This window comes from Colletotrichum phormii (assembly GCF_030913505.1).
Source record: "Colletotrichum phormii strain CBS 102054 chromosome Unknown BDP81scaffold_11, whole genome shotgun sequence".
Taxonomy (NCBI): Eukaryota; Fungi; Ascomycota; class Sordariomycetes; order Glomerellales; family Glomerellaceae; genus Colletotrichum; species Colletotrichum phormii.
The window spans coordinates 1-111,945 of record NW_026851453.1 but is presented as its reverse complement, the minus strand read 5'-3'; the positions used below and the strand labels follow the sequence as shown (position 1 = coordinate 111,945).

The following is a 111,945-nucleotide window of genomic DNA, read 5'->3' as shown; positions in this document are numbered from 1 at the left end:
GAGTTGAATGGAGTCATACGTATCATGGAAAGTAATCAAGTGCCATTGAACAGTTGTGGACTGACTTGACTCAAATTGATAGATGACAAAAGAGCTATCTCGCCCCTGCCTATCTTCTAGACCGGATGAAACCGGCCTTGTTCCCACCGCTTCGTCATACTAAGGTGTTATGCCCAGAGAGGTGGGGTTGATATATCATCGATTCCCTTACGCCACAAAAGCTGACTCCTTCGTCAAACCATAATGGGATATTCTCGTCGACGTTGACCGTGATATCTTTACTTTCTTTGTCCAAACAACCGCTGCGCTGCAATATAGTGGCAAAACCTGTTTCCGCCAAAATGAAACCCCAAAACCAACCGCCCATCGGTGGTTATGGCCAATGAACCCCCCGTAAACTCCAGACATTGTGAACTCCGACGCTGCTATCCGGGATATGATTTGAAATGACAAGGAAAGAAAAAGAGTGGTAATAGTAACATCAGATATAAAGTAGAAGATGGGTATAAATGATCAATAACTGAAGTCCACATTACCCATCTGGGATAGCATCTTCGCTTCCGCTTCTGTCGAGCTCGCAGTCGCGCCGGTGTTTGTTGATGTTGCCGAATTTGAGTTTGTTTGTGAGGTTTGTGTAGTTTGGGTCGTGGAGTTCGTCTGTGTTTGCTGCAATTCGTGTTCTGGAGGGGGTTGACCACTAGGTGACCATCCTTCGTCTAGAATTTGTTGGAAGCTCCAGCTCGGTTCGAACCTAGTGCTGTTCCAGGCGTAGTCGACACGTTCGTACATCTCATCAATCTGCTCAAGACTGATCTTGCTAGTCTCGAAGACCATACACCATACAAATAGCACTGCCAGAATGCAAAAAGCACCCCAGAGAAAGAAGATCTTGGGACCAATGTCGGCGTAGCCAGGCCCTTGACCAACCATGAAGGGAGTGCCGTATGCGATGCCGAAGTTTAAGAGCCAGTTGGAAGCGGTCGAAATCGAGGCAGCCTTTGCACGGATCTTTAGGGGATAAATCTCGGACGTAATAACCCAGCACACAGGGCCCCATGATGCCGCGAAGAAGAAGATGTTGATGGCGCAGAAAACGATTAGGATGGTTTGCGCGGCCTGCTGTAGGTTCTCGCCGGCAGCCGTAGAGAAGGAAGCGATGAGGAGTTGACAGACTGCCATGCCGATAGCACCGACCATGAGCAACTTGCGACGGCCCCACGATTCGATGACAAGGAGGCCCGGAACTGTTCCAACGACATTGATAATGTTGATGATGAGAGCCTTGACGTAAGGGTTCTCGACCCTGGCGCCATCGAAGAAGGACGTGCTGTAGTACATGATGAAGTTGATACCCGTGAGTTGTTGCAGCATCTGAAGGCAACATCCAGTGAGAGTTCTTCGACCAAGATGGGGCGACCCATAAAAGATTTCCTTGTAGGAGTCTGGGCCAAGTGTGAGTTCATACTCGTGGTTCGCCACAATCTCCTGAAGCTCGTCGAGTAGGGCGGGATGGGTGATATCGAGGCGACGGAGGCGACTTAGTGATAGACCCGCGGCCTCTGGCTTGCCCTTTTTGACAAGAAAGCGTGGTGTTTCGGGGAGGACCAGAAGACCGAGGGTCAAGACGACGGCCCACACAAGTTGAAGGCCAAGCGGGATGCGGTACGCGGCGCCCGAGTCGAGCTTTTCGGTTAAGATGTTGACAAAGGATGCGGACAATAAACCAATGGTGATGGAAAGTTGATAGGCGCAGACGAGGGTACCTCGAATCCACTTTGGAGCCATTTCTGACTGATAGACTGGTACGAGTACTGAGATAGATCCGACGCCGACACCAGCAAAAAACCTGCATACTTGGTCAGCGACGCGTTGCGCAATGAGCCAACACTCCCAATCCGTATGGCATACCTTCCGACCAAGAGCATTGGGATGTCGTGCGCGCAGACTTGGAAAATACCACCGAAGCTGAAGACGCCGGCGGATAAGATGAGCGAAATGCGACGGCCCCAACTATCGCCGATGGGTGCGGCGAGGAGAGCACCGAGGACTGTGCCGGCACTCAGGATTGCGACGATGATGGACGATTCGGCGGGTGAAATAGCGGGCTTCAGGTTTTCGGTGTAGCCGGTCGAGAAGTCTCGTCGGAAGGCCGTCATGGAGAGGATACCGTTAATCGTTCTACAGCCCGTCACGAATCAGCGTCCAAGTCTCGGAAGAATTCCACCACGATCACACGAATATGAGCACAAGCGCCATCGCGTCCTTTTTCTTCTCTTGCTCGTCGTCGTCGAGAGGGTGGTATTCGATCGTATGCCGCGTTGTGTTGTGTGTGTGTGTATGTGTGCTTACCCAGTGTCGTAGCCAAAGAGCAATCCGCCCGAGGCGACGAACAGACCGACCATGATGGCCGGGGCCGACGAGCCGGCGACATTGTCGGGCTTCTGCCAGCCCATGGCTATCGCCATGGTGAACGGGGAGTGCGGCGACAGCAATCCAGAATGGAAGCGTGGTACTATGAGAGGGCGAATCTCTCGAAAGTCGTCGAGAATCGAGGTGGAAATGGGCCGGCGACCATTTGAGTGAAGTGACGGGCGACGGCGGGCGAGTGAAGAGTGGTGAATCGACGAAGTGTGGGTAACGATGGATGGATAGGATGGAATGGGACAGGACAGGCAGACGGGGTGTGGAGAAGGAAGCAGGGAGACAGGCGAAGGCTCGAAGGTAAGAAGCACGAAAAGGTCGGGCAGTCGGGTCCCGGGTACTCTAGTCAGTCACTCAGGCCAGTCCAGTTCGGAAGAAGGAACCACCAAAAAGCCACCGCCCACCTACAGCGTGAGGTACGTCCACACGTCCACCACAGTGGCACAGTGAGAGTCTGGGAGGGAAGGGCAGGCAAGTCTGAGCCAGCCAGAAGCAGAAGGGGGGCACCTGGGGCACAGAGAACACTGTGAACAGCGCGAGTCTGGGGTGTGTGGAACTTTGGGAGGGGGGGGGCAGATGAGCCAGTCAGAGAGGCTGAGGGGAAGGGGAAATGTGGAGATGGAGGGCAGACGGGCAGGAGACGCTGGACAGAAAGAAGACTTTCCTTCCTTCCAAGGAGTACATACCAAATACCCTCTCACCCCCCAGGCTTACCTCAGCTTTCTTTCACCCCCGCCCCCAGCACCAAGTACCTATCAGCCCGGAAGAAGCCAAGTAAGGTAAGGTAGTAAAGGGTGTCATGGACCAGAGACGCGGCAACAGAGACTTCAACTTGCGAGAGACGGGGCAGAAAAAAAGACAGAATAAGCTGGACAGACTCATAATCAAACACTGTGAAGCCTCGACGCAACCAACAAGATTGAACGCTGCCACATCCACCTCACTGCTCACCCACCCATCAGCTGGTAGAGGGACGAAGGGGGAAGGACGAGGGACCCGTGGCACCGTGGATCAGCGCAGTTTTTTGAGGGGCTCTCCCAGACTCTCCCCTCCCCGTCTACGGATACCACAGTGTGGGTTGACTAGCGAATTCTTGGGAACGGGTGACTGTGCCTGTCTTCCCTCTGGTCTTGTGCTGGGTTTTGCTGCTTTTGCGAAGGGCCCCAGCCTGGTGGCTGCGGCTTTAATTGGCTCCTTTGAGGGTGAGTGGTGCATCCGGCCGTGCTCAACTCGCCAGTCACATACCCCTTTACCAAGCCTATGCCGCATCTGGCGATAGCGTCTTTACTCTTGTTCCCCCTTGGCGCCAGAAAATCAAAGGCGGGGATGGGATATGGAATTGGACGGGTCATTGTATCCGTACGTGCCTAGGTAGTCCGTACGAATAGGCCGTACGAATACGCTCTCCGTACCTCGCTGAGATTCATCAGCTTCCAATGTTGGTCGTCTTATTCTATAATACTGCCAGGTAGGAGCACCTATCTCTGAAGTTGTTGGGTCTTGACAGTCCAGCCTCGTGAGCTTTCCACAGCTTGAATCAGTACGTGGTAGCTGAGAGTACTGAGGTGTCACACACGCGACTAGACTGAGGCATACCTACCTCTCGTCAAAGGTAGTCAGCCATCAACTCACCTTACTGGAATTCGCCATGGTTTGGCGCTAGGTTTCCCCTTATTTGCGGGGGACGCTGGATTCTGGAGGAACTAGGTACGAGTGCGACTGATTATGAGGAACCACGGAACTCAAGTCAACCTTGACCGGCAGGATGAACTTCTTTCTCGGCACGGCCGCTTGCGTATACACATTCACACACAAACATGTTCCTGGAAACCTTGCTAGAAAAGCCAGGCTAAGCCAACAACCTTCGCTCGGGGTGTCCAATGGAAACTCTTCTCGGATGTCTGACCATTCCTCCACTGGTTTCCCTGGAATTGGGGTCTGGGGAAACTCAACTTCCAAAAAGTTCAGGTACGACAGGACGACACACAGACCTTTGAAGCATCTCTAGGGCTGCGTGTACAGTTTGAGCCTGCAGCAGTCAGTGTCAGTGGAGGGTTGGTATGTCTTGGTCTGGTGTGACTGGTTCCATGGGTGTCCCGAGCGAGGGGAACGCAGCAGAAGTCTGTCTACTGCCTGGTTCAGCTACCTACTAATACCTGAGAGACTTATACCGCTTATTGCTGATGAGGTGTAGCGAAGCACAAGTATACGGGACCACGGGTATGTCGCTGTACCGTTCCCTCAGGCGCCTGCTTCCCTCCCTTGACTGCCTACTATCAAGGTACTTCCCTTCCTCGTCCTTGGGATCGGGGTCTTGGGTTCAAGTCTCTCAATGGCAAACAAGGGCGACTCTGCATGACACTAGCCCAGCCAGGCAAACGCGCTGCAGGCGACGACGGGCTGACGGACTTTGACTGGACCTAGGCGTATTCCACGCACTTTGCTACCCGTCCATCGTCTCTTCGCGTACGGATACCGACAACTTCCATTGGTATCCGGCAACATGGCTTCCTGCTTGAGCTTCGCACCTGTGCTGTATCGTGCAGGCCGCACATGCATTCAGCCTACATTGCCTTGACTCAGCATCTCCTGCATCTTGGACGGCGGTTGTCTTGGCTGGAGGGCTGTTGTTCTGGTGCACCAAGCACGCTGCTGGGTTTGGGCACTCGTACATTTGTACCATCTTTTTTTCACTTGGGTACGAACAACAGTGATATCTGACTGACCACTTGACAGCCGCGGCAGCCTATTCCGCTTTGTGCCCGTCACTTTCATGGGCTGGAGGACGGGCGGGCACAGCGCGCAGTCATCATATTTCCTCCCTCCCGCAGTGGCTTGCCCTGGCTTCTCAGCTATGCGACGGTGCCACGAGTGCCTGCTTGCTTGCTACCTCTTACCTTGTACCTCGTGCAAGCGGTGGGAAAAGGGTTCCCCATTCGATGCCGCGCAGCCGGCCGTGACCAGTCTTACCCCCAGCTGAGTCTGACAAGGCGGATGATGTTCAGGGACGATGCTTCAGTCTCCGTCGTACCCTCCAGTCTGTTGCATCGCGGTGATGAGGAAACCCATAGTAGATGACGACAACGATAACACAAATTGTCCAGAACGCAACGCAGATAGATGCCTGTAGCTTATAGTGGCGGCGGTCGCTTCTCTAATGACTCCGAGCCTTGTGTGTGTGGAATGCAAAGGCCGTTGGGTGTCGGCACACAGTGTTAGCTTAATCCGGGGTCATCTCATACCCATCGAAAAGCAAAGGCAAACTTCGTACACACTGTAGTAAAGCTTGACCGCTTTCCAATCAGACCACCAGCCTTAGCCCGCGGGATTCCTGATAATGACACAGTGTGATCTCTCCACAAGCCCATCCGACAAAAGCCGGCCAGGGGTGGCGGACAAGGGAACAAAAGATCACCTCAGTTCGCGCAGACAAATTGCGGGGAAACTCCGCCAGCCCTAACAAGAATCGGGGGACGTATCCGTAAGTACGGAGTACCTTATCGCAAATTCCCAGGTGCGGTCTTTGGCTCGTAGTTCGTAGTTCGTACCGCCCGGCGGACTGCTTTCCTACCTCCCAGATACCTCCGAATATTATTAGGTGGAGGTATCCGTAGGACCGTAGGCAATGGAAGTTCGATGGACGCCATTGGCACTGGGCGGCACTGGCGCTAGCCAACTTCCACCTGCACATTTACCGCGAGTTCTCATCATCCATTCCTGAATACAATTTGCAGTAAACCAAGACCAGCCAAGCACCCCCCGGATAGCTAGTCAGCTTCGCTTGCCGACTTCTGAATTCCTAGCAAAGCTCCAATAGTCTATCTACAGAGGTGTATCCCAGACTTGCATAGGTACCTACCTACCTACAGTGTTCGCTTCTTCCAGCCGCGGCCCGGCTCCAGTCTTTAGACTCTGTCCACTCAGAGAGTCCCGCCCTCCGCGGACCTCAGACGCCGACGACGACGCCCTCGCAACCTCACCCCATGACCATGCCGCCGTGCGGCACAGCTCTTTCCGCACCTCCACCACTTTTCTCGACCTCAAAGCTCGCAGTCAATTTGTGCTGAATCTTTCAAGTCATGCTGCTTACGGAGTACCTGCCTCTCGCCTCGAGGTCGGTTATGCATTACACCGGCAATTGTCTTCTTTGCCGGGCCTGCCAGCTTTGGTAGACGTATATTATCCCAAATCATAGGACGGGTGAAAGCCTCATTGACAGCTGAGATTGTCTTTTTCCACCCGAGCTCTAACGACACTTCCTAGCACTAGTAGTAGGACATTTTATGGGAGAAGGGCTAGGCTGGCTAGCAGCTTACAACAGACAGCCCCCACAGAGCATAGAGCATAGAGCTCCGTAGGCATCTACTACACAACCCCGTGTTTATACGGAGGTCCTGCGCGGCACAGCTGTTCCTTCAGCCCGCAAGTATTTCGCTAAGGCTGATAAGGTAGCGTCAGCTTTCGATGGAAAGTTCTGTCCAAGCAGCAATCAAAAGTCGACTTTTCCTGGTGGAAATGAAACAGCCCCAACGAGACTTTTGAGACATGAGGGATGCTGTCTCATCTGCACCGGGCAAGCCACAAAGCACCATTTCAGTAATCTTACATGCAGATGCATACGAATCAGCTTTCCGGCCTGTCTACCTGCACGAAAGCAAAGGCCCGCACAGTCTCGTGGAACCCAATTTCCGTCCTACGGAATATTGCTCGAGCGCACTGGTAGGCTTCGAGAGAGAAAGAAAGAGAAGGATTGGAAAACGGTTCCGAACTCGACCTTCTGGAACCTTTCCCGGGCATTGGCATATGTAGTCATACCTGGACGAGAAGGTCGGCATCGGAGAGTCTGGTGTCTCTGGCATATGTTGTCCGCACTCCTCGTGCTCAGTCTGCTGCTGCAAGTTGAAACCCCTGGTATGGGAAGTCTCATACCAACACACTTCCTATCATATGGGAACTGCCGCTTTTGAGTTTAGACGCCATGGCGCTTGCCTGGAATCTTTTTTGTAATTCGCAGTCAAGCAATCCTGCAAATATCCAGGTCTTGCGGCGATTGGTCTACCTACTTCTCATGATACCACAATGTCCGACGAGCTCACGTGATACATAACTCGAGTACCTCATCTGAGTGACTGCCAGGAGAGAGAGCCGAGTTTGCTCTTGGGTACGTGGCCTAGGTTCGTAAAGACAGAGAACCGCTGCGCCTCAACAACCCGCGACTTGTCACACTTCTCCCATATAATGCTGCCGCGAGCTGTTACGCAACCACGCCAACACTCTAGCCTGGCCTCTCTATAAGGTACAGAGCATCATCGTTCAAGCCTTTTCACACTTGCCCTACTTCCTTCGAGAAGGAATCCCCCATGGCACGGAAAGCCAAAGCCACAGCGTTTCATAGGCGACGCTATCAAGATTTCGTCTGGCGTTTGCCTCGAGTTCCACAGGCATGGCAACAGGCTGTGGCTGGCATGGGTGAATCGGATGTTTAGTATATTTGCCGGTGACACAGCGGCTCTCTTGCAATATGCATCGTCTAAGCCCCCCAAAGATTGCAAATTCTCGGCTTACTGTCAGTGGCAACCGCATCCCGCGAGTTCGTAGGGATGAGGACGGAACCCCCCACGAGGCAACATGGGCCTGTACTGTAGTCTTGCGTCAGGGCATCGATTCTCACTGCAGGTATCTTATGTAGGCAATATCGTAGCGGCAAGTGAGTAAGGATAGCTCACTCGAGAAGAGTACTCGAGCAGAATACTATTCGCCATGGATAATATTCATGACCGAGAAGACACAACACCTTTCCAACACAAGAGCACCATACAAGCACTCCGCAAAAGTTGCCCACTTGTACTTGAATACGGACAACACTGTATACATCAGTGGAGAACCGGGCGGGTAACGGCTATATCTGTGTGATTTGACAGGTGGTTCCCACCAACACCCAACTGAGATGTGGATTCGGCGATGATCTGATCCTCCAGATCGGCCTGCAATGATCGACGGCAGTGCGGCACCTCCCCGGCTCGGACACGCGCTGTCCGCAAAGAGACTTGCTATACTACGTACACCACCACGCTCCACCAACAGGCGGGCAGTGAGAGGTGAGCTCTTCAGCCTTTCCTGCCTCTCTCTCAATCTCCATGCCGATGGACCCTGCATCAAGCCAGACCTTGGTTACGAATATCACTACTAAAGTAGCACAAGATATCATCCGGTTAGGGAGGGGAGAAGAGTGCTTCCCAGAAAGTCTAGCCGGGGTTCAGATCGACCATCATCACCTACCTATCGCCCCCAGAGAACGCTGAACATGGTCCTCACCAACTCATTGTCGCCCTCGATGATGGCCTAGTAGACGATGTGCACCGTCAGGCCACACTAGAATAGGCTCTCAGAGGTTATTCATGATCCAACTCGCACGCTCTCGCATCACGAAGCAAGTCTTACTACGTCCCTGCCTTCCAAGTGTACTCATTCTGCCATGCTACGTGATAAATCGTGCCCTCAAAGAAAGCGTTTTGATACACATGACCTAACACAGAAACCATAGTTCTATAGGGCTGAGCCCAGAGGAAAAGGTTGGATAATGCTTGTAGCGTGAGGAGTGTATAGAAGTAAGGAATTAACAAGCGGTTTTGTAGATTGGCGTTTCTTCACTCATACATCAATGCCTAAGCCAGGAGACAAGCAAACATAGCGAATAACTTCATGAATTGTAACGTAGTCTCGAGGAAATATGTCCTTTTCCCTGGACATTCCCAAACGCCGGCGCTGAATATGCTTTAATCGTCCTCCCCAACTAACCCTTGCAGCCCCATCTCACACCCCATCTCCAACGACTACTTCTTTCACCCGTATTCATACAAACGTTTCAATGTCCAATACCGCCAGCGACCCAGTTGTTCCAATCCGGGTTACCAGGTGGAGGGAAAAGGCCCTGGTCTTGCTGTTGCGCCGCGGCAGGTTGACCCTGTTGCCCCTGCTGTTGACGTCTCTGCGCCTCCTCCTCTCTTCGATGCTGCTGCTGCCTCTGCTGCCTGTAGTAGAGAAGAAGCACCAGGGACAGAGCGAGGAAGACGATGATGAGGCTCTCGGCGATGCCGTCGTCCTCCAGCGGCACGCCGTCTGGGCCTGTGCCGCCGATCGTGTCATCGAAGATGTCTTCGTAGTATGGGTCGTCATAGAAAAGCTGATCATCCTGCAGGAAGTTGGCGATCCACTCGCTGAGTGACCAGTCCTTCTTTGGTTCTAAAGTTTTGGTTAGCTGGGGCGTATCGTAGAGGACAAGCCGTGTCAACTTACTAGGATCGTCTTGAATCGAGTGGATCGGGCCGTGAGTAAACGTATTCCATGCGCTTCGGAGGCGGAGCTTGAGTAAACTCAGAGTGACGGGAAGATAAGCCTCCTCATTGACCTCAAGTGCTTGGTCATAATATCTCTTGGCCAAGTGGAAATCTTGGGTCAGACCAATGCCATTTTCGTGCATCCAGCCAAGGTTCCAGAGGGCCTGAGCACTCTGCGAGTAATCCGAGGCGCCCGTATAGCACTGAACTGCCTTGTTCACGTCCGGCTCGGAACCAATTCCATGGAAGTAGTAATCGCCCATCTTGACCTGGGAATCTACGTTCGACTGCCTGGATGACCTCGTCCAGTACATGAGGGCGAGTCTAGGGTTGTTGAGTAGGTTGGGTCGGGTGTGTTGCTGGAGACCAAACCACTCGGGAAGTGGCAGCCAGTCAGGCAGCGGAAGTCTGGACTGGACAGGGTCAAGAATGAAAGCGACGTTGTTCTGCGCGCGCTCATATCCTTGCTCTGCTGCCATGACGTATTCCAAGAAAGCGAGCTCTTCGTCGCCGTAGTAGTAGGCCTGGTTCGCCTCGGCCCACGAGGAAACAAGCGGCTCGGCCTTTTCGGCAACATTTTTGTAGTAGCCCAAAGCCATCGCACACGTCTTGTCGCGGCCCACGCCGTTGTACACCATCTCGGCGAGATAGTAGTGGGCCTCGATTTGGCCGTATCTAGCGGCAAGCTCGAAGTAGTTGTTTGCAATGCGGACATCCTCTGCTCCGCCCTGGTCCAGGTAGAGCACGCCCAATTCGATCTGAGATGGAGCGTAGTCCTGTTCCGCCGCTGCCTTAAAGAGGTCGGTGGCCATGGCAATATTCTTTGGCGTCCCGTACCCGTAGAGCATCATGAGACCGAGCCCATGCTGAGATTGAGCATCGCCGTGAGAGATTCCACGCTCGAACCATCTCTTTGCTTGATCAAAGCTTTGGTCGACACCATCACCACGCAGGTACATGCGGCCAATGAAGCCAGCCGCCTTACTCGCCGTCTTTTCGATACCCTGCTTGTGGTTTTCGATGATACGGCCGTCCTTACGCCAGTACCGTTTCGCCACGGTAAAGAAGTACTTGCGAGCAAGGTCCAGATCCCGGTCGAGACCTCTCTGCCCCTCGTAGTAAATCCGTCCAAGGTTGTAGGATGCTTTGGCGTCGCCTTTTTGGGACATGAGATCAAGATACTCAATCACGTCGTCTATGGCGGCATTGGCGTCGGAGTTGGGGCTCGCTTTGATCGCGTTCATACCAGCACTCGAGGCGCTGGCACCCTCACCGTAGACTCCGCCAAGCTCATCAGCGATACGATACGACTCCACCACCCAAGCCATGCCGCCGGGTGGACCCGAGCGATACCAGTCCATTGCCTTGTCCGCAACTCTCTTGTAGTACTTGCTCGCAGCTTCGCAGTTCTTCGGCGTCGCAATACCGCTGTGATGACGGTAACCAATAGCCATTTCCGCGCGGGTGTCGCCTTGCATCGCTGCAAAAGTGTAATAGAGTAAGGCCTTCGCCTGATCGGGAGCAACAACATGACCCATGCCAGTTGCATAGTAAAGGCCAATCATGTACTGCGCCGTGCGGTTTCCGTGGACCGTCGCGAGGGTATGGTAGTGATCGAAGGCGACCTTGAGGTCTCTCGGGTAAGTGTAGTTGCCGTAGAAGTTCATCTCGGCGAGCAGGTAGAGCGCGTCCGTGTTATTTTGCAACGCAGACTGTTCCAACAGCTTCACAGCCTCCAACAGCGGACCTGTGATCTTGGTCTCCTGTGCCTGGTGGCTGCCGGGAACAGGCGCAGCCTTCAGGCTAGGCACAACTTTGAGGGCATATCGGAGCACAGTATAGACGACAGTGTAGCGACGTTCACGTCTCGGGTAGGTTCGGGGTGGAAGCTTGATCAGTTGTTCGATGGCGAGTTCGACCAAGTCCGCTCCTGTTGGAAGTCAGCTCCATCAACCATAATTCCCCCCACCATCGCGAACATTGTACATACCGGGCTGCCTCGGAGGTGGGGTGTGGTGTTCCGAGATAACATCCGTTTGTATTGTCGCATCCTTCCCTTCGTCGCTGTCGTGACTCTTTTGGTATTCGTTCAAGACCTTTTGCTCGTCGACACAGAATACAGTGGCTGCCTGCAATAGCACTTGAGGATATGTCAGCTTCGGATCAGCTGTTTGATTGCAGTGACTTTCAACTTACGGCCTAGCCAGAGCAAAGAACGCCTCATCTTGAACGGTAATTATGTGCCAAATTCGAGCGCAAAGTTCCACGACATGTTATAATTCGCAGATATGCGGTTTCGGGAGAGTGTTGGTTGGTGTTCCCAGCAGTTGCGCAGCTCGATGCTTTCAGAACAGCTGTCCTGGCTTTAGGTCCACGTAGATGGAATTGGAAGCTCCAAATGAACAGGGATAGTCCACTACGTGATACATGATTGGTCACTAACTTAGCCGGACGCCAGGTACGCAATACCGCTGCAAAGGGGCGCTAGTCGGACGTACCATATACTCGCATAAAACGGGGCTTTGCATGAAAACGCTTCTTCACTGTCTAGTCCTCCACAGCTCGCTCACAGGCGGCTCTTACTGACGTTTCTACGAATTTTGTGATCTGCCAAAGTTTCGGTATCTCAGCCTGGTAGAAGTGAGGAGACAAGCAAGAAGCTTCAGGTTCTCCAAGGTCATAGAAGCGAGAATATTTTTGAGCTTTCAAAATTGTGTACATTCAACGCTCAGTAAGAAGTTGCAAATCTCGGTTTTTGGTCAAGGGTTCATGCTCATATAAGCCAAGCACAGCAGGTCAATGTGCTGTCAAGATGTACAACCTCTCTTGCGTTGACGGCCATAGATTTGGCGATGTCTATGTTCTCGATATTCAGCGACTCAGCGCTGGCCTGTCCGCTATCTCATCAGATCAGAAACTCAGCCTCTTCGATCCCGCACGAGTTGGCCAGGGCCCCATCAAGTCTTACCAGACGAACCACGGCAACCTGACATGCCTCAAGACCTTTGACTGGTCAAACTCTGTTGTCTGCACGGCGGGAGAAAATGGAGAAGTATCGGTGTGGGATATGAGGGAAGCGTCCAAGCCGCAAGTCGCTCATTTCGCGGGTATGTTTTCTCACTCTGAGAAGGAATGAAACATCCGACGAATTCCGCTAACACGACGTTCAGCTACTCAATCACCCATTCTTTCTATGGCTTGTGACCCTAGAAGCAACACGATAGCACTAGGTACGGAGTTTCAAAACCACATGGCATCCGTGCTACTCTGGTAAGTATTCCTTGGGTCACGACAACACCCTACTCGATTATACGGGACCCCTGACACCTTCTATAGGGACATCAGAGCCGGCCCGAAGCAGAGACTCCAGTACGACGAAGTCCACAGTGACGACGTCACAGAACTCCGCTTCCACCCTTCAGAATCGCACATCCTCCTCTCGGGATCCACCGACGGCCTCGTCAATGTCTACGACACACGAATCTCTGACGAAGACGAGGTCGTCGTCCAGACGTTGAACCAGGGCTCTGTCCACCACGCCTCCTTCCTCAGCAATACCGAGGTCTACGTGCTGACTCACGACGAGAAGCTGGCCGTGTACAGCGTCGCCGAGGATTGCGGCTCTGGCGCGGCTCTGGTCGACTTTGGCGATGCGAGAGAGACGCTGGGTTGCCAGTACATTGCCAACATGACAACCAAGGTTGACGGCAGTGGTGCTATCGTCGGTGCCGGCTCACAAGAGTATGTTTTCTTCACTTGCAACTTACGCCTTATGCCTGGGAACGTGACTAACAAGTGGAATAGCCGTCAAGTATTCGAGTTGGTGCACCTATCCCGCACAGCCGAAGGCAGCTGGGGTTTCGACAGGGCGAACAGCGTCGGCCTGCCGGGAGGCCACGGCGAAGAGATCATTCGGTCGTTCTGCTTCTACGATGACGAACAAGTCGTCTTCACTGCTGGAGAGGACGGTAACATCAAGGCGTGGAGGCCTACATAGGTCAGAAAACAGAAGAAAGCAAAAGTGTGAAAAACTTCAGAACGATAGTGAGATGTTTAAACGGCTATACTGCTCATTGCGTCTGGGTATCATCGTCTCTCCCCTTTTTCGTGGTGCCATACCAAATCATCCTCCCTTTTAGCCGTACTTGTCGTGCTTCCCTTTGACCTTCAACATCAATAATTGTTCGTGGTAGTCGCCCTCTCTTCTCGCCCTCTTCAACTTCCTGACTTCGTCGTCCTCGAGCCTGCGTCCCACGGCTTGTTCGAGCTCCTTGCGACTGATCTTTTCCTTTGCCTTTTCTTCCTTGTTCGCCTTGAGCCGCGGCTTGAATCTCGCCTGCATCCTGATACGCCATGTGGTGTTGAACGTGATGGACTCTTCGTCGCCCCTGACATCTGACGTGGTGACGTTGGGTTTCGGTGGCTTGACGGAGAGAAAGGTGTCGCGTAGTGTCTGCAGTTGGAACGTGCCAGGAGTATCCGCCGTTGCAATGACATTGAAAGATTCTAGTGGCGAGACAGCCGCCGATGTCGCTGATAGTACGCCATTCTTGTCGCATCCAAGATATCTGTGGCAAGTTAGCATATGACCCTCGTCAACAACATTCTGTAGCCAGCACTTACTGCCCATGGTGGCCCTTGAATCTGAATTGCTCCGTCCCTGTGATCCTATTCGCAACCCACACCTGTCGCACGTCGTGCGGCTCAGCCGTGGACGGGTTGCCATCGACGATGTTCTCGATTCCAAGCGTAAATATCTTGCCCACGGCATCGCACGCCAAGGCAGTAGGGGGTTCCGTCGGCAGGACGAACATGACGGGTCCGACAACATCCGTCACGGCATCGGCAGACACCCAGCTATCGTCGTCATCGTCCGCGTTCGCCGTCGACGCGGAAGCCCCGCCGGTGCGAGCGACCTCCCCGCCCTGTGCGTCGCCGTTCTGGGCCTCGGCTTCCGCGCGCTTTCTCTTCTTGGGCTTCTTGTCGCCCTTGAAGGACAGGGGCTTGACCATCTCGCGTTGTATCCCCCGTGTTTCGTGTCCCCCCTCTCTCGCGGGGCTCGATAGGGAAGGAGAAATTGCGTTATCTTTGCTGCGGTTTTCGGCGATAACCGGTGGGCTTTTCGCGACCTAGGAGCGTGCTCAAGCTTTGGAGATGTGGAAATGGTGATGAGTAGAGTTCGAGGGGACGTTTAGACGTTGTGATTACATAAGGAGCTATCTGTGCCCCTCCCCCACCTTTTAGGTACCGACCCGGCAGGTGGTATCGCGGAAGCTTGTCGATGAGCCTACGATCTGACTGGATTCCTTCTCGTTTCATTCGTTGCTACCTTTTTAAACTTCCACAACCCAGATAAATACCATGTTTCAGATCGCACAACCGGTTGTTGTGTCTCTCAACGACCTTAAGGAGGGTGAGTTCCACAGAGCTGGATCGTGGAGTGGAACGGACAGCAGCTTACATGTGAAATTCACATCATAGGCAACATTCCCTTCGAGACTCTGAAGGAAGCTTTTGGGCCCGATACTCTGGGAATTCTGGTGGTTAAGGACGTGCCGCCCGAATTCACTCATTTGAGGCATCAGACCTTATCTTATGCATCTTACTTGGGCAACCTCCCTGAAGAGGAGCTGGGTACGATACAAATTGCTGCCCGTCTGCCCACCCCTGCTTACATATGAGCAGTCAAGCTTGAGAACGAGAAGGCTAAATACCTGACGGGCTGGTCCCTGGGTAAAGAAACACTCAAAAACGGCCAAATTGACACATTCAAGGGCTCATACTATGCGAACTGCGCATTCTATGTTGATGCAACTCTCGACTGTGCCAAGCCGACGGCCGAATTCAACCAGAACAACTTTCCCGAGTACCTCTCGCCTAATATTTGGCCTTCACAGGACGTCCTCCCTGGGTTCAAGCCAAGCGTGGAGAATCTTTGCCGAATCATCATCGATACAGCCGTCTTAGTAGCCCGAGCGTGCGACAGATTTGCCGAGTCCGAGATCCCAGGATATTCCAAAGGGTATCTTGAACATGTCGTTAGTACATCGAACACGACCAAAGCGCGCCTCCTGCATTATTATCCACAAAAGAAAGAAGCTCCTGCCAAGATTGGTGCAGCCGACGATGACTGGTGAGCCGTCCAGTTGAAGACCGTCTTGAGAAGTTTACTGACAGATACAAGGTGCTCGAGACACAAAGATCATGGGTAAGTGCCCCTCTTATCGTTGGAATTGCCAGTCGCTAACACACTCGGGAGATGTCTGACTGGCCTGACGTCTGCCATGTTCATCGACGAGAAGGAGACTTCTACCGCGGTGCCTGAAGCCACGAACAACACTTCAGCAAGCCTACCACCTCTAGCGGAGCTGGAAGCGTCTCCCGATCCTTCGGCAGGGCTGTACATCGAATCGCGGAGCGGAGAGACGGTACAAGTCAAGATACCGCGGGATTGTATCGCCTTTCAGACTGGCGAAGCTCTAGAGCGTATCACGGGCGGCAAATTCAAGGCAGTACCGCACTTCGTGAGGGGGGTTAGGGCAGCGGTGAGCGACGGACGCGTTGCGCGTAATACGTTGGCCGTCTTCACTCAGCCAAACCTCGGCGAGGAGGTGGACATTGAGCAGCACATAACGTTTGGCGAGTTTGCGCGGGGCATCGTGGTCCAGAATACTGTATCATGAGAGTATCGTAGTTCCGTTGACGAGAGTATAAACGAAGGGCCGTGTCAAAGTCAAAGTCGGCTTGTTGAGTCGCTCCGTTGTATGTGACTCGTAGTTGAATGAAGCCGACCCCGAGGTTGAATTTGTCAAGATTGTTCGGGGCCACACAGTGGGGAACCCGACAGCAGGGGCCCGGCCGGTAGTCCCGGAGCTCGGTACTTGGTGTTAAAGGGAGGGGACCAGTCTATACTCCGAAAGGCAGCTCGGAGCCGTAGCTGAATATTCCAAATCATCAATTCTGGAGGACTAGAGAGCTAGTCTGGCCGAGGCCCAAAGGCGCAGAAAGATAGCGCATGAATTCTCTAGAATTGCGTGATGCTAATGGTGAGTTTTGAGGTTGCTCAGTCAGCAAAGCTTTTCGTGCGCTTGCATCATGATTGCAAAACCTCACCGATTGGCAGCGAATCTGTGGACAAGGAGCTCTATCAACACCCGGAAGCTACCCCGCCCCCGCCGCCTGCTCCAATGGGGACCTTTCGTCACCACTCGCTCTCTGAGGTAAGGTACGGATACTGACTGCTGCTGGGCCACTTGCATCGCATAACCTCCAGACAAAGCTCCATGAAGCTCCCCTCGAACGTCTTATTAAACCTGACTCGACGCCCAATCTTTGCGTCGTCTCTATTCTCACCCATCTCATCCTCAAATCCGACGATAGTACTCACCAGCAGAAACACTGCCTATCTCCAACGCAAAATAAGAACCACCATCACATCTCGTTTCCGCTACACATCACCAACAATGGCCGTACCACCCAAATTCGCAGCACACAAGCTCACCTTTGGAGCGGAACCCAAGCCCTCCACCGATGGTGTCCCCCCGCAGCCGCACACCATCGAGCTCTACCTCGACTACGTCTGCCCCTACTCAGCCAAGCAGTTCAACACCTTTTACAACGCCGTCGTGCCCGCCATCCGCGCCAACCCGACCTGGGCCGCCCACCTCGAGGTCATCTTCCGCCAGCAGGTCCAGCCCTGGCACCCTTCGAGCACCCTCGTCCACGAGTCCGCCGTGGCCGTCGTCAAAGTCGCGCCCGCCAAGTTCTGGGCGTACAGCGACGCCCTCTTCAAGGCGCAAAAGGACTACTTTGACGCCAACGTCGTCAACGAGCCGCGCAACGAGACGTACAAGCGCCTCGCCAAGCTTGCGGGGTCCGTGGGCGTCGACGAGAAGGCGGTGCTGGACCTGCTCGTCGTCTCGGACAAGCCCGATGCCGAGGGCGCGCTCAACGTCGGCAACGGCGTGACCAACGACTTCAAGGTGCTCATCAAGCTCGCGCGGTTGACGGGCGTGCACGTTAGCCCGACGGTGCTGTTTGACGGGTACCCGAACAACGAGATCAGCTCCGGCTGGACGCTTGATCAGTGGAAGGAGTGGCTTCAGAAGAACATTGTCTGACTTGAGGGACGGCGGGGATCGGCGCGGGATCACAGACTTTGAGTCGATGAGATGTTGGTGCTCTATTAGCTGAGGCAAGGAAGCTGGCAGGGCCCTGTCGGATTCTCACATTAGCGGTCTTCTGTCACGTCAACCATTCAACCTAGCATAGCCACTCGTATCTGAGAGTAAATCAAATAAAAAGAACTATACCAAAGGCCAATGCCAGCTCGTGACCATCAATTGTTGACCTCTCTATGAGTTTCGGCGATGATGGAATGTAGTACACCATCCGGGCGCTGGATACCGACTAAGTCAAGCCGCGTCGCGTGGGGAAAAATTAATTGATATCGGTTAGATGCGTGCAGTGACCTCATCCGCCGCCGCATCTCATCTCATCCCATCAACCTCTCACTCTCCCTAATCCACCCAACAAAGCGCCCTCTCACTCAACCCCCCCCCCCCCAATCCCAATTGCTCGGGCAACCTCACAATGTCCCTCCTGCGGCTCGCCTTCATACGGCAGCCCCCGCAAACGATACGAATCCTCCCCACGCTCCGCCAATGCGCTCTCCGCCCAACCCTCCGGAAATCTCTTCAGAACCAGCAATGTAGCCTGAGACGGCCCTTTGCCTCCGTACCACCACCACCGCCGCCGCCGACCACCGGTCCCCGGGCCACCGTCAACACACCACCGAACCCGACCTCGGCCGGCGCCGGAGGCTCTGCCGGTCAGGCCGGAAACCCGCGTGAGTAGTAGACCCCCCCCCCCCCCCCCCCCCCCCCCCCCCTCGTCTCAAGTCTGTCCGTAGTACCTTATGGGCCGGGGGGATTCATCCTCTCATCTGCTGTGCTGCGACAGAGGGCTAACGATTACCTTCCAGAACTGCCTGAGCGACTTCTCATCTACCACGCCGGCACCGGCCGGACGGCCTTCCTGGCCTTTTGGAAGATCACCACCGTCTTCTCATGCGTCTTCTTCTGCTTCGTAGCTGCCCCTAGCTACGTCCGCGCAGAAGACAAGACGCTCACCGAGGCAGCGGGATGTAAGTTTTTACCCCTATATACACACCTTCACTCTAATCTCATCTCACGATTCCCTGCCCTCCTCCTCCTCATCTCCTCCTCCCTCCGTTACGCACAATCACAGCACAGCACCAGTCTCTCTCTGAATCCTCATACATCTAGACAAATCATGAAACTCGTCGCGCACTCACTAACACCCCCACCCTCCCAGTGGCCGCCTGCGGCATAATCCCCTTCCTCTTCATATCCTACACCTCAGCCCCCTTCGTAACCTTCATCTACCTCCGCCTCCCCCCTTACGCGCGCCAATCCCGCGCCCTCCTAGAACGCTACGTCCGGACCCTCCCGCCCACGGCCCAGCTCGAGATCGGTACAATGGGCCTCGTCACCCGTCCCCGGCTCACGGCCGTCACGGCCGCCGAGCTCCGCCCCGTGGCCGCGGACAGCGGCCCCTTGGCTACGCGCCTCGGCATCGTCACGCATACCAAGGACGTCTCGGCGCTGATGGCGAAGCGGAGGTGGTATCACTATCGCCCTGTTGGCCAGTTTGGTATCAATACGGGCGTTGAGGCCAGCGGAAAGAAGAGCGGCGGTAGCAGTGGTCGCGGCGGCAAGGGTGCTAGTCACGGCGTCAAGGATGGATGGGTGTGGAATATTGTGCGCGAGTCGCTGGGTAAGCGCAAGTGAAGGGCGAAAGGGCACATTTTGCCAAGCGTGTTCCACCATGTATCCGAGACTCTCAAGTCAGGGTGAGAGGGATGCCGGTCAGGGAGGAGACGGTAGCACTGTACGATTCAAGCATGTTCAAGAGAAGGCGAAAGTGTATCCGTACGTGTGTCCAGTACATCGTTCGTTGCGTTGTCTAGAGGGGGTATGAGGGGGAGCTCTTCATGAGTGAGAGGGCGTGTGGTCGGGAGCCCGCGGGAATTCCGGCCTTCAATCGCGTGCGCGCGGCAAGCATTCCGTTCGATATAGAAGTCGAATTGTATACTATCAAAAAAAGGTGACAGATGACACCTCCCCCCTCCCCTTCCCTGACGCGGATGCACTGCCACTAGTCATTCAGATTTCGCCACGGCCCAATATCTGCGGATTCGAGTCAAGAGAATCAAGACTCAAGAGGAGCTATTTTGGACACCCGCTGGATCCAACGGTAACGGTGGGATCGAGCCATACTAGCATATCCATAACGTCGTGGAGGTGCTTGTAGTTACCCATATAAGAGGCAAGAAAAAAAGAGGTGCTCTACCTAGGTTGAACCATGTTCCGGGAGGCAATCGCCATCGCCATCACTTCTGAAGCCCCATTTTTTCGCCGCTGACAACCTCGGTATGTCCAAGTGCCCTGCTGTGTACGGATACATTCTTGACTCCTTCAACTGGGGCCCGAACTAGGGCTCCTCTCATGTAGAGTGTGGAAAGTTGGTTGTTGAAAATATCCAGAAGAGAGGTCACGGTTATGGAAAAAAGGGCCTAGAACCAACAGAACCCAAGGCTAATAACGAAAGCGAGCTGACTCTGCGTCTGCCGGGGCCACAATTCAGCCCCAAAGCCCCATTTCCAGCCGTCACCACCACCACACCATCTGTGCAGTACGTTGGCTTCCCCTCCTCGGCCACCGTCCGTCCGTCGCCGTCGCCGTCACCCGTCGCCGTTAAACGGCCTCCGTTCCTGTATCTCATCACACCCATTCACATCCGGGCGCCGAGTAAAACCCAGAAATATTTCACTAAACTCCGAAGTCATCCCCTCTTTACACGGTCTCCTTCTCACACCCCCTCCTCTATGTTGATGCCAGTGGGAGGATAGCCAGGACATTTCCAGTTGACGATGCCTATGGCTATCGATACTGTGTAGTATACCTCAGAGATACAACGACCTTCCTTCACCCTTTCTAAACCCGGCATCCGGCAGCTGCATCCGATCCTATCATTCCTTACAAAGACAATTGAAAGGTTCAGAATTGAGGAAAGCACATAATGATTACCTATCGTGCCGATGTAGGTACTCGGAGACCCGGGGGGGGGGGGGGTGGGGGGGTGTTGACGTCCGGGTAGTCACGAATCTACCCGTAGAGCAAATCGGGACTCAATAGTAGAGATGAAATCGTATCTACATGCCTAGTAGGTTAATTGCGAAGCAGTACCTATCCTACCATTATGCTTGTGTCATCTTTCGCAAGTTCTACGAGGAAGGGAGGGGCAACATCCTTTTTTAAAGTCCGAAACAAGAAGACGCACGTCGAGATGCAGGTATGCATACCTTTCCCAAACTTCACCGTCGGCCACGCCGAGAAACCTCCCCCTCCATCTGGACGCCCTTCTTTTCAGTCCCAAGTTCCCCAACAAGACACGAAAGTATGCAAAAGCAGTAACATATTACATTGCTTGGGACCGGAAAAAAGAAAAGCGGGGGAAAACCCCCCGTTAGTTTAGTGTGAGATCCCCCCAAAGACCACCAAGAAAAAAGATGCGATGAAGATGGAAGCAAGATTCGAGTCTATTGGACCTGCATGTCCAAGATCACCACAGATGGCATGCATGTGGGAATGAAAACCACCACAATCCTGGAATGTCCTTTTTTTTTTTTTTCCCCTTCCCCCTCTCTTCATCCAAGTCCCATTACCTACCCCCCTCCCTTTCCTTTGGGATTCAACCCCTCATCCTGCACGCCACGCATATTCTTGCGTCAACTCGCTCGCCCACGCAACTCACACTTCTCTCGGCGATACAGGGACCCGGTCTGATCGTTGGCGTGGCCAAAGAGAGAGAGGGGTGAGGAGGAAGACGACGGGTATGTAAAAGGTACGTAGGTATTCGTAGTCGACCATCGTCGCAAAAAGATTAGGAAACGTGCCAAATGCCAAACTCTAAAGGCGACCTCCCACGAAACAACGTCACTTCACTCAGTCCCAGGTACAGAGTAATGGAACTCCCACACTCCGTATTACTGCGCACTTCCTGTATGGCAGAGGGCACAATCTCCAACATCTCCAACATCTCCAACATCTCTCCTCTTCCCGCCGCTGAACCCGACCCGAACCGACCTGGTCCCAGCTGCGAAACACGAGGCATCGATACCCATGCCAGCGCGGTCCCAGCGAAACCCAGTTGCCCAGCTTCTCGCCGACCAGAGTACAGAGTATTGTACACGTACGTACCCACGCGAGTGTCTCTCCAAAAGACTATCCAACTTTTTGTTTTTTTGTTTTTGTGAACTTCACCGTCTCATTCCCTGTTCCCCGATCGTCAACGAGTGACGAATATGGACTGTTCTCGACTCTGCCCATCACTTTTTGCTTTGTTAATTTTACCCTTTTTTTCTCCTGCGTGTGAAAGGTAAAACCCCCGTACTCCGTACCCGCCGCCTACCAACCCATCCCTACGGCAATCGTCCGCCCAATGCTACCAACGGGGGTTCACGGCAAACCACAGCGGCAATCGTCATCATTATGAAGCGGAAGCGAAGCAGAAGCAGAAGAAGACGACAGAAGACGACGACAGAAGACGAGAGAAGAAACTAAATTATGCGGTTTCGTAAGTCAGTGATGTAAGCTTGTGACTGAAAGGTAAAATCTCACCAAATTATCGAGTTCCAACAAATGCACCTCTCTTGGGCCCTGGCTCAAGGGATCCCGCCCATCGAATGTCATTGCTCCTCCTCTCCCCTCCCCACACTTTCTTTTCGCCGATCAAGAGACTCGAAACTACTCTGCTTTTCCGAATACCCCGACATCCGACTCCCGGCTTCCGCGCCGTTTCGCTGTTCATGATCTCCCGTCCCGCGGGTGCGGCGTGGCTCCTACGGAGCGGAATAGCCGACATCTTGTCGACATGGTAAATCTTTTTTTCGGTGTCGTAAGGCGGCTGAGTGGGATAAAACATGGCAGTCGTAAGTAACTGTATAAGCGAGGTCAGACGTAAGTAGGTATACCAGCCGCCCCAAAAACGAACGCTTCTGCCGACCGCCGAGACATACCTACCTTAACCTCACCTTGAGGTTTGAACCTGTCGGTTAGCCCGTTTGCCCCGTCAAGGCTCAACGTTGTTTCCAATGGAAGTTCCCTTTGTTCTTCGCCCTCTGATAACCTAGGGGTGTGGGGTGTGTGGTGTAAGAGTATGTGTACCTACCTATTACCGTGGAAGGGGGGGGACAAACGTCTTTTTTTGCCTGTGCCTGTGCATGCAAAGCCCGTCCGCGCTCGCTCGAAGTTGAGACCATCTGCTTATGCAATGTCTCTTTGGGGGGGTCTTCTCAACTTGCGGCTGAATGAACCCTGTGAACATGCCAACATCAGATGCCGTGGCCAATCATCTCACCCAATGGCGAGACTTTGCGACCGCTTTGGGGACTTCCCGGTAGGAGCTCGCCTCGGGCACCACACACACACACACACACACACACACTCACCTAGATCTACCCATTGTCAACTCCCTTCCCACCCACTCCAAACGTCTTACTCCTTGCTTGCCAAGCAAACAATGCAGCGAATGCCCGTTTCCGCGGGTTGCCTCTGGTGTTGCCGGCGTGGTCTTCACTTCACTGTGCTAGGTTGACTGAACTTGTATGCGCGCGCAGGATGGTATCATGTCCGTATTGATCGGTCCAAGTCAATGGAAACAACGAAACTTCTCTCTCTCTCTCCTCTCTTACAGTTACTTTTTGGGCCTTTCCACCAATGTGATAGTGAGCAAACAGGACTCCTCGTTCGCGATGCCAAGGTGCGCGCCGTCTCCGTACGCCGAGCCGAAATGGGCCGCGTCAGTGGCTCCTTCGTAAGGCAACATGCCAAATATAGTAATACAGTCCAGAAATACAGACCAGGACACCACTTCGCCAATCTTCTCTCCCTCTCTTTCCTCGCACCGTCCCGAAAAAAACAAAAGCCTCTTGGGAGCCCCATTCCCGGTTGGGGGCCATGCCTCCGAAGGGGCATGAGTGACGCCGGCGCCCGACATGGATCTTCCGTTGTGTTCCCTCCTTCTCATTTTCATCGTAATCGTGTACATGTATTTCGTCGCGAGAATAAACCGTGTATGAGGCGAACAAGGACCGTATAAAGCGAAAATCCAAGATATGTACGTGCATCGCTGTAGCTAAAGGGGCACCTATTCGTCGGTCCAGAGGCGGTTCGTGGAGGCACCCCGTAAGCTGGCGAATGTTATGAACCGGTAAACTGTCGTCGCTATACCAAAGGTGTAAAACATCCCGCAGATGTTGCCGACAAGAAGGTTAGGTAGCTTTGCAAAAATCAATTTGGAAACGGCTCATCGCCGTTTCATCATAGGACCACCACTGCCATCGTAATCCCAGGCCCGTTTGAGACCGCCTTCGTAGACACTCGCCACGGACTCCTGCCACATCGCCGGCGAGACAAAAGTCTGCACGGGAGCTGCAGAGTACTGTTGCGGCATCTGTTGAGAGGCCACTGGGAGAGTAGCATTGACAGCCTGAATGTCTTGGAGAGACGGGGCTTCGGGTGCACCTGAAGACGGAGAAACACTAAGCGAATTGGACTGGGGAGGCAGCGTCGAAGGCTGTGGTTGGACCTGAGGCGTACCGAAAGACGTGTTCCATTGTCTGTAGACCTGGATTAGCGGATGGCTCCTTTTGAAGGCGGATGATTGTCGACAATGACTTACTCAAAAATACGTGCAGGATTCCAAGCCCGCGCATCCGACAACGACATTGTTTGCTGCATCCCCGGCGCTTGGGAACCTTGGCTTGCCATCATGACGAGTGACTGTATAGCAGGCGAGTCACTCTTGGTATCCACAGGTCCGGCAGAAATAGGAGGTGTAATGGGGTGGCTGGTATAACTGACTTGGGAGTGTTGAAGGTTCTGCGTGTCCAAATGGTGGTCCAAGGAAGCAGTGCGTGCCATGCCCGGCCTGTAACCCCTAGGAGGACTGGAATGGTTGGATGATTGGGGACTGCCGTAAGGGAAGCTGGGTTTAAGGACAAAGGGTTTCCTGACGTTAGCAGAAAACGCTTCGCGCACCGCGTCGACTTGCTTCTGCAGGTCGGCCATCGGCCAAACCGACATGACCCTTTCGAGAACCCGCATGTGCCGCGTGAAAAACTCTCTCGCATCAGTGTTCAGATCAGGATCTGGAGATACAACAGCCACCTGTGCACCATAAAAGTTAGAGAGCCAGTAACGGGGAAACGCAGATGATAACCCACCAGATGGAGCACGATGCAACACAGTCCGCAATAGACAGTGAAGCTGAACCCACGAAGCATGCACTGCAGTCCAGGAAATCCGAACGAGTTCAAGACTGCCTCTTGGAGCCGACATAGAGCCTTGGCAGAAGAATAGCAGATCATCATGTGCTGCTTCCACTGTCCATCCTGCGCGTTGGGGTCCAGGAAATTCAGCTGCGGTCGGTGAAGCAGAATCAGGGTGAGATAGTAGTAGGAGTGCAAGTTGCCGATGTAAGGTGACGAAAGCCATGGTGGCGAGCCATCGGGTGGGAAAGTAACCGACAAATCCGCTGGAAGGTCGTTCAACCAGGCATTCAAGGCCGGGTTGAGCTGTACAAACTCGGGGTCGACACCCCAATCCTTCGTCTTCTTCTTCTTGAGATGGCCATAGGCCGTGTTCATGCGGCTGACGTTGCGGACAATCCGTGCGAAATAGGTGAAGTTGCGGGTGATGTGGTACTCAGAGTCGTCGCCCCCAGGAACTGGACGCGGGACGCTGAAATCGATGGAATCCAGCTCCACGGCGAGATCAGTCCGGCCTACATGAATCAGCATGTTGCTACCAAAAGTCGAGTAAGACCAAGTACTAACCTTGAGGAGAACCAATCATGGTTTCACACACGAAGATAGACTGCCAAATTCGGCTCTTCATCTGGCAATCCAGGGGAGAAGAGCCACATGGCCTTCCTGCTTGATGATCCGCGTAGTGCTCGTCCAGACCGAGATCCTTGCCCATTTGAACGCACTGCACAATCGTCATCCACGAGCGGTAGTAGTAACCACGCTTAGGTGCTGCCTCCCGAGCTTTCAAGATGAGCAGAAGGGCCTGTAGAGTGCTCAGTCTTGGTACGTCCATAAAAGAGTCGGCGTGCTCTATCATGATTGTTAGCTATTGTCTACCCAGCTGACGGATGCTTCCATACTTGTTGCCAAAGCGAGCCATTGCTGCCCTTGAGCAGGATCGTCGGCTAGTCTTCCACCCATAGCGAAAAGAGCTTCGAGAATGAGAGGCGATACGGATTCTCTATTCGTGTTCCACTGGTGGTAGAAGACGCTTTTGCTGAGAACAGGCACATAGGGATGCACATGGCTGAAGAACAGATCGAAGTAGTGCATGACCGTCTCGTCATCCGGCATCAGTTCAGGCGGAATGCGGATCTTGAGGCCCGGTCCGGTGATGATTGGCGGAAGAGGAGTCTTGTACTCCTCGTCTTCAACGGCAGGCTCCTCATCATGCAGGAAAGAGGCCTTGTTCCTCAGATACGGTGCTGCATTGCGCGTCAGTAACTCTGCTACGTACGAAAAGCTGCGAGAGAGGGCCTACCCGTTCCAGCTTCGTTGACCTTCAGAGAACCCAGAAGATCAGCGAGGTCTGATTGCTGGTACGAGCCGTCATTGGAGTAGGTGTCGGGAGGAGAATCTGGACGTTGACTCTGCTGAAGAGGCGGCGTTGGGAACACATTCTGACCGGTGTAAGACTGTTCCATCATCGACGACGACGGAGAAACCGTGGTGTAGTGCATGTTATGTTGATGGACTTGCTGGTCGGAGTAGTGAACAGGTGGGAAGACGTTGGGATCCGAATATGCGCCCTGTGCAGCATACATCGAAGGGTTGGGCTTCTGACCGCCGGCCATCATAGACTGTTGCTGCATGGGAACTTGCTGGCGGAAGCTGTTCTGCAGTTGCGATGAGGCAGCAGCGAACTCATCCCCAACGGGCTCATAGGCGTCGCTAGAGGTGCCATCGTACTGGCCATTGGGGCGAACGCAATGGAGCTTGAGTCTGATACACGCCGAGCAGGGCCAGGTGTTCGTCGTGGCCGCGTCGCACTTGATCTTTCTTCTTCTGCATCCTTCACAAGCTCTCATCACTTGATTTCATCAGTTTAGCTAGACTGCACACATGGGTTGAGTCGTTTGTTCAAGGGAAAGTGAGCATACCCTTCAATCGTTTATGACGGTTGTGTTCATCCACGAAGACATAATCTACAGAAAATCACATTTGGTTAGACGAGACGTTGTGGACAGGCCGAAGCGGAGGGCGGTAGAGGTGGATGGCGCACTCTTTTGGGTTTCCCTTTGAGGGAACTGCTGCGGCGCGAAAGAGAAGCTGCCCATCTGGGAGCTCTGAGGCAAGATGCGCCTCACGGAAGGATCGTTTGACATTGTGAATTCGGACGTGACGAGTCGTCGATTTGTTGGTAGCGGTGAGGTCGTAGAAGTAGTCTCGAACGGAGAGCGGAGTCAAAGAAGCGGTTACATTCAAGCCGGTTGCTTGAGTTCTGGGTATGCGTAGCTGGCGACGACCGTCCTAACCTGGCCGCGCACTCGGCGGCTCTTTCTCTCTCTCTCTCTCTCTCTCTTTCTCTCGTTCGCTCGCTCTCACTCTTACGTTGAGTGAGTCCTTCAGTGCTGGGAATGTCGGCGACTAGACAGACGTGTCTTGTGCAAAAGACTTGTTGGAAAAGAGGAAGTTGTAGGAAAAGAAAGTACCAGAGGGGAGTTGTGTCTCGAATTTCTCTCTGGGAGCGCGCTGGGCTAGGAATTGTCCGGATTGGTGGGTGATGGTGAGGGGGGTACGCGGGAGAAGGTCAAGCCTTATTATGAATGGACGACAGGTCCCGGCGTGAGGCGTGAAGGGTTGACGTGGGTAGACCTAGACGGGGAGGCGACCGGGGTAAGGAACAAGATCTGGGCTGGGTACACACAGGCAGGGTCATATCACTGAGCTGCTGGGGCCCAGAGGAAACCGATGTTCGATGATGGATGCGACCAGGAGTCGATGGGGGGGGGGAGCCGGGAGCCAGGACCCAGGACTGCCCAGGATGGCAGGGTAGGCTAGACGGTGGTGGACAGTGCTGTGAGGAGGTGAGGATGAGGAAAAGAAGAGCGGCAGCGAAGGAGAGCGAGAGAAGGAGAGAGTGTGTGCGTGTGCGTATGCGTGTGTGTGTGTGTGTGTGTGTGTGTGTGTGTGTGTGTGTGTGTGTGTGTGTCCAGGGTCGCAGGAGGTGGACAGGGTTGCGTGAAGGTAAGGTATCCGTAGTTGCAGTGTGGTTGTGAGGTAGCGTCCTCGAAGGGTGTTGGAGAAGTGGATAATGGGAAGAGAGAGTGAGTGAGTGAGAGGTGTGTGGGTGTGTAATGTGTTCCTATGCGGATGTGGAGGAGGGCGTGGACCAAGGGTGGGAGGTCGAAGTTGCGCATTGCGGCGACGGCGTGAGCGGCAACAGCAGACGAGAAGCAGAGAGCTCAGCATGAGAGGCCTGGGGGGTCACTTCCTCCTCCTCCACTCGGTACACCTTCGACCTAGGCAGTACCTTAGTGAAAGCCGGGCAGGGCAGGGCAGCACCAGCACCACCATCTCATTCTCAATAATAAGGCACGTTCCTAGCAGCGCCAGCAATAGCACCAGCGCCATGGAGGCGGCCGAAGAGACATCAAAGGTACATGGTCGAGCATTGATGGTGGTAGGAACAAGTACCTTGCCCGTTCCTCTATCCTCCACCTTTGCCTTCTTGCCTCCCCTGACGGATCTCATCTTTCTTGCTCTCTCTTTCCCAGAGGTTCCAACTACATAGTACATAAGGTAAAGGAAGACTGGCTCCTCTTTACCCCTCCGGCAAGCTCACCTCACAGTGCAGCATGTCCATTGAGGCCCCGGTGCATTGCGGATTCAAGAGGATGCTGGATGCGGTATCCGTACCTCACAGAGTATCCATACGAATACCCATAGTCAATAGTGCTCCCGTCTGCTTTCTGTATGTACTTTGGAACCAGACAGGCCAGGCCAAGATGCAGAGCTGGCGGGGGCCCAGCGTGCAGGGCAGCGTTGCAAGTCCAGAGGTAAAAATGCCCTGTCGCAAGCCGAATCTGGCAGTGAGATGAAGGATTGGCCAGGGGATGCGAACCTTCAACTCTCGACGGGACTCGGGATTCATAGCCAGTAGGTACGAATACGTACGCAGGTACGAAATACTTGACTGACGGCTGTTGCCTTCTATTCTCATTTGCCGGGTTGATGTTTGATGGCTTCTTTGATGCTGGCCGTGTGAAATTGGACCCAGGAGTGCCAGGCCCCGGGAAATGGCGTCGACAAAGAGAATAATTGGTTCTCTATGCAAGCCAAAGAATTGTGGTGGTATACTTCCCACCCGGCATGGATTAACACCGGCCTAGTGCGCACTGCGTAGTCGTTTCCCCCTCCTTCTTCTTTCTAAATCCGAGGTACTCCGTCCGTATCCGTACTTTCTACATATTATTAGTCGTCAGTCTTTCTTTGGTCTTGGTCAGTACGGATACCTAGACGACGTCGACGACGACTGTGGCCAAAAGGGGTGACCGAGGCAAAAAGTGAGGAGACTGGGCTAACACACAGACACCACATAACGGGCAGAAGAACAAGAGACGGATAGAATATCTCCTGTTTCTTTTCTTGGGTCGGACGGGGAAGGCGGGGGGGGGGCGAGGTTCGAGGCATGACACAGACAAGGAAGTGCTGATAAAAATGAACCACCATTTCCAAAACAGCCCTCTCTCGCACTCACCACTCAGTACCTAGTGTGCGGTGTTGTGGGTGTCAAGCACGTCTCCTCTCTCCTTGAAGTCGTAGGGCAGTGCGGGTGTGTTCGAGCTGGAGACATTCGACTGGTGTAAAGCAGGGCCAAGACCAGACGTTGGAGGGACATCGGACACAAGAGCGAGGATGCCGTAGTGTATCAAGGCACCAAATGCTTCAGAAGGACGAAGAGGGTCGGGCCTCCAAGGGACGACAAGGGTCCACGTCCGCCCAAAGTCCGCAACATCAGCGTGCTCTGTGCGAATATCCGTCCTCGAGCAGCAAGATAGAGTCGAGGCAGTTCGGTCTACCCGTACTTCATCGTCGATGAGATGGAACATACATCGGAGCGGCGGCGGTAGCCGATGTGTCGTCGGCGACTTCAGTCTCAACTCTCAATCGCCAGGACCATCCATTGACAGGCAAAAATCGAGTCAGAATGCGGCGAGCTGCTGTGAGTGATTGAGTGCATCTGTGCAAGGGACCAGCACGAGGCATGTAAGGTACATGGCCTCTTGTCGGAAGTAAAGGTGAGAGGTACCCGTAAGGCAAAAGGCATTGGATTCCGTGGACGGGTGTGTATGCGACCAATGCGCTGCCCGGAAGCCCTCCTCGACTCTCGAGTCCTCCCTCATTGCCCCCCTCACACTCCAAGGCTTGAGGCCAAGTTCCTGCTCCCAACAGTCGAGGGGGGGGGATTCCGATATGCCCTGTCTGTGTCCGCGCCCATTGTCCAACCCGAGTCGACTCCTTGGAGGGCTTGTATCCGTACCCAGCGCAGGAACGGGAGACCGTCGACGACCATGTATTCGTGCGTAGCCATTGTTGAATGCACTGTATAAGATAATGACCTGAGCTCAGCTGCCCAAGGACGCAAAGTGATGGGCCTTCGCCTCGTCGTCATTGTCACGCAGGGCAGTGTCACGAATACAGTATTGCTCCACACTGCGTGTATACTGTGAAGGAGCATTCGCACGAACTGAGCCAGAAGAATGCGTCGTCGTCCCCGAGCTGCCAAAGTACCCTCTCGTGCCTCTGTGCCTTTGCCTCTGTCTCTGCAGCTGATAGGCTAGCCTGACCGTACTTTGCGTCCAACGTCGTCGCAAGAAACTCGGAGACTTCCCAGCAGGCTGGCCCAGTCACAATGTAAAATAAAATAAAAAGCGCGCCAGCAGCAAAGAGGGGGTTTGTTAGCGGAAAGGCAACGGGGAACGGACGGGGGGGGACGGGTGGACGGGTGGACGAGGGGGAAATGTTCGAAATGGCGGTAGGGAATAGCGCGAGTGTGGTATGGAATTAAGCACACAGACCAGCGAAAAAGGTCGCAGAATCGTTCATGCCCCATGTCATCATAATAAGTGGCCATGCTCATTCGATATTGATGTCGAGTTCCAACTTCCAAGATACCGAGGTGCAACCAAATGAGGCAAGTTGCCTGAGGTACGACTTCTGCATCGCGCTTCCTGAAAGCTCCAGCCCTGGCGGAGATTCCTCGCACTCCCAGTCTGCCACTTGAGGGCCATGGTACTTCGCGCCCTTCTTAGTGCCATCATCCATGTGCCGGATGCCTCGATGCCTCCGCTGACAGGCTGGGAGCTCAGCTAAGCCAATGGATCGCGTAGGGTATCCATCCTGCTGCCGCAGTAAGCACACACGACGACAATGACCAGATGATCCGCATCTTGAGGAGTCGAGCCAGGTGGTACTCCGTAATAACCACCTTGTAAGGAGTCTCTAGCGTCGCGAGAGCAAACCAGGCAGGCGGATTAGCATTGGCAGGCAAGGTATCTGTACCCGTACCCGTCCGTAGGCTGTAGCCGTACCTTACCCGCCTTGTTGCCCTGCCCAGTAGGGCAAGTCCACCAATTTCTTCATCCACAGCACCAGTCAACCTGACATCTCTCGTGGGGTTGGTGGTCCCGGTCACGCCCAATGCCCCAAGGGGACCCTCATGCTCCTGACCGTCCTGGGGGCTGCTAGGAGACACCTAAGATTGAGGACGGGTACGGAGACGGTATCTGAGGCTTGACCCCGTCTTATCCTGCCCTGATGGGTCAAGTGCATCATCCAGTCTTGTTCTCGAAGGAGTCGAGCTCAACTATCCACCGAACCCGCCCGGCCACAACGGGGGACGTGGAAGGTGGAGGGCTGCGAGGGTCTTAAAGCAGAAGCTCTGCTCGGGAGCCCGCTCTGTCGGCCCCAGACCGCCCTGGTCTAGGCGAAAGGCAGACGCACACCACAGAGTGTCTGAAGTTGTGAGCTGCGTGGGAATCCGTAGAAGGGTAACAACACCTAGAATCGTTTTGTGGTGTTCGTGGCATTTGCCAGGTGCCGACCACCATGCATGCAGTTTTCGGTCTGTCTTCTCTAGATATGAATCGTCCTCAACGACACTGGGTGCCGGAGAGCAACTGGCATACCTAATCATCGAACACTAGGGTGAAGAAGTAAGCTTGCGAACCGAGGACCAAGCACTCATGGCCATCTTTTTGGCAGACGTTGTCCCGTCTGCCGTGGTGCTAACGGGATGAGACAGCAGCACCGTCGAGAGCCGGCGTCGGCGAAGCAAAAGACGGTCGTCGCACCTTTGCCAAAATGGCAGTGACAGGTGGCCGGTAGAATGGCTGAAGATTCCCTTGAAGGCTTCTAGTCTGGAGGCTTGAGCAAAGCCGAGCGCTGTTGTGTTGAGCTTGGATGGCGTGGAGAGGCGCTTGCACCGGCTCGAATCTCTCCTGCCTTAGTCTGTAACTCTGATCGACAGCAAGCCATCTCCGGGGTTGAAGAGGCCCTGGCAGCCTGGCACGTCTGGCTGTAACGTCGAGCCGATTCGAGAGGTGTTGAGGAGGCCGAGAAGCGGACCGAACCAAGGTGCTGACGTCGAATTCTGGCGGCGGCGGGAGGTTGTTAGGACGAGATAGCCCGAGAGAAAGGCGAGGTGCAGAAGGCCAGGCATGGGTGTGTATCTTAGAAGCTCCTACGGATTTGCAGCGCTATGCCGTGCCCATGGCCCATGATCTATTGAAAGGCCCTTTGGTTTTGCATGGGTGCGGCGTGGGATGCACAGCAACGCCAACGACAGGTGCATGGGGAGGGGAGCCTTCGGAATGGGAGCTTGGAGATGGGAGATGGAAGATGCATCATCCATTGGAACGGAGACACGGTATCTGCCGCATTGTACCGCGGTAAGGTACCGCAGTTGCAGTCGCGAATGGAAGTTTTGGTTGCAGCCAGGTGCGATCCATGAGATCTCCACTCCCCGCTTACCTTATCATTACAGGCCGGCTCGTACTTACCCTAGTCCACCACCTCCACCGGCTGGGTACGTTAGTGCGTGCTTGTCCACAGTCCACACCAGAGCTTTGCAGGGACTAAGACGTGGAGCTAGGCCGTACTAGGCGCTAGGTCTTCGAAGTGCTCCTGATGCTTGGGTAATCATCTTTCAATTCGTACCTACCTTACCTAACTTACCTTGCACTTCCAAGTTCCATCTGTTGATACCATCCACTCTGCACGAAGTACCTCACTCCTGCCATATGTGCCGTATTTCCTTTTTTAGGGATGTGTGGGAAGGTACCACCCTGCCTTACCCTAAGGTACACCTACCTTGCCTTACTTACAGTACTCCGTATGTGCCTGCCTTGTGAGCGATTCCACTCCCAAGATATCTTGCTTGCCTCTAGCGCCAGGCTAGGAATCTCAATCTGCCAATCTCCTGGCCGGCCTGGGTTTTGCCGTTGCCATCTATTTTATTGTTCCTGTACTTTTCATTCCCTTTCTCCATTTATTTCTGCAAGCATCTCTCAAAGATTACAATGGAATATACGGATACATCTACGGTGCCTGCGGCCTGCCAGTGTCTACATGATGTTAGTATACTCAGTGCACTGCTGCAGCCGTGGTCAACACTCCCATTTCTTGGACCTTGACTTGGGTAAGGTACTGTTCGGATATTGTCTATTTCGATGTACCCAAGGTATTCAGATGTACTCACTGCTTGTGCCTTCAGTGACTTGATGCAGTGACTTGAAGTCGAGGAAGCTGCAATGAGGAGGGGGACGGCACGGTACGGCAAGGTACGTACTCTGCACTGCATCTCAGATGTGATAACGCACCTCAACCACACCTCAACTCTCCCACCCCTCAGTGCCGCTCCCCTCACCCACGAACCAACTGATCAAAGCAAAGGCCCCTCTTCTGGAAGTATCCGCCTACCTCCCACCGCCCTCCATTCGACTTCCATTCACAAGCCACGATTTGGCATCAAGTACGAATACCTACCTATCCACGCCGGCCTCGCCCATGTTTGAAGACGCAAAGACACCAATGCCTATCCCAACACTCAACTGGCTTCGACACCCTGCCGACGGGCCCCGTAAGCGAATCCACATTAACCTTTCCCCTCGTCTCTTGAGTCCCAGCAGCTCCAGCCTCCAGCCTCCAGGCTGCCAGGGGCCTCCCCTTGGCCAGGATTGACTTGGTGCTGCTCGCATGGGAATTGGAGCTGGACCACCCTACTGTGCTCGCTGGGGTTCAGTTCTGGAATCCCAAGACAGGTTCGTCGTGGAATGGCCATCCTGGAATGCTTCTTGAGCCAGTTCCTTTAGTTCCAGGCCCAGCCGCCATCTGGCACCTATCTTCAAGTGCCGCTTAGGCATAGGAAGCATCGAAAAGTAACGACGTCGCGGCGTTTGCCATTGTCACGGTGTCACTCACACTAGACAAAACGCTCCAACTTAGCCGGCGGACTCCCATTGATCAATCTCTAAATCTCATCATCAAGCATCGAACCTACAAACGGGCTGCGTAGGCACGTCCTACCTCACGCACTGCCATTGACGAACCCCGGCCTTTGATGTAATTACGGCGTCGAATACTTGGAAGTCGGGACACCTCGAATTCGCTTCCTGATCCAGTATTATCCAACCATACCGCCATGCTATTGCTACCCCATCGAACCCTTCTTCGGGCCTTCGACGAAGGTTCTGGCCTCATCAGCGCCTTTACGCACTGACGGCGCTAATCCAACTGACACTCGGCCAAGCTACTCCTCACACTACTCTTTCTGCTACTTCGTCTCACCGGTCGCCTTGTCACCATGCCCTTTTAGGCTCCCAGTGCCGCATGGAGCATCTGACGGATACTCTTCGTCGTGTTTCTGTGTCTACTCTGCATATCGTCCGTCCCATGCGGCGGGCTTGTTGGGTACATCGTCGGACTATACTATTGTTCCAACGGCCTCACCGGCTCAAGAATGTCCAAGAACCCGCAACCCGGACAGTGTGACACTCGTCGCCCTGCGGAAATCCGATGTCAGACGTCCGTCCAATTTGTCTCTTCGTGTCTAGAGGCACTGGAAGTTGTATACCATCCCGCCACTAAGACGAGACCGTGGGGGACAAGTCGCAGTACTAAGGACTACAAAATCTAATATCGGATATACCATCCATGCCGCCACGTCGGTTTCATTGTCTGCACATGGTGCGCCAGCTTGCGTAGACCTAGCATGATATGTACTGCTGTACACTTTCAGGGAAACGGCAGCCCACGATGAAGCTAGAGACGCTATGCTGCATCCTTTTCGCGGTAGGTTTCGAGCTCCTGGACTAGCAAGCAGACACATCTGGGTCGGAAAGGTCTATCAAAGATCAAAGCCACAACCGTGAAATGGTCTACACTCCGGTACTGGTCCAACCAGTGAGGAATACCTCAAGCTACCCGCTGCAGCAGTCTGCAGTCTGCACATCGTCCAGAGCTTCATCTTTGCCCTAGCATTCACGTCGTGGCAAGCACTACCTACACCTTTGATATCGGGGTAATCCTTGAGCGAATTTGAGGGTACGCGTCCACATTCTAGGACGATTAATACCTCTAGAAATTGAATAGGCAGGTGGCGGACCGGTGTCGTTTGACAGGCGGCCCTGTCCAACAGCCAAGTTAATAAATATAGCTTGCGCCGCAGCTAATAAGAAGGACGGATGCAAGAGCCAAAAATGCAGGAACATGCGTGGGATAGGCTCGCCTGACCATCACCCTCACAGCCTGCAGCCTGTCTCCGTGGGCGAGAAGCAATGGGATGATGAGGAGCCGATGTCTTCAAAGGACTGCTCGGTAGTCTTGTGGAGATCGCGGGGTCTGGTCCATGGCGACCAAGACCTACGTCCTTTTCTCGCTCTAGCCAATTCACCATCCTTGCGATCTCACGAATGAGCCAGGGCGTCCTGCTCTCAGCAAAGCTCATTGCGAAGGACTGATCCACGGCTGTCCATACGAAGACCAACAGCTCAACGCCGTATGACCTTTCCGACAAGGATTGGCAGGCTTATGGAAGTCGTATATCGGTCTGGAAGGGGAGACCCAACTTCCCCCCATCTTGGAGCCGTTGGTGGGAATTAGCTTGCTGTTTTCCTCGGCATCCCTCACGGCGCGCCATCCTCCACTCTCGTCCTGGAGATGCTGGCAACGGCAGTCTCCTAGCAAATAGAAAGCAAGCAGGACCACCTTTGACCAGCCAACCGAAATGGGCAGTGTCATAAGTCCACGGTGAGCAGGGGAGCTGGTCAAAAAATGGGGTGAGCAAGCCAGTAGTGTCCTCATTCACGTGCTAAAAAACTAGCGGTGGCCACCTGGCTCGATAATATCGCAGGCCCTCAAACATGAACCTACCGAGGAAGCCGTCACCCACGCCAAGTCTTGCCTTACCCTATTCGATCCCGTCAGGCTTGTCCCCAACATGCCGTCCATCCTTTTGCAACCCTCAAAGGAACACAGTCTATCCACCCAAAATCTCAAGTTTGACATGAAAGGGGCTATTGTTGGCTAAGAGCTCCAGACAGTTGTTGGATGTTCGATCAGCCTTCATTTTCGTTGAATATCCAAGGGAGACGTTTATCCGTACAACTGGCGCACTGGTGGTTTCAGGCCGCATGGCTCGCCCTGCATCCTGGGGCTGTGTCTGCCTCGGATCCGAACTCGTGCCAACGAACCACGCGCCTAGCGCTAGGAGCTAGCATCTGTCACGCTCGGTTGTTCCCTTTCGCGCAACTGGTTCCTGGAATCGTTCGTTCAGGGGGGACTCCTGCTCTTCGCCCCCAAGATCTCGGGCACGCTGTAGAGCGTGGCTGGATGGACAAGGGGGAGAGCCAAGTACGGGATAGGATTGCCTTTGGATGCACGAGGGGTGTGCCCAGAGCCAGAACGGTCCGAATGGGAATCCAGTCGCTGGTCTGGATGCCCACTCTGCTCCTGATCCATGTCCGTCAGATTGTGTTGGACATTCCGTGACTCGCATACGGTACATTTGCTAGGCGATCCGACCATGCAGGAAAACCCGACGAGAGCGACGGTCAACCGCCAAGAAGAAGGCAAACACCACGATGAATATTCACAAAGTTACGCTTCGACAGGATGCGTCACAATCTCCGGCATCATGGGGGCGTGGAGGGGGAACAGATGACTCGGCCGAGTGCCAGGGGAGCCTCACCTCGGGCAGGGCCTGTCCCGTCCGCCCGCTCCGGGGAACCTTTAAAGAATGAGCAGCAAACCAAGACAGCAGTGCCGGACAACCACACCACCTAGACCGTTACGGGATAGGGCATCCGAGGCGGCTGGAACAGGGACACCGGTACATGTCGACGACTCTGAAAGGTGGCATGCCGGGGAACAGTAACAAAGCAGCTTCAACGGCGGAGACCTCGGGGTTCCGTCTCGCAGCGCGCGGCTTGCAGACTGTGGGCGCCTCCCCATGATAGGTGCCAGTCTGCTATACAGGATGGAGGCGTGCGTGTTTGAAACGTTTGGAGCGGAACCTCAAAGTGGCTTCCGCGAGGCTTCCAGACAAGGATTGCGGCGCGGTGAAATCAGCCCTCATCTTGTTCTATTGCTTCCATCATGCTTCCAAGTGACGCAGAGCTTCGAGAAGAAGCGGGAGAAGGGATGTGCGATATCCGTGTCCGCGCACCCAGAGAGCCAATTTTCCTTAGCCCCCCATCGAGTCCGCCTTGCGCCCCTTGCCTGCCAATATCCGTAGATGGTTCAGACGACGGAGTCCGGACAAAAGAACGTGGGGTCTTGTCCGGCGCGACGGCTTGTCTTACGAATAGAACGGCCCAAGGTGGCTTTCGTCATTAATAGAGTGTGTTCATTTTAAAGCGGTCCGACAAACGTGGTTCGGGCGAGCATGGGAAGGGAATGAAGCAATGATGACGGCTTGGTCGCTTCTATCAATTCTATGTGAGGATAGTAGGTAATCAAACTTTGAATATTTCCCCTTGCAGGCCGGTTCTCCTATTCCCCAAGGGTCCTGTCAGCCTTACGCCGTTGCTACGTACTGCGCACCACGAGACGGCAAGGCACCTGAGATGATCTTAGCTTCCTAGTAGTTCCAAGAGTGTGTATTCGTCCGATGGGTGTGGTAACATGGGGGCCGAATGGATTACGGTGGTGCTGGCAGATAAAAAGTCACAAAGGTCAATCTTCATGGATGCTTTTTTAGGGCTTTTGTTCCGTCCTTCTCAATTTCGTATCCATCAGCGGGAAGGATGGATCATGGGTGGCATGGCGCACGCCGCATGCAGGGCCGCCAGGCACAGATAGCCCGCAGGCCAACGTCCACCATTTGGACGGTCGATGGGGTCGTTTTTGGGGTCCTTTGAGGGGTAAAGGGGGCGGGAAGGAAATGGGCATCTTTCGACTTCATTTTTCTTTCCACCATGTCCAAGAGGTTATTTTAGATTTATTGGAAGATCATCGACAACCTTTTTTCAGTGGATCGCTGACGACACGGCTCTGAAGATGGGACGGCCCCGCAATCTTTGGACGGATTCGGCAAGTGAGGGGCAATATTTCGAGAGTGCTTTCCATCAGTCTAAGATTAGTGATTCATGCGTACACCACAGCCCGGACGGAGTAGGTACGGAGTACTGCCACTGACTGCTAAGCACGCGGTTCGCTTATCTAATCCTCGCCCATTGGGCGGGGTCGAGCCGGGGGCATATGGCCAAAAATATTGATTCCCTCATGCCAGGTCATTTCTTTCCCATCCACAGCAACGTCCATCGCCAACCAGTCCGCAATCCACTCCAACCCGTTGACAGGGAAGACCGAAAAAAAACCATCGTATTGCGAATCTGCAAAATAGACGCCATTGACCAACATCATCTTACCGTCCCATTCCGCCGCTACCGAATAAGCAGGGGCCGAGGCAGAGGCAAAAAGGAACCTCATTTTTGGACAAGGCTATCTCCTTTCCCACCCCACACACAGCTGCTTCCCTGCTCGTATCTCGAGATACTTTGGTGGTATTCGGAAATCTCGTCGAGAAAGCGAGAGAGAAAGAGAGAAAGAGAATCGAGATCGAAGAAGGAGAACCAAGTTGGGGGCCACACTGTTTGCAACTTTGCCGGGGCAGCAACTGAATCAAACTAGCGACTTTGGACTTCATCCTGGACAAGCGACAAGCACGGATATCTTTGACACCATGGACAAAGATCTTGACAATGCGAATCCGACCATCCTGAGCGCGGCCCAGATGCCGACGCGTCAAAGCAAGCGTGAAGCACCCAAGACGGGCCCATTTCACAAGTTCGACGATGTCATCTTCGCTAAACCCTGGTACCTCTCGGCACCCTTCTGTGATGATGATTCACTATGGTCTGAGCCGGAAGCCGACCATTCTCACTTGGCGGAAGAACCCATTGATGAACAAGAAATCTATGGTGAGGGACCCCTTTTTTCATATTGCTCCCCCTTATTCTTCCATATTGTGGTTCAAACTCATCCGGTATTGGGAGTTGCGTGTGATGAGCTCCATCCCAGCCTGGCCCTGTCTCTTGAGTGTCTCAAGCACGGTCCTGCGTAGTCAGGCAAGCGCCACTTGATGCAGACCACCCACTCATCAGGCTATGTACTTCAGCAAGTGGATGTTGCAGTTGCGCGTCGTCTTTGCTACTTGATGAGTGGTGCCCAATGATGCTTATCCTCATTGCATTGGCTTCAGACTCCACGCTTGGAATGCCATCCTGTCCGGGCGAACTCCTACTACGCGTTCCCCTGCCATACCGAAACCCTGGAGAGGATCACGCGACTGACGTTTCATAGACTTGATATCGACCATCTCAGATCCAGAGCACCCCCTCTCCCTGGGACAACTGGCTGTTGTCAACTTGCCTGATATTCACATCAGCCCTCCTCCCTACCTGGCCATGGACCCCAACAAGTTGGTTCAGGTCTTGGTCGAGTTGACGCCAACTGTTTCTCACTGTTCTCTCGCCACCGTGCTTGGGCTGGGTGTTCGCGTGCGCCTTGAGAAGGCACTTCCTCCCAACTGGCGGGTGGATGTCAGGGTCAAGGAGAACGCGCATGCTCAGGACGATCAAGTGAACAAGCAGCTCAGTGACAAGGAGCGAGTTGCTGCCGCGCTAGAGAACGATACCCTGAAGGGGGTCCTCGACAAGATGCTCGAAACCTGCGTCTGAGCAGCGAATCAATTCTCGGATACAGAGGCCGGGCTAATGTCCGTTTGATGCGAATCTTGACGTCTGTCATGTCATGAAGCGTGACGCCCAATCCCTAGGGCAATGCCTCGGGAGAAAGTAGTCCGCCCACCGGCTCGCCCAACCAATCCATCCGAGATGGAGCACAAGTCATGGAGGGCAGCCCTTAAAAATAGACGATCGACATTCTGCACCGTTTTTTTACCAAGGCATTTGCCACCTTGGCTGGAGAATTTATCGATTATTTGCCATGGAAAGCCAACATGTCACCCCGGCATTTTAGGAGCTTCTGTCGAGGGAAATTGATCGACAGGTACACAGTGGGAAACGATCTCCATTTCCGCCTAAGCGCGGATATTGTAGCCGGTCAAAGAAACGTTACCTCGCACCCTCCACCCCAGGGCCCTTGGGAAAGTCGGAAAACAGGGTCCCAGCGGGATCGGCTGGCGGTTCATGACTCTTTCAACCCGCGGCAAGACTCCGAGGTAGGGCTGTGCGGGCGCCGGAATTGTTCACACATATTGGCATAGCTTGGCCTATGTGTGTGTTGGTTCGTATGTGGCAGCTGGTTCTTTTTTTTTTCTTCTTCGTCTGACTCTCAAGCGCAGGCAAATGCCAGCACGTTCTGACGATTCGGATTATCCGAACATCTCGTTTGCATGGGACTAGCTGGTAGCAAAGGACCAAACACAATGAGCGAATGGATAAACCAGTTTTTCTTCCTCCCCCTTACTACCTTGATTGCCAGGGATGTGTGCTCTTTTTTTCCTTTCGAGTGGCTTCGTCACCCCCAATCTGAACCCCGTTCAACGTTGAGCGTGGATGCAACGCTATATCAAAGGACCTATATACCTAGACCGTTGATAAACACACGCGAGGTATCCGTACTGATAGCCGATCAAGATACCGAGCACATCCCTGACGCCGCTTACCGCGACAGCCGACGTGCTTACCAATCCCGAAGGGTCCAGGACCGCCACCGACGAGGGAAAAGTTCAGCAGAACTCTACCGATGCCAGAAGTCTGTTTAGGTACTCCGTACCGCCTACCGGTACCTACCAATGGTGTGATCGATTAAAGGTCAGGGACCATCGGATGGATGGTTCTGACGTACGAAGATCTGCAAATATTGGTTTGTGGCTTTTTGTGAGCCTCGGGCCAAGGAAGAAAATGCTACTTGAGGTTTTTGATTGGGAAGAAAATAATGATAACGAGAACCCCATATCGGTTGTGTAAACCAACTTTTTTTTTCTTCCCATATGCCTCCCCTGAGCGGCGAGTGGACAAGAAACTTGCCATGGCGTTACATTGTGGCGCCTGACTTGACAGCATCTGAACGTCCCCCCCCCCTTGGCCCCCTCCCCCAACGAAAAGTATGATGGAAAGCGACCTTGAAATTCATAATTCAAAAGTTAGCCGGCACTGGATAAGACGGAACGGGGGTAGCTTGTTGAAGCCGTGAGAGCCCAGCCCAAGCCTTCCGCGTACCGATCCGAAAAAAGTTGATTTTGGTCCCCGAATTTTCCCACTTCGCGCGAAACTTTAAAGATGAGCAGAAGATGAGCAACCTGCTTACTGTGCAGCTTGAGCCCTTGCTTTCCTCATCCTGCCACCTGAACTCCACCGATCCCTCTAGATGAAATAGATTGATATTTCTGTAGGAGGTGGTGCCACCGGGGGAGAGCGAATGACAGGACCAGGTAAACGGAATCGAATCCCGCCCCGGCGGCGACGGCATGGCATGGCATGGGACCTGGGTTCGGTTCGGTGTCTCGGTCAGACAAGACACCATACTGTTCAAATTTATCCGGTGCCGGCGCCGCGGGAGCTAGGAGGGGTTGGTCAAGGGGTTCTCGCGTTCATTGGTGTGTCACGGTGTATTAGTGTAGAAGCTGTACCTAGATGCGGCCCAGAAAGACAACCCGCGTTTTTTTCCTACGGCTGTTGGTGAAGATCTTCTTCCTTGGGGCCTTCGGGAGGTGACAAAGTATCGCACACCCCAAACGCTGTAGGAGGATTTCGCAAAGGTAGATATTCGCATCCCCCCCCCGTTTCCAGATCTGCCCGAGCCTTCTGTGGCCCAAGCTCTTTGGATACTGTCTTGCTTGCTTTGCCCGTTCCTTTTCTTTCCATGTCTTGACCGTACGGAATCACGGATACACACGTGTTGTGGTGAGACGATCTTCGCGCAAGTGTTCCCCCGTCCGTTACCCCATGTCCATGTCTCTCGCTTTCGTTGTCAATGTCTTGTGATGATGCCATTGACGACTTTTGGTCTCGGCGAACCTTGTGGACTTCATCAACCTTCCTCTTGGCGCTTGATTTCTTAAGCCTTTGTGTTACACGGCATTAGGTGACGACCAAGTAGTCGATATCTCTTAATTACCAGAATGGCAGGAGAGTTGTGGTTTTGTTGATAATCTTTATAAGTCTGGAGAGGTCTGATGTCACGCGTCGCACTATGACGAATATTTCAATGAGTTTGAGAGTATCGAGACGGAAGGTCGCAATGGGGGGGGGCAGCGCGAGATATCTTGCACATGTCACTCGCTTGAAGCCTCATTTCTTTCTTTAGCTGGTACCTTTGGGGGCGCTTTCTGTTCACTCTTCTTTTTGCATGACTTTATCTTGTGATTGTGACAGCGTGAAGCACTGTGACGCAAGTTCCCGACACACTTGACAAGCGTCGAAGAAGAAATATTGCCAAGACAAGAGCTGCTACCCCCAGCTCCCTATTCCAGAAGCTGGGGTTTGGGGGGAGAAACACCTTCGACACTCAAGAAAGGAAGCTACCAAGGAAAATTGTCGAGGAATTTTGGGGATTCCTGGGGGAAGCAGGGGGGTTTGATGGATGGATGGGTGAGAGTTGCTACCTACTCCGTATGCAGGTCGAAGTTAGGCTTGGTAGGGGGTTTGAAGCATGTGCCGAAAGGTTCGTCACGGTAGCAGCAGCTTCAAACTGGGCAGGTAAAGGGAAAACCCTCAAACTACGGAGTAAGGTAGCTAGGCTGTTTCTATTCACAGAGCCCACACACTCACACACTCACTCACTGTTGTGTTTTTTCCCCAGTTTCCGGCAGGTGGTACGGTACTGCTGGTGGTTGGGTCGGGCTGGGGTTTGGCGGCAAGGGGGGGTTACTTTGGAGAAGGGGAAGGAGGGGGGAAGGAAAAGCAGGAGGAGGAAACATGGTGACATGATGGTGGTGGTGGAGGTGGTGGTTGGCAAGGACGGCCAGCAAGGGGAACCTCCAGATCTCTGGTAGAAGCGTGCCTTGGGTGTCAAGATATGTATGTATGTCGGCTGATGAGCGTGACTTGCAGCAATGGGGTTGTAGAACGAGGTGTGTGCGTATGTTGCGTATGTGAGTACCAGTAGGGGTGTGTGTGTGTGTGTGTGTGTGTGTGTCTCCTTGCATATTGCGAAGCAGCATCATTTTGCGAGGTGTGGCGGTGACGGGATTGATGGATGGGTGGTTTTCCTTTCGTCGTGTTTGTTGACCAATTGCCTCTTTCGCAAGGTTCAAGACACGCATTGGCTCCTATCTGTCTATCAGGGACAATGACATACATGTTCCTTTCCAGCCCCTTGACCACTAGGCTTTTGGGTAATTGCATGGGGGAATGTGGAAGACGACCCATTGTTGAATTGCGAATTGCTCCTAGTGCCCATCACTACCTAGTCAAGTACACTCATGATATCGCTGCTGTCTCTGTTCCTCTTCTTTTGGCGACTCGGTGAGGGAATCGCCAAGACGTAGAATGAGGGAGCAAAGGCATGGCAGAGAGGCAGAACTGTCATCGGCCGGCCGGAGCCCGCCGATCCTCGTTTAATCCCTGACCCAGCGCAAAGTCCACTTGTACGTGTACGGAGTATTCTCTTAGAGTCTCTATCTCTCCATCACTGGTCCTGTTCAAGCCTCAACTAGGGATATTAGCTCTGTCTTCAAACAGAGTCTAATTTGTGAGAAGCAACACTAGTAAAGAGAGATATGCACCGGTGCGAGCTCTTAACGTTAACTCCGATCTCCAGGTTCACGGCAGTTTAGCAAAACAGAGCGAACTAACAGGTTGTGATGGAACTAAAACACCGTCCGGTTTTTCGTGTAGGTTTGGAAAGGGTTCAACAGGGTTGACACCATAAGGTTTGGGGCGTCCTTATCCCGCCCCCCTTCCACTGAATGGGATTTTTTAACGTTTACACCTTTTTTTCTGACCATGCAGGAGAGAGAGAGAGAGAGCCACAGAGCGTACGGAGTACGGATACTCAGGCGCAGGCGCAGGCGGCACGACACCACCACCACCAAGCATTTCCTCGTACGTACGGATACAGGCACACGGACTCGGTCGTTCCCTCTTGTTCCAAAAAAGAATGTTCCATGCGTTTGTTCTACCGAAGGCGCTCGCATACACATTAGACATCACACCACACGTAGACACACTCGGTTCCTTTGTCAGATCGACTTGGCGTTGAACACAAACACACACACGCAATTCACCTACGGAACTACCGATGGATGTTGTGTGGCGAAGCAGAAAAAGTTCAGCGAGTCAAACAAGACATCCGCATCTCACGCAACATCCAGCCCGGAAAGTCCTGGTGAACCGCATGAGCCTCTTGATTATGTACCTCATGTGCGTCTGACTCCTTGAAGCAAGCCCGCGCATGAGGTTATAGAGTATGACGCGCAAGAGGAAGAAGTTACACAAGTTGGCATGATGGGCTACGATAGAGTTTGGCCCCCAATTGGCGTCGTCACCTTGGCGAGGACAAGATGCAAAGATGAGAGCGGCGATTCGAGCTGGTCCAAAGGCCGTTCAGATGTCGCCTCACAGCAAAGAAGCAAGGGAGTAAGTAGCTGCGCATACGGATATTCTTTACCCGCGCGCGCAAAGCCACATGGAAGTCAACTAGAGTCTGGGGGAGTCTAAACCAGAGAGTGAGAGTCAGGTCGCCGAATGCTGTGTAAGTTGAAAGGGTCCTCCTCCCCCCCTCCCTTTCCCCCACATGGCTTGAGATGTCACCGTGTCAAGGCATCATCAAAGGATCCGCTTCGTCAGAATTCATCAGCAAAACTTCCACTATCCATCCGTGCGCTAAATTACTTGTTCCCTTCCTTCCTCTTGAACGGATACAGTTGTCCACGCCCCCCTTCCTCCTTGCGTTCGCTCGCGTGGCTCAGAGTTGGGTGATCGAAACTTTACCAGGGGGGAACCGCCGAGCCGTTCGCGACGACCATCGCCGCCGCCGCCGCCAATGGAACTTTACTATCCCCGTATGATACCGGCGGCAATTGGGCAACCACCTCCACACATTTCAAGTTTCCCGGTCTCAATACACTAAGACGACCAAGTACCGGCCGAGATTTTGCCAGTAGCGCGGTGGTGCCGTGGTGTTCCGCAATGCTGCTATGCGACCTCAGTGGGGATTTTAACGGATACCTCTTCAAAAGAGACTCTGAAGGTTCATCCGGGATTTTCCCTTCTGTGTTGTCGAATAAATTAGATTGGGATGTGGGGGGGAAGGAAGAGGGAGGCTCCCATCTTCTGCATGCCTTTTCCTTGGTGTCTTGCTCGGTTGGTTGGTACAGTACCACCGTACGTAGCAGTGGTGGATTGGTGGTATCCGTAGTTTGAAAAACAGCAGGGCTTTAGCACTCTAGCAACAAAATGGTCGTGGGGAGAGAGGTATGGGTAGCGGTGACAAGCTTGACAACGTTCCAGCTCTGTTGTTCTGGTAGTTTGAGAGCTGATCCCCGTCGGCTACAGCCGCTCCAACGGGCGTCCTTCGGTTGTTGACGTGTTGATCATTGAGATGCCAATCTATGTCAATCTTTATCCCGTTCAAGGGGCATCACTAACAGGCTCGCATTCGGGCCTAAGTATGCAGATGTGCTGTATGTGTGTGTGTGTGTGTGTGCCTCTTTTGTTCCTTCCCCCTCCTCCAGAGAAGCCTCGGTGTATTTCTGAAAGCCCGGAATATGGTCGGTGTGTATTGTCGCTTGTTGGTGCCAGGGTCTGCTCCACTGCAAGGTGAGATGGCTGGGGACCTGCAAGAATGGGCTATCCGTATCCGTACTATGGATCCAGATACAACCTGAAGGACCGGGAGACGTCAAGGAGAGGGGAATGGGACGGTGAGCAAGATGGGGCGATGTACGGATACAAACATAGTGATACACTATCTAGGTCTAGCAAGAGGGGGAAGAAGGAAACTCCGCACTCAAATTAGCTACTGTGGTATCCGTTGTAGATAGGCACTTGGAATGCAACGGCGGGGCTGGCTGCGATGGGCCGGCCGAGGGATGGCGAGGTAGCTGTCGAAGAGCTTCGAAGCTCCTCCCCTCCTCTTCCGGGTTCCGGGTTGGTTCGCAGTAAGCTTTTCAGTGGAGGGATTTTCTTTCCAACTGCACCGCCGTTCGACGACCCCCGGTTCGATCGGCGTTCCGTATGGCCGGCCATGACGATTGAGATTTTGGGGCGGGCGGGATTTGGAGGACTCGCTTGTCGGGGAAGTCGGATCGGGGATCCATGTTGTACGGCCTTTGTGTGTTCGGTGTCACGAACGATTTTCCGCTGTATATTTCTATTGGACACTGTAGTGTGGTATGTATTCCAGGCGTGAGGTTTTTTCGAAACTTGGATCTTCAATGTAACTTGGACATTCGGTTCAATGACATTGGGGTAGTGCTGTCTTCCTTGTAACTGTAGTCGACCGGCAGGACAGAGTAGATGCTGTCTTTCTCTGGATCCGTTCGAAAAGGTCTAGCCCGCGCCGATACTTTCCCATATCGAAATCGAAGAAATACCATCGGCCCTTTTTGGAAGGGAAACCTAGTAAACTGGGCAAAGAACTTGTGGGATACCGCTGATCCAAAGTGTCAGAACGATTGAAGAGGATGGTAACTCTGAGATTGTCACATAGGTTTCGTTTTATTTCTGGGGGGGGGGTTTGTCTGGGGGTGGTTGTTTGGTTCTGCGGTGTCGGTATGGGGCTTGTTTCACGACAGTTGGATCTGCCAAGGGCATATTCGCCCCCTCTCGAGATATGTTACGGATGTGAACATCTCCGTGGTGTCAACTCTTGTCATCTCATGTTTGTGGACCACGTTGAGAAATGGTTCAACTGGATTGTCTACACTGGTGGTCATGTGGCCGGAGGTGCAGGATTGTTGCCGAGTTTACGTTCGAGTATGTCTTTCCGTGAGCTAATAGTATTTCATGCCAAGTCAATGATACGTCTTAGGCTCAATAGTCAGCTTCAGCTGGGGAATATCATGCCTCATCACACGTCGAGGCAAAGGATGGCACCTTGAGGGTTTGTTTTATCGAGTACTGTCCATCAATGTTCTCACAGTCACTAATGCATCGCAGATCAAGACTTACCTTGGGGATGGAAAGGTTATCCCATGCTCAAGTGATTGGCAACTCTATTATTGCACAAGAGCAGATATCAAACGAACGTCCTGGGCGGGCTAAGTGTTCTTGGATTGTCTCGAGCGAAAACAAACCTGAAGCGCGCAGGCTATACACAGCCTCGTAGTTACGAGTGTAACATAGATATATGGTCGTGACTTTGCAATATCCTCAACCTTCATGGTTCCGATTCTCTGCCAAGAAAGCCTCATGGTGTGAATCCAAGACGCCGAGAATCTGGACATGAAAGATCGAGCCATTGCTCATGGACCCGATCCAAGATAAACATCAAGACAAGTTCATCGGAAACTTGCCATTCGCTGGGCAATGAGAGCATCAAAATGGCGCAGCCCCAGTCGATGCTGTGCGTCTTGAAGCGAAGAGGGTCAATCCTCGATTATGTGACTGGCCCTGACGCCTTTCTCGCCATTTCCATAAACAAAATGAGAGCAATTGACATGGACAATTTTATACTTGAGATGAGGTTGCCCACACAACGATAACAACTCCTAACTATAATCTAGTTGCTCATCACCCCGGCCAAAAGCAAACTATGAGATACTCGGCAGCTTTGCACTTACAATTTGGTTTGCACCTCTGAAGTCTTCAAACCATGACCCAAACTTCGACGCGAGGGCTTTCCCGCTCCGCGGGCTGGCTAGATGGGCCCCTCCCGGACCGAGAATCGTCAGCAAGGACCCGGTTTCTCCGCGTCCCGAAAATTGGCCCAGATCGTCTAGTTGGTTAGGATGATACGTTGTGGTTCTTCTATACAGCGATCCGTGTTGACGGCGGTTCGAATCCGCCTCTGGGCAATTTCCCTTTTGCATTTTTGCATAATTTGGATGTCCACGTAGAAAGAAATCATCGTGGTCACTTTTGGGTTATTCGGATACGATGGCTGTCTTGCTCAAACGCGTGGGGTTTGTAAACTCACTCTTGGGAGGCAGACTGGGAGAACTTGCATGCATGTCTCAGAAAGAAGCGACTGACTACATGCATGCCCGCAGAACATTGAAAACCTTCCTTGGCAGCGTCCATGATTACTTATACTATTTCAATTTATTGCTGGGGAAAGCTATTCTGAGCACCCGGGCATGAGCGAGTCCTTCAACATGAGATAGATAGATGGACACGGCAAAGCCGCACACATTTTTGCTTTTGTTTTCAATGCGGTCTCGTCCGGCGCCGGACGCCGATCCGAGTCCCTCGTCTTCGGCCACCGGTGCCCGCAAGGTCCCCGAAGGTAGACCACTCCCAGGATGGATAGCATAAGCACGCACTCGAGACGGAATCCCGTTAACTCCCTCCTTCTCCCTCTCACTGTCAAAAGGATACACAGATCGGGGGGATCGAAACACGCCCCCTTCTGCATACACCGTTACGCCCTTCTTCGCCTGGCTGGTCTAGACCCGCGTCTTCAAGCATGGGCACCAGAGCGGGGAACAACACAGTCTACGAAACCAGACACCATCTTTTTTTGAAGATCGAAAAGCGAAAGACGCTCGTTCCCCCATTTTTCTCTGTAGTTCTTGGTATACACGACGGCCCGAGTCCAGGTTGTCTCATGGCCGGTTCATCTATTCGCAGATGCTCACAAACCTCGCTGCCTCATCACATGAGAGCCATTCGCTTTCCATTCTCTGAGCCCTGTTTGGCGACTTGCATGGTCTGCCACTGGCCCACACGCAAGCGCCTGGCTGTATTGTCTCAACAGCCGCATAATTAGAACCGCTGACCTTGTTACATTTCTGCATGCTGCTGCTCCTCCACCACACGCTACTGAATAGCCCCTTAGTCGCCAAGAGCGCCACTCTCCATGAGGCTTTGGTAGAACTCAGGCTCCAGGAAGGTGGCCACGCTCACGTCCTCGCTGAGACCCTTTCTTCTTCTCGTCTTCAGCACAAAGTCTCTCGCCGTGGCTTGTGCGCTCGCCGGCTGCAGCGGCCGCAAAATGACCTCCTTGTCGAGAGGATCACCTGGCACGATGCTCCAGCTGTCAAACGTCAAGCTGACCATAGCCATACCCTTGGTCTTGATGCGCAGGTCCGTCTCGAAGCCAAAGGAATCGATGACGGGAATCAGACCGTTGACGCGGTAGAGAGGCGTACCGGCCACAGGTCCATCCTGGAGGACGTGACCACGGCGCCTAGCCAATGTTGTATAGACCTCTGTTGCCGAGTCCTCAGGGCCAGTCACAGAGACGGAGTACAGAGGCTCCATCAGTCGAGGGGAGGCCATCAGGAACGAAGAGTAGCAGGCCCGCCTGGAAGTGGGGATGATCTGACCGCCTCCCCGGAAGATAGCTTCCGACGCCAACGACACATCCGTGATCCTGAACTTTGTATTTCGAATGGCTGTAGCAAGCAGGTATCGTTAGCGGTTGGTTACCGGTGAGCGAGCAAAGGCTGGGGAATGGCCTGATGTGGGGACTAGATATCTGCCAAGGGCCGTGCCCCCATCCCCGGTCGACCACAGCCCCCTCCTAAAAGGCATGGTTGTTGAATGAGGTCTCGTGCGCAGAAGCAGGTTTTGTTTTGACAGGTTGGGGTAAGATGAGGGGACCATGGTCTCGCTGTAAATGCAAGCCATGCCCAAAAACCCAACCCCAACCCCGGTCCCATGTGTAGGGCCCTCCCGGGAGCTAGTCCCGCCTGGTTGGGGACCAATGGCAGGATAGCAGTAAGGTTCCAAGGACCAGACAACAGACAGGAGGCGGATGCTAACAAGGGGGTAAGGGAAATAAGGACTTACGCTCTTCACACAGGGGCCCTTCTCTAGTTGCCCAGCTGAAGCCTTGGCGGATGGTTTCCTTGACCGTTGTCAAGAGCTTCTTGTCGACCTGCAGTCCTGTTAGTCCATTGCCTAGCTCTCCGAAGGTTGAGGGAGACATTACCTCTGAGGGCAATGTATCGTCCTGTAGGATGTTGGGGCCCATCTCATCGGGACCGAAAGCCCAGATGCTTCTCGCTGCCAGCTTGTCCCATCCATACGTGTCTTCGAAGTATTTGGCTGTCTTGCGAATAGGGTCCTTGATCTTGACCTTGCCTGACTCAATGTCTTCCGAGATGCCCTTGTCCAGCTGCTCGGCAACCATTGTGATCTTGTTCTTCTTGTTCGGCGTGATGGCGTAGCATTTGGTCGCTGACTGCTCAACAACCGTCTCGCAGAAGCGAGTTACGGGATCCGAAATCTTAATCTCCATATCGGCGTACAGACGTCTAAGGTCATGGAGAACACAGTCCATGTACAATTCGCCGGTGCCCAAGACAATGTGCTCTCCCGACTCCTCGACTTTCGTGGTAATGAGCGGATAGCTCTTTTGGATTTTCCGCAGACCGTCAAGCATCTTGGGTAATTCTGACGGGTTGATGGGCTCGACAGCTACCTTGAGTACAGACTCCGTGAAATGTGTGACAGGCTTGAAGATATAAGGATCCTCATCATCTTCAAGCTTCGGCGGGATGAGTGTCGCCGTTTTGACGATGGAGTTGTCGACTCCACCGAGCAGTACGAAATTGCCCGCGGGCACGCCGTCCGTCGGAATGTTGTATCTTGACTCTGCGATGAAGACGTCAGAAATCGTTGCCATAGCCATGTCTTCATCGTCGTCTATCGAGTATCCCTCCCCAAGCACTCGGACTTGCGACCCGGGATGAGCTGTGCCACTCAGTACGCGACCAAATGAGTAAAAGCTCTTGGCGTCTGCGGTGCTGAATAGCTTTGTTACGTGAACTACTAGCGGACCGTCTTGGTTGCAAGCCTTCATGGATTGAGCCAACTTCGTGTCTAGGGGGCCTGTGTAGTACTTTTCCAAGTACCTCTCCGCAGACTGGTCCGGCGAAGGAATGTGGCCCACGATCATGTCGACGAACCCTGTCGAGGGACCAAAGAACTGCTCACAGACCAGTTTCAATAGCACCTTAGCGTCAGCCTTGTACTGAGAAGGCTTCAAGGTGATGCCGAGGCTGCCCAAGACAACCTTCAAATCCTCGGGGGTGTCGCTGATCGTGTGCGTAAAGATCTTGTAGATGGGCTCCAGAACGAAGTTGACAAAGGATCGGCTTGAGCGTGTCTCTAGCGGCTTGCGGGTAAAGTTCCGCTTCTCGGGGTTGAAGTAGATATCGCCCCATAATCTCTTTGCGAAATCCTCGGTGTTGATGCCGCCGTAAGTGTCTGCGTACATCTTTGCGAATGACTGCAGAGTGAAGCACCAACCCATGTCTGTGCAAGCAAAAAGAACATTGCCCTTCTCGGGACTTATCCGTCTTTCCTCGCCCTTGCCCGGGATGGTGTTTTCGATCACCGTGTTGACCTCCTCGATGACATGCTTGAGCTTGAAGTAAGCATCCTTGGGCGGCAGCTTCAGCTCCAAGATGAGGCGATCCATCTTGTTGACAATGAGCGTCAGCGGGATATCCTCCAGAACCGCATGCTTGATGATCTGCTCCGTGTTGACCTGGACGCCCTCCACAACATCGACAACCAAGCAGACTCCGTCAGCTAATCTTAGACTGGCCGCGACCTCATCAACAAAGTTGACGTGTCCGGGGGTATCCAAAATGTTGACCAGGTGAGATTTTCCTTTGGAACTCGGGAGAACCAAGCTCATGGGCGAAGCCTTGATCGATACGCCTCTTTCCCGCTCAACGACGTAGACGTCTGTGTATCTGAGCTGCTCGTCCCTCTTCTTGCCGACCCGACGCTCGAGCCTGTCGGTGATATCGTGGGTCTCCAACACCAGCATATCCATAAACGCCGTCTTGCCGTGGTGAAGATGTCCTGCCAATGCAACATTCCGTATTTGATCGGGGAAGTTCATGAGGTCTGTCATGAAGCTGCGCTCGAAGAACACGGATGGTAGGTCGGCCTCTTCGATGTTGAATTTCTTCTGCTCGACGGGTGCTATGATCGGTTGCGAAAGCAGTTGCTCGTCTTCCTCTCGTACAAGAACTTCGACTTCATCTCCGTATACTTGTTGGGCCGTCGGGTAGTACTGTTTGTCCTCGTGCAGGATGATCGCATTTGATGGGCCGTCATCTGTTCCCTTAGGTTAGTCGAGTCCTATCGGCGCAAGCGCAAATTGTACGTGCCATCAATTTCCATCAATTCTTGACCAGTTGGCGCGGGCGCCTCGCTGGCATCATCGCCATAGACGTAGTCGCCCTCCGCCCCTCGTTCAGACGCCTCTTCAGAGCCGACATCCTCGCCGATGAAGTTACCGAACCTATGGTAATAATGTCAGCCTGACTTTCTTACCAGTCAAACACTGGATTTGTATACTTACTCGTCGTACAGATCATCCATCTTGGCGTCTAGTGGTGCAGCAGATGAACTTTTTGTCGTGGGTTGCTAGAAGCCTGCTGAAATTCTAGTCCACGCGCCGTCGCGTTCCCAGCATGACGGCAGCGCAAAGTTTCTGGCAAGGCTACGTTGTGGCTGAATTGAGTGTGTGGCTGCAAGGCTGAGTGGCTGAAGCTATGTCAATTGGTTGCACGGTCAACGCTAGGGAAGCAGGTACAGTGGAGCTTTCTACAGGGGACCTCCGATAGACAGCTACTGCGCCACAAGGTCCCAGCTGTGGACAGAGCCACCGGAGCGGTGCAGGGTCGGAGCAACCCCACCAAACATCCAAAAAGGCGGCGAGGGGGGGATGAGAAGCAGCTCTTTCTGATTAGTGACACTTTGCCCAACAAAAAACTGTTTACTTCCTTCTCTCTTCACAGTTAAGTAGGAACGGTTCCCGGCTCATCCTTGAAGAAACTCTCCTTCTACTATCCAAACCCAAACGCCCACCACATCCACCTTCAAAATGGCCAACCTTCCCCCCGTCTACATCGTTTCCGCCGCCAGAACCCCCGTTGGTTCATTCTTGGGGTACGAATAAGCTCACTCGACGAATATTATCTTGACTGCTTGATCGAGAAGCTAACGTTCTTTCTTCTGTCAGCTCTTTGTCCAGCTTGAGCGCCACTCAATTGGGAGCTCACGCCATCAAGGGTATGTAAATGTCTTATCAACGGTCCGAAGCGCGGGGCAAGCTAACATTTACCCCTCCACAGCTGCTGTCGAGCGAGTCCCCCAGATCAAGCCCGAGGATGTCGAGGAAGTCTTCTACGGCAATGTCCTGTCCGCCAAGTACGTCTCATACACACACACAAAGATTTATGATCATCCACACAATGTTTACGTATTCTGACCGAAAATCAGCCTCGGCCAGGCCCCCGCCCGCCAATGCGCTCTCGGAGCCGGCCTCTCGCAGGGCGTCGCCGCCACGACCGTCAACAAGGTCTGCGCCTCAGGAATGAAGGCCATCATTCTCGGTGCCCAGACTATCCTCACTGGTAACGCCGACATCGTTGTCGCTGGTGGCACCGAGTCCATGACCAACACCCCTCACTACCTCCCCGTACTCCGCAACGGCGCCAAGTACGGCGACCAGACCCTCGTCGATGGTGTCCTCAAGGACGGTCTTACCGACGCCTATGGCAAGAAGGAGCACATGGGCATGGCTGCTGAGCTCTGCGCCAAGGAGCACGACTTCACCCGTGAGCAACAGGATGAGTACGCCATCAAGACCTACCAGAAGGCCCAGGCTGCCACCGAGGCCGGTGTCTTCTCCAAGGAGATTGCCCCTGTCGAGGTCTCCGGCGGCCGTGGCAAGCCCGCTATTAAGGTCGACCGCGACGATGAGGTCAAGAACCTCAACGTTGACAAGCTCAAGGCTATGCGCCCTGCTTTCATCCCCAACGGCGGCACTGTCACCGCCCCCAACGCCGCCCCCCTCAACGACGGCGCTGCCGCCGTTGTCCTCATGTCCGAGGCCAAGGTCAAGGAGCTCGGCGTCACCCCCATCGCCAAGATCCGCGGATGGGCCGACGCCGCCCGCGAGCCTGAGCGCTTCACCATTGCCCCCGCGCTGGCCATCCCCAAGGCCATTAAGCACGCCGGCCTTACTGAGAAGGATGTCGACTTCTACGAGATCAACGAGGCGTTCTCCGTCGTTGCCCTCGCCAACATTAAGCTCCTGAACCTCGACCCCGAGACCGTCAACGTCTTTGGTGGCGCCGTCGCCATCGGACACCCCCTCGGCGCCTCCGGTGCTCGCATCGTCACCACCCTTTCGACCGTCCTTCGCGAGAAGAAGGCCAAGATTGGTGTTGCCGGTATCTGCAACGGTGGCGGTGGTGCCTCTGCCATTGTCATTGAGAACCTGCAATAGACGGAGACTCGATCACAGCAAAAATTCAAGATTCCCCCTCCCCAAATGTAGATATCTCGGAGCTCCGAAGTTCGTACGGTCCAAATCAAGTAATTGGCAGGACGTGGGGCCGTGGCCCCGTCGAGCGCCCACGTACACACGCGCAGAGTCAGTGGCTTTGCCGCATGTGACGCTGGTGGTTGTGCAGACTGCAGAAGACTTGACGCACAGCACCTTTTTTTTTTCTCGCGTCATGGTACATGGTCCATGGCGGGCTCCAAGACTACTGAAGGAAAAAAAAATCAAAAGAAAAAAAGACAAAAGTATACCACGTTTTAGATATAGCGCAATGGGCGGCCATTGCAGATCTTTTTACCTAATATCACGAATCCGACGACCGCAAACTTCTTCCTACAGAGAGACTAAGATCACAAGTTCCCACTTAGCTGCCGTGATTTGCGTCTTTTTTCTGCGTTTCTCATTCTGCATGCACCGTTCTCGGATAGATCCTGGGAGATTTGACTGATTAGATGATCTGATAAGATCCACACACGTTACATCTTCGGCCCCTCCTAAAAAAGAATCTAGAGAACTGTGGCTGTGTCAAATTCTGTCTTCTGCGGAACTACTTGTAATCACGATGTGAAGGAAGTTCTTGCGGGTTCGTGCATAACGCGGTTAACAGAGCTCTGGGCCCCGCGACATCGGCTCCCGAAGGTGTGGGACTTCCTTTGCGCCCTGATCTCATGAAAGTAGTGGGGGTTTTCGAAGTAACAGACAGGCATGATTCATAGTGTATCGGGTCGAGGATTTTGTTTGCAAGACCTTTTTTATTTTGCGCAACCACAACTAATGTACATCCGCAGGAAAGAAAAGAGTCTGAAAAGGAATCAGTTGCAAAAAGAGGCGTGTCTCACTCTCTCATGATGAGTTGATCCGCGAAAAAGAGAAAGATCCTCTGCCAATCCCCCCCACCCTGCTCCTCTTTCCGCAATCAGGTCGAAAAATTAAAGGGAAAAAAGAAGAAGTCATGTAACGCCGGACCTTTCCCACGCCATTCCCATGCCAGCCCGTCCCAACGATTCTACGCTCGTGGTCAGGGCATCAAGAGAAGACCAAATCCATGTAAAGTTGGGGTAACATGGCAGCCATGCCGCTCTGCACCGCTATGCCGCCTGGTATCTTCGTAATTGTGAACTTTCAGCCTTCGCCCATCTTGTCTCTGATCTCACACGTGTTGCTGTCTTGATTGCGGCGCGCCGCCGCAAACGCTGGTTCCGCTGGATCATCACCTCAATCTGCAGTGTCCATTGCGTCCCTTGCGTCCCCTGCGTCCCCTGCGTCCGAGGCGGGTGCAATGCCATCCTTGAGCCACTTTGACCATCCCTCATTGGACTTTTGGACGTCGGACTGGCTCATGCCCTTCATCCAGGGGCTGTTAAAGACAAACTTCTCGCGGAGCTTCGTATCGCGCTTGTTGCTTGCATTCTTGAGCCTCTCAAGGTGTCGCTCCTGGCCCTCCTTGTCCTTGGGGACATTGTCGTAGACAAAGTACTCAGATGTGCCAGACTTCCACACCATCTTGCTCGAGTTCAGACAAATGCTGATGGAAAGGTCTTCGTCGAATGAGATGGGCTTGGGAATGTGGCTGTCTTCGAACTTTTCGTCGCTAGAAGGAAGATTGCGGGCCAAGACTGTCTTTTGGAGCTTGTGTCGTGGCACACCCTCTGTCGGCTCGACCTGGATGAAGGACGAGATGTAGTATTGCCAGCGATCCTTGGCCTTCATCTCGTCCATGTAGAAGGTAGTGTCTTCACGCTGCAGCCAACGGACAGAGGCTTCTGACTTGAGCGGGAACTGCGAACTATGTTAGCTTCAGTGTAATGGCAGTCATGTTCAGTTAAACTTACCCAACAGATGACAAAAATCTCGCCATCCTTCACGCACTTCTCTGCGTACTTGCGGGCAGCAATCTCTGACTGGTAGTTTGTCTCTTCCTTCTCCCGGCTGTGGAGGTACTGCTGAATGAGATCCGGGGTCTTCTCTTTCGCGTCAGTGCTGCTGCAGGTGAGAGCAAGACGGCAGAGGGTTTTGAGAAGATCCTGGATGGTGTACAGTTTCCAACCGCTCTTAAGGTAATAATGACGCAGAACATCCTGGTACCGGACCTCATCAATGTCGCCGGTGATGTATTCCTCAACAAGCTCAAGCGTCTTCGGCCAGAAGCTCTCAGGGTCATCATGAGGGCCGAAGTAGTTGAGGGTGTTGTCAGCCAAGCCGATATCCTTCGCGGGACGAGGTCGGTTGACGCGGTTAACCTCTTCGACAACACTCTCCTTGCTCTCCTTAACGTCCCTCAGGCGAGTGTAAACCGTCTGGAAAACGTTGAAGAAGACGAATATGGTTTGGTTGCAGAAGAAGTTGTGCCAAGGCCGGGAGAAGAAGCCATCAGCCTTCAGTTCACCGTCGGCGGTTAGGAGGGCATCGTCCCCAGTTGTGACTATCGGCTGCGGGACGATCGGCATCCAGCGGTCGTTAGACACGTCGGGGCCAGTGCCATCCTCGGGAGCATCGGGCATTTCTTCCTCGTTCGCTGACCCAACTTCGGGTGTCGTCTCTTTGCTGCCAGATGCCGCGCTTCCCTCCTTTTGTGCACGCGGCTTAGAGCCGTTGCGGCCAGGGTCAAGCACGCCACGAAGCAAATCGCCCCTTCTTCCAGCACGGCGGCTACGGCCGTTGGTTAGTTCGGTGGGGACAGTCTCTTCAGTCTCATCCTCTTCCGAAACATCCTGCAGCCTCGGCAGACGACCCTCCAATTCTTCCTCGGGAATATCAAAGAATGCTGGGATGAATGTCTCGAAGAAGTCGGCAATGCGCTCCTTCTCTGGTACACTATGCTGGCCGCTGCTGACAGTGTAGAGCATCGTCAGACGAAGCAGCTCGACGACAACCTTTTTGTCGTTGAAGTCCCAAACCAACTGATGACGTGGGGCTTTGCCCTTCAAGCTGCGCTGGCGCCTCTGCTCCTCGGCCTTCGTCTTGATGACGTCGACCAGGTGTTTGGCTGAGAGGTTCCTCTTATCGGTCTGCTTGACAAGAATGCCCATGTGGTCGAGACTCTTGAGGTGCATGTGCTCAACCTGAGCATGCCACACCTTCTCCCACTCGCGCTGCGAAAAGCGCCATTCCTCGTCCTTTTGCTTCATCCTGGTCAACACAATCGGGACCACATTCAGCGGGTTATTGAACAAGTCGTTGACGACTTCGGGGCCCTTTTCGCCATAAATCTTCTTGCAGACGCGCTTGAAGACCGATGTGCTGTGTCCAGCCAAGGCCTGCGGCATCTGGAAGTGCTCTCTCTCCAAAGGCGACATGACACTGATTTGCTGGGCGACAGGCTCCAAAAGCTGGATACACTTGAGATTTGCCTCGATGTTGAAGTCGTAGTCGTGGCGTTCTTCCTCGATTCGATGCAATCCTTCTTCGAAACCATTCTTACGGTGAGCGACGAAACCGGAATCTTCGGAGGCCCAGGTCGGATGAGACGCCCAGTCGTCATTCAGCACGGAATTGCAGAGTTCATCGCGGCCGCTGCAAGGCTTGAGGCGCTCCTGCTCAATGGTTAGCGAGTGCAAATGGGGAAAAAAGCCAGGGTGACATACCCTCTTGGGAAGAAGACGATAACTAGGCCCATAGCCTCGGCAGTTGCTCAACGACACTTTACCGCTAGGAGGCGCGGGTCTGTTATCGACAATTTCATCATGCGGCTCGTACTTTAGGAACGCCTTCCAGAAACCCAACAACTCAGGGTTTGCGGCGAAGAAGACGCTGCCCTTCTGAAACACTGTGTTGCGGTCGATGATGGATTGACTGAATAAGTTGCAGATTTTGAGGAATTCGTTGAATGATGTCTTGTTGCTCAAGTATTTCTTGACCTTCTCGAAGAAAGCGATCTCGTCAGAGTTCGAGGTGGTTGACGCGGGAGGTCCCAGAGGCTCTGGCAATATCGGCGTCAGCGTCGGCTCGACCGCGGGGGCATCTGAAGCCAGCGCCTTGTTGTGAGACAGCTTGGTTCGCTTGTTGTTGGCGACCGCAGGAGGGAGAGCGCCAGGAGCAGCTCGGCTGGCTGAGACCGCAGCTTCCACGATAGGCGGCGCAGGAACGGGCGTCTGCTTGTCATTTCTAGGTCGCTTCTTGTTGGTCTCCTTGGAAGCGCTTGGAGGGGCAAAGCTCCCCAAGGGAGGCATCTTCTGGCCGCTCATAGTCGGCTGAGGTGTCTGGTTCGGGCCAGGGCCAGGCGGAAGCTCATCCCCAGGCCGTCCGGGTGTTCCCTTTCCTCCTTGTCCAGCAGACTCGGGTAAGAACTGCTTGAAATCTTCAAGCAGATCAGGTGCAGTGTGAAACAAGGTTGTGACCTGGGCGTACACGTCCTGAATCGGTTTTTGTTCGCGCTGATAAGTCTGGAGAATTTCAAGGAATTGTTTGTAAATCTCAGGCTTATCCTGAAAGCGGTTCTGCGGCGTGGTTAGTGCGCGAGGCCTCAGCATGAGGGGGATTATGGAAAGAAAAGAAAAATTCAGTTAGACTGACCTTGATTTTGTTCACGTAGCTGATGGCATGGTTGAACTCTACCGGCCCACGGCGCTCGAGGTTTGCCTGCTGTTGCTGCTGGTTGGTGGCGCCGTTCAGATTTGCGGGTCCCGTTACCGGAGTAGGGGTCTGCGCATTGCGAGGAGGTTGCTGCGCGTTGTTCGCGTGGGCAGCGCCTTGCGCCGGAGGACCACGCTGCTGATTACCACCAGGACCCTCAAAAGGCGCGACGTGACCTTGGTTCATAAACGCAGGCGCACTGAAGTTCGCCTCAGGGCTTTCGATGCTGTGTTGTGGTTGCTGGGGCGGCGGTTGTTGTTGTTGCTGCTGCTGCTGCTGCTGCTGCTGCTGCTGCTGAGGCTGTTGTTGCTGCCAATTATTTCCGCGCTGGGGAAAGAGCGGCTGGGAAGCACCATTAGGATGTGGGTGGCCTTCGACCTGGGTTCCTCTGCCGGCAATGGACTGAACAGTTGTGCCCATAGGGGTGGTGACCCTGATGGTGTTAGGATCGTTGCCGGCGCCGCATTCAATCCGGTATCCTGGTGGCAGGAAGGTATTGAAGCCCTGAATTAGGTTCGGATGACCGGCGAAAAGCTCCGAGACGCGGTTGATGACCCCGGGAGTGTCAATGCTGCTTTGGTCAGTTGTGTCACCTGAACAACGGATCAATCACATACGCCTGGCTTTTGAAGTCTTTCATAATATCGAGGAACCGATTGTACACGTCTGGCTGGTCGTGGAACTGCACCTTGACCTGGTCAAGATACGTCAAGGCATCCTACCATTCATAGTTAGCTCTGGCCGACGACAAATAAAACATTGACCCTAAATCAAGCTTTACTTGAACCATGATGGGCGTATCCATGACCGCGGTTGCATTTGTTTTGCAGGCTACAGGGAGAAGAATGTGATGCGCATGGTTCTGGAGGGGAACTGGGTAGATGGAAAGATGATGAAGACGAGGCGCAAATGGACGTAGCGAGATGGAAGGACGGAATATGCACGCGGGGCGGCACTGCATCCTGCCTGGGCAACATGCGCCGTATCGGCGCACCAGCCCACATCGGTTTCCACTTTGGATGCGTCCAGCCACAGGCAAGAGCATCGGCAAAGGGTCGCCTCCTTCTTCATCTGGCAAGTTTACAAATGACATATTTCAACTTACGTTCAAGATGGGTTGTTGGCCTTGGGCAATGCCACCTTGGCCTTGCTGACCAGGCGGCCCTTGACTTTGACCGCCAGCGGCGCCGGGAGCAGCGCCGCCACTATTTCCACCACTGCCACCGAACGGAGGCCCTTGTTGCATCGGAGGTTGGCCCTCGCGCTGCTGCAGCGGTCCTCCGAAAACAGGTGGACCACCGCTGGCAGCGCCTAGGGAATTACTGGGGGGGACGGTCGTGTGCGGGATCGGCGCGAACATCTGGTGTTGGGTATTTGGGTTGTTGGGGCCCCCGTGCGGCGGAGGTCTACTGTTGTCGGGTTGAAGGGGGCCGCCGAAATTCGCGCCAGGCCCCGAGGGGGCGCCGAGTGGCATGGGAGGCCCTGACGAGCCTGAGCCGTGGTTCGCGAGCAGGCCGCCCGGGCTGTGGATTGCGCCCATCGCGCGAGATGCGACGGGCTGGTGTATGGGAATAGAGCCAGCATTGCTGTGATGGGGAGGGCCGGGGGGGTAGCCGTCTCGGCGACGTCTCTCGGCTTGTTCTTGTTCGCGTCGTTCCATTTCTTCGTCTTGGAGGCGACGACGATTTTCGGCCTCGCGCTCGTAGGCCTCCACCTCTTCAGCGGGTTTCCCGCTCATCATCCTGAGATCGATCGTCCACTTCCACTCGAATGTTAGCGACGCGTTGGCATAGAGGGAGGGTAGAGAGGAGGTAAGGTAGAGAGGGGTTGTCCTCAGTTGCGCCCTGAAGAGTCTGAGGGGGGTGGCTGGACTCTGCAACCGCGCAAGCTTTGCGTCGCTCGCCAGTCCTCTGCGGCCGGGGATCGTGTCGAAATCGAAGACACTTACAGACTGATGCTACCAATGGTATGATGTCTACATGGGGATTCAACGTCTTATCTCAGATTACAGTATCGTAGATCTACGAGGACGTCACGTAGCGAAAATTCGTAGTGGTCTCCAAGCTTGGAAGCTGCTGCTCAAACCCCTTCGCGGCTGATTGGAATGAAGGCCCCGGGCGCGGAAGAAGCCGCACATCACGTGGAGATAACAGCCTTATCTAATTTGATCCACTTTATATATCCGAATGGGGAAATGTAGTCTTTCCTCATCCCATGTTGCACCCGACAGGTTATTGTTAAGGTACTTTTATAAAACTTGACAATGTGAGGATCTTCCTTGCGCTCTGGCGGTCAATTTCGCCCAGTTTGACCGTTTATTTGTTGTACGGTTGGGTATCTGGTTGGCTACGCTATTACGCCTCTGCTGAACATGACGAACTGATGCCCTTACTTGAAGTGGATGGCTCAACTGATACGGCGTCTAAGTTTTCGAGTCACTGTATGGACGGGCAGAAAGGTGTTGAGCTAAGACAGGTTCGCAAAGTCATTTATTTAGTTGCCAAAAAATAAAACCATTAAGAGCTCTTTTCACATTCAGGACGTCAAGTTTCTCTTACACGCAGCATTAGTTCTAATCGGTTCTAAATTCGTGTCTCCACTATGTCGAGAAGATAGAGATATTATTCGTCTTATATTCTACTATGCTGTCTAGGTATTCGTTTACTCTTTCTTCATCGTCGATCGTCCATTCATCTATCTATCAATCCACGCTTCAATCATCATTCAATAAAAGTAAGAACAGAAGAACACAAAAGCAAAACCCAAAAGCTAGGCCTGACGGTGGGCCTACGAAAATCACTAGACGACTCATACTCCCTAGTCCTCAGGCGTAACGATACCAGTGAGTTTTTATGAGACTTGAAGTCGTGAACCTGGGGAGCGGGGCGATTCGAACGAGAACATTCCCCGCCACGTCATGGGCCGTGGTAATGATATCAAACAAATGTGTATCCTATAGAGGGTATCGAGGCGGCCATTCCAGCAGGCCCTCGCTCTTGGCTCAAGGAAAGGTCTCGCTAGGCATAGTTCCGCACCTCTTTGATAATCCACTATTTGCAATGTTAGGCGCATATGGTCTAGGAAGGTAAAACAAAACGGGCCGTGAGCAAGATTGGGATCACATACCACTTCGCCATTGGCAACAGTACTCGCTACGCTTACAACCTCGATATTGCCAGGCTGAATCTGTAACATTTGTAAGTTTCCCATATCCTAACAATACCAAGAAAAATGAAAAGGAGGAAAGAACAGTGTGGGTTCTGCTTACAAACTTTGCACCGTCCTTGGTCTCCCACCACACATCCCTATCATCACCAATCGTCTTGGCCTTTGTATTCTCCGGCCACGGACTCAAGCCAACCATGTGCGCCTCGACAAACCGCTGAATATTTCTCTGCGCCTTATCCCTGCCGTCGTCGCCCTCGTAGGCGTCCGCACCGAGCTGCTGGTAATCCCTCGGATCCTCCCACGGCTTCCGCGGCAGCCTCTCGACGGCCGAGTTGAGGGGCGCCAGCACAGTGGTGTTGCGCTCTTGGTCGTCGAGGCGGCGCGAGGCGGATTCGATGTCGCGCGTGAAGCCGGCGAAGACGTTGATGCTCCGGTCACGGCCCATGACGTCCGAGAGCCTCACGCCGTCTTGGCCGCCCGTGGGTGGCCCGCCGGTGGACGGGGCGGAGGGGGGGTCTGACGGCGGTGGTGGCATGGCTGGGCCGGGGGCGGGGTCTACTGCGATGGGTTTCTGGCGGAAGAAGCGGGGTGCGTATCCGTTGAGGCCGGAGCGTTCGACGGGGAGGGATCTGAGCTGGGCCGTTACTACGGTGCAGGACAAGAGAAGTATTATGGCGGTGGGCCGTCTCATTGTGCTTCTGGCTCTGCGGAATGGGGAATTTTTGTGTGTCGAACTTGAAGATTCCCGCGGGCGCATTCCACGAACGCAGCGATGCAGTACACTCATAGCGCGCGTCACTGGATTTTCCCCACGGGACCAGATCTTTTGGAAATGTAAGGGCGGCGATTGGTTGCGTGATGAGATGACATCATCCATGCTCCGATCCTGCGCAGGACAGCGGTGCTCTCCGGTAGCAGGTAGGTACGGAATGGTACCTGCCACTTGCTGCAAGACACCGCCAAAAGGGCACAAGAAGCGCAGATTGGGCAATCGATTCACATGAGGCAAGAAACAAACTGCTTCCTTGCTTCCTTGCCGAAGATGCCTTCACGATGCTGCAGCGAGCTCAACCTTTATTTCCTGCATTCCCGATGGACGAGCGCACTCGCCGAGATACACCGAAGACAGCTGCAAACGTGTCTACCTATCCGTACTCCGTACTGCACTCCGTATTCTCTGGGACCCCGGAGCCTTTTCTGTCTCACAGAACAGAGCGATTGCGGAGACGGGCAGCCGTTCCCCACACTTTTCTCAATCCGCGGGTTTCTTTCTGGCGCAGGTGAGTGATCAGTAATAAGGTGAGGATGCGCGAGAGGGCAGTCGGGAATTATTGCTGCATTTGAACGAAGCAGACTGGCTGAGAAAACCCTATGCATCAACAGCCAGCGACAAGAAAGCTATGCAAGGCCACCACCATTGTAGTAATAGTTTGGTTTTGATAACCTCAGGAATCAAAAAAGCTTCTCATGAATCATGGGAGGTTGAAATGAAACCAACTCGACGGGATAGGTGGCAAGTTCTGGGGTGGTTTTTGTTACGGTCAAAGAAGTTGAGCACCTGACGCATCTGGGCTTTTGCACCGTCCTGTTGCTGTTCCCCAAGATGCCCCCTTTCACATGCGAAAGATGTGCACCGTAGTCCGTACGGCTTGGATGCCTGGGTTCCCCAGAGCAGACCAGAACCAGTCAGCCCAGCCTCCAAGCACGACTCCAAAAAAGAGTCCCGGCCGTGCACAGTAGACCGGAAATGGCCTGTGAGAAGGGGAACTTGTACTGTGTATTCGACTATTCGTACGAGTGCGGAGGAACAGCAGAGGGCGGCAACGAAAAAGAGGGGACGGCAATGCAAGTAGATCCTCGGTCAGGTGCTAAAAGTTCCGGACTGGGCAATCATCTGACCTGCACCTCTTGTGTGGGGGATAGGTGAGGGGGGTTAGTGAGACTTACCTTACACGACTTTAGTACCTGTGGTGGCTATGCCTCTCTTGCTCGTAGCTTCGCTCGTGAAGATTCGACGGTGCTCGACCAGCCGCAGCTTCGATGCAGCCGCACAGTCTGGAGGGGCTGGAGAAGGGTTTTAGAACGCGTCCCATGGGTATGGGCTCGCAGACGGGTTTATGCCCGTGAAGATGTCGATTACCCGTTCACCTTGTTGACACGAGGCATGTGGTAGGCCTCGCCCACGCACCCACGATTGTGGGGGCGGGAAGGCGACGCCAGACTCGCCAATTTGCTGTTAGAGATTTGACGGCAGACATTTAGTTTGGTAGCCTCTGCCTCTCAGACGGGTACCGGTAGACAGGCGGTTCGAGGTCAGTCAGCTGCATGAGCTCGAGCACGAGGGTATGCCCGTGACCTTGGGATGCACCTTGCGTGCTAGTGGTAAAGTGAGCGGTCTTCACATGTCAGAGGCAAACGATGGACGGCTCGAAAAAAGTCCTGAAACTGTCACAAAATTTCTTCATAGCCTTTTCTGCGGCAGCTTACTCCCACAAATTTGACTCGTGAAAGTGCACTACCTAACTCCATACACAGTTGGAGCTAAGGCCCGGCGCAGGCGTGGCAGGTGAACCGGTCTGTCATCCCTTCTCGAGAGAGAGCCTCAAGTGCATCTCTTGGAGTTTTGGGTCGAACGGCTTCAACATGTCTAATGCCCCCTCTTCCGTTGGTCAGTTCGGTAAGGTATACGGAGTGTATCCGTAGAGGTACCTCAGTCAGTAATAGACGGGGACGGGGGGGAACTTTAGCAGCCAGACGGGGAATTCGAGACTTTTAGAACATCCCCCACAGTTTCCCCCAGTTTTGCACGTCGCGGTCCACCACCGAGGGAAGCGAACGCGGGTCCAGTCTCGGCCAGAATTACTGCGAGCAGCCAACAAGTGTATGGGGTCTCTTCATGCCAGAGGAGCAGTTCAGTTGCAATAACCTCCGCAGACCGGACGCAATTGCCTGTTCGTGGTAGACACGATATAGAGGAAACCTTTCTCATGATGCGCAATTGGGGAAATAAACTGCACGTGTAGAAAACACTCAATTGAGAATCTCTCTCTCTTGTCGGTCTCGGCTTCCCCACACCTCTAAGGGAAAGAAAAAAAAGTGTCCCATTGTTTCTTTGTATCCCTCGGACCACTGCCACCGCTTGACCAAAAGGCTCATTCTTACTGGTACGTTCATCAAGTCCCCCCCGTTTAGTGACGCCAATCCTCCTCACCCCAGGCCCCAGACCGTCCCTTTCCCCGACCCCCAATTCTGAGTCTCTGACCCAAACTCGGCCCAAAACCCACTAGCACCGCGGGCAAGCCCAGCCGTGGACTCGTGTGTGCGGCGTGCCATGGAAGTCCCCAGTGCGAAGTTGCACCCCCTGCTTTCTGCTTTTCCCACCGGCGCTTCGACCTCGGCTCACGAATCGCCGTGTCAGCGACGCTCTCTCTGCCACTCTGCCACTCTCCCGTCTGCGCGCACCACCTCACGCAACCAGACGAGTCGTCTCCGTACCACTGTATCCCGTACCGTCCCATACGGTATACCCCCCCAGGTCCCTTGCGGATACCACCACCTGCACCTGCCTTCGGCCCCAGACCCGCGTCGTCCTTGTGCCTTTGTTCCCCATCTTCCCTCGGCGTAGCAACGAGACGAAAGGCACCGCTCCTCTTCTCGTTTTGTTCTTAAACCTCTCCATCCAAATTCTCTTCCTCCCCCACCAACTTTCCCTTTCCCCATCTTGTTTGTTTGTTCTCCATCCTGTCCTTTGGAGCGCATCAATACCATCACATCAATCAAAATGGCACCCAGAGTTATCGTCGTTGGCGGTGGTCGTAAGTTACCTCTACACTTCTTGCTCCCGCCTCTCTCAGTCTTACCACTCTCTCTGCCGCGGCCAATGTCGGCCTCGTCTTACCCGCTCACATGCTAATCCGTACTGCCAGTGTCCGGCTTGAGTGCCGCGCACACCATCTACCTCGCAGGAGGCAACGTTGTCGTTCTCGACAAGCAGGGTAAGTCTAATACACCCATTACTCCCAAATTCCCTTTGGCTGTCGCAAAGCTCACGCTCGTATCACATAGGCTTCTTCGGAGGCAACTCCACAAAGGCCACCTCTGGCATCAACGGTGCCTTGACGAGGACACAGGTCGACACCGGAATCGCCGACAGCGTCAAGCAATTCTATGATGATACCCTCAAGTCTGCCCGTGACAAGGCCCGTCCCGACCTCATCAAGGTCCTCACCTACAAGTCCGCTGCTGCCGTCGAATGGCTTCAGGATGTCTTCAACCTGGACCTTACTCTCGTTTCGCGGTTAGGGTACGTCAATTGCAAACCTATCATGCCATATACCATCAAGAGTCTAACAAATCACACAGAGGTCACTCCCAGCCCCGTACCCACCGTGGTCACGATGCCAAGTTCCCCGGTATGGCCATCACCTATGCCCTCATGCAGAGACTCGAGGAGCTCGCCGAGACCGAGCCCGAGCGTGTCGAGATCATCAAGAAGGCCCGCGTTACCGGCCTGAACAAGGACGGCAACACCATCACCGGTGTTTCATACGAGTTCAATGGCGAGGAGCAAAAGGTTGACGGCCCTGTCATTCTTGCCACTGGTGGTTACGCTGCCGACTTTGGCGAAACCTCCCTCCTCAAGAAGCACCGTCCCGATACCTTCGGCCTCGCCACCACCAACGGCACCCACGCCACTGGTGACGGTCAGAAGATGGTCATGGCCATCGGCGGTAACGGTATCGACATGGACAAGGTCCAGGTCCACCCTACTGGTCTGGTCGACCCCAAGGACCCCGGCTCCAAGTGGAAGTTCTTGGCTGCTGAGGCCCTCCGTGGTGAGGGTGGTCTCCTCCTCAATGCCGACGGTGACCGGTTCTGCGACGAGCTGGGCCACCGTGACTACGTCTCCGGCATGATGTGGAAGGAGAAGGACAACAACAAGTTTCCCATCAGACTCATCCTTAACTCCAAGGCCTCCAAGGTCCTTGACTTCCATACTCGCCATTACTCTGGCCGTGGTCTGATGAAGAAGATGACCGGTGCTGAGTTGGCCAAGGAGATTGGCTGCTCCCCCGACCACCTCCAGAAGACCTTCACCACCTACAACTCCATTGCCGATGGCAAGCAGAAGGACCCTTGGGGCAAGAAGTTTTTCCACAATTTCCCCGTTGACATCAACGACGACTTCCACGTCGCCTTGATGGAGCCTGTTCTTCACTTCACCATGGGTGGTATCGAGATCAACGACAAGGCCCAGGTCTTGAACACCGAACAGAAGCCCTTCGATGGTCTGTTCGCCTGCGGTGAGCTTGCCGGTGGTGTTCACGGTGCCAACCGTCTTGGTGGTTCTTCCCTGCTTGGCTGTGTCGTCTACGGCCGTGTCGCCGGTGACACCGCCAGCAACTACCTCTTCCAACAGGCCCTTAACGGCGCAGGGGGTGCCGCCTCCCGTCTCGGCCAGATCTCTCTGCACCTGGACCCCGCCCAGCCTGGTCGTGTCACAATCGACTGGAACAACGGCGGTGGCTCCGGTGGCCAGGGTATCCCTGCCCAGCAGACCACATCAGCCGCCGGCCCCACGCCCGAGAAGGCGGACGGCCAGAAGGCCTCCAAGCCCAACAACCCCAAGGAGTTCACAGTTCCTGAGAAGGAGTTCTCCATGGAGGAGGTCGCCAAGCACAACACCAAGGAGGACCTGTGGGTCGTCGTCAAGGGTGTGGTGATGGACCTCTCCAACTGGCTCGAGGAGCACCCCGGTGGACCCCAGGCCATTATGAACTTCATGGGCCGTGATGCCACCGAGGAGTTTGAGATGCTGCACGACGACGAGGTTATCCCCAAGTACGCACCACAGCAGGTGATTGGCCGCGTCAAGGGCCAGACGCCGAGTTTGGAGCTGTAAATTTTGAGACGATCACCTACGACGAGCGCACGACGGAATCTTGGCTTTGGGTAAAACAGTGATAACCGGAGTAATGGGTGCGCATTGGCGCGCTTTTTTGAATTTGGGCATTTTTCTCACATCTTGGGAATGTATTCATAGATACATGTTGTAGTCTCTTGGATTCAATGGAACTCCAAACTTCCTGTTCACTTGATTGACTTGACTTATTCGCCATGAGATACATGTGACTGTGACTTGCTCTACTGACTATGCCTGACAGATTACTTAGTTACTCGTATACTGACTGCCCTCAATGTCGTCCCATGGGTTAAAGCTAAAAGCCGACTAAAATCTCGACCAGCGGGAGAGAGTAAGTGGCCTAGCCAAAATAAGACGACAACTTTACATCACCCCTACGCTCTTTGCATTTCAATGGTGTCTCTGGACCTTTGCGATTCCTAATCTACACATTTCAGAATCTTGGCAGTGCACTATTACGGGATACCGGACGACGACAACGGTAAAAGCAGAATTCACACCTGTATTGATTATTACTATGTTTCTTCATATGAACAACACCCAGCTGACTACACAACCACTTGATGTAGACGCGTCAGACCCATCGCACCTCCCTTCTCTCAAGATGTCTCTTCCGTCTCCTCTTCCTTGAGCGGCTTTCTCGCATGAATGACATACCTACATTATCCATCAGCACAGTACAAAAGTCGGTGTTGTGGGGGGAGGCGGAATTCTGAAGAAGAAGAAGAAGAAGAAAAATAGACTTACACGGGATTATACGCATGTATACCCCTATCCTTCAACTCCCTCCTCACACTAATCAAAAAGACATTCACCTCCTCTTTAGTCCACTCGAGCGCCCTCGTAAAAGGCGCCATGCTGAACCCTTCGAGCCCTTCCATCCAGTTCTCGAGACACCAGATGCCGAGCTCTCTGTAGTGGGGATCCTTTGGCCACGAGTTGATGGGCCACTTGAACTTGTGGATCGACACGTCTCGGAAGCCGACTTCTTCGAGGAGGGGCTTGAGACCGGGGCAGTCGATGTAAGGGCGGCCAAACATGTTGCAGGCCTCCTCGAGCTTGTCGACCCACTCGAGGAGGGGGCTGTCGGGTTTGAGGGTGCCGTCGTCGCACTCGGGGCGCATGTGGCCTTCTTGGAGCTCGAGGTAGCCGCCTGGTTCGAGGTTACTGTGGGAGTTTGGGAGTGTGGTCAGTTTTTTCTGGCGTCAGGGGTGGGAGGATGAGACGGGTCTGCGGAAAGATGTTTCTCTCTCTCTCTCTCTCTCTCTCTTTCTTTCTTACTCGTATGATTGTTGGAAGAATTTGTTCCAGTCCGAGATGCTTGAGGTCATGATGCGCGTGTGGATGTAGTCAAACTTTTTGCTGTACGTCCACGGTTCCTCGACGTCATCGACCTCGAACTTGACGTTTGGCGGAACGCTGAAGTTGAAGGGTGTGTCAGTGGAGGCGCTTATGCGAGGTAGTAGTAAGTAGTTGAAGGGTGAAAACCGTACAACGCTGTTGGAGTCGGAGAAAGGTCGATCCCAAGAACCTAAAGCACGAAAGATTAGCCCCTTGATTCGCGTTTTCTCATCGAGATAATGTTCCAAGGGGGGGGGAAGCAAGGCAATCGTTAGTCACCTCGGCATCGGGATGCTCATCGCCGAATTCGATACACCAGAGCCCGGTACCGGTGCCAACGTCCAGAACGCGCTTGACTTTGGACTCGAGCTGGGCGGGCGGGGCGAGACCGAGCTTGTAGTTCAGCGTGAGGAGGAAAATGTTGTGTTGTAGGTCTGAAAGAGTCTTATAAGCCTTATTGGGGCCAAAGGAGCACGGTAAGAAGTAAGATGCGCGATAGCGAGAACTCTTACCTAGCCGGTCATTCTCCTTTTCATCGTTAGGGTAAACGTATTCTTTAAGCCATGTTAGTACCAGGAAGGTGGGACGAATCATGGAGAGGAAAGTCCTTACGGCCATCTTTGTAACGGTGGTAGGTTCTGCCGTTCTCGATGCGATGGTTCATGATTGAGCTTGCCAAACTTGTGCTGGAAGACGCGATGCTCTACGCGCGGTTAGCAATGTAAGACTCAGAGAAAAGACTTCTCGTGATTCTCGCATTGTCAGTGAGAGGGTGGTACTTACAGTCGCTCGGTCCGAGGAGCTTTCATCACCGCTCTGAAATCAGTGGTCAGCAACTCTGATAAAAACAAAGTGAAGCAGACAGGTCCTGGGTAAGAAGAATTGCTCACAAAGTCTTCGTCGGCCACAATGACCGGACCATCGTCGACAGGCTGCTGCTGATCGTTACACATGGTCGCCGAAATCACTCAAAGTGGAAGATTTTTATACTGCAGTCGTTGTAATGAGACAACAAAGGACAGAGGGACAACAAAAACAAGAGCGGGGGAATGCGACATGAAGAACCTCTACTCTACTGGCCAAACTCCCCCAACTGTTTATCATCTCTCAAGTGGAACGAGCCATGTTTTGTTTGCATAACCCCTCTTTCTTGCCCGGTTGGAGACCGCATCATGCACGTTGGTGGCAAGCGGATTGTGTTGGTGGAGACATGTGTGCCCTTTCCGAGTTCCCAACAACAAGAGTCCGCGAGCGTATTAGGAAACTACCAACTTGTCCCGAGGTACGTTGGAAAGGAGCAATCTTTGACGGGGTCGGACTTTTCTCCAGGAATGGCTAAAGGGCCCTTCGTCACCGTCGCGATCCTGAGCCAGATAGGCGGCGAATAAACACTGCTTGCTGGCATGGGGAGGTAACATGATATGGATTTGGTCTATAAAGAGAAGGAGGAGAATTCGCACCTTTTTTGGGTTTTGCTGGAGATAAACCAGCCTCAATTCCTTCCTATGCTTGGAAGTTTCAATCCCTGGGCAGATGGCCGGATCCAATATCATTGAGCCCGGTTTGTCGTTGTCGTCGGCGCTGGCGATCAGCGAGTATCTTTCGGATCAAAGACCGATTCCCTCACATTAAATTTCCCAGATCCTGCCAAATCCTTACCAAACGCTTATAAAAGAGGACGGGACGAGTAAATTTCCAGCCGCTGAATCTTCAAACTTTCCAACATGACCTCCAGTCTTTTGTTTCGATTAACGAAACGGACAAGTTCCCTAGAGAGGTTTAAAGAAAAGCTATAATTTAGCTAAATATATTTATTAATAAAAAGATAGAGTAAGAAAATAACGATATATTATATATTATTCTTTATCCCGTTAGCTTCTTTTTTATTGAGATATTTTAAATTTAAATAATAAAGCCCTTAAAAGAACCGTTTTATTACCTAGGAACCTCTAGTCTCGTATAATATCACTAATAATAAACGGACAAATCTATAATTTATCTTTGTAGTTTTATTAAAATAGATAATGTAGGGGCTATATAAATAAGACTATTTAACAATGTAAAGGCGATAGCAAGTTCATTTTATTTCCTTATATACAAGCCACCATCATTGCCATTCGGATGAAGACAAGACATTACCACGTAACCTATTCGACCACAGAGCTCCAAAAAAAAACCACTCGTACCAAGATTGAAGATCCAAGCAGAAACCCGAACCCACAACTTCCACCCCCTTATCACAGAAACATGTGCAACATCCAGCAATACGCCTGCAATCAATGCCACCGCCTCAAGAAAATCATCCTGACACACTGTCAACCAGTCAAGCACGGCGACCACGTCCCCCCCCAGTGGCTACATGTTGTAGTCTCTTGGATTCAATGGAACTCCAAACTTCCTGTTCACTTGATATTCCTCCTCTTATTTCAGACAAAGTGATTGATCCCGTGGAATGTGCAGTAGCGAATTATGATGAGTAAGTCATGACGAGTGTTGTGCCGCAGCTTGACTACAGGCAAGCTCAAAGGTACATCATCAGTCCAAGGCTGGCTCTTCATCCTCATACGACTCATCAGTCAAAGTCTACCAAAGCACTAGAAATCACTCCCCACACAGGTTCACAATCCCAGTGGTGTGCCCTCCAAGGCACGTTGAACGGAGGTTTAGGACACGAAAGATCAATTATGCCATTGGCTGTTGTGGGTGAAAGCAATCTCGCCCGATGCCATGATGAAATTACTGAGTTTTCGAGGAGTATGATACGAAGAGCTTTTACTTTCAACGCGAACCCCCGGATATTACACACTCTGAGACTGAAGTAGACAATGTCAATCAGTCTTGGATAACTTGCGGCGAGTTGCAGGTCTACTTGTGAGCGTGTAATTCATTTTATCATCACCATGTCCAACATGATTGTCACTAGCTAGCTAAGTTCAAACCCCTTCCACATCAACTTCAGAACTGGATTGCCTCGATTCTCTTCAGGACGCCTCTTCGTCATCCTCAGCAGGCTTGAGCGGCTTTCTCGCGTGGATCATGTACCTGCGGAATTTTTCAGCGGTGTCGAGATGGAAAGTGTGTTTTAGTGAAAGGCGAAGTATAGCAGCCCAACAAGGAGGCCCGGGGAGGGGTTGAGGAGGACTTACACGGGAATATAGGCATGCACATTCTTGTTCTTCAACTCGTTTCGAACACTGATGAGGAAGACACTCACCTCCTCTTTCGTCCAGTCGAGCGCTCTGGTGAAGGGGGCCATGCTCCAGGCCTCGACGCCCTCCAGCATGTTTTCGAGGTTCCAGATGCCGAGCTCTCTGTAGTAAGGATCCTTGGGCCACGCGTTGATCGGCCACTTGTACTTTGTCACCGAGACGTCTTCGAAGCCGACCTCCTCAAGCAGCGGCTTGAGGCTCGGGCAGTTGATGAACGGACGCCCAAAGATATTGCAGGCCTCTTCCAGCCTGTCGACCCACTCGATGAGCGGGCTGGTGGGCTTGAGGGTGTCGTCATCGCAGTCGGGCCTTATGTGGCCTTCTTGGAGCTCGATGTATCCTCCGGGCTCGAGGAAGCTAGATTTAGATGGGCTGGTGTTAGCTTTGGGCCGACGGCCGTGTTTTTATGGGTGAGAGAGCGGGTGTTCAACTTAACTTGTAAGATTGCTTGAAGAACCTCTTCCAGTCGGCGATGCTAGAAGTCATGGCGCGCGTGTGGATGTAGTCAAACTTTGTGTGGTACGTCCAAGGTTCCTCGAGGTCGTCAACCTCGAACTTGACGTTGGGCGGAACGCTGTACACCAAAGGTTTTAGTTAAAGTGACTTTGCCATTGTTTTTTTCTTTTTTCCTTTCATCAGAATCAAACCGTACAATGCTGTTTGAGCTGGAGACAGATCGATGCCAACAACCTACAAACAAATCAGGAGAAAGAATCAGCACTACTGCCTACGTCGATTCAAGATGGCCAAAGGATCTTGTACTGACCTCGGCATCAGGATGTTCATCGCCGAACTCTATGCACCAGATTCCAGTGCCGGTTCCCACGTCCAAGACACGTTTGACCTTGGATCCGGGCTGAGCCGGCGGAGTAAGACCAAGCTTGTAGTCGAGCGTGAGAAGGAAGATGTTATGTTGAAGGTCTGGGGGGAGGAGATTTGTGAGTTGAGACTGTTCACGAGGACATGGGCAAGCATGTATCAGCCCTACCTAGCCTGTCATTCTCCTTCTCGTCATTGGGGTAGCTGTATTCTATACCCTGTCAGCCATGGAGGAGTGGTGGCCCGAGGAGGCATACGTACGGCCATCTTTATATCTGTGGTAGGTTCTGCCATTTTCGATACGGTGGTTCATGATCGAGCTTGCCAAGCTCGTGCTGGAAGATGCGATGCTCTGTAAGTGGTCAAGACCGTCACTGTCAGCAAAGGCATCACACGGTGAATAGTCATGAAGCGCGTATACTTACAGTCGCCCGGTCTGATGAGCTGTCATCGGCATTCTGAAGTAGATGGTTAGAAAGTCCGGCCTGAGGCAAGTGCAAGGCTAGCAGTGGATAAAGACTGAGAACGAGCTTACAAAGTCATGGGCGATGATGATGGGGCCATTATCGCCGCCAGGCTGTTGTTGCTCGTTGGACATCATGGTTACGAACTAGGAATGCTCATGCTACGGATTCCGATGAAGAAGCGATACGGACGAGGATTTGATGTGAAATTCGATAGCATAACGTTTCTTTGTTAAATCCGGCGCGCAAAGGCGCAAACTAATGTTTGTGTGACCCCTCTTCTTGAACTGGCACCACTGGCATCGATTATGCACGTTGGTGGCAAGGGGGACCGATCTGTTGGTGGAGACGCTGTGTGTTTTCTCAAGTTCCAACAAAACAGCAAGGGTTCGCAAACGTATTAGGAAAGCAGAACGCAACCCAGTCCCGAGGTTAAGTACGTAGAGGCGAAGAGGAATATTCAACGTGTACATTGGCGATCGGTCGTGTTTCCCGGAATGGCTAAAGTGCCTCGTCACTACATGAGATCCTCAACCGGATGGCCAGGACAAGCAAACATTGCAGAGACTATCCTATCCGTCCACCATCGTGCCCTCGCGCCATCTTTTTTCCCAAGCTCTCTGCTTTCTCTTCTTTTGGCTCGAGGGAAAAAATAGTCAACACCGTATGCGTGCTTGGGGAGCGCATTCTTGAGCAGATCTGTGACATTTCCCTTAGTTTACTTTCTTGAGCACGGTCACGTGCCAGACGCGACCGTGTACTTAAACGCTTAGACCGTGTCCCTTTCCTAGGGAGGGACAACAAAGACACTACACGTTTAACTATACCTATCTTCTTCTTGCTTTGCTCTTCCGTATTGCTCTTCAATCGTTTCACTTAATCGACCAAGCCACCCGAGCCGTGTAGTAACCCGGCTCGGTCACAGTCCTACCCCCTCTGTCAGAGACGGCTCTGTCAGAGAGACTGTGTCAAGATCGTGAGAGGTAGATCCAGGATCAATGAGCCAGCGTTGTCGCTGCCATCAGCGAGCATCTTTCAGATCGAGGCTTGATCCCCTCGCAATGAATTCCCAGATCCTGTGAAGTCCTCACTGGCCACATATAATACAGGACGAGGAAAAAATATTTCCAGATATTTGACCTTCAAACGCTTTAACATACTCTCAGTCTTTCATTTCGATCCACGAGGCGGACAAGTTCCTCAGAGAGGCCCAAAGAAGCTGCAATTTAGTAAATATATTTATTAATAAAAGAAATTAAAATAGGGAAATACCTACGCATTATATGTTATCCTTTATCTTATTAGCTTATTCTTTATCGAGATAGTTTAGAACGTAATAATAGCCCCTTAAAAGGACCTCTTTATTACCTAGGAACCTCTAGTCTCGCACAATGTCACTAATAATAAGCGGACAAATCTACAATTCGTCTCTATAATTTTATTGAAATAGAGAATCCAGGCGCTATATAAACAAGACTTTTTAATAATGCAAAGGCGACAGCTAGCTCATCTATACCTCATATACAAGCCACCATCGTTGCCATTTGGATCAAGAAAAGACATCACCACGCACGCAATCTTTTAATCTCATTACTCCCTATACGCAAACCATTCCTGGGAACCACTCCAATACCAACCACAGAGCTCCATAAACTTCTTACCGAACCCTCTCCTACCCATCACCGAGAGAAATGTGCAACATCCAGCAATACGCCTGCAATCAATGCCACCGCCTCAAGAAAATCATCCTGACACACTGTCAACCAGTCAAGCACGGCGACCACGTCCCCCCCAGTGGCCATTCATGCGCATCAAGGTCAGAGACACCTTCGTCTGGACACCCTTTGAAGGCTGCCAGGGGCTCACTATCAGCCCGTGGGTGGGTCATCAGATGAAGTGCGGCGAGTTTCCCACAGAGAAGGAGGTTGAGATTGTGGAGCAGTTTGATGCTAATGATGCGCAGAATGACGAATAAGATCAGTCCCACGGCGGACAGCGATTGGAGATGGTGGTAGTTTCGGATGTGTTGATGGAAGGGAGGGTGAGAGCGATGTTATTGTTTTGTTTACTAGGATCGAGGCAGCTAAAGAAATATTGGTCTTTACAGCAGTTACAAATAACGCGAGTGAAACTCCTTTTCTCTCTCACCGGGTCACGAAGTTCTCATCAGTTCTTGTACTGAAAGATCAAATCTGCCATTGACATTTGTGCGTAATCGGCTTGCTATTCTAGTGGTATCATCTTATTCTGTAACAACCCGCAACGAAAAAGGACGGCAGAAAGGTATTAGGGACTAATGACAGAAAAAGGGGGGCTAGATCCGGCCAGGGATCTGAAAATCGGAGACGTTTTTCATCTCGAATAATTAGAGACCGGAAAGAAGATGGCGCTTTTTTAGTCGTAATGATGCTTGATGCTGCAATCATTCAAAACATACGCAGAGAATCTGAATTTCAAATCGCGAGGTTCAATGGTCGTCCATCAATTTAACGGCGGACGGGAGGAGTGCGGGCGCCCGTCAAAGGAGGACCTTGGGAGTTCTCCATGTTGCCAGTCAGCTCAGCAACACGCGCCTTGATACGCGCTACGCGGGACTCGATTGCTATACATGGTCAGATCTTGGACGCCAAAGATTTGTGAGTTCAAGGTAGTGCTTACTCTCTTCCCCGCTTGTGTCGTCGCCATCGTCGGTAGTCTTGCTGTACCCGCCACGGCTCTGTTCTTCGCTTTGGCGTTGAGCTGCGCGCTCGGCAGCGTTCTTGCGGATCTGGGCCCATCGGTCGACTGCGGGTGGCGATCTAGGGCCATCCTCGGGAGACACCGGAGCGGACGAGTTGTCCGCGGGAGGGTCGGGGGTCTTCGCACGTCTCGCGATAGGGGGCGGAACAGCATCCTCGGAGTCGTCGTCGGGGACAAACGCGGGCTGCTCTTGCAGAGGGCCCTGGTCAAACCGCGAGAATTCGTGCCGAGCCTCGTTGGCATCGTCGGTGTCGACGCGAGAGAGGGATTCATCAACGGACGGCTCGTACTGCGGCTCGTGAGCTTGGGTCTCAACTGGGGCGGGTTGAGGAGTCTCCATTGGTGTGATGTAAGCCTCTGCAGGTGTTGATGTGGGGAGGTTGGACTCTGAGGCAGCGGGCTGGGGAACAGGAGAAGGAGCAGGCTTTGGCGGCTCGGGAGTTGCTGTCTCGCGCTGGAGCATACCGTTCACATCTGGGGCGGCGTTCTCGGGCAGCTTTGAGTTCCGGTTCTTGTTACGGCCAAAGAGCTTGCGAAGTCCACCTCCACCGGTCTTCTCCTTGTGGAGCTTCTTGGACTTTTTGTCCTTCGGGCTGGTGTCCGGTTCCGGGGTGAACATGTTCTCCCGTGCCTGGTCGTATGTGTCCTTCGGCGGGGGCATCGGAGAACTGCGGCCTTCCTCGAATCGGTCGGTGGGGTGCAGGTCACTCGGAGCTTCTGATTCCCTTTCGGATGGAACGCGAGGTTCGTCGTCTTGCGCGCTGGGGGGAAGCGAGGATGGCGAACGAGGGAAACCTGGTGAGCTCTGGGTCAATGGCGAGGGCTGCGGTAGCAGCGAGGGCGACTTGGCCGGGACTTCAGGGCGAAGCTCGGCTCCGTTGGTATTGCCGTTCGAGTATTCGTTGTGGCCTTGACTGTTGTTCCTTTGCATAGTAGAAACACCGATACCGCGTCCAGCAGTGTTGTTCGCTAGGTAAGCCTCCCGGATAGCCTCCTTATCATACTTGTTCGCCCATTTCATCGCTGGAGACGCCTGTTTCATGATTTCTGGCTGGAGGGTGAATACGCTAGTGGTCTTCTCTCTCGCCGACTCATCCTTTCTGCCTCGTCGAGCCTGCAGAATTTGCTGCTTCTCCTGCTGCTGGCGTGCCTGAAGCTGTTGAGCGGCAGCTTGAATCCGAGCCTGTTGATCGGGGCCGATGCTCGATTTGCTGACATTGGGATCCGTCTTCTTGTTGCCCTTCTCAAGGGTATGCTTGCCAGTTGATTTGCGACGGTTGACGCCCTTGTTGCGTCTTGTCCAGCTGAAGAATCCCTTCTTCTCGGCAATGTAGGCTCCCTCCTGGGGCTCGGGGGCGGCACCGGCAACCATCTCCTCCATGACGAGCCATCGACCACGTTTAATGCTCGTCTCAATCACGGCGCAGCGGCCAAACGCAGACTTTCTCTCGGGAGTCTCTTCGGGTGCAAGACTGCTCATCCAAACCCACCAGAAGCTCTCGTCGAGGTCAAAGCGGGCAATGCTTGCGAGCTCGCCAGGCTCAAGACGATCCGATTCCAGACGTGGATTATGAGATTGAGAGCTCCGTTGGCGTTGAGCGGTGTCGATAGGCGGTAACTGCTTATCGGGCGGCAGCAGCATATTCGGGTTGTTGGGGTTGTCATCCACAAAGCCAGACGAGAGGAAATCGGCCCAGGAAGGCGTGGTCGGCCGTCCCAAACCCATGTTGCCAGCCGCAGGTGTGGTCCTCAAGCCCTGGGGCTTTCGAGCCGCTGTGGCGGCTTCGTGGTCATCGTCGTCGTCATCCTCGAGAGGGCTGGTGAAGCCAATGTCTTCGAAGCGTGACCAGGATGCGTCGCGCAAGCTCGTTGAGTGCTTTGAGCTGGAAACTTGGGACTGATTGGCGGAGGAGATCGATTTCAGGACACGCCGGCATTCTTCGGTCAGTGCCTTGACAGGATCCTCGTACTCGGAGAACTCGCGCAAAGCTTGGTCCTCATCGCGATACTGGAAGTGATTGGCTCGTCGGAGTAGTGCGAAGGGGCCCGGCGAAACGGTGTCCACGATCATGACGACCCTGTATGTAGAGGACTGCATCAATGATGGCTTCTGGGGAGGATACTCGGTTTCCTGAAGCAGTTTTTGGAGAGACATTGGCAGCAGCGAGATGGAGCCCTGTGTCTGCTTCTGTGGGGCCAAAGATCGCAGGTAGGCGAAGAACAGATGGCTCGTAGCATCAGCGGCGCTGAAGCATGTTAGTGTTGTCCGATCCTCGTGATAGTTTGACTCACCTTGCCCATGCTTTGTAACCACCTTCGAAGCCACTGCCCGTATCCTTGTGTTCGAACGCCCACCATGCACCCATCCGAGACAATTTCCGTCCGCCCAATCCATTCATCTTGCTATGAGCGGCGATTGCAGACATTAAGTCGAAGAAATCGAAAATGATACACGAACGAGCTCCGTTATCCACACTAAGAGGTATGAATGTTTTGAACGAGTCTCTCGCCATATTCGAGTCTATGCGCGGGTTAGCCTACGAAGCCCATGATATGTCTTATGAAGCACCGATTGTGTTTGTGCAGCATACCTTGCTCGCCGACTTTGAACAGCTCGTACGCATCCCAGCCTACAACACCGCCTGCAAGGCGACTCCAACACCATTTCACTACGCCAGCGATGACCTTGTGATATGTTAGTAAACCAGTGGTGAGTCTGTCTTTTAGATTCACAAACCATTGGCTCAGTCATGCGAAGCTCTTGCGACAAGAATTCGCCGCGTAGAGGTTGGCTTCCATCGAAAAAGTGGCGGATGAAGGTCCGGACCGCACTAGGGTCCGAGGTAGGTCTGAATGGCAGCAGCAAAAAGGGGTGATCGAGGGCTACGTTGTGGTATGTTAGTACACAATGGCGCAATGGGCCTGAGTTCGGAGAAAGGTGATGCCAGGAGCTCAAATGCAGATGCAATCGACATACCTCTGGCTTTCAGTTCGTCGGTGCAACGCCTGATCAGATCCTGGATCTCTTCGGGCTCAACCGTCTTCCGCGTGAAAGCGTCGTCCCATTTTGGCTTCGCGGGCAGCTGATCGGCATTGTCAAAGTTGGCACCCTTCTTTGCCTTTTTGGAGCCGTCCTTGCTCTTCAATCGGGAGAAGAGGCTAGGCATCTTGTCGGTGGACTCTCGCCTCAATCAAGGCGATTGCTGTTTGGAGCGGGGAAAGGCGCGAGGCATTCGAGGTTGCGACGGTTGGATAAATGGGCAGTCGCGCCTTCCTCGACGAGGGGCAGGTCGCAAGTCGTGTAATCGAAAGTGAGACAGGGAAAGTCAAGAGTTCGATGTTGGGTGGGCTCGGTCGGTTAAGGAATTCGCCGGGGGGGTTAAGGTAGTCGCGAGAGGGTCGCGATAGGGGGCGGGAGGTGTGAGTGTGTCGTCGAAAGAGAGAGGTGCGCACGCGTTTGCTCTTGGTCCAATGTCAATAATACGTCGTTGGAACGGTCCACCACGCGAAGAGATTCCACTAGGAAATTGCGATAGCGGGGGGGGGGGAACCAACAGCTGAGGGTGAGGGTATCGGGAAACAAAGACGGCGGGGTTCAACGAAACGAAGGGAAATCTCCAGCAAGGGAAAGAATTGTGTTAGGAGAAGAGAAGGGATGGACGGGAAAGGAGAATGAGTGATGATGTTCCTGCTTGGCTTTGGGCACGAGGGAAACCGAAAAGAGAAGAGGCAGCAACTCTGTGAGTGTGACCTGTCTCCCGGCCGGCACTCAGGTAAAAAGGCAGGTCCCGTTCTTACCTTACCTCTTTCTCTTTGGCTTTTCCTAGCATTCAGGGGCGAATGAACAATCGGCGTACTATTAATTGGAGAAGGAGGAAAATGGTATTATTTGGGGGGGGAGGGTCCCCTGGAGGCTTGGCCTGTCTGCCGGTGCCTGTCTTTTGGATTTATTTTATTTTATTTTCTACACCACACTCTCCGAGTGAAGTGCCCTCTTTGCCTTGCTTTCTTTTTTTTTCTGCTCCTCTGTTTTTGATCTGTAGCCCCCCCTGTCTTGTTATTTCAAGGTGGGCACAAGTACCTTTTGTGTGACGATCACCGCAGGCGGGTACCTGACTACGACCCTGAGATGGCAACCTAATGGGGAATAGCTCTTCATGCAGCGCGTTAGGGGTGTAGCTCTTCCTCAGTCCGTGGACCGTGGGACTCTGTGCAGGCGCAGGCTCCAATGGCTCCCAAGAGTCCTCGATGGCTTTTGGCGGCGCCTGGTAGGCTCGCAAGTTCGCTGGCCCGTTGTTTGAGTCTCGACTTGTCGAACGTGGGCGGGGTTTCCGGGTGATGCTAGTGGCACTTCAGAATCAGGCACGCCGCCCGCCATGCCGCCGCAACACAGCTTTCTCTCCTCCCCTGCCTTACCGATGGAACTAGGTTGGGAGAGTGGGAGAGGCGGGAGGGGCACGACAGGCCCTGAAATGAAATTAAATCGCTGGAACGAGGATCCTGGTCCCAGTGCCACAGGACACAGTCGGCGCCAATGAGACAGACCAACAAGATCTTACCAGCAGAATCGAGTCTCTAATACCTGACACCAAGGTAGTCTAACTCTACGGATATCCGTATACGGAGTAGACAACATCGCCAGGCTCGCCTCAGGCACTGTGGCCGAAGCCCTGTCGGTTCGACCGAGTCCTGATTCAGTGTGTCCCGTAGATGGGTGACAACGGGGCGGACGTATCACCGCGGTGGGGGAAGGGTTGTTGGTGGCTGAGGACTAAGATCTCAGGCGACGATATTAGCATCACTCGGAGCAAACGGTGGAAGCGTTGCGGCGCCCGGACAACTCACAGAGACACCGAGGAGGCCGGTGATGATGAGTTGGGGCGGAGGAGAGGCTTCGGTGATGAGGATAGAACGCAAGACTATCCGCAGAAGCTGGAACACTGGACGACCAAAACCAGAGACGACGCGCAATGTGTGATACTAGGTTCGGTGATTTCGAGCTAATGCAGAGTATGCAATGCCTGTTGCCGCTGCTGCTCGAAGCAAGAAAACCTCAGACGGCCAAAGACAATGTAGCAAACCCGGCGTCGGTATCGGCTTCTTCGTTGATAGACCGGACGAAACAAGTTGAGGGAAGGGAAGCGTGCCTTATCAAATGTGTGCTTCTCTCTTGTGTGGGTATGGCACTTACTTGGGTATCACGGAAGGCTTTGCCCGTCAAACAGACAAAGAGTTGATCCCATCCAAGTCGTCCATACTCCCAACTCAAGGCCTCCTTGCTCGTATACACCCTTTCTCGTGAGATATAACCGGCCATGCCTGGTTGAGTCCATGAATGAGGTGAGACAAGTTGTCTCTGTTGCTTGTTGCTTGTTGCTTGGTCCGGCCAAGCGTGGGAACCCCGTTAGTCGTCCGCACCCTAATTGAGCCACCCTAGCACCCATTAGCCCCGTCCGCCCTACGCACCTTTTTGGTGTATTCCTTACTACTGGACTCTCAAGCTGCTTGGCAGCCAGGGTACTTAATTGATTCTTAGCTTGAACTGTGCTGGTGGTGTGTGTCTGTAATGATTTGTTAGAGCTTTCAGGACATACCTAAGGTACCTTAGGCCAGTGGCATCACTTGTACAGAGTACCTTAGGTTAGGTATCCGTACGGAGTATGAGGTAACTGAATGAAAAGGAAAAGGAAAGAAGAAAGATGAGATGCACCTTGTTGGCTCCTTCCCCGTAAAGCAAAAGATACAATTGGAAGAGTCCCGAGCAATCGCCGGGGATGGTTTCTGCCATCGCTCCTCCCTTTCCCGGGGCCCCTTTACGGTTTACCTCGCTCCTTCCACATGGCGCCGCAACCCAGTGGGGGTGGACCCTATCTCGTTTCGGAGCGTCTTCCATCTGCCTCGCCTGCTACGGGTAGATCCTTCAGGCTTCACCTCTGCAAAGCTGTAAAGGGAGTACGGATACGGATACACTTTTCATCTCTTCTCTTTCTGCCATCCATTGCTTTTCCTCGCCGACATCCCCCTAGCGCTAACAATCCCACAAGCACATCTGCGTACCTTATCCCTTGATACCTACTCCGTATACGACTACATTCACGATACCAATGTACCCCGCCAGTGGACTCTATCAACCGTTGAAGCGTTGGTGTCATTCGAGGCATAGCCTAAGGTAGATCTCAGCCCGTATTCACGCCTCCTAGCATCGGTACCACGGCCACGGCTCATCTCTCCAACGGCCATGTGTCGCACTCATCATTTCGTGTCTCACGGTAGAAAGCAACAAGGCATGACTACAGATACCTGGACGGCGAGACGCGTCTCGAACCCGTTGCTCGCTTGGTTGATGTTCCGGCGCCCGCCCGTCCGCCCCACCACAGATCCCCGGCCAGACACGATGCGGAACCATTGTGCCTCAGTTGATGGAATTCAATTGACGCAGAAGAAACAGAAATGCGATTGACATTCGAGAAAGAAATTCACAAACAAAAACCCGCCGCACCGACAACATCTGCTCAAAAGTCCACCACCGACCGCTCACAAAGGTCCGAGGAGGACGCCACACCATCCCGTGGTGGTCCAGAAAAGCCCACAGCTCAGAGTAATCTATCTCCGGGCCGCCCAATCTGCTTCTCCCTTCTTTCCTCAGCTCGCTATCAATGCCAATAATAGGTCGAGGATGATCCTGCGTTTGGTCACTTGGTCGCGCATGAGTTGGCCGGTGCCAGCACATCCTCGTCGTCACCTCATCCATCCAGAACCGGGTCTTGCACACATCCACCGAGCCGAGCACCCCGCCAGAACAAGTCATTGGCTGTGACCCGTGCGCTTGATCGTCGTGTGCTGGCATCCGCCTAGGGGTGCTGTCAAAGCCTGACGAACAGCAACCTCCTCATCACTTGCATTGGACATCGTGTGCGTCACCGATCTCTCCGACCTCAGCAAATGCTGTGCAGATGGCATTCGCTACCAAGTAATCTCTACGCGTGGCCGCATATTCGGATGGTTGGGCCAAGTAGCCTCGAAATGGATTCAGTCGCCCTTGACAGATCACTATGACACGATTGTGATAATACCACGCGGAAGCGGAAGCGGGCCACCATGGCACGTTACGTCCATGGGCATGACGATGGGCTCCCTCAAACCACCCGTCGGCGAGTGCGGCGACGCTCGAGCCTCCAACTGCGTCCTTCCCATTCCATCCCGCGTTTTGGGGATTTGTCCTGGTACCTGCGCATAAACACACCTTCGAGGGGCTCAAGGACCTGCTTGCCAGTGTGCCTGTTCACGTTTGCTCCGCGACCTCTGAGTGGTCAGGTTTGGATGCGAAACTCTCCTCTGGGCCTGCCTGGATGAGTATTAGGTGCGTTGCCGATCGATCAACGTCAGAAATGTCTGTTCAGACCCCACCCTATGGCCAACTCAATTATCGGACGATGTCTCTGGGCCGAAGGGCACTAAAGGGAGAGACGCGGTCGTTAACAGACGTTGGCAATTACGGCCCCATTGAGACGAGCTGCGCCAGTGGTCAAGATGGCATTTCAGAGCTTCATTTTGGTGACACTGTTTCTCGAGTGAGGTGACAGCCGCTGACTCAAATCTATCAAATACCTACGGCTTCACAAAGTCTCTCTTTTGATCTACCGGCATACAGCTCCGGTAGCACGGCGCGGCTGCACCAACCCTAATCTTACTCCAACATCGTAAGGACCTTATATTCCTCGCGATGACGTCAATAAGCCCCCTTCAATCTGAGGGAAAACACGTGACCACAGACTGCGCCGCGGAATGCGGTTCCAAATGCATTGAGATGGGAAAATTATGGTACATCTCAAACGTTGAGCCGCGAGGGCCTATACCAGTTTCGAGAAAACGTAGCAAAAAGGTTCAGCTCGCCGTCTAATCTGCCCAACTGTGTAAGTTGTCTTACGCCAGCTCGTACCAATCGAGGTAATCCATTCTATCGCCCACGTTCCGTTCATTATTCATTTGAGCTCTGCAAAGCTGTGAGACGATACCGTGACCCGAGGCATCACCGGAGCCGGCTTCGGGTCCGGGCCGCTGATGGCGTGAAAGATGCCGCATTCCAGAGCTGGCGCTTTGATCACCCCCGGAATGTGAGATCTACTTTACTAGTTTTCTGATTATCCGTTCTTGTTTTTGGAGTCGCGAGCGTTACTTCGTCGCCAAGCTCACCATTGACTTGCATCAGCAACAGGACTTGGCAGATGACCGGCTGCTAGACTTACGAGAGACAGATACAGGAACCTCATCTTGCAGAGAAGGTCACGCTGGACCTGGGAAAGCTATTTTGGGGTGCATTACTTCTCTGGGTTTGATGATTCTTATAGTCTGCAAGCAATTGAGAAGTACTAGACATGAGTGGGAATGAGCTGGAATAGTGCTCACCCAGTACGTTGATACAGACCTGCCGGTGCATATTTGTTGTTCTCGGGCCCGGTGTCTCGAGGTTTCCTCACATCGGGTCGCCGGGGGCGCATCGAAGAGCTCATAGACGAGGATACACGTAAGGCCGCTTGAGTTCCGTAAACTCTCGAAGCAAGGGACAGCAACTTAGTTTTCTCTCTAAACCAGTTACTCGCGAGGACTCGCGGTCTAGAGTAGTGTATGACAGCGTAATGTAGTTCTTTTTAGCTCTCCAAGGTATCCTGCCGCGTGCGTATCGCATTTGGGTAAATGAAGGGGTAAACCCGCCCTTGTGTTCTTTCCAAGTGTTCGAATCCGTTCAAGACGTTGCCAAGAGAGTGCATGTGACTCTGATATGAATAGATAGTTTCCACATTTTGCGATGGAGGTTAGCTGTGTTGACTACCCGAGATATTCAAATAGAGATTCGCCGTCTCTTTTCTTCGAGTGGCTTTGTAGATCGAAAACGTCGACCCCCAAAAATGGTCAATCTTGCATAACCATTTGGATGATTTGATCCTTTCCGAACGTCATTCCGAGTCTATTCTTCACCTCTGCGAAAAATTTAAGGGGAGACCACTTTCAGACAGCAAATTTTGGCTTCAGCAAACTTGAAGGGGGCGTTTATCTGGTGTCTTCTAGGCCACGCACGAGATAGACTTTCTCGAGATGACGTTTTCTCTTTTCAGCGGCTCAGGTGACTTTGTAGGGACATCAGCACCCACGAGAAGGCTCTAGACTACTCATCCTGCTGTCCGAGGACATTGTTCAGGATACCGTCACCCACCAAAAGCTTCTGCTTTTTACAGAGTCAGGTTTTGGGGAATGGGGGGCGGCGTAGCTATTGGAATGCCCGAATGCTCTGGTTGAGTGAACCAACACTTCCAGTAATGAATGACTAAATCGTTATACAATCCTGGTCGGAGGGAAGCGATGACGATATATTTGGTGATAAATGCTCCTGGTGCTCATGTTTGAGATTGCAAAGTACGGGTTATCTGAGGATAGGGTTCAGGATGTCGACGGGCACGACGTAGAGACTGGCAGTGAGAGTGTATCAGCAGATATTAGTTCACGGTAGTACCTGCACACATGGAGGCGGACGCCGCACATGGTTTAAGGGACAAGAAGTATCGCAAGTAGGGTAGAGAAAACTGATAGAATCTATACAAAGTCACAAACCAGCGGAGGCCCGCTAATGGTTCAAGACCGCTCACGGGACACCTAATCTGTGAAGTTTTCCCTCGTCGATATGCAGGTCATCCTACAGCTGCTCACTTTGACCCTTCAACTTGAGTCGGTTCGAGACATCTCGGCGGAGAAGTCGAGGTGCCAAGAAACGCAAGGGCTGTGGTTCGCTGCTGCCTTTCTTGAGACGCTTTGAGGTTGTCTACATGTCAGGTATGGCTATCCAAAGTCAGGGGTTTGCGGAGATGTGGTATAGAAACAGATTGAAGGATAAGGATAGACGGTGTTCAAATGTCAGCACTAGCAAAGAATCCCATGTGATTTCCCGGGTATTACAATCGAAAGATATGATCAGATGTCTAGAGGTCTCCGAATGCTCAAGAAGACATCTAATTCCTTCCACCTCGTAACTCATAACGCCGACACATACGCTGTAATAACACAATGTCACACTCGGGTTTTCCTCACAACTCCATCTTGGAAATATACCTTTTTGATAACTCCCAAGAGTATGTCCCCGACGACAGCATTAGGCCCCGTCAGATACTCCTCCCAAGTCAACTACCAAGATACTGAGAATGAATCTTGCCCAAAGGAATAGCCCAAGAACTAGAGTACCTAACCCAACGGTAAAAAGTCACGAGAACTTCGGGGTCGCAGTATTCCCCATAGTCCGATGGCTTTAAACTTCTCTTCGGTTCGGCCCAAGCTCGGGGCCGACTGGGAACCTACCCGGGAGGATCGAGCCCGTTATGCACACCCATATTTAGGCGCAGTGTATGTATGTATAACAGTTTTTGGTAATTTCGTCTGAAAGGCAAAGGCAAAAAAAAAACCCCCCATCATAGGTGAAGGGATGACGTGCGCGGTTGTTCATAAGATCAAAAGTATCAAGAGTCCGGAGGACGGGGTGCATGCGTACGCCAGTGCAGGAGCCACAGCTGAAACTTCTTTGGGAAGACAGTCAGCCAGAAACGACGGCGAGAGTCTAGAAATTGTATGTAAGATTACTCGATTGCAGGAAAGAAAGTGAAGTGTGAAGTTTGAGCTGTTACGGCATGATCTTACGACGTAATTGCAAGCACCTCGCAACAACGAGTGCGATATGACCGTGGACAGCCTCGCCCACCCATATAAGTCATCTGGACCAGGCAGGTTTCTTACATTCTGCATTCAACGAGGGAATGGTGTTTCTGCAAATACATATTGCCCTTCTTTAACGATGTGTTCCGCCACTCCGGATACAACAACTGCAAAGACGGGGCCATGCGCCGGAGCTATCAAACCACACCAATGTGAGCGCTTTGTCCGCGAAACCAACAACTCAGCCACCTCGGCATCTGCCATCTCCAAAACATGCAGCAGCTGCACGATTTTTTCCCTTAAACCCGACTAAGAAAGGAAAACGGACCAGGCAGGAAAGGGCCCTTCGTCTGCTTGGCGTTTGGGACGAGGTCCATGAGTTTTCCCATGACAAGCAGGTTCCGCGAAACTTGAGCCTAATGAAAGCGACGGGACGGCAACACCGGGGGGGGGGCTTCCGCGTAAGTACTAAGTTGAGGTCAGCCCACACCCACAGACTACCTTACGTTACCTAAAGAAACCCTCAAAGCTCACGATCGCCAAGGACGCAGACCAAGCCCGGAGGAAACGGCAACATGTCTGGGGCTGAAGCTCTTGCGACCGGGCCAAGGCCATGGTTCCCCCCAGAACCGTGGTCGAAAGTTCGCCTCATTCTGCGTACCGTTGGACGTCCTCTCAACCGTGTGGCTTGTACGCTCAACTCTTCTCATATTTGCGACGTCACCTCTCAGCGTACACTCTATACGTATAGCGTACAGTGTGTTCCCCTGACGTAGACTATGTGAGCTGCACGATTCGGTCTTGTCCGTTTCCCTGAACGCTACTTAGGGCTGAGAAAGCTTGCCAGGCGTTTGCGCCGGGGGCTTGTCGTCCGTGAATCTGGACCAGGTTCGATGGTGGCGGCGGTGGTCGTGACTTGCTTGCTGGTCCGGTTCTGCCATCTTTATATAGCTGACCCCTTGTGGCATCTAGGCAAGGGCCAAGGACACTAAACTTCTTGTCTTTGTTTCGAAGTTACTCTCACTATACCCATATCAGTTTTTTCGTTTCTTTCTGGAAAGGCAACATGTGCGGAATCACGGCGGCTATCACACTCCAGCGGAGCGATGCCACCAGCGGGAACAGTGGCAGCGATGGAAACAACGGGGTCAAGAGCAAGGCAAAGAAAATCTCAGAGCATGGCACGCTCCGCGAACAGTTTCAACAAAGTCTTGAAGCCATCGCTCACCGCGGTCCGGATGCCTCTGGTGTCTGGATCAGTGATGACGCAACAGTTGGTATGGAACCCCCCGGTCGAACATGCTTTGGAAACGTCCAACTGACGATACGATGTCAGGCCTTGGCCACTGCCGGTTAGCAATCAACGACCTCTCTCCAGACGGAGAGCAGCCATTACACAGTGACGATGGCAAGATCCACGCCGTGGTAAACGGAGAAATCTACGACCACGATGCCATCAGAGAGAGATGTATCAAGGAGCACAATTACCGCTTCAAGGGCCACTGCGACAGTGAGGTGCTCGTTGCCCTGTACAAGATCTACGGTGCCCCCGGCTTTTTCAAGCACCTCCGCGGCGAGTTCTCCTTTGTGATCTACGACGAGGACAAGGACCGGGTCATTGTGGCCCGGGACCGCTTCGGCATCAAGCCGATGTTCTGGACTGTGCAGGACCAGGGCAACGGTGCCAGTAAACGGATGCTCTTGGCCTCGGAGATGAAGGGGTTCCGGGCCTTTGGCTGGGAGCCGGAGTGGAATGTCTACGGTCTGCTCAGTGGATCTTCAATGCAAGCCGACTGCACTGTGTTCAAGGACGTCCGCAAGCTGGAGCCCGGAAACTGGATGGAGATCAGAGATGGAGAAATTAAGCATCGCCAGTACTGGGACCCTGAGTTCAAGGACAAGGTATGTGGCACCCGGTTATGACAGGTTTCGGTGGTGCGTCTCATGCTAACTCGTGAATAGCGAGAGGTAGAGACACGAAGCGCAGAGGAAATGATTGAGGGTGTGAGGGAGCGTTTGATCGAGGCGGTGAAGCTTCGACTCCGCGCTGATGTTCCCGTGGGAATCTACCTGTCTGGAGGTACGGAGCCACCAGCTGAAACAAACCGAGGTAGAAGACTAACCTAGTCACAGGTATTGATTCATCAGTTATTGCAGGAATCGTCACGAAGTTGGTAAAGGAGCAGGGCATTGAGCTGGGTAATCAAGACGCCACGAAGCGCATCAAGTGTTTCACGATCCAGTTCCCAGAGTCCTCGGGCTTCAACGAAGCTGGTGAGTCCAGAACCCCTGTCGATCATGAGAGTAGTACCATATTGACGCCCGAACAAGATATTGCTGAGCGCTCAGCCGACTTCCTCGGTGTGCAGATTCTCAAGAAGGACATGAACGAGGCCGAACTCGCCGACAACTTTGCAGACACAGTCTTCCACACCGAGCATCACAACTTTGACCTGAACAGCGTAGGAAAGTTCTGCCTGTCATCTCTACCTCAACAGCACGGCGTGCCCGTCGTTCTTACCGGCGAGGGCGCCGACGAGCATTTTGCGGGCTACCCGTTCGTGCTGCCAGCCTTCCTCATGGAACCCGACCTCGCGTGGCCCCAATCCGACATGACGGACGGCGTTCGCATCCCCATGTTCAAGGAGATGACGGACGACCTCAAGGCCATGTTTGACCGGATCGGCATGTTCGAAGACGAGTCCTCCGCGGGCGCCGCCCCGAGCAACGGGATGCGACTGGAGCCCGAGTGGAACGCCTTCTCGCCGTGGGTGCGGGAGACGTACAAGACGCCCGGCTCCGCCGAGTCGACGCTCGCGCCCGAGGTGCTCGAGAAGATGATTGAGAAGTGGCACTCGCTGCACACGAGCCTCTACGTCTACACAAAGGGCCCGCTCGCCAACATGATCCTGACGTGCCTGGGCGACCGCACGGAGATGGCGCACAGCATCGAGGCGCGCCCTCCCTTTTTGGACCACCACCTCGTCGAGTACGTCAACAACCTGCCGCCGAGCGTCAAGGTCGCGTACCAAGAAGCCGCAGCCGGCGGAGCGGCCGGTACGGGGACTACGGGCACCGGAGCTAGTCTGTGGTGGAAGGACCTGAGCCCGGCGCGCCAGAAGCTGAGTGAGAAGTGGATTCTCAAGGAGGCCGGGAAGCCCTTTATCACGCAGGAGCTCTATGAGCGGAGGAAGCATCCGTACTCGGCGCCGGTGAAGTGGCCGCGTGGCGGGCCCGTGTATAAGATGATTGCGGGGCTGATTACAAGGGAGAATATTGAGAATTTGGGCTTCATGGAGTGGGATAACGCAAAGAGGTGGCTTGAGGAGGGCTTTGGCGAGGATGCGAGCCCCAGAGCGTTCCGCAAGCTGATTTGTACCGCGTCTTGGGTTGTCCTCAGTCAGAGGTTTGGGGTGAAGAAGGCGGCGATGGAGCAGTGGTCAGCGAGTGCGTGATTGGATGCTCACTTGGGAGTTTGGGATTTTCAAGATTGTGTGGTGTGATACCTTGCTCCGTACCGGATACGATATACGAGGAATGACCTTGGATTAAAAACATACGCCCAGTATTCAGGAATACAACTTGCTTTTGAAAGGTACTGTGGAATACCGTATCGATGCGTTGGAAAGTCTTGGCTGCATGTGTACATACTTTAGACCTGCTTCGTTGGGTCCCTGTTTGGCTTCTGACCTGGAGACTTCCGGACCGTTGAACGGCCCCGCATCGGAGCCGAACCCGACCACTTGGCGGTGCCGTGGTAGCTAGGTAGTCTCCAATAGCAACGTCGGCTACCTTATTCTATAGCTGCACCCAATTCATGAGGAAACAAAAATGTCCCAGAATTGACGAAGGCTACATAAGGTAGCCCCTGTCTGTTTCTGTATACATACCCGAGCTGTATCATCGTGTCTTTGCACTCAGATTTGCAACAATTCGGTACCATTGGCCAGACCCTTCTGAAGCAAAGCTGGCAAGGAGCCGAGGCACCCATCCTTTCCCCCCCAGGTGCCACAATAGGGGTTCTGTCGATCGGCTCCACGGCCAATTGGGTGCGTAAGCTGAAGCTCCGTTGGGTCCAAAAGTGCCCCGAAGCCCCGGCTTTGCGGGCATTGTCAGCTAGCCGTTTTTGCACGCGGCGGGGGGTGTAAAGAGGTACCCGTGCATTCACAGCAGGGAACGCGTCTGAAGCTTAGCCCTTCCAGGTTCCAATCCCCCCAAATCGGTTTTGCGTCACAAAAATAACCCCCCAGCTAAAGGTCCCCCCCCCCCCCCCCGGTCTTGTCTGGACACACGGGACGGAAAGTGCGACCACGAGACTTGATCTCCAATTTCCCACAACCTCCAACCCTTTCCCGCTTGCTCGAATCAACATTCCGAATTGTCGAAACTTGCGACTCGACATAGCTCGGGAGCTTCCTTCTTCTTCATTCACTCATTGACGAGATGTTTTAGAAATTTCTCACTTCTGAAGCTCTCTCCCTTTCTGCGCCTTCAGCTTCTTCTACACGCACACGTGCGCAAAGCTCCTCGAGGAGCTTTGCATCTACGAAGCCAGCCCACCATGGCTGCCATCCTCGAGTTCTTTAAGAGCATCTACGACCTCGACAACCTCGACACACGTTTCACGAGCTCCTCTTCCGTTCCCTACAAGACCATCGTCGAAGCCCGAACCGATCCCGCGCATAGCAAGGAGCCGCCCAACAAGGTCCAGAGCCGCTCGCAGCCGTCGAAATGGCGGACACCGGAATACCTCCTCTACATCTTCTTGCTCTCCTTCATCGTGCCGTACATGTTTTGGATTGCGTATGATGTATCGAGACGTATGTGTTGCCCTCTATTCCCGAAGACGAAGCTTCCGCTGATGCTCAATGCTTCCATTCTCTAGCTTCTGACCCTCGATACCACAACTACGAGCGCTTCCTCTCCGATGGCTGGATACCAGGTCGCAAGATCGTAAGCTTCACCTGATGCGCAACGCTACCCACCTGCACGACTCCCGCTCACCCCAGACTTCTCTTTCTAGGACGTATCCGATTCGCAATACCACACATTCCGCGAGAACCTCCCGTTCATGGCCCTCCTCCTGGCCTTCCACCCCCTCCTCCGCAAGCTCTGGAACACAGTCTTCCCGATCCCCTCAGACCTGCACAAAAAGTCCGTCACCGAACAGGGCGACGCCCGCCTCGAGCAGCGCGCCTCCTTCGACTACCGCTTCGCTCTCGTCTTCCTCGTCGCCCTGCACGGCTTCTCCTCCCTCAAGGTGCTCGCGATCCTCCACATCAACTACCAGCTCGCGACCCGGCTCCCGCGCCGCTACGTCCCTGCCGCGACATGGACGTTCAACATCTGCATGCTCTTCGCCAATGAGCTGTGCCAGGGGTACCGCTTCGCCGCCATCGCGAGACACATCACCCCGCCGCCCGCGACCAAGAACCTGCTCGATGAAGACCCCTTTCTCGTGAGGTGGGGTACTTGGATGGACCGTCACGGCGGTCTCATGGGCCGCTGGGAGATCCTCTTCAACATCACCGTCCTGAGACTCATCAGCTTCAACTTGGACTACTACTTCAGCCTCGACCAACGCAGCGGAAGCCCCCTAGAGGTAAGACCAAAGCTTGATATCATGCCACAGCCACCCTCCCGACATCACTGACGTCCCCAAGAAGAAGCAACTCGACCCCTCCAACCTCTCCGAACGAGACCGCCTCGCCATCTCCGCCGCGCCAAAGGACTACTCCTTCCGCAACTACGTCGCCTACGCAATCTACGCGCCCCTCTACCTCGTCGGCCCCATAATGTGCTACAACGACTTCATCTCCCAGCTCCGCCACCGCCCCGCCTCGATCGAGACCCCGCGCACCATCCGCTACGCCGTCCGCTTCCTCCTCGGCCTCCTCGCCATGGAAGTCGTCCTGCACTACGACTACGTCTGCGCCATCTCCCACGCGGGGCCCAACTGGTCCACCTACACACCCGCCCAGCTCTCCCTCCTCTCCTTCTTCAACCTCCACATCATCTGGCTCAAGCTCCTCCTGCCCTGGCGCCTCTTCCGCCTCTGGGCCCTCATCGACGGCGTCGACGCCCCCGAGAACATGCTCCGCTGCGTCTCCAACAATTGGTCCCCCAAATCCTTTTGGAAGGCCTGGCACCGCTCCTACAACCGCTGGCTCATCCGGTACATCTACATTCCCCTCGGCGGCGCAAACTTCCGCTCCTGGGCGACCACCGTCCGCTCCATCGCCACGTATCTGTTGGTCTTTACTTTTGTCGCCCTCTGGCACGATATCCGTCTGCGCCTGCTCATCTGGGGCTGGCTTATCGTGCTCTTCCTCCTCCCCGAGGTCCTCGCGCAGCTCCTGTTCCCCGCGCGGAAGTGGGAAGGCAGACCGGATACGTACCGGCGTATATGCGCGGTTGGGGCTGTTGCGAATGTGCTCATGATGATGATTGCCAACCTTGTCGGTTTCGCTGTCGGACTTGACGGCTTGCAGAGCATTCTCTCTGGTATTCTGCACGACTGGTCAGGTAAGTCTAAATAATAACAACTCCCCCCTGGGGTTCATCTTCCCCTTGCCCCGTGAAGCGCACGCACTAACTTTCATCTTGTAGGTGCACTCTTCTTTATGAGTGCGTTTGCCTCTTTGTACATGGGCGTCCAGGTCATGTTTGAAATCAGAGAGGCCGAGATGCGGAAAGGCATTTCACTAAAGTGTTGACAGGTGTTCACCGTTTGTCACTAAAAACGTTTGTAGCAGAATTACTTGTTTGAATAGCGATTTTTAGATGGTTTGTATTATCATACTAGACAGTTATGGCTGTACTATTACTTGATGCAACTCGCTCGCTCGCTCCCTTCTTCTTGGCGCCTCTTGACCGTTGTGATGCTACTCTTGACAAATGAGGGGAATAAGAATTAGTCGAGGTCCCTTCCTCCGGGGTATAATAGCAAGGCGGAATAGTCCAATGCAGTGCCTTCTCCGAAATCCATGTCCAGACTCCTTCTCCTCTTCCTCTCCCTCTTTGTACATATACACATACATATGCGTCTACATGCTCGCATATTCTGTCAATTAAAACATGGGCGTGGCGCTTAGGTTCTTTCACCCCCCTCCTTTTGTCGCTCCCTCTTTACCGACTTTCTTTTCGCCCTCAGTGCTTAGAGGTGATGGTCCCCAGCTCCGTATCGTAGTTGCGGAAGCGCTGCTGGGCAAACTTGCCATCCATGCCCAGCTTCTTCTCCGTGATCCACTCCCTCAACCAAATGAGGCCCTTTGCGACGAGATAAAAGACGACACCAGCCACCGCGATACCGACAATGTACGCAGCCACCTTGCCGCTGCCATTCTTGTCGACATCGAGAAAGTCGTAGGTGTAGAAGCCCTGGGTGTAGTACGTGACGTAGGCGAGGGCGAGGTACAGCGCGAGGACGATGATGAGCCAGAGCATGTGCACCCACTCGAGCTGGGCGGCGCTGGTGCGCGGGATGATAATCTCAAAGAGGGCAAAGGCCGAGTTGAGGCCGTGCTGGGAGATGTTGCTAAAGGCCTCGAACTGCTCGGCGTACCAGGGGGCCGAGTAGATGATGGCCCAGTAGACGATTGTCACGATGAAGGGGTAGGTGACGATGGTGCTGTAGTAGAAGGCGTGCAGGGCCTGGAGGGGTCGCGGGAAGCGGTCGAGCAGCGGGGTTCCAGTGTGCGCGTAGGTGAAGGTGTGGATGGCTGAGATGAGGAAGTAAAAGGCGAGTCCCCAGTACGTCAGAACAGTCTACGGAGGGGGGGGGGGGGCAAGTGAAGTCAGTCGTTGCGCCGTTTACTCTGTTGGTTACACGAAATGATTTCCGAGGTTTGCTTACAAAGTAGGAAAAGCTCTGGCCGACAATCTTGCACCCGCCATCTTCGGCGTGAGTACAGGTCCAACCGATGACGAAGAAGCGGACGACGAAGATGTACAGACTCTGCGAGAGACAAGCGTGTTAGTTGCCATTAGCAATTCACTATTTGGTGGTGGTTTAATGGGCAATCGCGCGTTGAGAGAATGGTGAGACGACATTGCCAGACACCCAATGCACAAAGAGTCCTTAAGCGCGACAGAGGAGAGTAAAGGAAGGGAGCCAAGACTCACAATCAGCGCTCGACACGCGGCCAACAGGTAGGGTGAAAGGAGCCATGAGGTCTCGAAGCGGTGAGAAGGATCCCAAAGATCCCTCCCGAAGCGGAATGCAGCGAACATCGTGATCTGCCGGGGGGTGATTGATGCCGGCTGGGATTGAGGGGGGGGGGGGAAGAAAAGGGGGAGTGGTGAAGCCCTTTACCCTCTCAATTTTCCTCCACGATGATGAAGTTTTGGAGTTGAGCTAGAAGGACGGGGGCAGTTCCTCGAGGACCCAAGAGGATTTTGAACGTGGGCCTTGGCTTTCGGCGCGGGTCGTTGGCTTCGCAGGGATGGTCTCCGCTGGCTGAGAAATCGCAATTCCTTTTTGCTGCTGGGGGGAACCTGGCCCTGTGTGGCAGAGCGCGCCGAGTCTCACGGGATGTCGCGTGCCGAATGTTGATGCGGGAGACCGTACGTACGGAGTACGAAGTACAGATACGGATACAGAATAATAATTGTTGATGATGTTTGCGGTTGTGAACGGCTAGATGCTATCTGCCGTATTTTCTGTTATTGTTGTTGCTCTTCCTGTCGATGCCAGACTGCGACCTCACCCCAAAGAAGGATGAACTGATTCGACTGCCAGGTAGTCGTAAGCAACGTCGCGAGACCCAATGTGTAAGCTGGGCCGCGGAATGCGACCATAAAGGTCTACCAAGGTCTGTACACAGGTACCGATGGCTCCACGATAGGCATGGCCGATGCCGACACCTCTTTTTTTTTGGTTCTTCTATCCGCTTTTTGTGGCCTAGGAACCTGGTCACCAAAGAGGGTCTTGACCGTTGCTGCAGTTCGCCGGAGATGATGTGGGGGGTTCATGTACGATATCAACGGGAGCATAAGGGGGGGAAACCAAGGGTTTTCTTGGATTTCTCGAGTTCGGCCGAGAGCCTCAGAGAAGAAGATTTCGCCCGCGACATGCTCTCGTCTTCTCACAAGCGTCTCCCTTCTCAGACCAGTGGTTCGATCGCAGCGAATAAGACCGCCAGACGAGAACGGCTGAGCCGAATTTGCTGAATAGACGCCCTGAGAATGCACCCGTGTGATTTGGGCTATGTTTTGTGGCTGACGCCAAGTAAGCTGATCCAATGCGATGGTCCTCTACGTGGCTCTTCATTGTCAGCTAAATCTGATGATAACAGGAGTCTTCGATGGTGAGGATGTACGGGTGCAAGCTCCTCCTCCCGCTAAATCAGTGAGCGGGAATCCTCGAATAATCAGCTGAGAGAGCCCATCGCCCATTGTGGCTCGGCTGGCGCGACAGCTTTCTTGATTTACGGACACCGCGTATCCGTAGTTCATCACGCCGTTGCCGTTGCTGTTGCCGTTGCCGTTGCTGTTGCCGTTGCCGTTGCCGTTGCCATTCCCCTGGTACAAGGTGCATGCTGCGGGGTGAGGCTCCTGCAGAGACGAAGCAGATGCTTCTCAACTTTGGTAAACAGATTGTAGATCGATCTCCAGATGAACCGGCCGTCGATCGACAAGTGTCCCAGACTCCCAGGGCCGAAGGTGGCACAAGGGGTGAAGGGGCACCACATGAACGGAGGTATGACGGGATCGAAACCAGGACATGCCTTGCAGCCGCGCTTGTCGTGCAAGATGGGCTGAATCGTGGATGTCCGTCATTTCCGCGCTTGCGTTGCGAAGGAGAAGCGCGATGCAAATACGGCCGCCACTTTCCGACCCTTGAGGGAGCCACTGCGAAACCAATATTTGTCCATGGCGAAATTTAACCGCGAGGGGGTACGGAGTAGAGACTGGAGAGGAGATCGATGGCTCAATCCCACAGGAGCCACAATAGCCATCGTGACGTGAGCGACCCCTTGGCGACGGTAATACGAAAAGAGACTTGTTAATAGAGTCCCACATGAACCCCCCCCAAGGTTGTGGCTCATCGCATCGTCATGCTCGTCATCTATCGAACTCTCCGTCATCTGCCCTGTAGGCCCTCAGCATGGCCACACTGTCGTATTCTCATTGCTAAGGTCGAGGTGGATAGGCAATGTTCGCGAAAACCAATACTTCGCCAATCCATCTTGAACCGTTACCAATTGCAGTCGTATGAGCCACCGAGCGAGATGTGGTAATCTGACCCGTCCCGTGTCATTGGGTCAGGAGAAATCGTCAGCGGGCCGTTTTGGGCTTTTATTGGAGTTGGAGAGGCCACAACGGGCCGCATGGCATCAGCCGTTGGGTCGTGTCTGTAATAACCGGACCAAGACGCGCTGGAGTAGGATCGATAGTCAATATTAACATTTGAACGTCGCGCTTCTTTGGGCCGAGGCTTTTTGCCTATGAAAGCCCCCATGAGCTGCTCTGCTCAGCAAAGCTCCGTCGTCACCCCATCAGAAACGTAGTGGTTGCTCGCACAGACTAGCTCTATAGCCAGCGTCAGGGGCTTTTGGACCGAACCTAATGAGGCTCCTCGGTTCATCTCGTCTTTTTTGGTCCCTCGTCTCTTGTCGCCTTCCCCTGTTCCAGTTATGTCAAGGGTGTCGCAACTAATCTTGAACGGCGGTCAATGAGTGGGGAAAATCAAGCCAAGGACCCCAATTGACCGTTGCAAACCAGGTCAAATATTCCACTCGATCGATAAAGAGGTTCCCAGGAAGTGTCAAGGGCTGTAAGCGGGCTCTTTGGTCGGGAGACGAGGCCGATCGATCGGCCCAGCGAGCCTATGTCCACAGATGGAAATGAAGCCGGAGAGGCGAGCCGTCGATATACAACCTCGTGTCAAGCAACGACCACAAGATGGTAGGCGTCAAGTGTCGACACGGTCGGCGGTTTGAGACTCAGGTCTAGCTTCGCCGCTTCAAACATCGTAGGCCGTGCGATCAAAGACAAACTAGGGCGGGAGCTGATGCCCGTCGTAGGTGTGAAAGGGATAGAGGGTAGAGCGCACCGTAAGTATTTGAGGCAGAGGCGCCGCACACACCGTTTTGCGGATCGTGCCACTGCTGACGGACAACACAAGACACGGAATTTCGACTTGGTGTTCGCATGTCAACCCATGATAATAAGCCATAGGATGCGGATCCAATGGTGTTGGTCGTCCTCGCCGCGGACATGCTTATTCGCAACATCCAGACAACGGCACACCTCACATCAACCTGGACGGCGAACGGAAGCTGCTGTCATCTGTACCACGGTAAGACTAGATATTTTTGCAGAGCTGTGTTTGGCATTTTGTCCGGCGGGTATGGCCTGGGCTGGGCCAAAGACAGGCGAAGCAAATAATCGCATCTGCAGGACTTCCCCAGGCCCTGTGGTCGTTGACAAAAGACCCAATAGGCACCTTTGGATGGCAAGGTTGCAGTACTCAATGCCATAACCATTGAATGTGGGCCCTCAATGGCGCGTCAAATGGAACATGCAACGGCACTTGGGCAATGAGAGAGCGGCTTTCGCAGGCTGTGTCCCCAAAGTGTCCAAGTACCCCTCTCCTATGATTCAATTTCATCGTGCGAATGCGAGTTATTAATTGGTGGGCCGGATGATGACTTCTGGAATGGGCTGGATAACGGGTGACGACGACCAACTTCCCCAAAGCATCCGTATCCGGCCATGAAAGGAAGTTGTGTCAGCGGTTGGACAATACCGTGGTAAGACGATGTCCCAGGCTGGCTGTCACGAGCAGGGGTTTCGATCCCAATTGAGACTCGCTCCTGCATTGAGGAGATGGTCTCGTAGCCCTAGGACAAGGCACCTTGTCTCCTGTTGGTTGTCGGTTGAAAGGTGTGAGTTGGGTTTGATTGATAGCTTGGAAAAGCATCGTGTGCTGTATGTATTCTTAGTGCAAGGTGGCCAGTCAGCGCAGGCCGCAGATAGCAAAAGTTTGGCTGGTGCTTTTCCTGCCGTGTTTGGTGGCTGACGAAACATCTGCCCGCTTGCCTTGGCGTGCATATACTAGCCGCAATGACTGTGTCGGTGGATGGCGGGCGATTTGTTTCTTTCGGTGTGTTGAATGCTGGGACTGCCCTTCCTGTCAGCAGTCCGAAGGGGACGATTTGGCTCTTATGCTGCAGAAGCAAGTACAAGATGCTTTCGACGGGCATCCCATCGGCATCGGCTGCAGCATTAGCATCAGTGTGTCGAGTGCGTCCCGGTCCTAGACCAGACGTAAGGTAGGGGGCGGAAAGGGAAGTGGGTGAAGACATCTGCTCGGTAGGAAAGCACCTACCAGACAGATAGCCAATCGATGCATGTGTGGACACCATCGAATAATGTCCAAGCGACAGAGTCAGTCATGGCTCCTATAGTCTGGCAACCCAGTCAGTAAGTCCAGTGGCGTCAAGCAAGATGGACCTACTCTAGGTATACAACCATTGTACAAGGAAGAAGAGCAATGAGAGTGTGAGTCCCTCTTCATCACCAAGGTTAGCAAATTGTGCCGGAGAGTCACGCCTGAGGTTTCTGGCGTCATTATCAGCGTTGAAATGCGCATCACTACCCGTACAGAGTAGGTATCCGTACTGGAGTCTGGAGGGCCAAAGGTCGAGAGCCGGAGACCGCTTTTCGCCGGGAGAGAGGGGTGGCACTTGGAAGTATTGGGGTAAGGTAGTTCGTACTCCGTAGGGGACCCTGCGAGCCAGTCCCTGTCTTTGGGAGGAGCCTCGGGTGGTTCTGGGCCCTTTCCCTTTTGCAGCTTGCCATGTTCGTCCCCCGTTTTGCTCAGGGGTTCGAGGAAAGAGGCGGCGCTAAGGCAGAAAAGAGCAAGGGCGGGCAGGGGTCCATGGGAAACGATTCAACTCTCAAGGGGGGGGGAGGAGGGACGGGCTGGGTCCTTCCTTTCTTCCTTCTGCTGGGGGGCCGACCTGAGGCGTCCCTTTTTTTCCTTCTTTTTTTTTTTCTTTCTTAATGAGCAATGTGATGGCTGCGGAGAGAGAGAGAGGAGGAGGCGGGGCGGGCAAACAATAGAACGATTCGATTAATTGCCTAGAATGACTAAGTGTAATGAACCTCGGGAAGCAGAGGCGATGAAGAATCGGACGAGGGCTTAGTTAGGTATGTACTCGTAGTCTTTTTAGTAAGTACCTAGGAGATGGAAGAGTTTTCATCAAAGGAAAAGGAAGCAAAAATGGCATTCCAAAAGAACCCAAGACGAGTGTCATAACTGCAAGGGCGAAGAAGCACCGCCGCTTGTGGACGCGAGACTCGAATAAGAGGAAAAGAGGGAGAGAGAGAGAGAGAGAGAGAGAGAGAGAGAGAGAGAGAGAGAGAGGTGCACAAGGATGGATGCGACTGGATGCGACTGGATAAGGTAATTGCCATGCCTATGCGTACGAGTACTTTACCTTGGCGCAAGGAATATACTTGAGTCGAAGTATCTTCCCCCAGAGCTCCTCCCCCCCAAAGTCCCATGGTAGCGGCGGTCGCAGGTGTCAGTTGAGCCCGATTCAACAGGTCCACGTCCACGTTCACGTCCTTGTCAGTGTCAAGTGACTGTCACTGGATGTCAAGGTCAATGTGTCAGTGGGTGGTCAACCAACAGCAGCAGCATCTGCTTTCTTTTTTCACTCCCCGATCCTGGAGCCCTGCCAATGCCAGAAACAACATGTAGACACACGCACTCGCCCCAAGCTGCATCTTGTTTCTGGGCGAGGTACTTAGCCTTACGATCGGTAACTTGAAGTATCTTTTTACTTTCTTGCTTTACCTACCTTACGGAGTACTGAGGTATGGGTACGAATACCTCACAGGCATCCTCTTGGAGCATGCATCTGAAATGCCATTTCGACCATACTTACTGCGTACCTACCTAGGCACAGGCAGGAGGCTACTTCGAGATACTTGCCTTACCTAAGGTAATATACCCTGGGCTCACCCCTTCCCCAACCAAAAAAGGCACTGGCACCATTTGGCATCTGCAGACTGCACCTCACGCCGCACGCCGCGTACCTTGCACCACTTCTGGACCTAAAAGAAGCGGCGAATGTACCTCAGGTACGGAGCAAAACCTAGTAAGGTCCGTAAGGTAACTAACTACCTAGGTATCTATCTACCTTAGGTACTGCGTAGGGTGGTGGTGAAAAAAGGAGCAGGGCGACCACCACCACCACCATGCCCGCCTGCCTGCCTGGTCTTGCCTTTCCTTGCGTTAGCGTAGTCGCCGGCATTCGAGCCACTCATCCCTCCACCTTCGCTCAATCAATTCAATTTAGTGGAGGGTGGGTGTCTGTCTGTCTGTCCAGGTCCAGGTTCAGGTCCAGCGCACCCCATCCCATCCCATCTCATGGACCATCGCCGCGCAAGTCACTCCCTCACACGCACACTCACACACACCACAGTCTTTCTCATTGCTCACTGCATTACCAGGCTTTCTTTACCATGCCAGTGTGAGCTGCCTTACTACCTACCTTACCAACGGAGCTTCTTTGCCCTTTTCCCTCCTCTCAACCTTTTCCTCCATCCCGTCACTCTTTCCAAGCTCAAAGAAGGCAGACTTGAGATCCAGCTCCCTAGGTATCTATCTATCTGTACCATTACTCCGTACCTACCTTACACTTCAGCACGCCTCAACTGTTCAGTCCCTCCCGTCCTCTTCAGACTTCAAACTCAACCCTCGCCTCATCCATCTCCGCCCTGGAATGCTCTCCTCTGCCCCTCCCGCCATTCTTGTACGGATACACGACTGAGCGTACAACGGGAGCCTTGACTCTTGAGCCTTCTTCCCGGCCCCGATCCCGCCGTCATCGCTTGGCCCTCCCGGTTCTTCTTTTTCGCTTCTCGTTGTCCTGAGCCTAACCCTTTTACTCGTAATCCTAATATTATCCCACCTCACACTATAATCTATACCTTACCCTGTCTGGCCTTACCTTGCCTCCGACATCCCTCCTTGCTCGCCCGCTCGCCCTTTTTCACCATTGCGACAACCCCGGATCTATTCTTACTCCCTCCTCTCTTTCTCAACCCCCCCCCCCTCTATCTCACCAACCAGGGGCTGTCCTGCCTGTCATGTCAATCCGCGACTGCTGAACACGTCCTTTTTCATCCTCTTCGACGCGGCTGCTTGTTGCAACATCTCGACTCTTTGCCATTCTCATCCAACCAGCGCCAGCCATTAGCACACCCAACAATCCATCCGTACAACACGCACCACCACCACTTGTGAGACCAGCAGTGACAGTGGTGGTCTCCCACAAAGCGCCCGTGTCGCACAGCGTCGTACGTTATATCTCCGACTCTGCTATTCGACCTCCCGCATCGCACGACTCCGACCGAACCACCAGACCCGTACTGTCGAGCGGCTGTGGCAGTTGTCGCACGCCAATGGTCTCTGCCGCTCGTCTATAGCCTCTCCAGACACAGCTTCTTCTGTACGCCATGGCTACATCAACCGGCTTCCCACGCATGTCCTTCGGGGCCAACAACAGCCTCGACTTGAGCTTGGATCTACCAATCGTTCTGTTCCCCCCGTCAGACGATCTGCCTTCTCCCATTTATGAGAGTGACGATGAGGATGCTCAGCGAACACCGACCACGGCTACCGTGCCCCAGATCCCAGACCGCAGCACACGTCGAACGAATAACGAGTCGCCGACACTAGGCAGCCCCAAGGTCCCTCGCCATCCTATTCCCTCAATGCAGGCCGCATTTGCCGAGTCATTCCTCGAAGTCGCCGATGGCAATCCTACCCAGAAACCGAAACTCAAAACTGCTGATGCAAAGATTCGTCGCGAGGAGCTCATTAGCCAGGAACGCGAAGATGACCTACCCGATATGCTTTGGCGCTTTCGCCCCGGCCAGCAGCAGCATGAGCTCCAAAAGCTCATGGCGCAGATATCATTTGGCGTTTACTTGCTGCTTCACGGCATGGCCAACAGCGCGGCTCAGGTTGTCAGCATCCTGCAGGGACACATTGATGAGGTGGACGAATTCCTCGAGGTCGTCATGGAGGACTTTGAGCAGGCGACCAATGATTTGAAGGAGAGGATCGACTACCTTCGCTTGCCCATGGAGAACCTCGAGGTCTTTGAGAAACTGCTAGAGGACCGTAATTTCCGGCTAGAGATCGTTCAAGGCAACGAAAAGATTGAGCACATCGTAGCTCGCACCAACATCCAGCTCGAACAGTACGATAAGGACGTGCAGCATGGTCTCGCCGCAACAAAAGAGTTTGCTGTGTATCTGGCTCACCAAAACGCGGGTAGTTGGCGTCAAGATCGCCCAGACGTGGTAGACATCTACGCCGCAATGAAGGGCAACACTGAGGGCTGGTACAACGCATTTGTGGAGTTGCAAGCTCAAGGCAAGGAGTTGAATACCCTGGTCGTTAAGCTGGGGAAGATGGTGGCTGAAATGAGCAAAAAGGCTGGTGAAGTGAGTAGAAGAACTTGGGTAAGTCCGACCAACCGCCCTCCCGTCTGCCCGGTACTAACCGCTCTGCAGGCCAGCATTCCGCCGTTCAGTCTGCCGCTACAAGGCGCCCGAGTTGACGATGCCTCGTCAAACTCACCACCAGCTTCACCTCCCAGAGGCACGAGGCGCTCTACGCTGCGCGCGAATAGCGTGAGCGGCCCAGTCTCTACTGGGGGAAGGTCAAGTTCCAACCTGGCCTACTTTGACATCCCAATGCAGATACCGTCGCCAGTAGCTTCCCCTGATCAACGATCGGTCAAAACCCACAGAACATCACACTCGAACAACACCATGCAGTCATTCCACACCTCTCACTCGCACAACACGATCCACTCACAAACCACCACCAGGTCTCATAAAACCACACACTCTCATAAAACCACACACTCTCATAAAACCACACACTCTCATAACACCAATCACTCGCACGAGACAGCTCGCACAAGCCATACCACCCGCACAAACCAGAGCTCGCATTCTATCGCGCCGAAGCTCACTCTGGAGACTCCCGACGGACCTATAACTGAGCCGGTCAGCGCCGAGGAGGAGGTGGAGGTGACACTTGACGGATCGCTATATATACTCCAGCCAAGGACGTATACCCCACAACCACCCGAGGAACGCATGCCTTCACCCGCCCCGACCGAATCATCAAGCAGGTACCAGCCTCAGCGCGAGGCGCCCCTACCAACGAAAAAGACGTCGCTTCGCCAAAGGGTTTCTTTGAAGACGACTCCTCCAGAGTCAATCCAAATTCCACCTCCGTCATCAGACCTTCATCACACTGCGCGACAGTCTCCTCGGGAGCGTCACGCTCCAGATTCGGCCTACGGCTCTGAATATGAACAGCGACAGCGTTATCATGGAGCCAACGAGCTCTCCCCGCCTGTTCAGCAGCCGCCGGTGCTACCTTCCCCAAGGTCGGAGCACCAATATTACCGCCCGGTGCAAGCGAGTCCACACTCTCCACTACAACAAAGGCCGCTCACGGCCGGTGCGCAACCCAGATCCCCCTATGGTCACCAGTCAGGGTACTATCCCACTCACCAGAGAAACGCACCGTCCCGCCTGGGAGGCGCAAGCATGTTGAGCACCGTGACGACCATGACATATGACTCACAGATGACGGCGAGCGGAGAAAAGCGACTGAAAAAGAAACGCAGCGCTTTTGGCTGGCTGAAGAAGGCGTTCTCGCTCGACGAAGAAGAACAACGAGCATACGAAGCGCGGAGGCAGCAGCAAACGCCCAATATGTACTACGACGGCAGAAGCCCCAAATTCTTGGACGGCAAGAGGGTAGCACCGCCACGGACTGCAGACAGCGTCTATCGCCAAGGAGACAGTGTCTATCGTCAACAATGATTCGGCCATGTCATACATGGTTGTTATTAGCCGAGAGTTCCGAAAAGCTTGGAGCTAGTCCTTTGAGAGACTGAGAACCACGCCGAGTACGGGCCACTTTTTGAGTTCACCATTTTGCGACTTGCGCCCAGAGTTCGGCAGAAAAAAGCGCGATATTGATACCCCGCGGGCGACCATTTCTTGATATCACATCATTGCAATCATGCACAGTCAACAAATACTGTTGATACATGTGCCGCCATGTTCCCTTGGCTCACGGGGTTTCCCGTGAGCACACAACAATCTCTCTGTTATTTCACGTTATTTTGGACCAGATACTCGCAAACTTGCGAAGGAAGGAAATCAGCATTGGTGCCCTGCCAGGCGTCGGGGCGTTTTAGTCATTCATGTAGCGACTTACCATTTGTCCGATGCATTTACAAGCCAAACTTATTTTTATACGCCTGATGAAGGGCAGTAAGTAATATACGATTCTACGAGGATCCAAGACGAAATAGCGGGCCTCAACCTCTAACCCAACTCTAAATGAAGGTATCACCCCGCAAAGTAGTGAACATGTGCCGTCCCTGCGTTTGCTACGGTCTACGCCCTGGCTGTACGCCATATGCCAAATTGCCATTATCCTATTACGATTGAGCCGAGTGCGTCGACTTGTTGTACAGAGCTCCGAGCGGCCCGCAGATCCTTGAGAACTCGTTTTCGTTAAAATTTGGATGCCGGTTTCTGTACAGCCAAGACGGGGTATCCGCTTCATATAAGTAGTCTATGTACTAAGTACGGAGTAGGTGAAGTTTAAATAGCACAAAATAAGAGGTGAATGCGACCAATGTCTTTTTCTTGCTCTCTGAGGTCGTGTCAATATCACAAAAGCCACGACGAGGCCCCTGCGGAACTAGGAGGGATGACAAGCTGGTCTTGATATCTCTGGGAATCACCAGTTTACCTTACCCGCCACTCAATCTCATCACAACTCCAGCTCTGCAGGTCAACCAACAGTGGAAGGGGGAGGAGTAAAAGTAGATATCCCACTATGGTGACGCCAGCGCCAACACCCAGGACGTGGTTCATCACGGGCTGCACGAGCGGCTTCGGCGAGGCTCTCGTGCGGAAGTTGATGGCGGAGGGGGTGGATAATGTCATTGCCACGGGACGGGGCGGGGCGGAGGCTAGGCTTGCGCATCTGTGAGACACGACGACGACGATGACAGACTGATTACGGATCATGGAGCTTGACGTCGGGGCGGCGGCTGAGGCGTGGGGGTACTTTGAGGATGGTGTTGATGTTGTTGTGAATAATGCTGGGTTTATTGTTTCGGGTCCTGTGGAGGAGTTGACGTGAGTCTTTTTTTTTTTTTTTCCTTCTTGTTTGTTCAGCCCCCCTATCCTCTTTTCGTTTTTCCCTTCTTCAGGACTTCATGTGAGACAGCTTGAGGCTGGCATTTGGATTCAGGGGGAATAGGGGTGAGAGGATGGAATGCACTTGTCCAACCAAGGACTTCCGCTGACCGTGGATGAAACGAGATAAAAAAAAATGGCAAGAGGAGATGGAAGCGAGTTTCAAAACAAATTTCCACGGGCCGCTGAACGTTGCGCGCGCGTTTCTGCCGTTTATGAGAGCAAAGGCGACGGGGACGCTGGTGTATGTTAGTTCGCAGGCGACGTGGCATGTCGATGTTGGTGCCGGGGCGTATAGTGCGAGCAAATTTGCGCTGGAAGGTAGGTCAGTTTGTTTCTACGCCTCCCTCTCCCTTTCACCTACACTTTTCACATACACGCATAAACAGCAGCATGTTCTCTTGACCTTTTGATATCTAAAGGAGAAGCTAACACCATGTGTTTGGAACCTAAAAGGCGCCATCGAGACACTCTCCAAAGAACTATCCATCCTCGCCCCCACTCCAAGAGTCCTCATCATGGAGCCGGGCTACTTTCGCACAAAAGTCTTTACCAACGTCGCCAGCGTCCCCGCGCGACTGCCCGAGTTTGCGGAGTTCAATGCGGCGATCAGGGCGGGCGCCGAGGCGCTTCCGGGGACGGAGCCGGGGGACCCGGAGAAGGCTGTTGCGAGGATTGTGGAGCTGGTAAAGGGCGACGGGATGGTGGGCGATAAGGGGCAAGTGCCGTTGAGGGTTGTGTTGTGGAGCGATGGGTGGGAGAGGATCCGGAATAAGTGTTTGGGTGTGTTGGAGGGGTTGAAGGGTTGGGAGGATGTTGCGAGGAGTGCGGATTTGTGAAGGCGTCACGGGGCAGGTTTTCTAACAAAAAATAGATTTGGAGGTCGTAAAGGAAAAAAAGTGTGGGGAGGCAGAGACCAAAAATTGGGCCTGCAGACTTCAAAGTTTCTTTCTATTTAAATGAAGGGTTTACTCCCCGATGCCGTAGCTCTTTACTCTACTGAAGAAGAAGGGCTTGTCATTCTTCAACGCAAACTCGCCCAGGTCGTCCGTGAGCTTGTTGTAGCTGTAGAAGCCCTTCCACACGAGCTTGGTGTTGCGCGCGCCGCCCTTGCCGGCGTTGCGCATCTCTAGGTACATCCTGTACGTGTACTTGGCCCCGACACCCTCCGTCTCGACGGCCAGGTCGCCCTCGACCTCGCCGAGCGGCATGTCCGTGGTGTCCGGGTGATCGAGCGCCGAGGACAGCCGCCACCGCCCGCGGAGGCCGTGCTGCATGACGACGGATGGCAGGTGCGCCGTGCCGCCGCCGCCGTTGCTGCGACAGTGCAGCTCGAGGAGGTCCTTTGTCATGTAGTGCACGACGTGGGCGGGTTCGTCGGTGGTGAGCAGGCTGATGGCGGTGCCGTCGCGGAAGAAGCGGAGGTAGCGGTAGTAGGTTACAATGTGGACGGGGCTGTTCCAGGTGATTTGGTTGGCGTTGGCCTGGCCTGGTCGGATGTAGTTCACCGTGCTGATGTAGCACCCGTTGAAGCGGATGCGCGGCCTGTGCCGGAACATGTTCCGCCAGGACGAGTCGTAGAGTTTCGGGAGGAGGGTGAGGGTCGTGTTCTCGCTCTCCTCCCTGCGGCGCTGGGCGAGCTCCTCCATGGTGACGTAGTCGAGGTCGCCGCTGTTGTCTTCCTCTTCCTTGAGCGATTCCCAGGAGACGCCGCGTTGCCAGTGGTAGTGCATGCCTGCGAAGCCGAATTCCGGGCCGAGGGCGACGCGGCGCCAGATCTGTTGCTCTGTGGCGACGACGTAGGCGAAGCGCTTGCAGATGAGGGAGAGCCGTACAAAGTCGCCGACGTCGAGGACGGCCACGTCCTTGAAGATGTGGACTAGGATTTCCTCCGGCATGCCGGCGATGGGGCACGGCGGCGCCGGGTCGCCTTCTACCGGCGGGGGCGCGGCCGATACGGCGAGACCTGAGAAGCCGGCAATCAGCTCGCTCATTGTCTGCTTCTCTACGGGCTTGCTTGCTGTACTTGTGGCAGCAGCCGCAGGACCTGATGCTGAAGGCTGTGGCGCTTTCGCGGCCCCAGCGGGGAAGTGCTTCTTCCGGTACGCCAGATCGACTCTGTTATCCATCTACAATGAAAAGTTTAGCGTGATATCAGTGAAGAGGTCGGTGTTCAAACCCACCCTGAATGCCTTGCGGTACAACTTGAGACTGTCCCCTAAGCTGCCGATTGCTTCCTTTTCGACAGCTTCTTCAAAGTGATCCAGGGCAGATACCAGTTCTCTGGCCTCATTAGGGCCAGACTGCCCATCCAGGGTCGGACCGGAAGCGGGCGGTGCTGGTTCGTCGAAAATCATAGATTGTGCATATTCCTCATCCTCTTCTATTTGGGACCTCTTGGCGATTACGCTCTTTGGAATCTCTGCAGGGACCGACTGCTTGGATGAAGAGGATGCCTCTTTTCTCGACTGAGGTACCCGGGCTTCTGGGACTGTCTTTTTGTGCTTCAGCTCGGTCTGCCATTTTTGCCGGAAAGACTCCAGCTCGGAGTCGAGCTGTGGAGGCTCGTCTGACATGTTTGATAGCTATGGTACTCAGAAATACTGAGCTTGTGAAGCTGGCGAAGTGCTATGACAGTGACATTGATTATTGCTTTAGATTGTTACGTGAAAGATGGCGTTGTGTTGCGGTGTCGAAATTCTGGACATCTTTTAGAAGTGAAGCCGCGGTATGACATGTAGTTAAAGTCGACCACTCATCATCGACATTGGTGTTGTAAGCAGACACACGGCAGGCACGCCGAACTGGAGTCAGACGGCGTGTGAGGTGCCACCTGAGGTCCCACCGTGCCTGGTGCTTATCGGTGACATTTTGTGGCGCACCGAAGGATCCACCAGAGTTCCGACCAATTGGAACGGTGGCTCGGTCCGTGACATCACCTTAAACGGTTTGGGCTCGGCTCGGCCAGCAAGGTGCCCCGGCGCCACCCATTTCATTATCTCCGGCAAATTTTTGGGGGGAGGATGGGTGGGAAGAAATGGAAGGGACCAGAGGTCGGAGCGCGCACCCGATTTCGCAGTCATGACGAGGCGACTTCCGTCTAGCGAACGGGGTAAGGCTAATTAATTCTCACCCTGCCTCTTTTTTCTACTTCGTGAAAGCTTGTACCCTTTTCCTCACCCCCTCATCCGTCGAACTGCTCGTCGTTTTCCACTTTCGCCAGCTTCTCACTGCACCACATTTCTGCCGACCGGGTGACCGCAGCATCTTTCCCAAGCTCCGACTTCCCCGACGATGCAAGCTGGTCCGCAATGAATACCATCCACCAGGCTACCCGAGGCCAGGACCACGACAGATTCGACCCCGATGACTCTTTCCCGATGGCGCGAATAGCTCCGCCCCAGACCAACGGCAGCGGAGGAAGCGATGATGATATTACGGCACCGCAGAAGATGATCTCGGCCATGTCGGGCAGTCTTTTGACATCGCTCCTCGGTAAGTTAGCTACGGCGCGAAACGGGACATGAGCATCCCATACGCTGACACGCATGCGCAGTGACGCCCCTCGATGTTGTCCGAATCCGATGGCAGTCGCAAAATGTCACCCCGCCGACGGTAGATTTCTCACGGTTGGCCATGACGACCGATACCCTCAAGACTTTCAATACATCGAATCTCGGAGTCACCGCATGCTGCCGGGAGGTATTCTTCATGAACAACAACTCCGAACTCTGCCTCGCGATGCCGAGAGCGGCAGAAGGCGCAGGAGCATCAGCTGCTGCTGCATGCTCCGTCGAGGAGGTTGAGCGAAAGACAATCAGCTCTACCATGGACGGGCTGAGGAAGATTGCGCGGAATGAAGGATTCACCAGTCTCTGGAGGGGCTTGTCTCCGACATTACTAATGACGATCCCGGGCAACATCATCTACTTTACTGGCTACGACTGGATGAGATACAACAGGAAGAGCCCAATCGCACAAAGGCTCAACGACGATACCGCTCCGTTAGTTGCCGGTTCCGCGGCTCGCGTTCTGGCCGCGGCTGCCGTCAGCCCGATCGAGCTCTTCCGAACGAGAATGCAAGCGTCGGCCGGCAACTCTACGACTGGCCATCTCGCAAACACCTTCCGCGACATCAAGGATATGGTCCACAGCAGCGGGTATACTTCCCTGTGGAGGGGTCTGACCTTGACGTTGTGGAGGGATGTGCCCTTCTCAGGCCTGTACTGGTGGGGATACGAGACGATCCGGGGTAGATTGACAGATTTCCGAGAGACCCGCCGCGGCCGGACACTGGATACTAGAGGATCACGAACCCAGGCGCGCCGCAGGTCTCAAAGCCACGAAAACCACACGGAAACCATGACGGACAGCTTCATTGCCGGCGCCGTCTCTGGCGGATTCGCATCGATGGTGACGATGCCATTCGACGTGGGCAAGACCAGGACGCAGGTGTATCGCGAAGCGCCCCGTCAAGCGGGTGAAGCCGGCGCCAAGGCCGCTGCAGCTGAACAGGGATCCATGGTGCGCTTGCTCTGGCACATCTTCACGACGGAGGGAATCGGCGGCTTGTGGAAAGGATGGATCCCCAGAACACTCAAGGTGGCTCCAGCGTGTGCCATCATGATCAGCAGTTACGAAGTCGGAAAGCGGGTATTCAGGGGCGTGAACGAGAAGTCCAGGAGGGACGCGGAGTAATATTGGAGCATCATCACCACTCATTCCATTTCCAGCATTATTGGGCGTTCAGCGGGCTGCTATCTATTGACGACGGGAAGGAAAAGACCCGGGCCTGGAGTTTGCAATCCGAGCGGCAAACGTCGTGGTTGGTTTAGACATTGGGGAAAACAAAAAATCGTGTAATTCTAGTTGAAGTGTAATGATATGATACCTCGTCCACAAAGTGATTTCCTTTAATGTC

At 53.6% G+C, this 111,945-nt stretch overlaps 29 protein-coding genes and 1 non-coding gene across 30 annotated transcripts; 15 read left to right on the top strand and 15 right to left on the bottom strand.

Moving 5' to 3' along the window:
• Positions 1–513: 513 nt before the first annotated feature.
• On the bottom strand, positions 514–2,465 carry BDP81DRAFT_320602 (glucose transporter rco-3; the record flags this gene model as incomplete). The annotated part of the gene is made up of 3 exons (XM_060584534.1): positions 514–1,846; positions 1,909–2,178; positions 2,350–2,465. The coding sequence occupies 3 exons, from the start codon at positions 2,463–2,465 to the stop codon at positions 514–516; spliced, it is 1,719 nt and encodes a 572-aa protein (XP_060444555.1).
• A 6,539-nt stretch (positions 2,466–9,004) lies between these two features.
• On the bottom strand, positions 9,005–12,093 carry BDP81DRAFT_31612 (uncharacterized protein). Its single transcript, XM_060584143.1, has 4 exons — positions 11,955–12,093; positions 11,749–11,898; positions 9,718–11,688; positions 9,005–9,663 (listed from the first exon to the last, which is right to left on the bottom strand). The coding sequence occupies exons 1-4, from the start codon at positions 11,980–11,982 to the stop codon at positions 9,287–9,289; spliced, it is 2,526 nt and encodes an 841-aa protein (XP_060444554.1). The 5' UTR covers positions 11,983–12,093; the 3' UTR covers positions 9,005–9,286.
• Positions 12,094–12,570: 477 nt separating this feature from the next.
• BDP81DRAFT_461335 (WD domain-containing protein) lies at positions 12,571–13,755 on the top strand (the record flags this gene model as incomplete). The annotated part of the gene is made up of 4 exons (XM_060593754.1): positions 12,571–12,865; positions 12,929–13,028; positions 13,095–13,499; positions 13,563–13,755. 4 exons carry the CDS (start codon positions 12,571–12,573, stop codon positions 13,753–13,755), a joined length of 993 nt encoding a protein of 330 aa, XP_060444553.1.
• A 138-nt stretch (positions 13,756–13,893) lies between these two features.
• BDP81DRAFT_320737 (FRG1-like family-domain-containing protein) lies at positions 13,894–14,770 on the bottom strand (the record flags this gene model as incomplete). Its single annotated transcript, XM_060584545.1, has 2 exons — positions 13,894–14,326; positions 14,382–14,770. The coding sequence occupies 2 exons, from the start codon at positions 14,768–14,770 to the stop codon at positions 13,894–13,896; spliced, it is 822 nt and encodes a 273-aa protein (XP_060444552.1).
• A 188-nt stretch (positions 14,771–14,958) lies between these two features.
• On the top strand, positions 14,959–16,730 carry BDP81DRAFT_428750 (uncharacterized protein). Its single transcript, XM_060590455.1, has 5 exons — positions 14,959–15,171; positions 15,240–15,392; positions 15,444–15,891; positions 15,943–15,966; positions 16,018–16,730. The coding sequence occupies exons 1-5, from the start codon at positions 15,120–15,122 to the stop codon at positions 16,439–16,441; spliced, it is 1,101 nt and encodes a 366-aa protein (XP_060444551.1). The 5' UTR covers positions 14,959–15,119; the 3' UTR covers positions 16,442–16,730.
• Positions 16,731–16,749: 19 nt separating this feature from the next.
• On the top strand, positions 16,750–18,130 carry BDP81DRAFT_428746 (uncharacterized protein). Its single transcript, XM_060590454.1, has 2 exons — positions 16,750–17,972; positions 18,071–18,130. The coding sequence occupies exon 1, from the start codon at positions 17,042–17,044 to the stop codon at positions 17,876–17,878; it is 837 nt and encodes a 278-aa protein (XP_060444550.1). The 5' UTR covers positions 16,750–17,041; the 3' UTR covers positions 17,879–17,972; positions 18,071–18,130.
• A 220-nt stretch (positions 18,131–18,350) lies between these two features.
• BDP81DRAFT_394602 (uncharacterized protein) lies at positions 18,351–19,570 on the top strand (the record flags this gene model as incomplete). Its single annotated transcript, XM_060587983.1, has 3 exons — positions 18,351–18,606; positions 18,742–18,903; positions 19,095–19,570. The coding sequence occupies 3 exons, from the start codon at positions 18,351–18,353 to the stop codon at positions 19,568–19,570; spliced, it is 894 nt and encodes a 297-aa protein (XP_060444549.1).
• Positions 19,571–22,251: 2,681 nt separating this feature from the next.
• Positions 22,252–23,243, bottom strand: BDP81DRAFT_31558 (uncharacterized protein). Its single transcript, XM_060584098.1, has 4 exons — positions 23,041–23,243; positions 22,865–22,970; positions 22,463–22,781; positions 22,252–22,401 (listed from the first exon to the last, which is right to left on the bottom strand). The coding sequence occupies exons 1-3, from the start codon at positions 23,166–23,168 to the stop codon at positions 22,467–22,469; spliced, it is 549 nt and encodes a 182-aa protein (XP_060444548.1). The 5' UTR covers positions 23,169–23,243; the 3' UTR covers positions 22,252–22,401; positions 22,463–22,466.
• Positions 23,244–23,374: 131 nt separating this feature from the next.
• Positions 23,375–24,045, top strand: BDP81DRAFT_31528 (uncharacterized protein). The gene has a single exon (XM_060584077.1). It carries the CDS (start codon positions 23,496–23,498, stop codon positions 23,940–23,942), a length of 447 nt encoding a protein of 148 aa, XP_060444547.1. The 5' UTR covers positions 23,375–23,495; the 3' UTR covers positions 23,943–24,045.
• A 104-nt stretch (positions 24,046–24,149) lies between these two features.
• BDP81DRAFT_320727 (uncharacterized protein) lies at positions 24,150–27,257 on the bottom strand (the record flags this gene model as incomplete). Its single annotated transcript, XM_060584543.1, has 8 exons — positions 24,150–24,462; positions 24,525–25,012; positions 25,069–25,628; positions 25,681–25,962; positions 26,013–26,357; positions 26,414–26,962; positions 27,033–27,077; positions 27,155–27,257. The coding sequence occupies 8 exons, from the start codon at positions 27,255–27,257 to the stop codon at positions 24,150–24,152; spliced, it is 2,685 nt and encodes an 894-aa protein (XP_060444546.1).
• A 2,323-nt stretch (positions 27,258–29,580) lies between these two features.
• Positions 29,581–30,466, bottom strand: BDP81DRAFT_406745 (uncharacterized protein; the record flags this gene model as incomplete). Its single annotated transcript, XM_060588986.1, has 3 exons — positions 29,581–29,916; positions 29,987–30,095; positions 30,382–30,466. The coding sequence occupies 3 exons, from the start codon at positions 30,464–30,466 to the stop codon at positions 29,643–29,645; spliced, it is 468 nt and encodes a 155-aa protein (XP_060444545.1). The 3' UTR covers positions 29,581–29,642.
• A 1,434-nt stretch (positions 30,467–31,900) lies between these two features.
• BDP81DRAFT_428737 (uncharacterized protein) lies at positions 31,901–32,711 on the bottom strand. Its single transcript, XM_060590453.1, has one exon. It carries the CDS (start codon positions 32,594–32,596, stop codon positions 32,381–32,383), a length of 216 nt encoding a protein of 71 aa, XP_060444544.1. The 5' UTR covers positions 32,597–32,711; the 3' UTR covers positions 31,901–32,380.
• Positions 32,712–39,118: 6,407 nt separating this feature from the next.
• Positions 39,119–40,115, top strand: BDP81DRAFT_449917 (uncharacterized protein; the record flags this gene model as incomplete). The annotated part of the gene is made up of 2 exons (XM_060592460.1): positions 39,119–39,356; positions 39,739–40,115. 2 exons carry the CDS (start codon positions 39,119–39,121, stop codon positions 40,113–40,115), a joined length of 615 nt encoding a protein of 204 aa, XP_060444543.1.
• An 8,156-nt stretch (positions 40,116–48,271) lies between these two features.
• On the top strand, positions 48,272–48,361 carry BDP81DRAFT_t187. The gene has a single exon. It is a non-coding gene; the product is annotated as a tRNA-His (tRNA).
• A 979-nt stretch (positions 48,362–49,340) lies between these two features.
• On the bottom strand, positions 49,341–52,853 carry BDP81DRAFT_394598 (elongation factor Tu GTP binding domain-containing protein; the record flags this gene model as incomplete). Its single annotated transcript, XM_060587981.1, has 5 exons — positions 49,341–49,903; positions 50,301–50,388; positions 50,443–52,586; positions 52,664–52,773; positions 52,834–52,853. 5 exons carry the CDS (start codon positions 52,851–52,853, stop codon positions 49,341–49,343), a joined length of 2,925 nt encoding a protein of 974 aa, XP_060444542.1.
• Positions 52,854–53,358: 505 nt separating this feature from the next.
• BDP81DRAFT_320609 (acetyl-CoA acetyltransferase) lies at positions 53,359–54,768 on the top strand (the record flags this gene model as incomplete). The annotated part of the gene is made up of 4 exons (XM_060584535.1): positions 53,359–53,423; positions 53,497–53,546; positions 53,609–53,684; positions 53,757–54,768. The coding sequence occupies 4 exons, from the start codon at positions 53,359–53,361 to the stop codon at positions 54,766–54,768; spliced, it is 1,203 nt and encodes a 400-aa protein (XP_060444541.1).
• A 1,272-nt stretch (positions 54,769–56,040) lies between these two features.
• BDP81DRAFT_461327 (histone deacetylase interacting) lies at positions 56,041–61,138 on the bottom strand (the record flags this gene model as incomplete). Its single annotated transcript, XM_060593753.1, has 6 exons — positions 56,041–56,604; positions 56,658–58,358; positions 58,410–59,261; positions 59,338–59,968; positions 60,015–60,115; positions 60,503–61,138. The coding sequence occupies 6 exons, from the start codon at positions 61,136–61,138 to the stop codon at positions 56,041–56,043; spliced, it is 4,485 nt and encodes a 1,494-aa protein (XP_060444540.1).
• A 1,276-nt stretch (positions 61,139–62,414) lies between these two features.
• BDP81DRAFT_394595 (uncharacterized protein) lies at positions 62,415–63,256 on the bottom strand (the record flags this gene model as incomplete). Its single annotated transcript, XM_060587980.1, has 3 exons — positions 62,415–62,447; positions 62,524–62,583; positions 62,666–63,256. The coding sequence occupies 3 exons, from the start codon at positions 63,254–63,256 to the stop codon at positions 62,415–62,417; spliced, it is 684 nt and encodes a 227-aa protein (XP_060444539.1).
• Positions 63,257–66,346: 3,090 nt separating this feature from the next.
• On the top strand, positions 66,347–68,467 carry BDP81DRAFT_320770 (flavocytochrome c; the record flags this gene model as incomplete). The annotated part of the gene is made up of 4 exons (XM_060584548.1): positions 66,347–66,380; positions 66,492–66,560; positions 66,631–66,868; positions 66,928–68,467. The coding sequence occupies 4 exons, from the start codon at positions 66,347–66,349 to the stop codon at positions 68,465–68,467; spliced, it is 1,881 nt and encodes a 626-aa protein (XP_060444538.1).
• A 503-nt stretch (positions 68,468–68,970) lies between these two features.
• On the bottom strand, positions 68,971–70,918 carry BDP81DRAFT_428720 (S-adenosyl-L-methionine-dependent methyltransferase). The gene is made up of 9 exons (XM_060590452.1): positions 70,720–70,918; positions 70,613–70,645; positions 70,442–70,532; positions 70,342–70,383; positions 70,109–70,263; positions 69,982–70,019; positions 69,770–69,907; positions 69,236–69,655; positions 68,971–69,145 (listed from the first exon to the last, which is right to left on the bottom strand). Exons 1-9 carry the CDS (start codon positions 70,780–70,782, stop codon positions 69,088–69,090), a joined length of 1,038 nt encoding a protein of 345 aa, XP_060444537.1. The 5' UTR covers positions 70,783–70,918; the 3' UTR covers positions 68,971–69,087.
• A 1,567-nt stretch (positions 70,919–72,485) lies between these two features.
• Positions 72,486–74,742, bottom strand: BDP81DRAFT_349493 (S-adenosyl-L-methionine-dependent methyltransferase). Its single transcript, XM_060586179.1, has 9 exons — positions 74,393–74,742; positions 74,283–74,315; positions 74,119–74,209; positions 74,027–74,068; positions 73,805–73,959; positions 73,691–73,728; positions 73,475–73,612; positions 72,976–73,395; positions 72,486–72,871 (listed from the first exon to the last, which is right to left on the bottom strand). The coding sequence occupies exons 1-9, from the start codon at positions 74,456–74,458 to the stop codon at positions 72,811–72,813; spliced, it is 1,044 nt and encodes a 347-aa protein (XP_060444536.1). The 5' UTR covers positions 74,459–74,742; the 3' UTR covers positions 72,486–72,810.
• Positions 74,743–76,807: 2,065 nt separating this feature from the next.
• BDP81DRAFT_321090 (uncharacterized protein) lies at positions 76,808–80,227 on the bottom strand (the record flags this gene model as incomplete). The annotated part of the gene is made up of 6 exons (XM_060584583.1): positions 76,808–76,923; positions 76,980–79,306; positions 79,353–79,581; positions 79,652–79,745; positions 79,798–79,943; positions 80,038–80,227. 6 exons carry the CDS (start codon positions 80,225–80,227, stop codon positions 76,808–76,810), a joined length of 3,102 nt encoding a protein of 1,033 aa, XP_060444535.1.
• Positions 80,228–88,821: 8,594 nt separating this feature from the next.
• Positions 88,822–91,294, top strand: BDP81DRAFT_481465 (asparagine synthase; the record flags this gene model as incomplete). The annotated part of the gene is made up of 5 exons (XM_060594964.1): positions 88,822–89,032; positions 89,092–89,657; positions 89,718–89,835; positions 89,889–90,029; positions 90,087–91,294. The coding sequence occupies 5 exons, from the start codon at positions 88,822–88,824 to the stop codon at positions 91,208–91,210; spliced, it is 2,160 nt and encodes a 719-aa protein (XP_060444534.1). The 3' UTR covers positions 91,211–91,294.
• Positions 91,295–92,143: 849 nt separating this feature from the next.
• Positions 92,144–94,471, top strand: BDP81DRAFT_471895 (MBOAT family protein; the record flags this gene model as incomplete). Its single annotated transcript, XM_060594597.1, has 5 exons — positions 92,144–92,575; positions 92,641–92,708; positions 92,779–93,357; positions 93,419–94,280; positions 94,365–94,471. The coding sequence occupies exons 1-5, from the start codon at positions 92,317–92,319 to the stop codon at positions 94,469–94,471; spliced, it is 1,875 nt and encodes a 624-aa protein (XP_060444533.1). The 5' UTR covers positions 92,144–92,316.
• A 433-nt stretch (positions 94,472–94,904) lies between these two features.
• BDP81DRAFT_320273 (uncharacterized protein) lies at positions 94,905–95,987 on the bottom strand (the record flags this gene model as incomplete). Its single annotated transcript, XM_060584510.1, has 3 exons — positions 94,905–95,522; positions 95,611–95,712; positions 95,880–95,987. 3 exons carry the CDS (start codon positions 95,985–95,987, stop codon positions 94,905–94,907), a joined length of 828 nt encoding a protein of 275 aa, XP_060444532.1.
• Positions 95,988–96,215: 228 nt separating this feature from the next.
• Positions 96,216–97,164, top strand: BDP81DRAFT_31254 (uncharacterized protein). Its single transcript, XM_060583815.1, has 2 exons — positions 96,216–96,984; positions 97,052–97,164. The coding sequence occupies exon 1, from the start codon at positions 96,444–96,446 to the stop codon at positions 96,924–96,926; it is 483 nt and encodes a 160-aa protein (XP_060444531.1). The 5' UTR covers positions 96,216–96,443; the 3' UTR covers positions 96,927–96,984; positions 97,052–97,164.
• A 5,734-nt stretch (positions 97,165–102,898) lies between these two features.
• Positions 102,899–105,817, top strand: BDP81DRAFT_31205 (uncharacterized protein). The gene is made up of 2 exons (XM_060583771.1): positions 102,899–104,246; positions 104,298–105,817. The coding sequence occupies exons 1-2, from the start codon at positions 103,233–103,235 to the stop codon at positions 105,627–105,629; spliced, it is 2,346 nt and encodes a 781-aa protein (XP_060444530.1). The 5' UTR covers positions 102,899–103,232; the 3' UTR covers positions 105,630–105,817.
• Positions 105,818–107,013: 1,196 nt separating this feature from the next.
• Positions 107,014–108,246, top strand: BDP81DRAFT_428701 (uncharacterized protein). Its single transcript, XM_060590451.1, has 2 exons — positions 107,014–107,345; positions 107,481–108,246. Exons 1-2 carry the CDS (start codon positions 107,141–107,143, stop codon positions 107,861–107,863), a joined length of 588 nt encoding a protein of 195 aa, XP_060444529.1. The 5' UTR covers positions 107,014–107,140; the 3' UTR covers positions 107,864–108,246.
• On the bottom strand, positions 107,993–109,600 carry BDP81DRAFT_321060 (F-box domain-containing protein; the record flags this gene model as incomplete). Its single annotated transcript, XM_060584580.1, has 2 exons — positions 107,993–109,153; positions 109,208–109,600. 2 exons carry the CDS (start codon positions 109,598–109,600, stop codon positions 107,993–107,995), a joined length of 1,554 nt encoding a protein of 517 aa, XP_060444528.1.
• Positions 109,601–110,335: 735 nt separating this feature from the next.
• Positions 110,336–111,722, top strand: BDP81DRAFT_321282 (mitochondrial carrier domain-containing protein; the record flags this gene model as incomplete). The annotated part of the gene is made up of 2 exons (XM_060584599.1): positions 110,336–110,519; positions 110,581–111,722. 2 exons carry the CDS (start codon positions 110,336–110,338, stop codon positions 111,720–111,722), a joined length of 1,326 nt encoding a protein of 441 aa, XP_060444527.1.
• Between the last annotated feature and the right edge of the window lie 223 nt (positions 111,723–111,945).

Bases quoted from the DNA above. Each gene is read 5' to 3' on its own strand.
- BDP81DRAFT_349493 (XM_060586179.1), bottom strand. From the start codon at position 74,458: ATGATGTCCAACGAGCAACAACAGCCTGGCGGCGATAATGGCCCCATC. The intron at 73,729-73,804 runs GTCAGTACAAGA...ATTTGTTTGTAG, and splicing joins ATGAACATCCTGATGCCGAG to GTTGTTGGCATCGATCTGTC. The intron at 73,396-73,474 runs GTTAAGTTGAAC...ATCTAAATCTAG, and splicing joins TTCTTCAAGCAATCTTACAA to CTTCCTCGAGCCCGGAGGAT.
- BDP81DRAFT_428750 (XM_060590455.1), top strand. From the start codon at position 15,120: ATGTTTCAGATCGCACAACCGGTTGTTGTGTCTCTCAACGACCTTAAG. The intron at 15,393-15,443 runs GTACGATACAAA...ACATATGAGCAG, and splicing joins CCTCCCTGAAGAGGAGCTGG to TCAAGCTTGAGAACGAGAAG. The intron at 15,892-15,942 runs GTGAGCCGTCCA...GACAGATACAAG, and splicing joins GGTGCAGCCGACGATGACTG to GTGCTCGAGACACAAAGATC.
- BDP81DRAFT_428746 (XM_060590454.1), top strand. From the start codon at position 17,042: ATGAAGCTCCCCTCGAACGTCTTATTAAACCTGACTCGACGCCCAATC.
- BDP81DRAFT_428701 (XM_060590451.1), top strand. From the start codon at position 107,141: ATGAAACGAGATAAAAAAAAATGGCAAGAGGAGATGGAAGCGAGTTTC. The intron at 107,346-107,480 runs GTAGGTCAGTTT...GGAACCTAAAAG, and splicing joins GAGCAAATTTGCGCTGGAAG to GCGCCATCGAGACACTCTCC.
- BDP81DRAFT_31254 (XM_060583815.1), top strand. From the start codon at position 96,444: ATGCCAGACTGCGACCTCACCCCAAAGAAGGATGAACTGATTCGACTG.
- BDP81DRAFT_428720 (XM_060590452.1), bottom strand. From the start codon at position 70,782: ATGTGTAACGATCAGCAGCAGCCTGTCGACGATGGTCCGGTCATTGTG. The intron at 70,646-70,719 runs GTGAGCAATTCT...CACTGATTTCAG, and splicing joins TTGTGGCCGACGAAGACTTT to AGCGGTGATGAAAGCTCCTC. The intron at 69,656-69,769 runs GTAAGAAAGAAA...AAACTCCCACAG, and splicing joins TTCTTCCAACAATCATACGA to TAACCTCGAACCAGGCGGCT.
- BDP81DRAFT_31612 (XM_060584143.1), bottom strand. From the start codon at position 11,982: ATGAGGCGTTCTTTGCTCTGGCTAGGCC. The intron at 11,899-11,954 runs GTAAGTTGAAAG...CATATCCTCAAG, and splicing joins TTCTTTGCTCTGGCTAGGCC to TGCTATTGCAGGCAGCCACT. The intron at 9,664-9,717 runs GTAAGTTGACAC...CCAAAACTTTAG, and splicing joins CTCGATTCAAGACGATCCTA to AACCAAAGAAGGACTGGTCA.
- BDP81DRAFT_428737 (XM_060590453.1), bottom strand. From the start codon at position 32,596: ATGCCTGGCCTTCTGCACCTCGCCTTTCTCTCGGGCTATCTCGTCCTA.
- BDP81DRAFT_31528 (XM_060584077.1), top strand. From the start codon at position 23,496: ATGGAAACAACGAAACTTCTCTCTCTCTCTCCTCTCTTACAGTTACTT.
- BDP81DRAFT_31558 (XM_060584098.1), bottom strand. From the start codon at position 23,168: ATGTTCACAGGGTTCATTCAGCCGCAAGTTGAGAAGACCCCCCCAAAG. The intron at 22,971-23,040 runs GTTTGTCCCCCC...CCACACCCCTAG, and splicing joins AGGCACAGGCAAAAAAAGAC to GTTATCAGAGGGCGAAGAAC. The intron at 22,782-22,864 runs GTAGGTATGTCT...TCGCTTATACAG, and splicing joins AACCTCAAGGTGAGGTTAAG to TTACTTACGACTGCCATGTT.
- BDP81DRAFT_31205 (XM_060583771.1), top strand. From the start codon at position 103,233: ATGGCTACATCAACCGGCTTCCCACGCATGTCCTTCGGGGCCAACAAC. The intron at 104,247-104,297 runs GTAAGTCCGACC...ACCGCTCTGCAG, and splicing joins AAGTGAGTAGAAGAACTTGG to GCCAGCATTCCGCCGTTCAG.